The 127,226-nt window shown below is 40.1% G+C and overlaps 5 protein-coding genes and 1 pseudogene across 9 annotated transcripts; 1 reads left to right on the forward strand and 5 right to left on the reverse strand.

The window, feature by feature from the left end:
- Positions 1–3,715: 3,715 nt before the first annotated feature.
- On the reverse strand, positions 3,716–28,619 carry LOC119731658 (annotated as a pseudogene).
- Positions 28,620–31,355: 2,736 nt separating this feature from the next.
- On the reverse strand, positions 31,356–46,181 carry LOC119731660 (lysosomal alpha-mannosidase-like). The gene is made up of 23 exons (XM_038204865.1): positions 46,056–46,181; positions 44,407–44,509; positions 42,477–42,650; positions 41,792–41,985; positions 41,166–41,369; positions 40,437–40,508; positions 40,213–40,329; positions 39,533–39,733; positions 38,894–38,966; positions 38,724–38,763; positions 38,281–38,350; positions 37,928–38,050; positions 37,553–37,666; positions 36,995–37,201; positions 36,390–36,611; positions 35,350–35,468; positions 34,628–34,729; positions 34,424–34,511; positions 33,952–34,032; positions 33,450–33,677; positions 32,905–33,054; positions 32,499–32,622; positions 31,356–32,024 (listed from the first exon to the last, which is right to left on the reverse strand). Exons 1-23 carry the CDS (start codon positions 46,131–46,133, stop codon positions 31,924–31,926), a joined length of 2,985 nt encoding a protein of 994 aa, XP_038060793.1. The 5' UTR covers positions 46,134–46,181; the 3' UTR covers positions 31,356–31,923.
- A 90-nt stretch (positions 46,182–46,271) lies between these two features.
- LOC119731659 (collagen alpha-1(III) chain-like) lies at positions 46,272–53,608 on the forward strand. 2 transcript variants are annotated; one of them, XM_038204864.1, is made up of 5 exons: positions 46,272–46,738; positions 47,274–47,516; positions 47,919–50,224; positions 50,675–50,890; positions 51,494–53,608. In XM_038204864.1, exons 1-5 carry the CDS (start codon positions 46,573–46,575, stop codon positions 51,632–51,634), a joined length of 3,072 nt encoding a protein of 1,023 aa, XP_038060792.1. In that variant the 5' UTR covers positions 46,272–46,572; the 3' UTR covers positions 51,635–53,608. The 2 variants fall into 2 exon arrangements, with proteins under 2 accessions (XP_038060792.1, XP_038060791.1); XM_038204863.1 differs by having other exon boundaries at positions 47,274–47,540; positions 51,494–53,602.
- A 219-nt stretch (positions 53,609–53,827) lies between these two features.
- On the reverse strand, positions 53,828–56,791 carry LOC119731661 (UDP-galactose/UDP-glucose transporter 7-like). Its single transcript, XM_038204866.1, has 3 exons — positions 56,399–56,791; positions 55,650–55,941; positions 53,828–55,177 (listed from the first exon to the last, which is right to left on the reverse strand). Exons 1-3 carry the CDS (start codon positions 56,549–56,551, stop codon positions 54,582–54,584), a joined length of 1,041 nt encoding a protein of 346 aa, XP_038060794.1. The 5' UTR covers positions 56,552–56,791; the 3' UTR covers positions 53,828–54,581.
- A 744-nt stretch (positions 56,792–57,535) lies between these two features.
- LOC119732617 lies at positions 57,536–64,316 on the reverse strand. Its single transcript, XM_038206200.1, has 3 exons — positions 63,774–64,316; positions 59,735–59,843; positions 57,536–58,567 (listed from the first exon to the last, which is right to left on the reverse strand). Exons 1-3 carry the CDS (start codon positions 63,948–63,950, stop codon positions 58,143–58,145), a joined length of 711 nt encoding a protein of 236 aa, XP_038062128.1. The 5' UTR covers positions 63,951–64,316; the 3' UTR covers positions 57,536–58,142.
- Positions 64,317–70,067: 5,751 nt separating this feature from the next.
- Positions 70,068–105,557, reverse strand: LOC119732573 (substance-P receptor-like). Of its 4 annotated transcripts, none has more exons than XM_038206138.1 (4): positions 105,423–105,557; positions 96,650–96,786; positions 74,899–75,991; positions 70,068–71,183 (listed from the first exon to the last, which is right to left on the reverse strand). In XM_038206138.1, the coding sequence occupies exons 3-4, from the start codon at positions 75,619–75,621 to the stop codon at positions 70,848–70,850; spliced, it is 1,059 nt and encodes a 352-aa protein (XP_038062066.1). In that variant the 5' UTR covers positions 75,622–75,991; positions 96,650–96,786; positions 105,423–105,557; the 3' UTR covers positions 70,068–70,847. The 4 variants fall into 4 exon arrangements, with proteins under 4 accessions (XP_038062066.1, XP_038062064.1, XP_038062068.1 ...); XM_038206136.1 differs by lacking the exon at positions 105,423–105,557 and adding an exon at positions 101,110–101,230; XM_038206140.1 differs by lacking the exons at positions 96,650–96,786; positions 105,423–105,557 and adding an exon at positions 87,273–87,435.
- Between the last annotated feature and the right edge of the window lie 21,669 nt (positions 105,558–127,226).

Below are 127,226 nucleotides of genomic sequence, written 5' to 3' on the forward strand. Positions count from 1 at the left end.
CATAAACATGTTAAACAATCTAAATTATTGTTAATTGAAAGTCCCTAATAAATATGAATAAAACAAAATCAAGCATATCATGATGAGGTATACATTTTCCATTAAATGTAAGTCATATAATTATTATGAGGACAAAAATGTTTCTTATTCAGTGATATCGTATTTTGTGTAAACTTTCGAACATCTGAAACATTCAATTTATTTAGGTCTAAATCCTTAATTTCCTCCAAGTACTCATTTCAGAACAGGTTTTAGGTATAAATAATTTAAGAAGTCAGAAGACCCTTTTTCTGCAATCGCTCTTTTTTATTTAGTGTTTACGAAATTTAAGGAATTAAAAATTATTGTATTAAATTTAAATTTATTCTGCTGCCGGAGTTAAAAAATATTAAGGAAATAAATTTCGTATCGCTGAGAAATTAATCGGGTACAGGCAATTCCCATGGCCGGGCCTATATTTATTTTTACCACCCTTCGTTCTGAAAGCCAGATAATCTTCTGACTACTGTACCTAAACCTCTTAGTCAGATGGCCGAGTGGGCTAAGTCGCATAGCGGGATTCGAACCCGTGCCCGGGCGCTCCAAAGGCGTAGCCTTTGGAGCGCCCGGGCACGGGTTCGAATCCCGCCCGTGTTTTCAAGACGGTACTAAGATTGTTTTTTTTAATTTTTTTTCTTTTCAGATTAATCTGACAAACTATATCATTTTATGGCTTCTATACGTCGCCGGCAAACTAATGAAAATTAAAAATTATATAATTATAATAATAAAAAAAATAAAAATTTAGAAAAATAAACTGACACTTATCTGTGGCAATTTTATTTTTATGTGGAGCATCTGAACTGATGAAATGGTTGTATTTTGTTTCGGTTTTAAGTCATTTCATTTTTATTAAGACGCTGCGCTGCTGTTTTCTTTAACAAACTACATGTATTATTTTTTAAACTAAAATAAATTTCCGATAAATTCAGTAGACGAAATTAAAGCGAATGGCCTTGTGCTGTGAAATTAAAACATATTTTGTCATTCATAAATCTTGCGGTATAAGTCAAATATATCGGCGTTATTGTTATTCAGTCGTGATTTTTATTCACATCTCGCCGATGTCTGGGCAACATCCCCGCCCCTACACCTAGTACTCCCCGTATTTTTCCTCGAATGATTAAATATTGGAAGAGTTAAACAGATGAACAGGTGTGAACTATCCTTATGAGGGATTCACTGATATATTTTAAACAGGTTGTATTCGCTTGGCGCCAATTGGAAAAATACAGTTTAGAAAAGTTGCGTTTCAGAAGTGAAAAAAAGGTTGCAGATAGAGGGCGTGTTTTTTGTTTTTTTTGCTATGAAAACCGTCTAGTAAGAAGTTAAGCTGAGCCTGTATTGAACTACACAATCGCTCTAAAATTCGCTAGTTTATCGAAATGTTAAATTGTGAAAACTGCAGCTGCAATAGAATTGCTGAGGCCATTTAAAAATTAAAAAACTCACTGAACCCAAAAAAAAAAAAAAAAAAAAAAATGGCTGTCCCAAGTTATAAATTGAAGCTGGTTTTTGGAATATTCTGGACAATTTGGATGTATTCAGCGAGCTCATGGATCGTCGTCTAGCAAGGGGGCGTGACCAGCCCGCCATTGTTAAGGGTACGTCTTAAAAATTAAACAATAAATAAAAAAGTAAAAATCACAAACAAAGAGAGTACTAAAAAAAATTGTAAGAGTAAAAGCGATATCATTATTGAATAAAATAAAAATGCATTAATATCAGTGATTTGAATAACTTACCTCAATATTTTAAAACTGTTAGTTTGGTTTGGTTAATTTTAAAACTGTTGGTTTTTGGCCCAATCTTAAACTCGCACTCTATGCCAAAGTACATCTTTTCAACCCAATAAAAAAAAAAAAAAAACGGGGGAAAAAACGGAACCAGACTATCATGTGACATTCCAGAAAGTGTAAAAATACATTAAATAAGGAAACATTAAAAAAAAAAATCAATAAATAAATAAATGCATTATTTAGTAGGGAAGGCCCTTTCAACCAGGTTGCAGCAAGACCCTTCCACTAAGGTCTAAATCTGTCTTCGGTGTATGACTGACAACCAGCACCCCATCTGTATTGCATCTTTTAGAGGATGGCATCTGGATGCCTCTTGATTGTGGAGTTACTCCGAGCACCAAGTGCAACTACCAGCTGTGACTGTCTTGAAGTTTCTATTTGGACCCATAGTACAAGTCAAAGCAGAATTCCCCTTATTTATCTGCAAGGTCTAGCCTTCCAAAACCTAAGTCCCAAAAACCCAAGTTGAGCCCCCATCAACTCCAAGCCCCATAGCTCTTGTCCTTAAATTGTTGTCCTGATTCCCTCTGAAATATTAACCCATCAGCCCAAAGTATCCAAGCCTACCCTCCATCTCCAGACCCCTTCAGCTCCCAACTCCTCAGCCTCCCAGCCTCAGACCCTCAGATCTGAAAAAAAATTCAAGGGTTACCCCTTGCATCTGAAATTCTGGCTCCCAACTCCTCAACCTCCCAACCTCCCAGCCTCAGACCCTCAGATCCGAAAAAATTTCAAGGGGTACCCCTTGATTTCTGAAATTCTGGCCAGAGCTGAAAAATTTTCTAAGTCCAAATTTTCTAACAACCTAAGGGTTTTAATTACGATAACCGGAGATTTTTTCAAGAAAGTGCCATGGCAGAGCGGGAAAAAAGATAGCTGGCATGCAGAGGGTACACGGTTCAACCCTGCCCCATGCTACTATTTTATTTATTTTTAAAATTTATCACTGTAGTGAGGAAAAAATTCTCCTCCCGGGTCCCCGGCTGGGATTTGATCCGGGGACCCCAGCCTGGCGGTCAGCGAGCTAGACCACCAGGCCATATGCCTCTTCGAAAATTTGTTCTCGGACGTTATATTTAAAGGTTAGATTGCGCAATCCTAAAAAAAAATCACATGACCATTCACCTCATTTAAATAACAAAAAGCAGAAAACTGAATATTCAAAAGGATTGACAATGGTCCAAAATGGCTGCTTTTACAGGCATTGATTTTTATTGATTCCAGAATTTTCTTCATAATTTTAACATTTACGAACACGTTTCGTTTATTTTGGGTTGGTACAATCAAGTTAACCTTATTTATCCCATTTGTCTGCCAACTATATCAGTTTTAAGTACTGTAATTGTTAACACTAAACATATGAGAAATATTAGCATCTAAGATTTTAGGTTGGAAATATCCCCTCATTTCGATATGCAGCAAACAATTTAGTTGACCAATTTATTTTAAACGTCGAGTTGTTTTGTAGCGAGAGTTTTTTGCAGGGGGAGAAACAATATCAGAAAATACTATTTGTAAATTTACTTGTAATTTTCAAGCAGTGATGTGATGTAAAGACCCAATAAAGTGGATGAAGATAAAAATCCTCCAAAATTGCCCCTTTTGGAAGAATAATACATTCACAGTATTAATATATGCACTAAATGTAGTACCTGAAATAATCACCACATTGGAATTAACACAAATCTGAAGTTACATGAGGATAATTTACATACATGTACATGTACACATGTAGCTACTACAAATTAACCCTTCAAGTGATCATGGTTTGCCAGTAGAGCCTCGTTTTCAATCTAACCATAAAAAGGGCCACAGTTTTTTCTCTGATTGAGTCAAGTTACTAGACTAACTTTAGTACTTCACACAGCTACTAAGATTATTCAAATGCTGTAATGAACCATCAGCTGAATGTGCATTGTAGATAACATTGTATTACATCATACACTTTGATGAGCAAGTTTTCATACACTGTACATGCACATCACAATTAAGTATGGTTCCCAATGAATAACAAATGACCATGTCAATTACTTTCCAGCAGACTGTTACAAGTTTAAAGGTTTTCTCAAAATTTTCTGGCCCTTTCAAAAGATGTCGAAAAAAACCACCATAAGTGTTCAAAAATGAGCAATTCCTAGACCAAATTCATCGTTACAAATGTCTGATCAACTACATGCCGTAATTTACAGATGAATTTTTATTTTGTTTAAAGTACAAAATAAATGAATTTTTCTGGTGTATTGATTTTGCAAGTTTGCAATCTGTTCATTCCCAGGAAAAATACTTCTAGGTGTCGTGTTCAAAGAAACCCATCTCAATGTACCATTATTTCAACAGAACATAATGCATGTACATGATCGAACAAAGGCATCAACATACAATGTAGCATCTTCTTTGTCACATACGTTTACATGTTAACACACAAAATATCATTATCAGCTGATTTTCAAGCACTTAATTTTCTAGAAGTGATCAATGAATTACACATGATGTTAAGAACTTGACAATTACACAGTGACACAGTTCAGTAAGGACGTGAGAGTTTAGGCTGATGATCAAGACCATTGTGACATTAAAGGTGCATGGTATGAGTCAACCCTAAGCCAACAATCAAGTAAACCCAGATACAAAGCCTTAATTCATTTTCCATGGAATCTCACAAACTCTGCAATCTAAAACATGTTTCAGCTATTGGACAAGGGCTCAAGTACAACACAATCACTTTCACATAATTGTACAAATCCAGCTACTCCACGTTATGTACATCGCAGCAATTGTTACTTGACAAATAAATTTACATCATGTTACATTTTTAATTACACTTACATACATAGGCAAAAGTTTGTACATCGTTCCATTCGTTGTTTTGCTATTTACAAAAATAGAGTGGAAATCATAAAAAGTGTATTCGTTTTCTCTGTTATCGTGGTTGTGACACATCTTAAATCGATAATTTTTAAATAACATTTAGATATATGACTGTTACAAGGATGTGTCCAGAATATGGAAGTGTGCACATAGACTTGCCTCATTTTAATTAGCTTAAATGTATTACATTAATTACTGTACAGTGTTTTTTGGCCTTCACATTATTACAAAATGACCAATTTGCTGGACTTAAAAATGTGACATGGGTGGATCAACTCTAAGTGCCTCCTTTTCCATACAATACCCGACATCAAAAATGATGAAAGACAACGTGATGGTTTACATGTGATATGCGTTAGTTATGCAAACATTAGATTTAATTTTAACAAGCATAAATTTCAGTTTCAAAAGATAAGAAATTTGACACAATCTATGGGGTTTGCTTCAAAAGCTCATTTCAAGTTTTAAAGGTCAAGTCTGATAATTATGTCTGCTACTCCTTACTTTTTAGAGGAAAAGAACCATTGGCATTTCATAAGTAAATCTGTAACATTGTGAACTTCCCATGTAAATAATTAATCGGTAAATTTGAAAATTTGATATCGGCCCTTCAACATTTTTTTAGTTGTTGATGTTTACCACACCCTCAATTCACCAAATGTAATTAAAGAATTAATTTACCAAAACCAAATGATAGGAATAATCTCTCGGGAAACATTTCCGGGTGTACATCATTGTACATAATTTTATATTTCTAAATGTTTCAGATAAGAAGTGTTGACACTAAGAAACTTTTACTTTCTTTCTTTCCATAAAACATCATCAATCTATTACACCAATGCTTTCCTAAAATGACCTTTGACCCTGAAAACCTTCGCCTCATTAGGTATTATTGGTGCGCCTTGTTGGGATTCCAGTACCTCGTGGAAGCTTGCTGGCCCCCCTGCCACGGACAGGCAAGGCAATCCTGCTTCCCCTCTGCTGTGGCTGTTGCCCTCTTGTCTTGGGAGACGCCGGTGGTGTACCCTGCTCCTCTTCTGATGATTCTCTCTCGGGTGATCGGGATGGGCAGCCCCGAGCAAGTCCTGGTGGAGACTGCTTCCTGCGAGCAAACTGACTGGTCGGGATGGGACCAGCTTTAGGTCGAGTGTCTGATGTTGCTACTGATTGTTCTGCTCTCCTGACAAGCGTCGGCTGCTGTAAGCCAGATGGTTTTACAGAGATTCCATTCTGCATCGAAACTGGGTTGGAGTTGGCATCTATGAGAGCTGGCTGCCTGTTGACAGCGCCTCTGCGATTGGTAGCTGGTTCCTGTTTAGTAGCTGCAGCAGCCTTGGGCATTGGTAGCAGCGATGGGATCTTCAGTGGAACACTGCCGTTCTCTCTGTGCTCAACCTGTGACTGGGTTTCCTTCTGAGTCTGCGCTAAGGGACCTCTAGGAGGCAACCCAGAAAGCTTCCCTGCTGGCTGTCGACTGGGCATCATCCTGATCTCTTTAGGTTTGGGAATTCCATCTGAGCTGCCGTTGATCTCAAGCATGCCCTTCTGCTGGAGCTCTAGCATCCCCTGTCGGTTCCCAGACTGTGACTTCTGGGCAATCCCTGTACTCCTCGACTGCTGGGGTTGAGGAAGTTGACGCTTGAGGGGACCACCTCTCCGATCCTCAGCAGGTTGGCTTCCATCATCTTGCTGAGACCCATCTGATATAAGACTGTCTTGAGACCCAGTCAGTTTGGACTTGTAGGAGGCTGGCTGCATCAGCTTGGATCTGCTGGTCTGCTTCTTGGGACCACCTGCCTTCTGGGTAGCAGCTCCTGGAGAGGTTCCCTTGTGGCTTGGAGATGCTTGGATGGTCTGGGATGCTTTGCTGCCTGTCGCCTTCTGAGATTCTCTGTTGGAACTCTGGGTCACCCCTGCCAAGCAAGAATTAACAGCCGTACCTTCCTTAGTTGGGCTACTGGGAATCCTTGTCTTGGACATCTTTCCTGGTTGTACCCTTTCCGGGGAGCTCTTGCTGGATGGTGGAGTCAGGCTTCGCTGTTGATGTCTTCTTGTCTCAGGAGGAGATGTCTCCATCGGATCTGGTAGCTGGAATGAGGAGGGCTCTGGTGATGAGGTTGGGGAGCGGCCGACTTTGAGGGGGCTCCCTTCGTGAGAAGCCCCATGGGACACTTTCTCCAGTTCCCCTACCTGTGAAGGAAAAACAAGCTTTTCGTTACACTTCTGTGGCAGAGAACTGACTCATGTAGTGGTTTAGATTCAGCTTGTTGTGTCTACCAAAACTGATTCTGAAGATATGACAGTTGTTTTGCAATGTTATGTATTTATCTTAACTGTTGAAGAAACAAATATGTATGTCCGTACGGTAAATTATTGCATTTCTTTTTTAAGGCAAGAGTACCTAGTGTACTCAACTGTCTGAAGGAATAAAAATTATGAGTATTTGTTGTCGATGAAACGTCAAAAGCTTGCTTTGTACAAAGTACAGTTTTCAACATGTTAAACTGGCATACATGTAATCTTCAAACATGTTAGTGTCCCAATGCACAGCAAACAAGCAAAATAGAACATGTGTTAGTTTGCAGTAAAAAAGACTGAAATGCAAAGAAAACTAATTGCAAAACGGAACAGATCACTTGCTTTTCCACGAGAATTAAGAGTATAAAATTTCACAATACATTAGATCAATACAATAGTTATCTGTTTGCTATCAATGTGTACCAATTACACTACATGTACATGAACACAGCGCCTTTTCTAACACCCGACAAATTATTACTTTTGGCTGTAAAACAAAACTGAAAAATAAATGTCTGTTTTCTCAAACGTTTCAACAAAAGTACAGGTACTATACTTCATTTAATATAACAAAAAAAGTTGTCATAATTCTTAAACACAGAAGAAAATTCTAATACTCTAAGAGTGATGCAAAAAAAATATACAGAAACATGAATCAGACCAAAATTTGGCCGTAGAAATCAAAATAAAGTGCAACTCTATGAAAATGAAGTCTGGATAAACAGGTCGATGACATTTCTTTATTTAACCCTACTCTCCCATCCTTCATGAGCTACCAGGAGGTTTTGAAGGAATTTGAAGGATTGAGAAAGGTAGAACCCAGTCCCTACAGTTTTACTTGAGACTTAATGCTCCGTAAGTGTCGGAGTGGCCTAGTTGTTAGGGTTTGTGAGTTTGTGACTCATGATCAGAGAGTCAGGGGTTCAAATCCAGCTGATTGTCATACATGTATGTTGTGTCCTTGGGCAGGCCACTTCACCCTACTTGCCTCTCTCCACCCAGGAGTATAAATGGGTACCGGCATTAGCTGGGGAGTAACCTGCGATTGACCTGGGTCTCATCCAGGGGAATAGAAATACATGCATTTTCAGTCGTTTCATGCCAAGGAAACCGGAGGTAAATGACTGATGGGCCATATTGGCTCATGACAGACTTTACCAATGATCCATACAAGTACATGTACATGTATTGCATTGGGTTCATCTGGGTCCATTTGGGAATGTTACTGCATCACTAAATGGCTTTTAGAAGCTTGTTTGGGTTAAAAATGCAAATTGAACGCATTTCTCTGAACTCCATATCATGCATGAATTGCATACTGTCAGACGCATCCAAGGAAACACATTCAGAAAAAAACAGGATGCAATTAAGAAGCAGATCCGTGAGACACTGTCTCTTCAATCACACATGATTCTTGCACTTACAACTTGGACATTAACTGGAAGCCATTAAATCCTGATGGTGACTACATAGAACAGTGTCTGCCTGAAACTGTGCAAACATATAAGGGCAACAAACAGTGAAATATGCAGAGTGCAGTCGTCCCTAGGCTTTGGCAACTCTATGCCGGCATCCAAACCAGATTCCTAAACTTAAAATTGAAATCATGACTTCACTACCCGAGGAATTAAATTGCCCGAGAAATACAATGTAGTTGCTTGTGGCTTGAAGTGAGTTGATTTCAGGCAGCCTTTAATCATTCTGAAGATGGCGTTATAATAATGTTTATTCAAAGACTGGGATATGGGAAGAAACCAATTGTACATCTTGGAAAATAGGAAAATAAAGTGTCAATTCCCAAGGGAATAGCAAATCTCAGATGCATCAGGACAACTACCCAAACGGATTTCCAATGAGTATTTGCGCCCTTGAACCTCTTTGAAAATAATGAATTTTGCCCCACCCTAGTGTCTTTAGTCCTGACATGGTACTTGTCACAAGACTTCAGAACACATCAAGGATAAAAATATAAACATGTTTATGTATTACAGTAAAAAGAAATTGTTTCTGTACTTTTTAACACACACACACACAAAAGGAAGCTGGAGTACATGAAGAAACAAATAAAACTCAGGCTTTCCCAACATGATTATTGGTCTGATTAAAACAAACTGAAAGAGCAATGCAATGTGAAGAGCACATGGGTTTTCTGTAAGACTGTTCCTTAGGACCACAAAGATTATCAGCGAACCAGTGCATACAACCGCTTCTACAGTTACTACATGGACCGTACCGACAGTGCTGTTATAATGCTGTTCACTAGTGTACGGAGTTGTCATGGTCGTACATGTGGTGTGCCACCCCTTCAATTGTGTGAGTAAGCCGCATACCGCCCTCTATCGCTCTTGCACAGATCAATTGCAAATGTTTGTGTACCTGTAAGTAGCCCTAGGTCGCAACTAAACAACTTTGTTGAGTCTATCTACCCTGAAAACCAGGTGTACGTGTAATATGCCTGCCGGAACTGTGACCCATTACATTATGACCCAACATAAGTCACTAACACCAACTACATGTACAAAAACACAAAATGCACGATAAAATACATCACGTACATGATTCAAACAGAACACAATGCCATGCCGTGTGACACATGATTCAACCATTGCTATAATGTTAACAGTTGCTACCTTGAGACTATGGAGTCGAATGTATTCCTCATAGGCAGCCTTTATCTTACTACGGGGGAAGAAGTTAGATAAAACGATCGACGTTAGTAAGAAATCATTCAGTGGTAATGGCAATGAAGATTTAGTATAATGCATTATGGGAGTTAGCGTAACAATATAAATTATTGAGGGAAGGGGTATCATGCAGTTTTGCACAGCTTATGTTTGTACAGAAATGCATGCACTGAATACACCATTAGTGGGAGGCAAAAAGAGAGTCAAAAAATCTGATTTTGTCAATGACGACAACAATAACACCCAGTGCATAACTTGAAGCTTGTGAATAATACATACATCTTCAGAAGCAGTTTCTTTTTTTTCTTCTCATGACAAGCTTGAGCAGAAGACAATCGCATCGAATATTTTACTAAATAAATATATGTGCATTTTTTTTTAATAAATAAGGAGACTTAAAGGGAATATACATCATTTGCTTTTGCTGTAATTTTCAGAAATGGATGGAATTGGGGGGTTGGACATATATAGCAAATATAGTTACACTGACTTTTTTGAGGTTTTGGGTTCAAAAATGCTTTACAAACCAAGAAAAACCATCATTTTCCTGTAGTCTGGTTCCCTGACTCCATTTAAGAAGAAACAGAGCAGTTTACATACATTGGGGGAATTGTAAGGTCATGGAACCAGTCTAGCTGGCTTGTACCCGTTCATAGGTGTGTAATCGATTGCAAACAAGTGTGATGGTCAATTGGGGCCAGTATTTGAAAAAAAGCCAGTTTTTTTCCAACGCTGGTCGGCCGATCAGCGTTGGAAATTGATACAAAAATACCACTTTTCTTGAAAATGACAGTGTACCAGGTGCCATGATTTTACAGGATGCTTTACACTGTCATTCACTAACAGTCCAGCAAGGTATTTCAAAATGATTCGGGAGTTTTATTTTTTGATGTTTGCAAATGTTGTATTTTCCCTTTAAGACTTTTTACTAGTATAACCATGCTAAACAAATTTTTGTAGCGTTTCTGTACTCTTTTGGACAAAGATGCATATAATACAAATGAATGATATCTGAATTGTTGGGGGAAAAAGGTTAGGGTAAACATGTACAAGATGATGAAAGATGAACAGATGATGAAACACATGATGTACAGATGATGAAAAAAATGACACTAACATTAAAAGGTTTTAATGAATGATGATGACATTGGCAAGGTCAAACCTATGGACTATTGACATACATGTACATGTACATTTGTAGCAAGACCAATAATTTTATGATGTATACATGTACATAATGAACCATGCAGGAGGGATAACAATTAAGGATCCTTAACAAAATACAATACGTGCAATGCACCATGATTTCCTTGCTCTAGCTTTCGATTTCATTTCATTTTTTTTGGAAGAAATCAAACCAACTTCTTTTAAATATTTTTTTGGCACTGATATTTTTAGTTCAGTCTCAATGTTGAAGGGAACATTTTTTTAACTAGTTGCTGAATCTCATCAAAGTGAAACTTCAGCGAGCACCTTGTGGTTATTGACACTCACAGATACTGAAAGTAAGACAGAATTCAATGCAGCCTAAACCACGATTTATTGGAAGAAACAGTTCCATGTGATGATGGCATGCTTCAACAAGGAAATAACATTTTAGTCTCTAGTTGTGACTTCCTGCTCTATTTCTCTACACTGACATACGGACATAATAATTACGCCTTCTCATGTTTTTCACATAATGAATGCACTCTTACTCAAAAGGTAACAATTTCTCATTAGGATTTCATGTCGAACACTGATTTTAACATGCTCTTCATTAAAAAGATAAGCTATCTGCACAGCGTATCTGGCTCGTAACCGCCTTACTCCTTTTTGTATTTTGCAAAGGCTGGTTGTTTCTTTAACACATTTATAGTTTTATCTGCATGTACCGGTATCATATTAATTGTCAAAATATCCTCGCCATCCAAATCATCTTAGGTTTACTACATTTTACATGTATGACCCTTTGACCTTTAACATCTAAACCAAATGGACAAAGATGCTTCACAAGACAATGAAAACTACCACACAAAACATCTGTACAAATGAAGGCCTTGAAATCTACTGGAACTTGGCTTAGTGCAACTTGGTGAAGTATGATGGTGAGCTTCTACGTTATAGACACTCTAAGACATGAAATTGAGTGATGGGGATGATGCAGTGGGTCGAAAGGATAAGGTTGGGTGGGGTTTCAAGAATTGGAAGGGGTGGGCTGAAGGAGGGGGGGGGGGGGCTAGGATGGGTAGGGAGTGGTGGGCTGAGAGTAGTTGGCTGTGGCTGTTACATGCATGCTTGCAATACCAACATAAAATGCAAATCACATCTGTTTACAGCACAATCACAGATGGTACATGTATGAAATGAAAACAAAAACACAAAAAATTTGGGACAAGGCAGCAACAAAACCTAAGTCAACGATCTTCAAATGAACAAAATAAAAGTCCTGTTTATTATCAGTCATTGTAATCATTTGATCGCAGCCATGACAGCATGCTATTATAATCATATTTATAGCATGCTTATAGCGGCAGCACATGGCAAGTTGGAACCTACTTTTACATGCACCAATAGAGACCTACATTATGTGGACATGTTTTAAGGGTTTAAATCCTAAATAACATAATTTTGTTATGACTGCACTACCCTGCATCAAAATCAATATGAAACACTAAAGACAACTATACATTCATGAGAAATACGAGTCCAACTCGGCTAAAAAAATGTCCCTCCATTTGCAAATAGGTTTGCTAAGAAAGATTCTGCGTAAGTGTGACGGAGCAATGACTCAACATTTTGCAAGTAATGAACCGTACAGAGAAACAAGGGACCCAGAAAGATCAACTGCCGACGCGTATCAGAGATGACAGATTGATCAACTGTTTATCTAATAACTTTCAACACTGCACAATTTTTTCCCCTGAATTTTTCAGTCTCTTTTCAAGGGACTCTCAAATTTCTCCAAGCCTTGGTCTCATAAATTCACCGATGCTGGGGTTGAATTTGATTGAGCTGCTACGCAGGATAAACTGCTGAGTAAATTCTCCTGGTAAGCAAGAATCAGCTGAGCACAAGTACCAACCAGTATACATTGAATGACTTTTTAGCTGGTAACCTTGTTTTGCTCAGCTAATATTTTCTCAGCTTAGCAAATTCTGTGCAGCTGCATAAAAATTGGTCCCAAGCTCAGTTTTTGACCCTCTGACCTTTATTCTGACGTACTTCTCTAAGGGAGATAAATGGGTCCTAGACTCACATCCGGACTTTGCAAGTCGGGTTTCCTTAGTCGGTGTACCGATCCAATACAAAAGAAAATGTAGACAAGAGTCCAGGGATAAATCCAAGTTGGAGACGGGGCTCAATTCCAGTTTGGCCAAATGCTTGTTTACTTTTACCTTCTGGCTGATATTGCCTGTGAAAAAAAATTGCAGCTTAACAGAGTGCTAGTTTTTTCCTGTATCTTGCTCAACACCTGTCGCTTCTGTTAAGTAGGGGCTTTGAATTAAGCCTCAGAAATCCTGGCAGAGCAACCAGATACACATCAAAATAAGTTAAAACTTAAAAGCGACAGCTACTGATGTGAGAGGTTATTTCTTCATCCGGGATTGAAAGAAAAGGGCCTGCCTTCTTCACTAAATACATTTTTTTCCAAAGTGTAACATTCTGCACCTTCATAATTCTATTATAAACCAATTTACATGTGCTTGTTGGAAACCATGTCCTTCAACACATCCAGTTAATATGTTGCCCTGAATTAATTAGTGGTGTGCATTTACGGGTAGCACATGTACAGCCTGTCTCCAAAAAAAATGGTACATGTACAATCAGAAAAAAAATTGGTTAAATATGAAATTTCAAAATAAGTCATTCTTTGGTATAATATTAAAGAACAAAGACTGGGCTTTCCAATAGTGTTTGTTTGATCTTATTTGCTTTTGTCAATTCAGAGATATAATCAATTTAGTGCGATACACCAAAATCGATTTTGTGCCACTTTTATGCATGGGCAGAGTTGTTTCGAGTACTGTGCCATGCTGTCTTGAAGCTCACAAAAGATTGCAACTTGGCAAAAGAAACAAACTCGATTTTTGTGTTCCGCAGTAAACTGGAGTTATCTCTGGATTGACAAAAGCAAATGAGATGAAACAAAAAGTATTGGAAAGCCTGGTCTTTTTTCTTTAATGTGATGCTCAAAACGACTTACTTATGTTGAGATTTAATATTGAAAAAAAAAATCGTTTTCAATTGTACCATTTTTTTTGAGACAGGCTGTACATGTACAGACACCGGATACCCTATTGAAGTACAACACGGGTACCCGTAAAAGAAACCCAACCCCAAAATTCAAATCCTGGAAGTTAGTCAAGTTGGTTACGGGTACCCAATCCCATAATCTTGAACCGGCTCGTGACATCAGCAGTTGGGCGCTCAGTTCCGATATGGGATGCACACCCCTAGAATCCAATTTTCAAAACTGTAAAACTACATGACTAATTTTGTCTCTGACTATTGAGCTACATTTAGTTGCTACAAACTACATGTAACATTTGGATATATTGATGGAGTGCAAGCTTTTTAAATGATTAGGACAGCCAACTAAAAAGTTATGGCATCTAAAAAAATAAACCTTTAAGTGTTAAGAGCATAGATGTATCCATAGAGAAATTAAAAAAAAAACTTTAATAGAAAGTTAACGGGAAGCTAAAAATATTTTTACATGTAGGACTTGCATCAGCATGAGAAAGCAGAATCAATGAAAAAAAAAAGAATCTTGGGGAGGCAATATGGAACGTGTAGATGATGTCACCAATATATCTGCCACTTTTATTTATAATCAAAACATCCTGCATTGTGGGTGTGTGAAACATCGCCAGACAAAACATGGAAAAGTACATTGTTGCCTTTAATAAGCACACAATCTGGAAGAGTGATTTTAGGTCAACTTGTGCAAAAAATGCAAAGATCATGCTTCATTTAAAAAAAAATTGGAAAAATCGCTGCTCAGTTTTTCAAGCAAGAGTAAGTTTCCTTTGAAGGGATGGGAATTCTGAAACTACGAAAAGGCAAACTTTAATGTAAGTCATTCTAATAAGCTTTCTCGAGAAACAATATAAAATTTCATTATCCATCTGTTTTCTAATCTGTTTTAAAACTTAACAAATCCACAGTAAGCTGAACACAACGCACTACAGTAGCATGCACATATACGGAACTTCACCAGGTATCTGTAAGTGTACGCAACTGGATAAACAAAACCACAAGGGGGCGCTTTCCACATATTGGACAGAGTGACACCATCTGAACAAGGGCAGCTGGGGGAAAGCATGCAGAAAGCACAAACACTGCAACAGAAGACCTCATGCTGTTAACTTTTTTGTTGTTGAAAGGAGCGGCATTGGTTGCATTTTGTTTGTTTTCTTTGGGTTATCGTTTACCTGACTTCAGCCCTGCATTTGCGACGAGTTGGACTAGAGGAAGGAGCTTTGGATGGGAAAGACTGGGGAAGGGGGGATACAAAACATAGATACAGAGAGAGAGAGAGAGAGGTTCTGTCAATTGTAACAGACACTTAACAAACCAAGTACAAGGACCAGTTTCCGGCTCAAATTTATAGGCTTTTTAAAATAGTTTTTCACCATGAAAGGGTCCGCTATTGTCAGTAATGCCTGTTCTAGTTATGTTCACAATGTGACTGAGAATAAAGTCTAAGTTAATTTTTGCAACGTGAAAGACTGTGTGGCTGAGAACAAGGCATTTACTAAAGGCAGACCTGTGAAGATAACCATGTTATTGTTTTTACGATACCACATTGAAAATGTTCCCTTTTATTTGGTGAGCTCATGCTATCAGTAATATGGAAAAAAAAACAAAGGAAAGTACCAAAAATTATCCACATACTTGATTTTAGTCTACCTTGCAATTCCCGACTCAAACATTTAGTTTCACAAATGTACCCCGTCACTGTGGATTTTATAAACTAAAATGTACGGTATCTGATAGCATTATGACCAAAAAAAGAAAAGCTTAGGGAAAAATCCAAATGAAGAAAGAGAATTGAAGTTGAAAGTCAAGTCCCTGCCATCCTGTCAATGGCAGCAAATGATGAGGATTACTGTTACGAGGCAAACAAGCATACTGTACATGTACAGGAAGATTTGATATTGCCAAGTAAAATACACCTGACATTTAACTTTGTCATAAAGTGCACCTTAATAAACTTTGTTACTTATCAAGTGACAGCATTGTTCACTATTTATTTGGTGACAACAGATTCCTTTGGTCAACAACTGGCAGGATACAGGTCTAGCGATAGCGACAAGCAACAAACCCAGAGGCCAGAACGAGACGAACCCTCGTCCAGGGACGAGACAAGTTTGTGTGTACGAAAACAACAAAAACCCTATGCTTGCTGTTTGCTGTGACTCATAATGCTTCAGTCGGTTGGGGATTACGCAGCCTAAGATTTTAATCGTCACAAGCGAGCTGGCGTCTGCATTCACGCCATTTGCCGTTGCCGAAAGTGACTTGTGATAAACAGGAACCTGGATGCTGAGAAATGTATTTATAGACAACGAGCTGGGCTCGTCTTGATTCAAGTCCACTTTTTTTTTACGGTGATCTGTCTACAAAAGTTTTGTTATATTTATTTCATCGACTTTGTACCATTTTAGTTGGATTTGGAGCTTGACTAGTTTTAATTCAAGATCATTCTAGTGAAATAATCGGCACATATCTACAGCTGCATGAGTTTAAACCAATCAGCAGGACATACTGGTACTCATGTCATCGGTCAAGAAACTATGAATATAGGTGTTTTATAACATACAATTGATAGATTTCGTACCTGTATGGCACCGAATGCAACTTGCACAACTACAAGTAGAAACATATTCCCGCTTACCAACTTAATAGAATTAAACCGTAAAAAAAAGGTTAACTTTGCACATGTTGGTGTACCGCTGTTTAGTAATAATGGTAGTTGAGCTGGTTGTAAAGTGGATGATGAAACAGACTTGGGACTATGGATCCAAGGTATTACCCATTGTTCCGTCTTCCTCCGTAAAACAATTTTCAACTTGTGGGCAATTCTAGCGTTGTAAAAGGAAGTGTAATATCTGCAACAGAGCCAATATACCATGATATTTATTTAATAATTCAGAGAAATGATCCCAAACTCCTAGTCTGCAATCTCCTGGACAACTAGATGATGGGTGCATAAGACTTGAAAAATACTTTTTCAGGTTTTATTCACTGAGCTCTTCAAACATCTGTCACAGACATTAGATAACGCAAGAATTGTCCTTCAGCTGGAAAATAGATGAAAGGACTGAAAGTTTTTCCATGGGGACTGTTTTGCATTTATGGAATGTGGGGAATTCTTACTCGACTACTTACAGATGTTGGTAAATTAACCTGCAGGGATTGGTCCTTGGTTTCGCTGGTACGCTGCGTTTCACTGGTGATCTGAGTACTGACATTGCACTGATCCGGCTTGGTCTAGGTTGGGGGAAAAAATAATGAAAATGATTGGGAAAATGTGGTAGGATGATTAAATTATTGAGAGAAAATTGTGTGGTTCTTAAACGAATGATACATGTACATGTCAATTTCCAAAAGTAGGCTCTGCTCCGCTTGAATACAAAAGAAACCAAATTAGGCACTCAATTGAAAATGAAAAATGGCGTAGTCAAATATATGTTCTTTGAATTTCATTATTACCTTGATGAAGATCGACAAGGTCTCTTGTCTTAGTGAAATTACTAGCAAATTGATTCAGATGAATTCAGCCAAGAAAAAGAAACTTTTTTAATAAATGACAAAACTGAATCTACTGTCAGGAAACACATCAATTTGTGATTTTTTTCAGGGAAGGGGGTGGGGGTGGGTTGATGAGATAGGGGGTTTGGTTATTGTCATACCATTTGTGACTGTAAACGAAGCTCATTCAACTTCTGTTGTGCGTCTGCAAACAGCTCTTGCAAATTTTTCACTTCCTTCCGAAGAACAGCGTTTTCCTGGATCGGGAAACAAGAAGAAAAGGAAGAGGATGTTGAATCAGTGTCCACTGATTGCTCAGAGAAGGCATGGTATTGTACTACATGTAGTCTGCTCTACATGGGGATACTCCATATTTGATTTTGACGAGAACAAAGAAGTCAGCGGCATGTTAAGGGAACAAAGACATGAAGGCTAAAATTGTCCTCAAATATTTTTATTATCTACTGCCCCCGACGGATTATCTCAAAAATAGCTTGTACAACGTATGCGCCATGGCAGGGGGCCTCATAGATAGGAGTGATTGTGTGCCCAGATAGGTGTACGGTTCCCGCAAGATACATTAATTGAAACTGTCGTTATACAATGTACCTCTGTAAAACATTGTAATTTCCCTCAAGGACTCAACCCCCGTCCTACTTGTGACTCGAAAACCCAGCTAGATCACCAGCTGAATCATGACTATGTCATTCATTTGACCTCCGTTTTCCTGTCTGGGACCCTACCTCTTTCAGGTCTTCAATGATTACTTCCTGTATTGGGTTGGCCTCGCTGCATGGGCTGGTGGGCAGACTACTACAAGGACTCTGGAGATTAAAAGCATAACAGTATTCACATGATTTTTACTGTAACAGGAAACATGTAGTCACATGGATTTCGAATGAAACCAACACTACATACATACTGCACACTGTACTGTCTAAGCTTGTGCAGTATTGAGATTTTGAGTGTCCACGGTCTATCTTCACAAAAATAGCGTGGTCCGTAATCGGTATTGTCAAGTCCATTTCTGGGAGGAGTATTAAGTCATCAAAAGACAGGTGGTGTCAGGGAAACTGCAAACAGGCAGCATGGCAGAACTTCAAGGGCTTTGCTGGAGGACTCGTTAGCACAATGCTCACCTTATTTAGTTATCATGACTACAAGGAATTCACAAAAGTATCAGTAGATCTGGCCATCATCATTTGGTATTGTTCAGTATCAAAAAAATGTTGTCACCATTCAGTATTATTGAAAAATACGTAGTCCATGTCTAGAATTGTCACTAAAGCCACATGTTCTGAAACGTTCTACATTGATAGAAAATGTCAAAATTCACACAGTACTTACAATCTGCCCCATGGAATGTTCAAACGGAGAAGAGGTGTTGTCAACCTGCAATTTACGATGAAAGAAAACCAAACACAATTATTAAGAACGACTGAATGGACCAATCTGGATATGGCCGTAAGCCCGCACCACGTGTACACATCTCACAGTGCTTGTAACTTAGCTACCATGGTCACCTGACCGGTCACCTGACCAAAAGTCCAGATCTAATTGGTCAATGCGCACTGTTTGATTGACGGCCAGCAAGAGTTCATTGACCTAGAGGTACAAATTAAGGTTTGATAAAAATACTGCTTACTGTCTGGAGCGCCCTTTTGAGCTTGAGCAGCATGGTCTTGACTGACGTCATGTCCTGTATCATGTGTCTGTACACCGTAGCGTCTACCATAACTGCTCCATCTTCATCAGGGGTAGAGTGGGCCATCTAGGGGGCCGTAAGGGGTGGGCATTACCCCCACTCTGGGAACGGACTCGGGAGGGGTTGGCATTGCCATTCTTGTTTCTGGAGTTTTGCGGAGGACAAAATATTAAACAGAATGACGTGTTAGGCTAACCATTTCATTAAGGAATCATGTTTCTCCATTTTTATCCACTACAGCATGACGCACAAGTATACATGTAACATAGTTCCAATTAATTACTTGCTTATAATCACTGTGCAAAAGTGCTGTTCTGAAACTACAGAAGGCAAGCTCCTGGAACTTGCTTGCAGAAGAAAATCGTGGTATTTTGACAAGAACACAAATCATGAGAAAAATCACAAATCACAACTACAGGTTAAGTTTTTATCAAAAGTACATGTGCAGTAAATTCAATATTAGGTTTTGCCCTTCACCGACATGTTAACACTGTATACTCAGTGTGTAAGCTCTGGAGTGAAAGTTTGGAAAACTCATTCAGTGGGACTCGATTCGAACCCGCGACCTTCTGCTTTCTAGTAGTGCAGACGTCTTACCACTTGACCACGAATTGCCGAGATCAGTTGGCTAGTTGGAAACTGATGTAGCAGCGCAGCGGCTACCGCAGTGACTTTTACATAAAGTCTCGTAGACTTTACACGTACATGATTAGCTACATGTACATGTATATTAGCAGTACAAAATTCGTCATCACACACCCAGGCTGGCACTGAATACTTCCTGTTTATAGTCAAATCACCCAACTAAATAATTGTAAAACTAAAATACTGGATTGACAATATTTTTTTAGATGACGTACCTTTTAAACATTGTACACATTGCCTGCCACATTGTGTGCACTTACTCTACAGCAGAACAAATTGATCCAATTACATCGCAATAAGAGGTCCATTAGATGTAGATGATAAAAGTTGCCATTGTCATGTATTCCCTACACGTTAGCTGTTTGAGAACATTTCTATCCGATTGGTACTGCACAAACACTGTTTCAAAGTTGTTTCCTTACGGCAGTATGTCGAGTGTGACCACATAATTATGAACTGAACAAATATGAAATTTAGACTGTGCACTACAGCTCAAGTTGCATGACAGGCCTATAATAACGAATACATATGGAAAATAGATGAACAATAGACCCTGGACAAGCTGACTGCACAAGTTGTCTGGAACAAATATCAAAACAGTTTTTGTTTCCTTTGTCGTTTGCCTGGCTCTTTGTGGTTTTTGGTATGACCTATATTTAGCACATGCCAACTGTATTAGTCATGTTATAGTGACGTGTATCGTAAATCATAACAACATATGGGCAATTACTTTGTGCCGGGACAATTTAACGAGCGGTCTGCTATTGCCACAGATGTTGTAAATTACCGTGGAAAAATAAGCTAGGGCTCTTGTTCCTAGCAGTACACACAGGAGAACATACATGTTCAACATATACATGTACAATGTTTTTAAACATGGTTTAAAAAAAGGAAGAAAATTAGTATTAGGATTATTCAATTCAATAAAACAAAAAGGTTTCAACAATTAATTGACCTCTAGCACAAAATTCCCCCGCAGACCTGTGAACAAAGTGGACCACATCAACATGATAAAGGAATGTTAATATTACGAGTGAAAATTTAAGCACTCTAACATGCAGACGTGAAAAAAAAATGAGTAAGAAAATTGAATTCTGATTAGTACACAGTGCTGTGGATAGTGAAACTTGACATTACAGCATGTACAGAGATGAGATACGTGTACATGTTCATGTACAATGTACATGTAGGCTCAGTCATACTTTCTTTTCACTGCGCTAGGTACATGTACAATTGTTATAACATAACAGTACACGTATACATATGTACATTAAATCAATCAATTATGCGTATGCAGTGCACGTACAAACATTTCTAATGGTGCAACACTACTGAAGTAAACTCTGCTAAGGCTGTCCGGAATATACCAAATATTCCAATATTCGATCATCAACGGAATATTTGAATAGCTTTTTACCACTTCGAATACTCAAAAAAAGAAAAAAAAAAAGCACCGACACATCTGTTATTTTAATCCGAAAGTTGCGGTGCTTTATTGTCTGAAGTATTTTTTTTGTCGATTGTGGGAAAGCCCTTGACAGTTATAAAATACTGCACAACACACCAGCGGCCCATAACACCGATCGCTGCATGCACATTTTATCCAACGTGCTTTGCGTACAACTTAGTTGCAACTTGATTGGCGAGTTTTGAATATTCAAATATTTGGTCAAACGCAGTTTCGAATAATTGAATACTAAATTATTCGAAAATGGAAAGCCCTAAACTCTGGCTATAAACTACAAAGCTTTGCTTACTGATTCTGTTTTTCGGTGAAATGGACAAAGTTTTGCATACATGGCCATGAAGAAAATATATGAATCAGTACAATAAAATTGAGCTGATCTGTTTTTTTCCCATCAAATTTAATCACACCCAGACTTGAAGATGAAGACCTCATTTCTGCCAAGATAGCTACTAGAACTACAAGTATGCAGAAAATGTTTGTGATGTCAATTGTAACAACATGCATGGAATTGAAGCAAAAAACAGAACCCGCTACCAAATAGAAGGATGTCTGCGCATGACTAGAAGAAACTATTGACCATTCACCACAAACGTAAGCTGCAAATCTTTACAAATGATCAAAATGTTGTAGTTTTGGTTTCTTACACCAAGTTGCGTTTTGCAGGATTAAGAATATTGCCTTGTTGGAAAAATTTCATCAATCTAAATTTACGATTTGTTCAGTCCTTTTGTGGTGAAAGGTCGTGAGTCTACCGCAACTGGAAGAAGAAAAAAACAATCAGTGACAAAAGACTGAAGCAGCTTCTACGAGGAAGAACCGCAAGATGACAGAACATCAGCATGATCACACCCACTGCAAACACAATTTGACCATAAACAGACAATCCTCAGTACTTATGGCTGATAAATATTTGCCGTATGGCTCAATAAAGTCATATATCTGGCTACTTCACTGTAGGGTTTACTTTTAGAATAGCACAGGGGTACCGTCCTCGCCTCCCACCTCTGTGACCCACGCTCAAATCTCATCCACGTCAACCAGTGAAATTGAGTTCAACTCCCCGACTCTGTGGATTCTATGGTTCTACGCACCCTTAAAATTGAACATTCCTCCTTCTATAGATATATATTTTTGTCAGTTTTCATACCGGTAGCTACAATAGGCCCTACATTTTTATTTTTCAACTCTCTTCCTTGTATAAATATGTGGCCTTTCTACAATTGAGAGGGAAGTTGTACATGTACACTGTACAATGTACATGTACATGTTTGCACACAATGTCTGTCTGCATACGCATACTACACGTACCGGTATGTACACTATTTATACATCTATGTACAATTTGCATGAAGCAGCCATCTTAGTTAAAATAATTTTAGTTCAGAAACAGTGAACGGCTACTACTCATGCATTCATGTACATCTCCTTGGAACCAAAAAAGTACATCTCAAAGACAGCTAAAATGCAAAAGATAGGCCTACATGTAGTATGTGGTACAACCAAAATAAATTTGACAAGTACAGAGTAGCAAATGGCCATAGGTACTGAGGACTGCTTATATATGGCCAACTGTCGATTGTAAACAAGAACCCGACGCAATACCTGTCTGCATCACGATAACTAGAACTGTAAATGAGTGACTGAAGCTCCTCCACTGGCGACTGGCAAAGCTCGTCTGGCACCGGGTGGGCGGGGAAACTCCTTCCCCCACGCCTCCCTGACGGAATGGCCAAGGGGGAAGGGGACAAACCCCTGGTCACACCGACCCTACAGGGTGGGGGAGAGAGCAGATGTATAAACATGAAGGATGGGAACAAGCAGTTAATCTGGAATGGCGGAAAATGAATGTACTGTGAACAATATGAACAGTAGAAATGATTATTGATCCTAAAAGTCTGCAATTTGAATTGCATAGTAAATTATGCTTCTGTTACTTGTTAGTAATCAACTTATAATAATCAATACAATTGATTGTCTATGCCGGAGTCTGACCCATCTGGCATAGTGCAGCTGTCATCATTTCATTGAGCAAAACGTACAGTATAATAAAAATTGTAAACAAATGACACTAATAAAAACACATCAATGTTCGTTTTGGCCTTGTGGTAAGACAAAGATGTACTGTCTGACTGTGTAACATTGTGTAAACTGTAAAGGCCATGTTCAATGTTGGTAAATTCTTTCCTTGATAAAAAAAAGAATAGACATGTCATGTCTCGAAACCAGGCTGATCCGGGAAGTATTAAAATACACTTACATTATACTATTCAACCGAAGCCATGGAAGCCCACAAATTGTAAGAACTCATTCATAATGTCAAAAAGTCGGCTTTTGCTGCTTTATCTTCTCTGTGTGTGTCTTTTTGTTTATCGAAGTTACGTCCAAACTTGAATTTACAACCAAAGAATTTAGCCGGGAAGTGCCTTGTTTTGGCATGGGCTGTTACAAAATGTTTACATACTGACTATACAAACCTTGATACACTTGTAATTGATCCGTGAGCCATTTCCTTTAGACATGTTAGAAAGACACTCAAACCATGGAGCTACCGGGGGTACCTCTAAGGGCACACTGTCTGATTGATTGTAGCATTACATGTATGCATGTACATGTACAGTACATGCTCACCCTACACAAACATAGTAAATTGGCAATTTTATGCATGCATCTGCCCAACCTGCCTACGGCATTTCTCGCCACACATGTACGTCAAACTTAATTATCCATATCCCTACTCCGCATGTAAAGTGGAAATTAATGCAATTTTATTTTATCAATTTCCTTCTCCATCTATCACAACAAGGACCAAGTCCTGTACAGTAATGAACTCATGTACAACATAAATGAACACGAGATGTAAACAAATTTAAATTATTGACAAGCTACATACGTACATGTATCATGCAATACATGCACCGGTGCATGTACAATACACGTATGTACTGTATGTTATGTAAATTATGTGATCTTTGTTCTATGGTTGAACTTTAAGCAAACAGAAACTCAGTGGTGTTGTTCCTTATCTCAAAATACAAACAGAAACCTGTCTCAAATGACACTATTCAAACACTCAAGTGTAGGTAGCTCTGAACAGATTTACATACATGTATGGATACATGTACACCCACAATTTAATTAAAAATTGTGCAGTTTACATGGGTATTGTGCTGTGTAATGTACACTACAGGTACATTTGTATATTTAGTTGGAGAGCTAAAAACAGCATGGTAGTTGGTACTGTACATATTTATGTATGTGTTGTGCCCATTCTTGAAAATCACGCATTCTCGAGAATGGGCATGCACATTCTCGAGAATGGGCGCGCATTCTTAAGAATGAGCGCCCATTCTTAAGAACGAGCACGCGTTCTTAAGAATGAGCGCTCATTCTTAAGATTGGGTGGGAATATCACGTGCACAATTTATGAATTTTGCCCAATCTTAACAAACATTGCACGACATAATTATGTTAAATGAATTGTATAGCGGTTAAAAGGGAAACAATTCATATAAAGAGGAAAGAAAATGTGCTATGCTTCTGTACTCGTATAACTACGATAATTTGAATCAAATTAAACCTGTTATTATTGCTTTTTTCTGCCCACTATGGGAAGTTTTGTAATAACAGAGGACTGGGAACTAGTCTGGGAAGTGCTTTGTTTAGGCTAGACAAGTTACAAGTCCCTGCATGTATCATATGCGTGCCACGAAAAAACCGATGTCCAGAAGCTGCCAAAATTGTTCTTTTGACTAGATAGAATCCAGCTCTGCGACGTTATGGTGGGATGTGAACAATAAATTGGTGGCAATTTAAATGGGAAATAGCATTAGCACTATGGGATGTCGCAGTATTCATTCTCATTCTTCACATTCTTCATTCTTACGTCCCCCCCCCCCCCCCCCCCCCCGCTTTTATTATCCCAAAAATCTGAATTCTTTGCACTAGTATTATTATGTCTCTTATATTTTCCCGGTCCCCCCCCCCCCCCCATATTAATACGCCTTTACTTATCATAATTATCCACTCTACTTTTCAGCGCCTTGCGTTGCAACAGTATAATTATTGAGAATCAGTGAACGAGGATTCAGCTAAACTTGCCAAGCGCAGCCGGTGCTCGGCATCGACAAGACCGTTATCTTGTCGCGCATTCTCGAGAATGTGCGCTCAATCTGGAAGAGTTATTTTCTGCCAAGATTGAGCAAGGATCCAGTTGCACATTCTCAAGAATGTGCATGCCCATTCTCGAGAATGCGTGATTTTCAAGAATGGGCACAACATATGCATTGTGTTTAGGTTTCAAAGAGACACCCCAATCTGTTCAATAATACATGTACCATGGAGGTTCATGTAGAATTAGATGATAATCAAAATTTACAATGTACATGTATACATGTACATGGTTTAATGTATAAAACAATGTACATGTACACATACACATGTAGTCATGTACATGTATACAACATGTACCATGTCATGCATACACACTGTATCTAATATGCTGTCATGACTGTACAATACACATGGTGCAAATGCATGACATTGCTGTATTGTGCACATTTGAATGGACAATGCTGAACCATACGGTACAGTGAGTCAGGAAATTTTGTTCCGACTGTCTGACGTCATGCAAGGGATAGGATATGAGTGAATAGCCATCGCTTGCTAAGGCATGTAAGGCAACTGAAAGTGCCAAGAAAAACTGATGATATGTACAATGTACACTGCATTGTCATGATTGTAGCAATTGACAAGGAAGTCAAAAATGCTGCCAACATAAAGTGTAGGACTAGGAGCATTGATCTTCCATGGAAGCAATTTATCAACTTTGTACATGTACATAAATGTACATGGAAGACTTAAAAAAGAACCCCCAAAAACGTAAAAGTTGCATGTTAACGTCATTTTCAAATGCCTGTTAAAAGACACTTGAAAACCGCCAAAGAAAATTGTCCAGTATGTTATTGGACAATTTGAAAGACACTTGAAAACCGCCAAAGAAAATTGTCCAGTATGTTATTGGACAATTTTCTTTGGCGGTTAACATCTTTATTTCCATGATCTTTCATGGTCATTGTACGCGAACATTTCAACATGAAAGATGTAAGATTACGTAGGTGAACATCAACCTTTTGCTACATTCAATCACTTTGTTTCTTGAAGGCCATGAACTGTACCATTTTTTTTTTGCGCAGGCTTTACTCACTGAGGGCAGTTGAATACTGCACATCATGCAGAACAAAAAAACCTATGCACTATCTGCAGCCAAGTAAATACCATGACAAACCAATTTTCTGGTTCAGCAATTTATGACCAAAGAAAGAATGTATAAAGTTCTGCTAGACAAAAATTGTTTTGATAAATTTGTGGTATGTACATTGTACAAATATGTACATGAACATATACATGTACCGTACTAGTCTTTTCATACAAGGCACGGACTTGTAATCCAAAGAAATTATCAAAGAAACAAAGCAGGCACAGCGTGTTTTCACAAACCACAGATTTTGGGAATACTGACATGACTTTCACTTTATCAGACAAATTACTCATCCAATAGAACTGGCTACAGGTCTAGTCCTGTAATTACAACGCCCGACTCGTTGAGGCTAAAGTAAAAGGGCAGCCACCAAGTTGGCCCAGTTATTAATCTCAAAAGATTGATTAGATTAGAAAGAATTGAAAAGCACTTCCTGTCCAGTCACCCACCTTTTTTCTAGACTGCCAGTGGTTGCTTGCAACTGTGCTTGATCGACGCTTACAGCCCTTGCGCGACCAGTCGTTGGACAGACATGTTGGGTTCGGTACATTGCTGCCGTTTCCTCAACGCTAAGGCTTCGGCTTAGTAAACACGACGACTCGTCCCTTGTATCAAACATGTCGTCCTCCAGGTACCTGCTGTCGCACATCAGGTCTTCGGAGCAAAGCGAGTCCAGCTCGCACGAGTCCAGCGACTCGGAGCAGTGTTTGATCGCACTGATGTGAGGCTTGCGGAGCTGGAAAGCAAGGTCAAGGGGTCGCGCAGGGGTTGAGTAGGCATCCCCAGTAGATTGTATCCCACCCATTGTGCCAGAGTGCTGCCGATGTCTGGGTGATAGGTAGCCACCCGGACGCGAGGTCTTGATGCGGGAGTAGACCGCGGAGTTGATCTCGGTTGGGATATTATGGGCCGGACTAGCACTGGGGCGGGACGCGTCCTGCTCTGGCGGCATGGCCTCACCAAGTGATTGCAACTGGGCTTCTGACTGGCCTGAGATTGACACGTCATGCGAGTCTTTCCCCACTGCCGCGCTGCTGCAGGGCTCAACAGCACCACAGGAAATTGGATTTTCCTTCTGGGCCAACTCCGGGGCTGCCTTGGGTAATTCCTCCTTGACAGTTGTTTCAGAGTTCTGACTTGCGATGCCACAATCCTCGGCCGGCTCTAGCTTGAATGTCCTGTTGACGATGCAGGTCGGAGATTCCTCAATCGGAAATGTCCTGTTTATAACATCTGGGCTAAGATTCCCAGCGCTGTTGTCTTTTGTGAAAGTACTGTTCAACTGTGATCGGTTATCCGAGCTTTCGTGAGGCACACCACTGTTGGTGCTATCGTGTAACGGGGAGGTGGATCTGGACATGCTAATTCCGCTTGAGTTCAAGCCTTCCGATTGGCTGCTGCTGGCTTGCCGTTTGATCCCCCGCGGCTCGTCACTGAAGACACTTCGGTAAGGCATGGGCTGCCCGTAGACTTTGGCACTACTGTTTGAGCTGACGGAACTACGATCGCTCTCTGGAGTCCGAACGCTGCTAGTCGATTCCCGATCTGGCGGTGACCCGTGGGGTAAATTCAAGTCCAAACTGTGACCTCTAAGCCCAGACCCTGTACTCCCATTTTTGATGTTGGCATTCAGTTCGTCGCCATTATTGCTACCTCTGCCCAAGTCTGATTTGCCATTTGTTGTTCCGTTTTCAATCGAGGTGATTTTCTGCCACGTAAACCCAAAGCCAAACCTGGATGACGTCTTCCCTTCCTGAACAGACTTCCCGTTGCCATGGTTACCAAGCGTGGCTGACTTTCCTTTGTTCTTTTTCCCATTAGTTCTATTCTCCTCGTCTTTCAGATCGCTTAACCGCTTCTCGTAGCTCGCAACAATTGACGATGTCTTAGACCGTCGTTTCACCTCGTCCTCTTTACGATTTTTGACCTGACTTGGTGGCCGTATCTTCACACCACCGTTCAGGTCTTCTTTTGCACTCTTTAAATGCATGTCAAGTTCCGACTCCTGTGGCGGCGGCGTTTTCTTCTTACGGAAGGACGGCAAACGGGAGATGAAGGATCTTTTGGTTTTTGATGCACTCCCTTTTGTCAGGGACACGTCTGCCTTGGCAGACATGCTTGCCAGGTACCTTTATACTGCCTCTCTTTTGTCCGTAAAATCTGAAATCGAGTCACCTTGAACAGAAACATCGAAGCATGTCTGCCATCTTTGCAAAGAAAGTAATCATTCTCTCATAAAACCAATCTGTAAGATAAATAACAAGTTTAGTTACTAAGACTGTATGGACTACATGTAACGTAAACACTCGTCATGATTTCCCAGTTTTTAATAACACTTTTTATTGGTTGAGTCTATTCCATTTATCTTCACGAAAAAACTGGGAAGTAGATTTAACTAAATTAAGAGGTTTCATATACATGTATACATATTCTCAATGAAGCCTTGAAGGTCAGTAATTGCAAAAATGTCCAACTTTGTTAGGAAATACCTTGAAAATGCACTCAATAGACTTTGTACACGACCAAAGAGGTGGCGTCAGGATACTACATTCATTCCTGCTTATTTTACTCATCTACAGAACTAGTAGTACAAGTTCCCAGTTTTTTCTTGAAGATGTTGAAACTGCGTAGTCCACGAGTCCATGTGGTGTAATAATTCAAGAACAAAATTCTTATTTTTCAACGTGTTTTGACATTAATTAATAGTCTGTTTCAACTAAGTGTGGCTAAACTCTGCAGCCTGCAGGACCAAAATCTGTCATTTCAAATAAACCTGTCCCACACAAACACCACAAAAATGACAGGCCCTTGTTTTCCAATTTTATTTAAATTTTATCATGCACAAAATTGCAGAGAAACAAACTTTCAAAAGACATGAATTTAGATGGCACAATCCCAATCACAATATAACTACATTTACAGACTTTATCATACACTGTCATGACTGTTAGTTTGCCCCACTATTTTGGAAGACGTCATGAAACACTACTGCAGCGCAACTACATCATCAAACGGTCAAGGAATCTCATCTTGTCATGCCTGTGCTGCGCTTCTTAAGTTCTTGTCAGTCATGTCAGTGTCACGCCACAAAACACGTCATCCCAACCACCATATTTAACACCAAATTACATATTCGGGACAGCAAATTAGCCCCCAATATAACACAGAAAAGCAAATGAAATACCAAAATACATCCCAACTTTATCAAATGTCACCAAAATTACTCACCTACCCTCCAAAAATGACGGAAAAATCACGAAATCCCATGACGCTTTGTAGCGTGATGAAATGCTGTTTATAAAATTCACGGAAATTTTATTCGACATGTAGTTCATGTTTCCATACAAACGGAGCTAGTCTGCAATAAGATAATTAATAAGTGATTATATGAACATTAAGACACCATGTATGCACATATTGTACATCAGAAATTAGTTAATTTGGAAGAAATCTCTCCACTTTGGTAACAATCGCGTTGACAAGACCAACACCAAGTACATGTTGCATATTTTATCATAAATGACTTCCAGTTCCACCTGCGTGACGTGCACACTGCATGCACGACAGTACGTACGTGAACGTCCGTTGGTGGGCGGGGCTACATAAACAGCAGTTTTAATTTCTTTGACTTGAGCACGGTGCAGAAGGTGGACCGCTTTGCACATGTGATGGGGCCTGACTTAATTTGCACATGTGATGAGGTTTTGACAAGAGGGAAAATGTCTGAATACAAGGAGAAAACGCAGATGTTGCAATCCCATGATGCCCTTGTTGGGGAAGGCACTGCTAAAGGGGGGGGGATTCATAATTTTTCAACTATAAGAAATAACTAAGAGTAACTGAGTTTTAATATTTCAACTCCATTTGCAATTCCAGCAAAATTATACAAAAGAATTTCTAAAAACACTCTCCTTAATTGCCTCTTAGAGTTCAAAATCTAACTGCAAAAGTAATGTACCATTTTTAAGCCTACATTATACATAATGCCATAAAATAAACATTGTAGTTATGAGAACAGCGTCTTAATTTCAGGCAGGGAATGAAACAAACTTTTTATTGGAGTTCACATTCATATTTCAGCTCCAACAGGAATATTTAAATGAATTCAATTCAAAACTCTTCTTCTTACTTATAAAGCCAGAAATGGACTTGCCCCTGTATAACTCAACAACCTCATCTGTCCAAAGGTTTGAACATCATCCATCAACCTGCGATCCCACTCCAATCTACACCTTTAATTTTCCGAAAGCCCACTACCAACACTGATTCAGCCAGCAGGCATTTGCAGTGGCTGCTCCTATACTCTGGAACAGCCCCCCCCCCCCCCCCCCCCCCCCCCCCCCCCCCCGTCCAAGACTCACCCTTGATCAACTCATTCAAAACCCAGTTAAACACATACTTCACACAGTAGACAGTGCTTTGAAACACCCGTAGAAAGCACTATATCAAGGTAATTTTATATTATTATTATTAATTAAGTTGTATAAAAAAACTTTCTGAAGTTGCCTTCAGGAAACTAAACAATCTAGATAATTTCACAGCCAAGAGTACAAGAAGCAGCTATGCATTATGAATAAAATATAACAATGGTCAGATTACAAATTCTTATTATCATCAAGATTCTTAAATTTAAATGTTATATCGATGAGTTAATGAATTTGTATTTAAATATACCGGTAGTGCTTTCATCAAGGATCAAATTGCTTTACATAACAATTACCCCTACTCATAGGGCCCATGGAACATTCCTCAATGCATAACCAATTAACCACCTGTGCCCTGACAGGTACCAATTTTACCCCTTGCGGGGGGGAGAACCAACCATGCAAAGGGTGTTGCTCAATTATCAAGGACACACGCAGGCTGGACTTAAACCCACAGATCTGGAAGTTGATGCTCCAGACCATCGAGTCAGCAGCACATTAGTCACACAACAAAAAATTACTTTGTAAGTTGCCTTCAGTAATAAACAGATTATACTTCATCAAGGATAAACAAAGACCGTGTCTGAAACGGGCTTCCAGAGCTACGGCTACGTCTATTGTCAGCACGTCCCCGCACATTTTCAATGGGCGTGGACCTAGACCTAGCTCTAGACAGTTGATTCGGATGCAGCCATACATGCATTGGCATGTGAATTAAAAGAAAAAAAACTTCAGCCATCTTGGTCTGAGACCCCGCGGGTAAGACAATGACAAATCAACATGATCAAGGAGTCCCAAACTGTATTGTCCATGGACCATTCTACTTTCTCTCAGCTTCGCCTCAAGAAAACAGTATATGTGTACAGGCTTTCGGGCAGAACAAACAGAAACACAAGAAGGTCACCTAGTGAAGCTATGTAATGTACCATTTGTTCTCATATTAGTAAATATATAGGTCAAAGTATTACTCCGCAATATCCTCCGATTGGGTTTTTGTTAATTTTTGGCTTGTTTTACAGTGGCGATGAAGGTCCTTATCTCCATAGGATTGAGGGAGACAGTCAGCGTAGAAGGTGGCACGGGTACCGGCTTGACAGCTGAAAAGTAAAAAAAAAAAGGCAACAGACGTAACTCCATGGGCCGATTGCTATTAGCAATCTACAAATTGTCTATTGGTGAGAACTTTTCAACTACAGGAAAGATCACTTTACGGCAAGGGGCTGAACAGCTTTCTGACTAATTGTCATTAGTCACTGACAGGGTTACTGGATATATTGATTGACTGAGATGGTTTTTATTTCACTCCAGTCGAATCTCAACGGTCCGTTAGTCATAGGCAACAAATTTGAGGAAGTGCAATTTTCAACTTGTTTGTCATTCAGTCTGGAAAATAGAACTACTGCAAAGCCTCTGCAGAACTTTTTTAACAGAACCAAAAATCAGGTCATTTTATCATTATTTCTATAAATGTGTCCACAAATGCGTGAGTATTTTTCTTTATCTGAGACACATTTTGGCGATGTCTTGGTCATAATTCACTAAGGTTGTATCTTTCATTTCATACATCATACCTGGAGGTGTAGGGGAGGGGCTATCTGTGACGTTCCACTGCAAGCGTTTCTCATCAGCTAGTGGCTCATTGGCTGATAGTGTCATCTCTTCAAGATTGGTGATAACAAACGGCTCAAATAAACCCTGCAAAAAAAAAGAAAAGGAAAAGACTTTTGTTTTACAACCTGCTCTATGCAGAAGAGAAGAGACCTTATGATGTACAAAATATTAAAGGTTCCCACAGTTGTTTGCATCCACAACAACTTTATTCCAGGGTGAAGCCCAGTAAGAATAGCATTTTAAAAAATTAACATGAAGCTCAAATTCAATAAAAATAACGTATCTGTCCTGTTAAACTTCAGAAAATTTCTCTCCATTGAAGGACAAAAACCCAAAGACTTTCATTTGTAATCAGGAAAAATTTACCTTCAGTTGGAATTTGACTTTTTGGGATAGCACAGGATCTTCGTCAATGGCAAACTGGTTTTCAGCTCGGATCAGTATGTTGCCGTTCGTCCAGCTTTCTAACGTCAGCAGATGAACGTTGGACGGCAGCGAACGTGACACCATAGATTTCTGTTCAACAAGAAGAAAGATTTCAGAAGCAGAAACTGTAAACTTATACAAATGTAGCAATTTGATGCAAGTTTGTCCAATGACTGTTTGGTTTAGCAATGAATATACAAACAGGCATGACACTGATTTTTTTTTTTTCAAAAATGACTCTTTGACATTTTTATCAACATAAAACCCGGAAGTGCTTTGAGGGTCCCTTAGAAATGCACAACAAAATTTTAAAGAGATGGTTAACTGCACATAAAGGTGCACTGTTTTTACTCAGGTTAAAAAAAAATACTTGTATTAACTTAATTAACATTACGGCATCAAACCAAGAAATCAGTTCACCATACACAAAGAGTAAAGCCTTGTTTTGGGTGACTTAAATGGCAAAATAACCAATCGCTACCTACCATTGTATTGAATTTGGTAGCCCAGTCTGGCACCCACTGCGAGAACGACAGCGAGGGCGCCATATACAGTTCCTCTCCGAGCAGCCTGTGTGCTGCAGCAGCTTTGTCAACGGAGGTAAAAAGGACGAAATGTTGGCCGCGGACGATAAGACCATCCCCAAACTGACCGGTCTCATTCAGAGGCTCACCAACTCCGCGATGGTCATCCCCCAGGGTGCGTCGGTGAATCTAAGGTTGGACAATCAAGTAGGAGACATTGTTTAATTGACCATTCCGGATTCACCCACAAGCTCCGCCCACGTTTGGTTTGCGTCGATTTCTCAAAGTGACTGTGAACGAGTTTTTAACAAACTACTTTGGTCACCTTACCTAAAATTCTAATCTGAGTGGTCGATGCTAACAAGAGGGTCACCAAGGAGAAGGCCATTATTTGAAGTTCAGAGTCTCTCACAATTTTGCCTCCCCCCCCCCAAAAAAAACCGACCATTTTTATTGGACCTACCATGATTTCCAGGGAACCATCTTTCATACTACTACCTCCTTGAGACCTGTCGGTCATTACCGTCATCTGCATCTTGTCGTCCTGCAAATTTCAAAGACATTATGAATGACTTGGACTTGAACCTAAAGAAAGAACAATTAAAATGCCAAAACGTCTACCAAACTCAACTTAAAAACTTAAATAACTTATCATCTTGGAAATCTTTATTGTAACCCGTCACTACTGAAAACTGCTACACAAATCAATTATGACTAATATGAGATTCAAACCAGACACCTAGCAATTCACTTCCAAGCTGCATCGTCAAAGTCAGCTAAAAATTCTACGTACATGTAACTTATCATACAAATTTTGTCCAAGCCTGTCTGTATTTTCTGATTTCATTTACATGGCCCATCTTTGATTAAATTTTGGCCAATAGCCTGCCACAGATGGAGTTTTGTCACATCCTTAAAATGTTATGTTTCTGTACCGTGATAAATGCCCGGCTGTTGATGGGGTAGTAGTTCCCAGACACTGGCTCTGTGTTGTTGTACTGCCAATCAAATCGATGATCCCGGCTATCAATGAAATAAAACAATGCTTTGTTTCAATAAGATTCAGTTACATAACCCTTTGTGTTTTATTCTTTCTTGTCTCTTAATTTTTTTTTCAAATCATCAGAAAAACAACTTACATTCTCTGCAGGATTTGCCTGCCATTGGCATCCGTGTAGAAGGTACTGTTGGTCTGTAGATCTGTGTCGAATCGGGTGATAATCTCCTTCCCTACACGATCTCTGCTCAAACAGAAAGGAATACAATGGAATACTTTCCCAATTTTTAGTCCCCTCCTGAATATAACGGAGGGAATGGGAACAATTAGCCTTTTACTCATTCCTACTTAAAGGCCTAGTGACGGCTACCTTTTGCTAGACCCACAGGTCCAAGAAATTGCGGGAACCGAACCGCTGACTGATGGGTCCCTGCTTCTTAAAAGTGTTCTCAACTGAGACTTTAGGTACAGCCCTGGTCTTGTTTAAGGTCTCACTGGATGTAAGTTGGGTAAGGTTACATTCACTGTTAGGCTGCATTTCTAAATTTCTCATGTATGCCACAGTCCTTCGGATTTTCTTTTCTCCTCTTCAAATGAAACAGTCAAATCCAATCAAATCATGATCAATTCGACATTTATTTTCACATTGACATCCTCAGTGAAAATGCATATATGTATAAAATAAAAAAAATATGTGTAAACAAAACATTCTTCACAGACGATATGTAATTGGTGTAAACATTAAACGATGTCAACATAAAGGAAAAAGGTGAAGCACTGCTTTTGTACCTTTCCCGGGGACAGGACAACAACTACACGGACGAAGACAGAACAATAACTTTAAGAGTGAGACCCAGTACTCACTTAATTGGAATAGGGCCAACTGTCCACTCAAACTCAGCAAACTCTCTGTTGTTGTAAAGTCTGATAACCTGACTCAACCATGGCTGGAACTGCTGACGAACTTCCGTGGCAACCGGCCCCTGTCCATGTGGAACAAATCTGTATATTAGCACTTGTATGTTCATCTTAAAAACAAATTGTATTTCACAAAGTAATAACATCACAACAGATCACTGATAACTAATAGCTTGAATAGCTTAAAGGTAGGATGGACCATTTGCCATTTGTGAATTTTTTTTTTCAAGCAACAAAATTGCTCAAAATCTCAAGACAGGTGCTTAACAACTAACCTGATGAAGTTTTAGCTCTGTGAATACTATATATATTTCAAGAAAACACAACATTTTGGATCTCGATTTCATATTTTGAATTGCGCCCCCTTGTGACACAATCCCAAAATTAGCATTCGGGACATGATTCTCATGTAGCCGATTGTAGCTACGTGCTGTCACACACTGTGAACTGACGATTGTCGCTAATAATAGCAACCGTGCTTGCACGAGTGTCATGTTAACACTTGCATGCATCCATTCATGGGTTTGCCCAAGTACAAACCAACTACCAACAGAAATTTCCATAAATGTTTCACTTGACGCCTCTTTGGAAATGACCTTCTTTTATTGTTTTCTTCAAAATGACAGCATGCAAGAAAGAATTATTTCACAGAGAGTTTTGTTTCATTACTATCTTTACACCAAGCAAGCTTTTCAACAATAATTGGTCGGTTACTTTTTAGCTGGCTGCAAATGGTCCACTCTACCCTTAAAAGAAATATGAAACAAGCTTTACATAATCTATACCTGACCCTGCTAGATCTTTGAACAGATTAAGCAGAATCGAGGAAGGTAGAGTTTTACTATTACACGGGAATTAATGACACTTAAACTCCCAGTGAAATGGATATGGCATCAGTACACCATGGGATATGTTGAAAGGTCTAGAAAGATCCTTAGCAAAAATGAATCTCAGGTAAGGATGCAAGAAGTATTAAGAAATCATACCTTTATGACAGTCAAGCCAACGGATGTCCCGTTGAACAGGTCCGTAGGTGTCTGTATCAGCGGCCTGAAAATATAAGCACCAGACTTCTGGGAACTCTTCAAATCACCCATACTGCTGGTGTACCAGTAGAAGGACTGTCGGACAGACGTGGATTTCTGCGATTTCTTGTCTGTCATAGACTTCAGAAGGCCTGTGGAGCCGTCAAACGTCAGACTCAGGAACTAACGTTGGAAAAGAACACAAGAAAAAAAATGCTTCAATCTTCTGTACGAAGATAGTTTAGGTTTTATGGATCACAAGACATCGTAAGTATAAACAAGTCAATCGCAAGCCTGCCAGACCTAAGTCAAGTCACAAGAATAGGCATTTTTTAATCATTGTTCGTAACCAGTGATTTGTGACTACACTTGTGAATTGAGTTGTTATTGACTTGTGACAGGGTCGTGATGAGCTTGTGATCCATCTAAAGTGCTTCATCTGTAACAGTAATTACATGTGATGTATTGTAATTAAACAGGAGAACACAGTGTGGGAACATTTGGTAAATGTAGGTAAATCCCTATAAATGCAATTCTTGGTTAAAATTGCAAAATGAATTTTATACCTGGTTTTCAATGGTTGTGTCTGCGTTAGGTTTGAATGCTTCAGTCTGGCTTTGGGAATGTCGGCGTGCTTTCACGCCTCCCTGGGAGGCCTCAGCAATGTAGGTCTGAAACCCAAGAGGGGGTAATGTGACTTGAAACAGCAGCTCCTTGGGTGCGCTGCCTCGATTACGACGTACTTGCTTCGTACCCTCAGACACGTCTTGCAGCTGAGTATGTTAAAAAATGCAATGTAACAAAAGTTCCATCACTGCTAAAGAAAAGGGCAAAACATTTTTTTTTAGCTTTTTTTTTTAGCAATTTAAGATCAATTTAAGTCAGTCTGTGGCTCAGTCTGTCGGTCAGTCGGGGGGGGGGGGGAGTAGGTCAGTCAGTGACTCAGTCTGTCAGTCTACAGTGACTCAGTCAGTCGGTAAGTTGGAGAACAATTGGCTGACCCTCGTGGTCAAAAAAAAAAAATACAGAAGCTTTGTTTGTTAAATTAAAGGTCTAAAATACTACAAATTAGTAAACACAGTGGCAACAGGGAAAGGGTATAGTGTACGATTAACTAACAATACCTGTGTGGTAACTGGTTTCCCAGAAGGACCAGTAATACTGTAGTTGCTTGTCACTGGTATCCGGACCACAGTTGTGACTTGACGTGCAATTGGATTATAAGCCGTTATGGTGAACTGGAAATAAAATAGAACAAAATAATAATTGTGTTGTAGTCGAGTCCATCATAAGTCCTCAAAGGTCAATCATCCAGTTTCAAGTCAAGTCAAAGGGCATTAGAATTAACTGTGACAATAACACTCCTTTAATTTTTTTAATTTTCATCTGTTACTTGACTTGACTACCATACTGATAGCTCGGAAAAAGTTAGGAGACAAATCAATTTCACTTCACTCAAACCAGACACATCTTTACCTTTAATCTAAGCCACAGCCTACCTGTTTATTGTTCACAGTAAGAGGACACACACTGATGTTCAGATAGTCACAGAACACAAACTGCGGCGATGGCACAGAACTATTCTTCTGCACAAGTTTTCCAAGCACATCACTGACAAGTTCCTACGAAGGGGTGAAACAATTTGCATAAATTCAACAAATTTCAGAGTGACGTATCAACTGTGAACTTTCAAAAGTGGAAAATAATGGGACCTAATTTTGTGTTTAAAATAAACACTTTTTGTCCAGGAAGGAAGTTGGGAATGACGCTTGTTCTCGCTGGACTGTGTTCCAAAGGATGCATTCCGAAGGAAATGGGAATATTCCAAGCTTTAAGCCAGTCCCTGACCCACCTTGCATTCAGCTCTCCCTATGGACAGTCTCTCAGCGTAATCATCAGACACATTCTGTTTCTCCGTTCCCCTACCACAGAAAAAAAATAAGTAACCGTATTTATTCCTCAAAGAGATCCAAATCGCTCAAAAGTAAAAACATAGCCTGAGATACCAGACCAAAAACTGCGATTACTAAAACTGGTCAAGATCTTGTCTTTGAACTGTAGAGTACGAGGGACAGTGTGTACTTCTTTGCACTATGATCCAGCTAAACATTATTGTCCAAGAAGGGCAATAAATAAATCCAAAATTTCAACACAAGAACACACTTTAATCAACGAAAGTGTCCTTTACTTGCCAAAAATCTAACCAGACATTGATGACCAACTTACATCTGCAATTGTAATTTGTAACATTTTGAATATTAAACTGGTAGATCAACAATTCTGGAATGGACTTACGATACAGCGTCATGATGTTGAGCCACACCCATAAACTTTCCTGGAAGAGAGTTTCAAAATGATGAATCATTATAAAATGAAGCATTATTTATAGGAAATTTGAAAATGTGTAAAAGCTTGCTCCTAATCTGTGAACACTTTGCTTAGATCTGAATTTCAATCATACTTACTTAGAATGTTAGAATTTGTTTGAAGCTTCAAGTTGGGTAGAAATGAGCCCCACACCTCCAACTGTTTGCAAACCTACAAATTCAAAGAAATTTGATATTATACTTGGCTTAAATTGAAAAGAAGTTAAGTTTCCAACAGAAATGATATTTCTGGAATCATGACTTTGGGTGTGGATCCATGGCCATTGGGCCCATGGTACAGTTTTGTGACTTTTTACTAGCAATTTCTGAACACAGAATGTGACAAGTTCATATGGTTCTGAAGGGCTGAATACCTCAGTTGGTAGAGCACTGGAGTTGTATTCAAAAGGCTACAGGTGCGAACCCCGTTTCAGACAGTTTTCTTTATTCAAAAATTGAAGTGAAAAATGATTAAAACTGAATATAGTCAGTTTTTCCTTTCAATTTAATGAGCACTATCAATCCGCTTGACGTGTATACAAAACAATTAGGAATAGACCTTTATCATGCTGCCACCATTTCAGTCATGTTCCCTGTGTTATGATGTTTTTTTGTGTGCAAAAAGGAACCAGACTATTTTCCTTCCAGCCTCGCTTTGGTTACGTTGATTTGAATAGGAAAAATCAAGATGGCCGCAACATGATAATGGTCTACAGGAAAAAGAATTGCAGGCATTACCTGAAGAAAGTTGTTCGTCTCTCGGACATATCCCTTGAGCCCAGGTCTGCTGGTGAAATAACCGGTCCAGAAGGCGTGAGGTTCGTCAGCATACGGGAAGAAATCATCGTTTTTGATGGACCATCTCTTGGGCACTTTATTCAAGTTGTACGTGTAGCAGGACGGGGTGGAGTACAGTGCATGAACCTTAGTTTCATTTTGCTTTGAAGAGAAAAACAAGACCAAAACAAAAATGTTTCAAAACCTCCTGTTTATCTTTATATAAAACCACATCTAAGCATGCATGGCCGAGAAGGAATAATATTAATAGTGGGTATTTATTAAGCCCTCGTATCCACCAGGACTGGTGCTCAAGGCGCTACATCATTATTACCCCTGCTCATTGGGCCCGTGAAACATTCGAAATACCATCTCAGCTCCCTGGGGAGTATACAGCTCGATGCAGCCTGTTAGGCGCAAGGAAGCTAATTCAATCACAATAACCATCTCTGCCCTCACAGGTACCCATTTACTCCTGGGTGGAGAGAAGCAATGAGTGACAAAGTGCCTTGCCCAAGAACACACGCACCATGACCCCGGGCTGTACTCAGGCTGGAAGGGGCGGGGAGCAGTGGTGCAGTTGAAGGGGAGTTTGGCAAATATGAGTAGTTAAAAATGAGACATGAGTACTTGATACTGACCTTTGCGTTGACATATTTGATGAGTTTGTCCAGGTTTTTGTACCACATGGGAGCGTTACTGTACTGGAAGTCAGATCCCATGGTGAACATGATGTGGTTGGTGCCGTACACATCATTCTAAGCAAAAAGAAAGGCCAGCAAAATTAAATAACAAACAAATTCAAGGCGTAAAAGATAATCAGGTTTATCTTCAACATCCATTTTTGTTTCAATTTAAAGTATACCTGTCCCTGGGCAAGTCTGACAAATTCAGCGACTCTCTCGTCGACGTTGTAGTCAAATAAATTTGGGTCATCCTGCATGCAAAGATAAAACCAAACGAAGAACAAACCATTATAATTATAACAACGCTGAACATGTTCTGTACATTTGACACATTTATTTACAGAGTGCAAGGTTTTTAAAGATTCTCTTCAGATTTTTCACGATTGATCAATAACATTCTGAAGCAACCAACAATTAGCGCATTAAAAGTTAGCGCATTTAACAGTTCAGCGTAGAATGTTGCCTTGAACATGTTGAATGTACCGATCCCAAATTTGCACTCACATGATTTGTGCATTTAATGTGCTGTGAACACAGAATGGTTATCATAACAAATAATAAAACATAATAATAACTGGTATTTATAAAGCAACTTTGCCAAAGGATTCAAAGCGCTGTAAGCAAAGCAACAGAATTGGGAACAAATGAAATCAAAACAAATATGTTCTGAAGAGTCCCTTAAACTGTTCAAGTTAACATGCATTCTGGATAGTGATGGGCAGAGAGTTCCATGTTCGGGGCCCAGCAACGGAGAAGGCATGGTCCCCTGTATTCCTGGTATGGTGAGGGATGACCAAATTGGCTTCCGAGCAGAGATCGCAGAAGCCTATGATTAGAGCTATCAACTTGGGCTCATATTATACAAGAGAATACGCAATTGATAACGAAGAGTTAAATAGTTTACTCACCATGATCGGGGGGTCAGCACAGTAGACATCATAGCAGAACCCTGGAGGTGGTCCGTAGTGATAGTACAGAGCTCCAAAGAACAAGTCTGCCGTCTTTCCGAGGCTAGGGGAAGCATGCCAGACTCTCTCCATGGTGTGCGTCTTGATTCGTTCGGCCTTGTCGAGGTAGTCTAGACGTGCAAAGTACAAGCTATCAAATCCCATCTAAGAAAATCCAAAATACAATTTTCAGCAAAAACATGCATACACAAGACTAATGTTATATTATTTCCAACGTATCCCTCATTTTAATGTTATGGAATATCCTCTTGCACAGGCAAGAGTCTTTGATATGCGAACAGATTTAACGATTAATTATGCAAAATATGACTGCGTCTCGACCTAGAGGTTGTGACCATTCAGCAAGCGCCTTTCATAACCATTGGGCTTTCCATAACCTGTTGTTTTACAAAAACATGGCTTCCAATCAACAGCTTAGTCCATATTTCTCAGTCTGACTTCGATTGGTTGGCGCGCAGGGTGGCATAACATTTGTATTAGATTTTGGTTACGGAGAGGGCTTCGCTAGACAATGGGTGATACTCAGACAACATTTTGATGGCACCCTCTACAGCATTTACTATTACCTGAGCCACCAGTGAGGCATATTCCCTGGAGTGACCGAAAGGATCAATCTGCCAGGCCGTCAGAGGCTTGCCGCAATCCCCAAAGTTTTCCTTCAGGAAGCGCAAGCCAACTGTCATCTGATCAATGATGGCATTGTAGTGAGTGGACGCTTCGTCATTCATGCACCAACCGCCGTTGACAAACTCCAAACGACCTGGATTATTGACAAATATTGTCGTTAAATAAACGAGACAAACTTGGTCGCAAGTGCACAACATTCTACTCGATTGCTAATGAATGGCTATTCACTTGAAGCGTTTTTAATGTCTCTGGTCTACACAATGGTGTGGATTTAGCAGATTCATTTGTGTTATGGGATAATCCTATACAACATGTACAACAGCACTGCCCGACACACAACTGAAAAACGGTCAGTCAGTCACTGAGTCAGAAAGTTTATGAAATTCTGTTATTATTATTATTATTTACACGACATAAAAACAAACAAACAACATAAATCACAAAGTACAAACAAACAAGAATGAAAACCAGAGGCATGCATGTAGGCCTATGTCTGGAAGTGAAAAAGTTTACCTAAAAACTGTGACCCAGAGGCCTTCAATTCCAATACCTTCGGCTCCACACAGAAACATAAATATATAATAAATGTACATGTAGGTACAAAGAAACTAGGCTGGTATTCACCTTCATTGACGAGTTGTTTGACTAAAGCTTTCGTTTTGTCGGTCTGCTCATTCCACCACCGTGAGAAGAACGCAATTTCCACGTAGATGAAGCGTTTAGCGGGATCTTCAACCAACTCTGCAATGACTGTGTCGAGGATGTACTGTACCCCGGCATTCTGAATTTTGTTCTTGTCTAGCAGAAAACATCATGGATAATTAATAATTGATTCAGGATCTTTCTGAGTTCACGAGCACAAAGGACAAATAGTAAAAGAGCAAAGGCAAGCTCCTGACATGACTTAATGGACTTGAAGATGAAATAAATCTAAGAACATTTCTTGCTTACCAGAAATCAGCTGGGGATTGATAAGAAACTTCATTTTGGTTAGTTATCTTGCTTGTAATATTGCTTGTAATTGAGGGTCGAGTTGACATGGTTGAAGCCTAGGGCTTAGGACTCATCAAATCTTGGTCAGAACTAATCTGATCTTAACTTAAAGAGGGCAAGTTGTTGCAGAATAGAAATAACAGAAAAGAATAGCAGCAGAAATTAATAAATAATTAATAACTTGGAATGAATTTGCAGTTGTAGAATTTCCAAACATTATCAGAGATTGCTTTTAAAAGAACTGGTAGATGGAGCTTGGACCACTTCTTCTGGAAGACTGTTCCAGGTGTCAACAATTCGGTGTGAAAAACTATAATTTGGTACATCCAGCCTACATCGCTGCTTAAAGGGAATGTACATCATTGGCTTTTGCTGTAATTTTCAGAAATGAACTATTTGAGGGGTTAGTATAATAGATCAAATATTGTTACACTGATATGTTTGAAATTTTGTGTTCGAAAATGCTGGAAAAACTAAGAAAAACAAAAACGTTCAAGTAGTCTGGTTCCCTGACTCCACTAAAGATAAAATGGATCAATTTATAGATGCCAGAAAATTGTAAGGTAAGGGAACCAGTCTAGCTGCTCTGCACCCGTTAATGAACATGTAACAAATGGCAAACAAAATTTGGACTGAAAAAAAGGTAAATTTGGAGCAGTAGTTGAAAAATAGTTAGGTTTTTCCAACGGTGGTCGGCCGACCACCGTTGGAAATGTATACAAAAATACAATTTTCTTGAAAATGACTTCACACCTGGTGCCATAATTTTACAGGATGCTTTAGACTGTCATTTACCAACATTCTAGTAAGGTATTTCGTAACAACTTGGTAGTTTTATTTTTTGATGTTTACAAATGTTGTATTTATATTCCCTTTAAATAATTTGTTGCAGTGACCACTAGTTGGTGTTGATGTTGATGTACATTGTACCTGAAGGCTTAACAATTTGTTCCACCTCTACATGATCAAATTCACAGAGAATCTATTAATTTGGCAAGGTTTGAAGTCTTTGACTTGATTTTATTTTTTTCCAGTTGGGTTTCGTGGTATTACATATGTGTGTATTAACTGATTGCCACATTCACAATCTGTTCTTTCTTAAAATAAATTTGGAATAGAGTAGACTCTTGGTTGGTTGGTTCTTGGTTGGTTGGTTCTTCTCCTAAATACTCCACGTGGGAGTTTATACAGGAGGCCAGAAACACCAGGGCAAACCCCTTCTCTTAGCGATGAGTGTTTGCTGGGTTCTTTTACGTGCATTACACAACACGCGGGACCTACAGCTTAACGTCCCATCCGAAGGACGAAGCAATAATGGTTAAGTGCCTTGCTTAAGAGCACAAGTGTCCGCCTGCGGGCTCGAACCCACGTCACTGTTGCCTCTGAAACACCAGAATGTGAGTCCGGTGTTCTTAACCGCTAGGCCATCACACTCCACTACACAGTGCACAGAGGACGGTGCATGTCACACGGTACCACTGCCACCTACTGTGGAGATTACCAATGGGAATTTGCATTGGCCGTAGTTTTCATGAATTGTGAATGGCTCAAATCAACATACCGCCATAATAGTACTGGTCTACAGTCTTGAGCCAGCCAACGTCATCGTGTGTGTGAGGCACAAGATGAACGTTCAGCATGCCAGGAACTGTTGCTGGGCAGCCCTTGTGGAAAAAAGAAAAGAAAAATAAGAAATACATCAGGAGGTCATTCACATTTCACAATCATGAAAATGTGAATGTAAATTAACAATTAATAAGAAGGAACATAAGGAAGGTCCATAATGACCTCCTAGTCAAGATCCCTAGAGGATGTTTCAGGAGGAAACCAACCAAGTACCAAGTACCAATAGTACAAGCCTTTTGCTATTTCAATTGCACATGCGCACATCAAATTCAATGATTTAGTTTCAAGAGATAAAAAGTTTGCCACAAGCATGCAAAATCATAGCGGGGTACCACTACCAAACAAAATCAAAGAAAAGATCTTGTTTTGAAGTAAATGCAAAGTGTTGATTGTTGTTAACGGCACCATGGTTTAACTTTAAGCTGTTTTAATTATACATCATGTACATGATGTATGCTCCAACCATGGAGCTGATTATGGAGCTATAGCTCCATGCTCCAACTAGCATGACTACATGTAGCGAATGTCGGACACTTCGCCCCATTTCCACGTCGCCCCATGTCACTTCGCCCCTAACCACTTCGCCCCATCCCCACATCGCCCCATCCCCACTTCGCCCCATCCCCACTTCGCCCCATTCCCACTTCGCCCGATCCCCACTTCGCCCCATCGCAACTTCGCCCCAGCCGTTACATGTAAAAAAAAAAAATTCATCTACATGTATTTTATTGGCTTAAAAACAATTGCAACAGATTCACTAATTGCTTACCAACGGAAAGAATTAGCCCACCAAATGAACAATTCATAACCAACCTCTCAAGCTATCACTCTCCCCTACCGAGAAAAAAAGCATGAACTAAAAGATCCAGCTTTGTTCCCAACCCGGCTATACCAACCCGTCTCCCACTTATAGAGAATGACAATACCTTTGACATCCTAATTTCACTCTTGGAGGAACCAATCTACATGGGGCGAAGTGGGGATGGGGCGAAGTGGGGATGGGGCAAAGCGGGGATGGGGCGAAGCGGGGATGGGGCGAAGCGGGGATGGGGCGAAGCGGGGATGGGGCGAAGCGGGGATGGGGCGAAGCGGGGATGGGGCGAAGCGGGGATGGGGCGAAGCGGGGATGGGGCGAAGCGGCGATGGGGCGAAGTGGTTAGGGGCGAAGTGACATGGGGCGACGTGGAAATGGGGCGAAGCGTCCGACACCCCATGTAGCATGACTAGCATGACTAGTGCGAACAAAAGTTTCCATCTTCACTTCAGGGATCTTCTTTTTACAGTTAACACATGGTTAAGATGGAATTTTCAAAAAGGGAAATAAAGTTCGAAATATTTGTCTTATTAATTTTATATTTTTTCTCATGTTTTTAGAAAAGTAAAGTCCAAAACGCCATAGCGTGTACACCCATATGCGGATGTCGGTTGGGAGAAAAAAATTCGCCGCCCAGCCTACCGTACCACTACCACTACCAGGCATGCCGGGTGCTCGATGCGGCAGGAAAATTCAAGGAAACACGCGCCGCACTGCAAGTAAGTGTTCTGCCTTGTTTTGAAGGGTTACGGGGGTTCTGTGATGCCTACCTTGTATCCACATGTTGCCAGAACACCTCCTGATGAAAACGCAAGAATGGACAAGAAGGCAAGGAAATGCACAGACATTTTGGACACCGATTCGAAAACAACATGAACGAAGTACGTGAAAGTATATTTATTGGTCATGTGCATTATCGCGATGAGAGTTGAGTCACGTGAGAAGTCACGTGTAAAGTGCAACATAGAGGGCGCTCTGCGCGGCGGAAGTGCTCTACTCTGTAGAAACTAAAAATCGATCGCATTCAGTACAAATCGCAACACAATTTGTTTGCTGGGACGGGCGTGATTTTTCTACAACACAAAACAGCCACGTAAGCAACAAATAAATGCACAGAAACGTGGACATCGAGGTTTAAAGTTAACCATTTTATCGTCTAAAAGAGTTGTGTTTATCGGGACAGAACGCAGCATACAGCCTTTTACAGGCAGGCGAGTTTCTTCAGATTTTTTTTGTCGCCACGTTGGCGTTGCATTATTGGTTACGACGACATTGGCGCTGCCATTGATGATGATGAAAATGGATCGAGTTAAAGCATGTAAAGTGAGACGTAGTTGCTTAGTGTTGGCTGCATTCGTACTGCTTACTGTATCCGAGTTACCCGTCGTTGTGGCTGCACCAGTCTTGCCAAACACGGCTTACATCAATCAGCCACCAGTTCCAGGCATGGCAGGTAAATTTTGGAAAGATTTGGTTTTTTAATTACATAGTCCATGCATACCCCCCCCCCCCCCCACAAACCCCACAACCAACAAATTAGTATTGCTTCTTGGTTCAAAATTTGTTGAAATTGAAAGTTGACATTATTCAAAGGAAATCGTTGGCCACAATAAAAAGAACTGTACATGTGTATGTACAGCTTTTCTGGATTTGAAGAGTAGGCCCCTTTTGTCAGGTTGTCATGATCACTGATGATTGTGTTTAACTGTTTATTATAAATCAGTATTACTAGTTTTGCCCTTCATCCATGTATACATGTACATGTGTAAACACAGTATACTCAGTGTGTAACCTCCCGAGTGAAAGTTGGACAAAATCATTTTTTGTGGGACTTGAACCCACGACCTCCAGTTCGGGAGCCAGAGATAACATGTACGTCGGTGAAGGGCAAAACCTAATATTGCTTTACATCATCCTGTTGCAAATTACATCTTATGAATAGTGTTTATTATTCTAAATTACTAAAAACCTTTTATTTATTTTTGAAGGTAACGCTGACAGTAAACAAACAACACCTCTCGAAGTCCCAGCACATGTTGACAAGACAGACATGACAGATGTTGGCAGCGACAGACATACAAGTACCGAAAACACCGTTGGGGATGGTAAACTGAAAACTTACACCAAAAATGGAGTGGATGGTGGAATAGAGATCAAAGAACAAAGCAATGATGGTGTTGTACCAGCTGATGATAAACACGGGGAAGGAAACGGACAAACTAGTGAGAAGGGTGAGAGAAACCCAGATCTAGATGGTAAGATGGACGTGAAGTTTCACTGAACATGTGTATGTACGTACAGCTTTTCTGGATTTGAAGAGTAGGCCCCTATTGTCATGATCACTGATGATTGTGTTTAACTGTTTACCATGTTTATTATAAATCAGTATTACTAGTTTTGCCCTTCATCCATGTATACACACATTATACTCGTGTGTAACCTCCTGAGTGAAAGTTGGACAAAATCATTTGTGTGGGATTTGAACCCACAACCTCCAGTTCGGGAGCCGGAGGTAACATGTACGTCGGTGAAGGGCAAAACCTAATATTGCTTTACATCATCCTGATGCAAATTACATCTTGTGAATAGTGTTTAGTATTCTAAATTACTAAAAACCTTTTATTTTCTGGAAGGTAACGCTGACAGTAAACAAACAACACCTCTCGAAGTCCCAGCAAATGTTGACAAGACAGACGTTGGCAGCGACAGACATACAAGTACCGAAAACACCGTTGGGGATGGTAAACTGGAACCTGACACCAATAATGGAGTTAATGGAGGAATAGAGAGCAAAGAACAAAGCAGTGTTGGGGTTGTACCAGCTGATGATAAATACGGGGAAGGAAACGGACATACTGGTGAGAATGGTGAGAAAAACCCAGATCAAGATGGTGAGAATGGACGTAAAGTCCCACAGCCAGATGGTGAGAATGGTGCAAAAGGACCCCCAGATACCGGTACAGATGGTGTAAATGATGCCAAAGAAACCACAGGTCAAGATGGTGAGAATGGACATGAAGTCCCACAGCCAGACGGTGAAAGTGGTGCAAAAGAAACCCCAGGTCAAGGTGGTGTATATGATGCCAAAGGGACGGTAGGGACCACAGGTCAAGGTGGTGAGAATGGACAAAAAGTCCTAAAGCCAGATGTTGAAAATGGTGCCAAAGGAACCACAGGTCAAGTTGGTGAGAATGGACAAGAAGTCCAACAGCGAGATGGTGAGACTGTTGCAAAAGAAACCCCAGGTCAAGATGTTGCAAATTATGCCAAAGAAACCACAGGTCAAGGTGTTGAGAATGGACGAGAAGTCCCACAGCGAGATAGTAAGAATGGTGCAAAAGAAACCACAGGTCAAGGTGGTGTAAATGCTGCTACAGGAACCACAGAACATGATGGCGAGAATGGACAAGAAAACTTGAAACAAGATGGTCAAGATGCATACAGTTCAGGTCAACAATATAAAGGAAATGTCGGAGATGACGGTCTGCCAGGAAGCAACAGGGGTAAAGACAACCCCAAAGGAAGCACTGGTTTCACTGGGAGGCAACAAAATCCTGATCAAAACCAGGTTGGGGATCAACCAGGAAACAACCTGAACCCAGGCGATGGCTCTGAACAAGGAAGCCATAGTCAAACTGGGTACAACTCTAATCCATATCCAGATCCCAATGGAAATAGGGGTCAGCCAGGAAACAACCTGAACCCAGGCTATGGCTTTGAACAAGGAAGCCGTAGTCAAACTGGGTACAATTCTAATCCATATCCAGATCCAAATGGAAATAGGGATCAACCAGGAAACAACCTGAACCCAGGCGATGGCTATGAACAAGGAAGCCGTAGTCAAACTGGGTACAATTCTAATCCATATCCAGATCCAAATGGAAATAGGGATCAACCAGGAAACAACCTGAACCCAGGCGATGGCTATGAACAAGGAAGCCATAGTCAAACTGGGTACAATTCTAATCCATATCCAGATCCAAATGGAAATAGGGGTCAGCCAGGAAACAACCTGAGCCCAGTCCATGGCTCTGACCAAGGAAGCCAAAGTCAAACTGGGTACAACTCTAATCCATATCCAGATCCCAATGGAAATAGGGGTCAGCCAGGAAACAACCTGAGCCCAGTCCATGGCTCTGACCAAGGAAGCCGTAGTCAAACTGGGTACAACTCTAATCCATATCCAGATCCCAATGGAAATAGGGGTCAGCCAGGAAACAACCAGGAGCAAGGCTATGGCTATGAACAAGGAAGCCGTAGTCAAACTGGGTACAATTCTAATCCATATCCAGATCCAAATGGAAATAGGGATCAACCAGGAAACAACCTGAACCCAGGCTATGGCTATGAACAAGGAAGCCGTAGTCAAACTGGGTACAACTCTAATCCATATCCAGATCCCAATGGAAATAGGGATCAACCAGGACACAACCTGAACCCAGGCGATGGCTATGAACAAGGAAGCCATAGTCAAACTGGGTACAACTCTAATCCATATCCAGATCCAAATGGAACTAGGGATCAACCAGGAAACAACCTGAACCCAGGCGATGGCTATGATCAAGGAAGCCGTAGTCAAACTGGGTACAACTCTAATCCATATCCAGATCCAAATGGAAATAGGGGTCAGCCAGGAAATAACCTGAACCCAGGCTATAAAGCACAAGAAAATCTTGGTCTGGATTCTAACAATCCAGTGAAAGTTTCTGAGCAAAATGAGCAAGGAATGGACTTGAAAGGTGACAATGATCTGAAAGAACAGCAAGCAGGAGCTGATGATGCCGAACCAAGCTTGGTACCTGACAGAAAGCAACAAGAAGCCTCTGAGGAATCATCTTTCAGCTCAGAGTCTGATGACTCCAGGGATGGAGAGAAAGTCGATGGTGATTTCTTTAACCCAGAGGGTGAAACATTTAAAGACATTCAAGGAGAGTATGAGGTTGGTACAAACAAATTATTTTCAAAGTTGTTAGAGTCCGAGTTGTCAACTCAATCTCCCGAAGAATTTTGTGACCATGCACATTCCAGAATCCTTCTCTAATCTACATGTAGCACTCTACAGAAAGGCAGTGGCACAGTCTTTGAATTTGTAACAGTGGCGTGGCTTGCCTTCCTTGTAAAATGTTCCCAAACCTACATGTACATGTAGTGTATGAAGGATTTGGGCTAATGAATTTTCATTGGTTCCCACACAATGTTAAATTTGGAATATTCGATATCCCTCTGAGCAAAAGTGCCCTGAGAATTAGTTATTGCAAAGTATATGTACATGTACACTAAGTAATGCAGTATTAACATTATTCAAATTTATAAGTTTTTTGAAAATCAATGAAAAAGTCTGAAGGTCTCCTTATTTGAATGTTTTGTCTGACCATCTTTTTTTTTAAAGTATCCTGATGAGGGGGTGAATGATGAGAGGCTGAAGGAAGCAGAACGGCCTCCAAAACCAGTCAGTGCGGATGTTGGAAACAAGGTGATAGCAGGAATACCCAGTAACGACCTGGCATACGAGAAGGAAACATCGAGCAGTCACTTCATGGCGTACTCGTTGACTGCTATCCTGCTGATTATGGCTACGTACATCCTGTACCACAACAAACAAAAAGTAAGTGTGCATACAATATACACTCGTATTTTCCCTACCTAGCTATGAGCCCGAGAAGGAGCAGAAACTGTGGATGGCAGTGAGTGGTCTACTGACAACTTTTTTATTGGTTTGGACTTGTAAATGGTCCGAGTTGTCATCAAGTCACAGAGTTGTAACAGAGTCAGTCACAAGTCACTGCAAGTCATCACAAGTCACCTCGTCCCAAGTCAAGTCACAAGCTATTGAAAGGCATTCCTTTGTCATTGTTCATCCCCTGCAACTCATTAATTGACTTGGATGGAATCATTAAACAACTCTGTCAAGTCAGTCACAAGGCAATCAAGGTCAATCAGCGGTCCGTCCACAAGTAAGATCATGCAAGAGGACATGAACAATGACAAGGAATGAGTTTGTCAGAGTTCATTTGAATTTCTTGTGACATGACATCAGACTTGAGGACATGTGATTGACAAGCACACATTGAAAAAGATTGAAATTTGAAATGGAAAGGCCTGTGTTATAAAAAGTCAACAGTTCTTGAGCCTCTTACAAGTTCACAAGAGCATCCCATTTCTGAAGAAAAAAAGTATTTTGAAATTGATATTTGTTATTTGTTTGTAGATCATTGCTGTCATCATTGAGGGGCGGACTGGGGACGGACGTCGTAGCCGAAGCAATGATGGCTACCACAAGTTGGACCAGAATCTGAGTGAGGCCATGCCGACACTCAACTCCCAGGCAGCGAAGGACTACAAATTCTAGATGGCTGTCACCGAGTGGGTGTGACAATCAGTGACAAGCCACCATTTGTCACTGATTGTCACTGACAGGCCGTATTACTGATGATCAGCATGTGGCATTTAGTGACAGGCTTTATTGTTTTGTGACAGACTTGTCACCGATGTCAAATTTGCTTTAACGTGACAATGCCGTTAATGACATTTCATGACAGATTTTGTCATCAGCTGTCGAATCATGATCTCAAGCTTTGTTATTCGTGACAAAGACTGTCATTTGATGACAAAAGTGTCATTGGTAAGGGGATCTTATTGTCTTATATTATCGCCAAACAGTTGGAATATTTTAATGTCATGAATGTTCGATGTTCCTTCTTGGAGAGTTTGTGCACAGCCAGCAGTTTTTCCTGTTGCTTGTATTCTTCATTATTTTCTTTAGTGTTACATGGGTGTATATATTACTAGCTCTGCTTCTGAATTTTGTTAAAAACTTAGAACAGTCCTAATTTGGAATGAAGAGAAAATGTCTTTCAATACGTGTAGATATGCACCAAATAGTCGGCTGAAGATGAAATACTTTGCCGTACTTTGTTTACACAGGTTTTCTAACGGGAGCCTTTTGACCCTAAGTACATAGCACACATGCGAACAAAGTACAACATTGCATTTCAAGGCAATTGTAAACATAGCTGTACTGTGTTGTGCAATTTGTCTGGCTCGTTAGTTTTTTTCATTGTTTGGGTCCAGATTGTTTAAAGACATTTTCATGTAGTGGTATGTAGATTGCATACATGTATAATGTAACTTTAAAATGGAGCATGTTCAGGCACAGACTATAGTTTACTGTAATTCGACTTACTTCATTCGAACGTTGGATGGTTGGGCTACTCTAGTCAACTATTTCGAACCGGAGCACGGGGCATGGTAGCATCACTGGTTACCAATGGCTGTGCGCATCATAAAGCACAACGAGGAGCCAGACTTTTTACTGTCGTTTGACTAGAGGCGTTCGTAGGCGTAGGTTACATCACGAACCAACCACTAGTCAACTAATGGTCCTGGCCTGAACTTACTCCTTGCTTTAAAGCTACATGTAGTAGTGTTTTGTCTGCGCTCTTGTAATCAGTTACAAAAAGTTTAGAAAGCATATAGGCAAATTGAGGGTTTAAAAGGAAGATATGCCATTTTGTTAACTTCGTAAAACGTAATCTGAAATCATTTCCTAGTTTCCGTTAATATGTGTCTTTTTGCTTTAAAAATATTTAAATTTCTTCCGTTTATGTGTGTTTGTTTGACCAGATGCTCACCGATTTCAGCTTTGGTGGTTTATTCATGGTTCTGGAAGATTTTTGTTTGTTTGCTTTTATATGAAAGTAAACAATAGCAGCTATTTTCTAACAACTATTGTGAAATGTTACAGTGACTAAACATTCCTGCAGAGAAATAGTGCATGGAAATATGAAAATAAGAAATAAAGTCTGTAAATCGTGTTTTTGTATTCATATTAAAAAAAAAAAAAAATTAAAGTTGAATGAAGAAATTGGAGAAAATGGAGTGGGTTATCGTTTCAAATTTTAAAAAAGGTACAACACGTCATAGAGTGATGCACACTTCATGCACGAAATAGGTACATGAACTATGACCCATCATAATAGAGCTGTACATAGCTAGCAGAAAGGGGGTAGAAATACTTAACAACATAATTACTATTTTTTTGTTTGGCAAAATGACTGTAAATTTGCTTTATGAAAGGTTTATTATAGAACATTCTTTTTTCCTATTTTCATATGACTAATTAATTACACAGAAAACGTGATGCACATTTACATGTGACTATGATACTTAATGTTTTGTTGTAGGTCATGGTGCAGCGTGTTTATTTCAAAAAGATACTTAGCCTTTAACTTTGTAACTTTAGTATTTTTGTATTTCAGTCAGTGTGTCTTGAATCATTTCAAGTTTGGTTTTTGCAATAAATTAATTCTAAAGGGTAGATTGATTCTGGTTTGTGTTTATCTTGTTTGGAAAGTGTACATGCGTGTGATGAAATGTCCATGACTTTATAAAGGGGACTTTTTTTAGGTGAAAAGTAAATTATATAATATAAGGCACAAACGTTTCGAGGAAAAATATGAAGACATCCTGCACATACAAATGAACTCGGTCATTTTTGTCTTAGATATTTTTATTTCTTGGAAAAATGTTTTAACTTGGTCATGTAAAAATCAATAACAAAATGGGTGATTCAACTTTGAAGGAACTTTAATATGAGACAAGTAACAAAAATTACATGTAGATGATTCTTTTTATGCAAACTTTTGGTTTATTTCATTACAGTTGCGCTAAGCACAAGTTATTGTGAGAAATTTTCTGCAAGGAGAAAATCGGCTCCTTCGTGAGTCATTTTGGAACATCTTTTAAGACAAAGAATATGAATGATAAAGTTCAATATTACAACCTGATTCATTATAAAACCCTATCTATCTGAAAACTTCGTGGAAACTTCAAATCCAAGCAGCACGGTGGGCCGTTTCAAATGATCAATGGCACATTGAAAAGTAATAGTTATTCACATAAAATCCTGAATATATCTGAATACTGACAAAAAAGTGCTGACAAATGTGGAATAATAAGTCTTAATTACTAACTCAATTAAAAATTTAAATAAATTGCATAGTTGAATAAAATCACAGATATTGCAGTGGCAAAGCACACAGAATAATTCGAATCAAAATTAAAGAAATTACAAGATTTCCAAATTAAAAAAAAAACTCTGGAACACATTAAAATATATTCATCTGTACCTCATGTTAGAAGCTTAAAAATACATGTATAAAACACAGAAAAACCCGTAAAGAAATTGCATAAGAACTGTGAAGGTGAATTCCAAAGTCCTTGTGTATATGCCTTTCCTCATGTCTCATGAGAAGGTCATAGGGCGCCCTCTACATTTATAACATGGCAGGCATTTATTATGTGAGTTTTATGCCTGTCAAAGCCTGGTTGTTTGTCAAATGACCATTGCCCATTGTGAACTCGGAAACCAACTCCTGAGTTGCGGATTCCACTTCCATCTTGACACTACCGATCTTTTCCTGGTACTTTGCATACGTGTACCAGCCACTCCCTAGCGTGTTCAAGGTGACGCCCATTCCGCCTAGCACACTGAGCTGCACGCCACCGAAGGTGAACAGCCCAACAATCACAACCACTACACTCTTCATGACCCCCACAACGCTCAGCGTGAGGGCAGAGGTCAGGGTGGTGCAGAGAAAGACTGAATAGTTCAAAGCGCATCCCATGGAAATCACCACAAGAAATGCCACAAGGAACTTGATGGAATGTAAATCTGGGAAATCCAAGATTTGGGTGAACTCGGACGTAGCTGTTGTGTAGAGAAGCAAGAGTGGTATGCAGTTGAGGCTGTTGAGGTACGCGATGTCGGCCGCTGATAGCGTTTCGTGCTGCGAGCTGAGGCTCTGAACCAGCGTTAGGTACAAGGATTGAGAGAAGACACTCAGCATGCCGAATGTGTAGGCTGTAAGGTCAAAGGTCAAATCGCCAAGACCTGCAAGGAAGAAATGAAGCATGGGGACAGAAAATAAGTACACAGTCAGTTGATTTGCATGCAGTTGTGTACCGCTCTAAAGTTGAATGTCGTTTGTACTCTTGTTCTGAAGAATCTGAACATTTAGCTCAAATAAATATGCTGACTCTGTATTTGCCACAATATGTTACACTTATCACAGCACCTAAAACTATGTGTTACACTTGGCATATAGCAGTTGCTTTAATTTAAAAAAGAACATGCATTTTATTGGCTTTTGCATCTGTTACAATTGTTGACTAGACAAATGCAAGTATGCTCGCCAAAAAAAAAGAGTAAAAAAACGACAGCCCCCTTCCCACCCTAAAAATAGACCTGTTGACTTCCAGGATCCAGAATCAGACATTATGATTCAAATCCAATTTCGACCACAACTCTAATTTGAATTTGGTGACACCAAATCAAAACTTCAAGGTTTTATTTAGGAACAAACCTGTAAACACACATCCTGCAGTCATGACCATGACGGACCCAACCACAGGCAGACTAGGTGCTCCCTTCTGCAGCAGACATGGCGTCAACAACAGATTCATCAGTGGCACGCAACGTTTGAGAATGGTGTACATGGCCACGTTCATCCCGCCCAAGGCATGGAGAGACAGAACGGAGTGGAACAGACCCAGGATGGAAGGCAGCCAGCACAGCTTGAGGTTGGTGAAGGTAGCTGGAGGGAGGCAGAGGTGACCTAAGATGCCAAGGCATTTGAAGACAGATGCTGTGAGAATCTAAAGGGAAATGAAGAAGAATTTAAAAAGTAGCCAACTTGCTAATAAAGTGAATAGAACTTACTTTAAATTAGATTAAAACTTTGACGATATTTCGGATATTACACACACACACAAAATTTAAAAAAAACACAGCTTGATATATTTTCTTTTTATTAACATTATTTTATTATAAGTTATATACCTAGCCTAACACTGAATTTCCTTCTTGAAGTTGAATATTCAAATCGATACATAGTAATTATCAATAGGCAACAGCCCTACTGCAACTTCTATGCAACCATAGAGGAACAGTGTAAATAATCTGTATTGACTTAAGTCTGTTAAAATGTCAGTCCAACCCCAACTTCAAGGCTGGTGCTGTTTAATTAAAAAAATCCCCTTCGTATATTTTGCTCTAGCAAATAAGTTTGTGACTAAAAAAATAATATTATGAGTAAAAGAAATGGACACCTACCATCTGACACAACATGATGAAACACGGGAAATGGAAGCCCAAAGTGCTCAAGACGACCTTGTTGACGAACGACATGGAGCCGGAAAGTACACCGTAAAATACAGCGGCGCTGACACCGGACCAGCGCGCTGACTGGCCCGGTACTGTCGTCATGTCGACACGCTGCTCGGTGGGCTACGAAAATCAGCCGTTGTCGCTGTTTAACAGATGACCAGTACTTTTTTACGATAGAGAATTAAACTACCTCCTACCAGAGGCTGACTGACCTCACCCCACTTGGAAGTGAATTTTCTCTTTAGTTTATGTGAGCTACGCGATACTTTCGAGTGTTTTTCCGTGTAGTTTGACAAACATTCCGCCAACTTGGCCAGGCGGCGTACGTACATACACGACGTGACATCACTTGAGGGCGCTATGCAAAATCCATGGTGCGTCAAATTCTCGACAATTTTCTCAAACTTCGGTTTCGTCTACACTGAGTCCGGTTTATTCCCTGATTTTGGCAATGGAACCCCTTTGTAGGCTACGTTTTTGTGTGACACATATCATCGTGACAGCTTTTTGAAAGCAATCAGTCTTAAAAAATTCTCTGCATTGCAATGAGAACTTATTTTCGTTCCCTCCATCTTTATCATTATTGGTACACTTGAATTTACTTACCCATTACTGCATTATTGGAGCCGGTTCTCGCGTACTCAAGCGTTGCTTGTAAGCAGAATAAGCGTAACTAGGACTGAAATCTCTCAGGGTGCGGTAGGTTTATATTAGAGCTCTCTGGAGGTCAATTCAGTATCTAGAATGATGTATAATCTGGGTGCGAGTAGTTATTGATCAACACATCTAGAACAGTCAAATTGCGGCGTGAGATGCTGCAGCGTGGCACATGAAGTGCCCGAAGCGAATACTTATACACAGAGCTAGCTATACAAGCCGTATTGTTATTCCAATGACGAAACGTCTTTGCAGTTGTTCTGCATACCTCTGCGTCTTAATCCGTATTTAGTTCTCCTAGTGTTGTTAAAATATGCAACAATACCAACCGTACCAACAACATGACGATCAGCTCGTTTTTTTCTTCAAAATCATTTACGCTTATGTATTGATTTATTATAATTTCTTTTTACACGACATGCCTTTAATTCATTATCAAATATGTCTCTTACAATACAGAAGACAGAAGAAATTTGTCTGCTTTATTCACATTATTATTACTTAAAAAGACCGTTTTACAGTCAATATCACGTTCATTCAAGACACTGAGGCACCGAAAACACCAACGAGGGCGTCTCTGCGTATCAACAGAGGGCGCTATGTGCACACAACGCTGTCCGAAATGAAGCTGGACACAAAATGGACGCAGTGTGCAATGATGGTGCTAGTGCACTCGTGCGATTGCTAAGAAAGTCAGTTTGTGTCCTTGTTATGGGAGTCCTGGTCAAAATGTAACCATCTTTGTTCACGGTTGTGAAATGAGAGTGCCATCCACAATGACAACAGGCCACCGATTGGGGGCGTTGTGACGACCGTCATTTGGGGAGGGGTAAATAAACCCCGTGACTCCAAGTTTGACAGAATTACATTTACCATGATTCAAATTTTTTTCACAGTCTTTTATTTATGGACTGAAGTAAAGTACTCAGTAGCATTATTTCTACTGCTTGTATAGCCTATCCAAATAATAGGGTCGTTATAGCGCCCTCTTTTGTTCAGCTCAGAGGCATTGTTCATTTTGAGAGGACTTTGTTCAGACCACCATGTAGCCTTTGTTCATCTTCTGCCATTCCTGGTATTTAGCACTCTCAGTATCCACGTTGGTTCCGGTATTGGCCACGCCCACCCACACCTCCTCCAGTCCTCGCATGTAAGCGTACATCTCCGCTAGTCTCTTCCTCGTGTCTGACGGAGGGTGGTTGCGGTAGGAGCAGTACACTATGGTCAGAACTACCACCAGGAAGAAGGCTAGTGCCCCGCCTATGATACCAGCGACTACGGTAGGATTGGACGGGGGTTGGACGCGCGTGCAATCGTTGCCAAGCCACGGCCTCTGTGGTAGATGCGCTCCCATTGGCTCGTCTGGTGATCTGAGTTTGGGGTTCTCTCGCCTTTTTCTGCCGACGAGGATTGGCATCCGATCACGTGATGTCTGCTTGCCTTTCGATGGTTCACCACCTGTACGGAAGTGCAAAATATGAATTAAAGTGAGGTTTTGATTGGTAGCAAATACTGGGAAAAGTTTGCGGATCCTATGGCCAAACGAAGAGTCTATCTAAAAGAGCAGTGTGACTCTGAGCAGAACCAGGTAGAGATTTGCTCTCTTTAACTTAAGTTGAGTTTTCGATCAATAGACTGTTCTTACCGTCAGAAGATCAAAGAAACACAATTTCTGACATATTGGTCAGTCGAAATATGCCTAACATGGATAACCCACTTCGAGGAACCTCCGTTTTATATTGGTCAATCCCGCCTGAGGGCAAGTTATAGGAACTAGGACACTTTTTTGGAGCTTTAGCTTTGGGTCCGCGCAAAAGAGAACAGTTTTAGTTGTGCATCAGTGTAAAGTAGGCAGAAATTGAAAGAAACAGAGGAGGGTAACGATCAACAACTTTAAACCCGACTTTAGGGGGGAAAAACCCGGCCCCCCAAAAAATCGAAGTCATTGCCCTGGTCAGGTCTCCGGTTTAAAACCATCTGTCATTTTTTTAAAGGGGAATGTTGATGGGGGGAAACCAGTCCCAAATTTCAACCGTGCCAGGCCTACCGGCTTCGCGAATCGCTAGCTACATGTGCTTCCTGGCTGCTGTAGCTGCCTGATGCGTGCGTCGAGTTTGTGACACGACCCACCCCGTGGGGACAGGGGGTCTGTAGAATTTGGTTCAAGATACAGTATCTGACACAGATTGCAAACCCATGGCGGTGATTGATAAAGAATTTTACGTTGTTACGACGCCAATTTCAAGTTCAAAATGACTTTACTGAAACTGCTTTGCTCCAATTCCAAAATGTAAAGATTACAAAAATAATTTTTAAAGTAAGGTAACGATTAAACTATCGTCAATACCTTGGATTCACGTCTGTTTAATATTTGGATCCAAAAGAGTCAATAGCATTGCATGTTTTTTTTTTGGGGGGGGGGGATTGCTTCAATGACGTAGAATGTTCATCATCAGCGATACTTATTGGCTGAGACGGTCTACACCCATTTCTCAGCTTTGATGAAAGAGTATGATAGCTGTACCTAAAAAGGGCATTATTGAAATATCTCCTCTAAAAATAGCCGAGCAATTTAACAAACCATTCCGGTGGATGAGTAAATTCCTTCAATAATCACCAACCTACCAGAAACTCTGTTTCCCTCCGTGTCCCCCGTGACTTTCCGCGGGGAGATCGCACCGAGTCCATGTCCTACAGAGCTAGCCTCGTACCGTAGTGGATCTATCATCACTTCCTGTAGAAAAAGAACCGAGAGAGGATCTCAGATGCCATAAGTTATCACTGTTATCTGTATATGCGGCCTCCTCGGGGAAATTGAAGAACGCCTCGAGGGAGAGACTAGATAATCCGAAGCGGAAGGAGGGGTTAGTGGGTGGGAGGAGCTGACCTCTGGTCAAGGGGCGTATTGCGAAGGAAAAAAAGATGAATTTGTACAGGCGAGCTGCAGTGATCGGTATAGAGGCATTTAGTGCATTTGAATTTGCGCATACAACTAACTGCATTTACATTTTTGCTTGTATTGGGCGCCAGTGACGTACGACACATTTTGCAAAATAATTTCACTTTTTGCGGGGTGAGGGTGTCTTTGTTGGGATTTATTGCCCCCCCCAAAAAAAATCGATCCAATCAAGGTTGTTTCATATTATTTGATCAGTTCTACCCACGTACTTTATTCAAACAGTTCAATGCCTTTTCCCTTCAATTCGCTTTAATGAACATCGGAACGGGGAATGTATCAAACGCCTACACAAACTATTATCCGAGTTCCCACAAAGTGCAAGTTTTTCAATCAGTTCCAACTTCACACCCGGCTAAATAATTCACTTAAACCGCAGGGGCCCCCTGCTTCGCCTTGATTCCATTTCCCCTTCTCGTTTCCTTGGCATAACGAACTCCTTCCGAGGAGAAATTTGACTGACACGCATCTGCATTAGTTCCCCCTTTTCTTCCCCCAAAATGCTTGACTTGCTCGTGTGTGGTACGGTAAGATAGAGAGATTCGTGACCCGTAGGGTACGCCGTGGGTGCACATTTTTGCAAAACACACACAGCCATGAGTTGCGCAAAACATTCGCTACACCCAATTTAACATGGCCCTGAAATTGAAAATTGAAACACCAATAATTCTTTTGGGTCAATTTACGTTGTTTTCTCTTCTGGATGGAAGAAGTAAACATGAAATGTGAACTCTTTAAGACGCACAAAAGGCAAGGTTTTTGGAGCTAGAAAGGTCGTGAGGCAAATTACATTCATAAATACCTGAGACAGTTAATACCTATTCTATATATAGAGCCCGTCACGTGGGCGGTTTTAAACGGTTGATAAAACACCGGCTGGCTGGTTTTAAACACTTTTGCGGTGTCACATAAAATTTGGACTACCATGAAATCTGGTCCCTTTTACCCTTTTATTGGTTGAACGTTCACAATCTTCACTCAGGCATGCGCAATACTACCAATGAGTCCGTATTTCATAGAGTCCTAAAATTCACACTAAATTCAATCCTAAGAACACGCCACGGCGCGCACCAATCTCCATATCAGGAGATATTCAGTACTACGTGAGATGCACATACCATAACATATCTAGAGGGTGTTTTAAAAAAAAACATGAAATGAAATTGTTAAACAAAATAGTTTGAAATTTATAGTTTTTGACTTATTTTGACTTTTTGACCCAATAGTATTTATCAGCGTCCAGGCCCAAAGCCGGTTTAAATGAACTTGTTTTAAACCGGCCAAGCACATATTATCTATTCCCTTATTAAAACATGTATATAGCCCACGCATATAAAAAAAATGGTGCAGTGTTTGATATTGGACCTTCCACCATCTAGGATAATTTTATTATTTAATATCGCACAATTACTACATGAAACCCAAAGGTTCATAGAGTTTTTTTTCCATGGGGAATGGGGGGGGGGAGGGAGTTCAGCAACAGGTTGTAAAATTGTAATCTTTTCGGACCACAGACAGGTAGGTCTCAGGATGTGGTCTGAGTCGTATCCGTATAAAGTACTATCGACTGCCACAGGCAAACCAGCGAGTCAACACCAATAAATGACAGGTACTTGAAATGTATTTCCCTGCGACTTGGCTTCGGTGAGATGTATCGGCTGTTTTGCAGACAGCAGGTTGGCGATCTATCAAGAAAAAGTTGGTTGGTACATCAGTAGAGGCCGTCGGTATAGGTAATCAATCAAAGAGGAGGAGAGACGCAAACGATACTGATCATTGAGTTTGTTCTGAGGGAAGTATTTGTCCGGTTCACGACAAATCTTGAGGGAAATTACTCGAAATTTATCACCAAATCTTCCTGGACCTAATTTTACTCTATTTTTCCATCGAATTATAATCGTAATTTGAAAAAAAAAGACTGCTGCAAAAGTGTGCAAGTTTCTATTTTTTTCAGATTCAGAATATGCCTAAACGTTTAGTTTATCATCAGACTTAAAATGTAACGGAGTTATTCTCATCAACTATACCTACAACTTGCTTTCTTAGACACGAACAGTCACGTTTACCCAAGCGGTCACATGGAGTTTTTTGGCCGAGCAGTAGGATTAAGGTGTGTTATTAATGTCTTAAATTGGAGGAACCATCTTGTGCTAGAAATTCCGTTCAATTATGACATTGCAAGATTTATTCTGACAGCCCCGGTTGTAGGTTTGGACGTTACCTGCAGCGTATGCAATGTCATCGGTCCATAGAGATATGAGACTCAAAGGTAGTACGGTGGCTGTGAAGTGACATATACCGTCGACTTTATATTCACGATGTTGTCCTGAAATATATTTTCCGTAAATGCATTCCAATGAATGTCACCTTCAAGGCCACCGTATACTGACGAAGTGCGTATCACGCAGCGACTTAAACGCGCATGGCGCTCTTGTAACACCAAACACAAAAAGAAAGACATTCCAACCAACAAACCAACCAGCCAGCCATTTTATGAACAAAGTCGTAGGGAAAGGCACGTACCTTATATCCTTATATAAGACAATGACAACCCACTTGATTGATCGACTTAAGGAAGGAGGTTGTTCCTCCCTAATAGATAACTAATTACTGGCAGGATATTGTATTAAACTCTTCTTGGAACAAAATAAACTGCGACGAATGAACTTTGGAATTTAGGCGAAATAGAAACAAAGATAACAATCAAAGCTGTGAATCATTTTTCTTTTTATGAATTCTTTCGGCAACCTTTTTTTTTGCATTTACGATTTCTCTTTGAATTCAAAACGGAAAAGTGTGCTAGTATCTCGCTCAAATTTGCCGAAAAATATGCCTATTAGTAAATAGTATATCCACTCAAATTAACCTGTGTTTCGTTCAACGTCATTTTGTGTTTGTTTAACATCCGTTCCTGGCGTCAGAATAAAACGATAAAATGCCAAGGTCCTATCCCTAAAAAACTGTCAACATGAATTATTCACTTCTATCTCTTAGTCACCCATCCCCTCTCCTAAATCAAGCAACAACAAAAAATCAGCTTGCGCCTTCTTCAGAACGATATAACTGTAATTCTTTCGGGGGTAATTAGTCAAATTTGCCTCATCACGAAATGACCATTACTTTCGTGGTCATCGATGAATTCACTGAGGCCTACTGAGATGTCGTCATAATAGTCACACGCAAGGTTGGCACGCAATTTCTTAACAATCGCAGTATCTAAATGGCTTTCAAAAATATTTGACATTTGGGTCCAAAACGTGAAACTATCCATGATTGATGTACCTAATCCAGTGGATCGTGAAGTTCTCCACCAGTTAAGTTCAATCTAATAGTTGTCGTTCGAGACAATCACAAACAAATCACAAGTCAGATCATAAGCCAAAACACAAGTCAGTCACAAGTCAATCATACATCAAATCACAAGTCAAGTGACACGTGCCTTAGGGAAAGGGAAGCAAGTTGTGACACAGAAAAGGGATGCCCTTGTCACTTTTCATTAGAAAAGCTTGTCATTTGACCATAGACCGGATGACTTGTGATTGACGTGTGATTGACGTGTAACATGCAATGATTTCTGGTGATTCGATTATTGACAATTCTGATCAATAAAGTACGTGCAATGGCAGCCTCAATTTCGTATCTGTCCCGGACAATGCTTATTTACATTGAACATTCCAAAAGATTTGCTTTATAATTAAGAATACTCACGTTGATTTCTGGATCTCTTGTCCCGTCAGGTCGAACTTTGTCACGGTTCCCCGGGTGAGTCTGGCCCGAAACTGCGCAAGGCACAGAAGGAAAATTGGCCAGCAGCAACGCAGTCGCGAAGACAAACCACAGCAGATCCCCTCTCCTTCCGATGACCCGAACGCCACAGCATGCCATCACGTTTGCCAAAAGACGACGAGTTTCTGCAGTGAATTACGGCCTAATGATAATCCCCACCTCTCACTTAAAGAGATTCTCGTCCTGGTGAAGGCCCTAACACAAGGCTTCCCTCTCGGGTGTATTCTGATTACAAATGCTTCCTTACCTCATGACAGTCTCAGAGAGACCCCCGTTTTGGAGGAGTGAGGGGTAGACTGGCGCGACAGTACCCAACTCTACGGCAAACCTTAGAGAGGTTTCGCTGCCTTAGTTAGTCATTACTTCGTGCCCACCCTTACCAAAAATGATGAAAGGACGTGTGCAAATCGCGCTACCGATGACCGGTTCAAAAGTAAGCGCTCCATTTATAAGTAGCTCACGAGTGACTCCCCGCACAACTTTCTATTTTCTTGTGAGTGTATGAGTTTAGTGTCATAACCGCTCAACTCCCTAGCGGCACTTCGAGGGACTCTTAAACGTTCCGCGGGAAGAGGAAGCCTACATGAGGAGGGTATAAATTTGACATCGTGTATTCCCCCGGCAACCGGCGTTTTTATTTGGAGCAGTTTTATTATTTTTTTGTATTTTGAGTAGGACCTGTGTAGGGCCTGGGATGTTTTGGCAGAAATTGAGGGGCCATGTAACCGTACTGCCGGACCTGTGTGTTCCTGTGTGGCTGTGGTACCGGTAATGTTTGGGTCAAAAGGCCTCGACGTGGACCATTTATGTTTACTGCCTGGTAAATAATTTGCCAAGCATGTTAACGATAATAACCTCACTTGAGTGTCTTCCGAGTCCCATTTCTTCAAAATAGCATGTAAAAGCGCAAATGCAGCCCTGTTATAATCGCTTTGGACCTATTATATATTTTGATATAGGCCCTATAATTAAGTTATATATTTTTATGTGCCCTATAATTAAGTTATATATTATGGGCCCCATATTAACACTTAATACATGGACCATAAAAACTCTCATACAAAATGCTATATGAATGGCGTAGGCCTATGAGTAATTTTTGGGTTATTTATGACGTTACCTACAACGATATCTATAAATCTTTACATTCCTGACAACATGAATTATAAGATGGCCTTGGGTAACTGTTATTGCAATTAAATTGTGCTCGCTTACGAACCACCCGTACTTAGTTCTCGCAAACAGTTTGCTCACGGTTTACCTAATTTGCGGTAGCTCATTTGAGTTCATGACTTGACAGGTTTTTGATATCCAGTTTCCTTCCAGGAAGAAATCGATAAGCATGGAGTTCCAGGGGGTAGACTGTGGGCTTTGAAGTAGTCCTACGTGTACCCCCGCTTAAAGAGTTGGAAACGCGCCAGAGGAGCAAAAGTTACCCTTTAAAACACCCTTATGGCCACCTTTGGTTGTGTGTAAGCACGTAGCTATCTCCATGTGGACCCGTCACGTGTACGCCACGCGCATGCTGCACGCGTTCTTAAAGACGCGGCACGCGCGCTTTTTTGATATTCCTATTGGTCGAAAAAGAGCCCGAAGTGCGTGCGCCCTACCCGAGCGCGACTCGTTTATAAGCCTTGCACCACCGCAGAAAATCGCTGCTGCCAGATTTGACTATAAGGCTGCATCCGAATCAACTGCCTAGAGCTAGGTCTAGGTCTGTGCCCTTTGAAAATACGCGGAGACGCGCTGACAATAGACGTAGCCGTAGCTCTGGAAGCCCGTTTCGGACACGGCCTAACATATTATACAACACCTGAATAAATCCCCGTCATCTGATTGGTGAATTGTAGATCACGTGACATATTATTATTCGGTATAATGCACGGTGCGACCATGCGTTATACCCATGCGTTATACCGTTTCACTTTGCGCTTGTTCCATGACGCGGTATTTGCGTGCAAAATGCATGCTGGTGTGTTCCATCCGCGCAGCGCGTATTGTTCCAAAGAGCCAGCGCTACAGCTTTGGGTTCAAACATTTTCGTGAAGGGGTAGTTCAACATCTTTAAAATCAAAATAAATTGTAGTTTATAATTTACCAATCAAATGACGAGAATTTATTCAGGTGTTGTATAAAACAAATAACGAATGTTTTACGTTCGTGCGATGGAAAGAATAATTTCATTCGGTGACAGATTGAATGTTCTATTCCACTCGGCTTCGCCTCGTGGAATAGAACATTCAATCTGTCACCTCATGAAATTATTCTTACCATCGCACTCACAAACATTCGTTATTTGTATAACAACACACTGTCGACGCCATATGGAAAATGTGCTACCGCCCTATATGCGGACCCAATAACAACATTTACTATGAGAAAATCAGATAGTGATTTTTGCCTTTTTGTAAAATTGTTATCTCTATGTTTAATTGGAATGACAACATTCCTTATTGACGCCAATCACGGTCATGTATGGTGGGCAAAAGGGGAACAGGTCACAAGAATCACAGACGACATCTTGGGATGTAAAATGTTGTTTACATCAATTTATGAACAATTTAAAAATAGGAGTCAATCTGTCAGCCCGATAATCAGAATCAGTGCTGGGTATATCACTCATTGCGTGCCACACTCCCGACCTTATTTTCCCAATCCAGCAATAGGCATAGGAGTAATTTTTGTTTTTGTATTTCAGTCAGTGGATGCAAGGGGGAATTGCCCGCGGGGGCTCGGGGAATCGGCTCCCGGAACTGTGTTAAGTAAGAAATCACGGAAGCTTTACTTTTGGAAGCAGAGAGCTGACCTCCTCAAGATTTTACCCCCCTCCTCAAGCTCCCGACCAGTGACCCCGGCTGCTTCCGAGGCAATAAATCAGTCCAACTTTCTTACCGACCCTCTTGACATGTTCCATTACTTTGGAAAGATCTTCAAGTTGCTTGGGTGTAAATAGCCGGAATGACCCTTAGACGCACCCCTAACTATACCCCGGAACGAAAGCTAACACGCACAGTCAATTAGCTCAGGTGCTTTTGAAAAGCCTAACAACACAAACACGAACAACCCTGATCCAATAACAGCTAACCAAAATTGAACTCGTATAGCCTAACCAAACGACCCGAACCAAACCGACATATATCGAGCTATACCGATAGGGAATAACCGTGGCACGAACGGACCCAAGTCATATTACCGACCCGGCCTGACACAACACCGAACAGAACGAAACCAAACCGAACCCACGAAAACCATCAAACTGAACTTACCTACACTTAAAGGCAACCAAACCTGCATAATAGGATAGTCGAACCCCATCCTCACCCGACCCGATAGACAAACCTTAATAGACAAAACCGACCCGGCGAGACCCAAACGCAACAAGTACCCAACGAGTAAACGGATCTGAAATTAACCAACATGGTTAATTTCAAGAATCACTTAGGCCCTTTATATAGCCTACTGTAACATTCCTCTCCTGTTCATTTGATCATTTACTTCCGATCTCGTCTTTTAAAACCTGTATGACCCTTGTCTTGTCATTCTATCAATTTGCCCTCTTTTCTAATGACCCAAAACTTTGTGCCTATTTCAACTCTTCAGCACCGGCCTGCAAATTATGTTGTGCGGCTCCCTGCACTTGTCAAACCGGTAACAGTATCATCAATACAGTCTGTTAGCTACACACACTAACAGCCCCTAGGCTTCCGTTATCAATTCCTCATCCGAACTGGGAACTAGTCGAGTCTGAATCATGACATCATCCATTGGGCATTGCCATGCCAGATCATAGGCCTTATGCGTTAAGGCGAATACAGAGGGCAATGGTTTTTTTTGTATCGCTGGGATACGCATGAGTAAACCTTCTGTGAATTCATTGTTACAAAATTAAAACTATTAATATATAAAAATAAAACCAAAGAACACCCTTTGATACCCGCAACGCATGTCTATTGACAGCGGACTCACAACGCGACTTCAGGCGAAGCGAATCTCACGACGTCAACAACCATATATCTTCATTGCGGCATTCGGAGTTTTACCAAAAACTAAATAATCTCTTCGCATATTTTAAAGAAGTATGAGTTACCTTCAAGTCAGAATGGATGATTATTGATTTTGGACATCAATTATGGAACGTGCTAATGATTTTTTTTTTAGGATCCCACTCGGAACTGGATATGAAGCCGAGGTTTCGTAAATGTTCCATTCATGCCAGGAGGTCAATAGCTCCCTCTACCGGTAAACTGAAGCAAAGGTATAAGTTGATTTTCAATCGAAATCGCGCATGTATTCCTTAGTTTGGTTCCGAGACCTTATACAATGCCAATGATGTTTGAGTCGGGTATCCGCCATTGTCACGTGACAGAATGATTATGTTCTGGCTGTTCCGAAGGGTTTTTTTGTTCGAAATTTGTCGAACATCGTGTACAAAGAGTCTACATGGAATCTTAAAGTAAGGAATCACAGCAAATTTGCATCGGCAATAAATATTTATTGTTTTCTTTTAAAACAAAACTACAATATAGTACAATTAATTATGTACAGTCCGCAAAGATGGTAGTTTGGCCAGAGTAGACGCTTAAGTTGAGATTTGTGTCATTATCTTACACATTTGATTAGTTACTACCAAGTTAATGAAAGAAACCGACTGGAGGTGGATTCGAACCAACGGTCTCCAGAACCCTTCACTTATATGTTCCACAAATTAAAACTTTACTTTGACTCTTTTCCAAATATACATTATATAATCATTAACAGTGCTGGATTTTAGCCAAATGTTAAATTTAAATTGATATTCATGGGTCACATCAAGTACTTAAATTTGCTGGATCTAACACTAATGACAAGGTTGAAAAGAGCACACTGCGTAGGCACAATTATGACGACTTTTAAAAAATACTAATACTTTGCCAGTTCATGCACAATAGATTTGCCGTGTGTCCTTTTTAGAGTCTGTTATTTTATTTAAGGTATTTCGAATTATCTTTGGTGTAATAAGCGAGGTAGGCCTATAACTTGATTTAAATTGTATTTAACACTTTGGTTGATGCCACAATCAAGGTTTATGCTCGAAAATTTTCTTTTTAAGCTTTTTGAGACTATTTTTGATTTCGTAATTGTATTTTCAATCATGAACATGTATTATTTTTATACAATTAAGGCGGGGTAATCTTACACTACATTGCACAGTATAAAACCTACGAATGTCACAGTGCTTCCCTGACTGTATCTCACTCGATGTCAGAGGATATTACAGATAACAGCTCAAAGGCGCATTGCATCCGGATTATTACCGAGTAACAGGACAACAAGAGAACCAGCTCTACCTTAATCGACAACTTCAAGTCAACTTTGACCGTCTTTAAGAACACGGCAACTCCACAAAAAAAGTCATTACTATTTATAATGTAGATTACATTTTTAGCAAAATTTCTATCTCAGGTTTTTTTTTAATGAAACCTTTTAATTTGGAAGCTTAACGTTAGCATAGAGATACATTATAGTTTTTTTTCGAGTGAAAGTAGATCATATTTTTTTCGTATTTCAGGAGACGATAAAGGCTTGTGTGTTGGCATAAGGGCATATGGTCGTATAGAAAACACATGGGACACCGCTTTCGTAGAAGTCTGTGGAATATCCCCTTGCACAACAAAGGTCTATGATATGCGATCAGATTCAGCGATTGATTATGCAAACAAGACTGCGCCTTGACCTCGAGATTCTGACCATTCAGCGGACGCCTTCTATATCGGGTCTTCGGTAACCCGTTGTTGTATTACAAAAACATGACAGCCAAATAACAAATCAACAGCTATGTCCACAGTTCTGATCGAAATGACGTCACAGTTTATAAAGTCGACTCTGATTTGCTGGCGCCTGGGGTCGCATACAATTTGCATTGCTCAGACGTTGGTTACGGAGAGGGCGGGCTCTGTTGGACAACGGGTGATGCTCAGACTACTATCATGGCCGCGAGATTGTGGAAACTGCCATATTACTACAGCATAAATTTAGGCGCCCAAAATGGGCATGATTTGAAGCGTTTGCTAGACTAAGGGGTCACGTATGGGGGCAGGACAAAACGGTTCTTGAGCTCTTGCAGGTCCGCAAGTCTAAAGAACCCGATTGGGCAATTCGCTGTCACGTGACTTTAAGAGCTGCACCATGACGCGCGTTTAGTAATCGTTACACAATTATTTCTCATCCATATCCATACCAAGTTTTCTGTTCAGTCTATTTATATATCCATTAGCACGCCGTAAACTGCACACACTGTTTCCCTTCCAAAATAAGTGCTTTTAATTCTTTACTGTATAAAACTTTTAAATTAATAAAGGAATTATGCTAGTGGCTTAAACTATATATTTCAGAAAAAATAACATCCATAATGTGGATGCTTTATCTAACCACATAATTTAATAGTGAAATTGGAAACTTAGGTGAAGCAAACCACGTGTTCACTAAATGCTACAGTTCAATGTACAGTACGTGCGATGTCATCATTATAGAAAGTTAACGACCACAAAAAAATATTTCCCTTCGAGGCAATATTTAAACTTGCAATTATTTTCATGGAGCCAGATACTAATTGAATACATGAGAACAAGAAGGTAGAAAGTGATTTTTTTAGGCTCGGAGAAGGAACTATCCTCCATGCATATGGCGCTGATGCGCAAAAATGCGTGAGATTCGGCCCTTCTGGTACACACAAGCACAGTTTACAACATTCCTCACAAATCCAAACAGCTCAACCCCAACTCATCCTTTCTCGACTCAACTCAACTCACAAGCCATTCTAGCAAACTGTGACAACATCACTCCTTCGTCAGTGCTCATTCCCCGTTACTTCGCACATTACTTGACTCGACTGCAACCCACTCTGCACACAAGGGCGCCCTCTGTGTGAACAAATACCGTGCAGGGTATGATTTAAAATTGGCAAACATGGCGGTGTTGACCTCTTCTTGTTCTCATGTATTCAATGCCGGCCTATAGTCAGGACTGCATGTGCGTGTTAAGCGTGCTGGTCCTCTTCAATCCCCGGAAGGATCCAGACTGAGACGCCTGCTGTCGCTGGTGGCGCCGTAACCCAGGCAAGCAGCGCAAGACATTCTTAAACCCGTCTCGGAATTTACTATTCATCCAGCAGTAGATGAAAGGGTTGTAGACGCAGTTGCTCATGGCAACGGCAATGACGGTGACGTAGATGACCCGGATGTAGGGGTAGCAGAGCACGGTGTATTGGTGAACGTCTTGTACGATGTTGAAGGTGTGAATAGGGAGGTAGCAGATGGCGAAGAGGAACACTATCACGGCGAACATCTTGACTAACTGTGACAGATAGGGGGAAAAGATCGATGTTTATATTAAAGCCTTCAGGTTATGACAGCAAGGGTAGAAAATCTATCGATCCAGAGGACGGAAGGAAGTTTGAGAGTCAAGTAAATTGGAGTACTGCTCCCTGTCTAGCAGGTTCATATAGCATTGACCCCGCCTCTGTACCTTGCAAGGCTAACAGTACGCGATGACATCACCAGCGTGTCTGCCAATCACGGCGTTGTGTCAATAGACCTAACTCGTCCTGTACAAGTTTTCTCATGGGGGCGCTATACCATTGGCCTGCACCAAACCCCTCCGTTTCGAATGGGAGATTTATGAGACGCTTGGTGACAGGGAACACACCGATCCTTTTCAATTGCTTACGTCATGTTTAAGGAGGGAGGGTTCTTATGTAACAAAATAAACACCACAGAACAACCGTAGGATGCCACGTACTAGAATAACTGAACGTTATTTTTTTTTTTCAACGGTGCATGCATATCCCAAATAAGTAACCAGTTTTCAAGTATCAATTTATAGCCTGATGTCACTTCAATGAAAACCTCGGAAGTTGCCGCCGAAAGTACGGCCATTTGTTTCATACGATCGTCTCGCGGACTTTGGAGCGAGGTTCACGGGGACGAGGGGCCCGGCCGACCGGCCGGCACGACTACCGCTGTACTCACTCAATATTTGCGCGCTCGGCAACCAATTTGCAGCGACACCCTAAATTGATGCGTTTCTAAAAACATCCGAAGGCAATCGGTCACATCATATCGTGGAGAGGTATCGGCCACGGCACGCCACCTTCATCTCCGGAGTGTTTTTTTTTTCTGTCATGATATCGGTGAACAAAACTCTATCCGTAGGTTAACATGAAATCGGAATTGTTTAAAGAATGTGATGGTTTTGACATAGATTTGTTTGAACTGTTAAAACGGTTGGTAAAGTGTTTTCCGTCATTGTTTTGGACAAATTATCATCTAATTGACTTTACATAGCGGCAAATGTTGTCAAAGATCAACAACGCAGATGCATTATCATTAATTATCTTGGTGTCAAGCATTTTATGTGGGTAAAGTCGTGTGAAAATATGAAGAGAAAGCAGGATGCTACCGAGATTGTTTTCTTTTTAAAAGTTCGCAATGCCAAAATGCCATCAGAAACCAGGACAAGCCATGCACGAGGCACACACTTTGAAAGTCAAAGGCCTTGTTGGGAACCAGACTTGTGTCAAATTAATGGACGGAAACACAAAGGCGAAGCTTTAGTCAATCGTTCCGACACCAACAGGTGCCATCGTGGTTTTTCACTTTCAATCAATAACATCGAGTAAAAAATAATTAATAAAAATTTGCCCAAAAAAATATTATCTGTGACGCAATATAAACTTCGACTGTAAAATGTTATATCTGAATGTATATAGGAGTGTGATCATGTGATTCATTGATAATGTCCATTTTCACAACTTGCGAATTATTATCTTCAACGAAAAAAAATGACATTGTTTGAACAATCAAAATTCAAGGCAGATGTTCGATTTATTTGTGTTTCCGGCGAGTGACTGCCATTTATATAATCTTCTAATCTCTCGAGTTGTTCTAATCTGCAATAAATATAACATAACTTTTCGGTTACTGTACAGCCGATGTAGCTCACTTCCGAGTCAACATACAACGTGGGAGTGTGTGTGTTATTGCAAAGTGTCAGGTCAAGACTCAATTTGCAAGATGCAAACGGTACACCGGACCCACTAGAGATTTCAGACAAACATACTTGAGCGTCTAGAAACTGGCGCCCCCATACACTGAGCTGCTTCATCATATGTGTTTGAGAAACTAAGCACCGACAGAGTATCGTGTTGAATCGAACATCGACACATCTCTACCCTAGACCCTTCTCTTAAAGCGTAGCTACAATGCATATCAAATCAAATCGAGATCTTGGGAAAGATGTCTTCCGCTCCTTAACACTCTGGCTAAAATTGCTAGTAAATTTATGTATAAGCAATGGGCATAATAATGAGAAGATTGCGGCATGATCACAATTGACGTTTATTTTCAGTAATCTGTCTCATTTTGCACTCAGCGTGAATACAAAGCGTGCGAGTCGTTTGGATGTAGGCCTAATGCAGCTTTACTTACTTGTCGCAAAATGGCTGCATGAGAAAGTCCAACTGTCAGGAAATTTACGCAAAACCAACAGACAGAAAGGAGCTCATCCCTGGATATAATACGGCGGTGGTCATGAATATTTGAAACATGAGAACGACGGATCTACTTAAAATGTATTAAAAGACCTTTTCTCCACACCCAACGAGTGGGAATCTTGACAGCCACAAGCGTTTGCATTAGCATACTGATGGATTCTGTTGAAAATGTTTTAAAACTAGAACGCTTTGATAATTTCCAATACAAATGACTTCCATTTAAAAAGATGTTTCCTTTTTGATTGTTGATATGAAATGTTATACTTCTTTTCTTTGTTAACAGTAAAGCTATAGCCTGGCAAAAGCCATTACGTTGGCCCATGCAGGTAAAATGAGCACTTCATGATTTACAAAGAAAGCCGTTGAGTGCCATACCATCAAATTATTTCCGAATGAAATTCTGAACGACATTCGACGCCAGATTCTGAAAGCATTTTGTGATTAATGTGACCTAATGTTCAATTTGTTGCCACGCTCTAAGTACTAATACTGAAGTTCGCAATGCAAGGCTCTGATGAATGAGATACATTATAACAAATGAAGGCAACTTTTCCGCGGGAAGTATGGAAACCTCTTTGATTAATTATCGTGACCATATCCCTTAATCTTTCATTACCGTAAAACCATGTCATATTCCACCAGGTTAATCGATGAACTTTGTATTTAGGTTGTTTTCCAGTTCTTTTTAGTTTCATGGAATGAGCTATAAAACGTGCTTTAATATCGTCTAGTATTCTATATCCCTCACAGCACCAGCGAGTGTGTATTCCCTTCCAATGTAAAAATTGTAGTCATTACTGAGACTCGTCAAGATGCTGATGAAACTTTTATATTTACCCCCAAAAGAACGTGCCTGCATGACCGATCAATAGTTGAAGTATCAATTTGCAGCTTTTGCAGGATGTCCTTAATTGCAAAGCTTTTATCATTTTTTTCCTCCTAAAAGCTCTCCATCATGCCTCTGCGACATAGCACGTCGACAATTAAAGTAAGCTTGCGTCAGGTCAGGCAAGCATTGTGACACTTGCGTTTATGCTTCTACACGTAATTACTATAAAGTTCGCAATTTTGGAAAGTCTGCCAAGAATTTTGGACCAATCAACAAGTAGTATACTGAACTGGGATAAACAGTAGTCTTGGAGTGCTGGAACATGCGCTATGGAAGGACGCAGTAGCGTGCGCGAATTGACCCAGAAAAGTGGTAGAACCGAGGACAAATGCTGTATAGTCGTGCAAGGTCTTGTGTAGATCCCAAAATATTTTTGTGCAATATTACCAGTCATTTGTGTATAAGTCTGTTTGGGAGCTTCCAAGTCTACCCATTAATGATCGCATCAGCCATTATTTCAGTAGGGTCAGTTTTTTTTTTATCCTACTCAGATAGGAACCCCGTTTCTTTCCTGTTGAATAGACTGTCAGGATATTCCTTTTACGACTGCAAAAGCAGTCATACCTTTTTTTGGATTATTCCCACTTTTTTGATATTAACAAAAGCAAATAGAAAGTAGGTTGTCTTACCCTTATCTTGGACTCAGTCATCCGTCTATCTCGATTTGCCTCCACTTCTCCCGGTGTCTTCCGAGCCCAGATCCTTATTCCAATCCGAGTATACGCCATTCCTAACACTCCCAGAGGTAAGAAGTACTGGAGGACCATGGTGGCAAAGCTGTAGTTTCCACGTTGGCCCCACTCCTCGGAACAATAGGTCATCCCGTCCTCCAGGTAGACGGTAGAGTAGATGGCGGTGGGAAGTCCCAAGGCACCGGAGCTGATCCAAATGAACAAGATCACCAGTAAGGTCCCAGTGGAGCCTAGACGCGGTCTCAGCGGATGGATGATCGCCATGTACCGCTCCATGCTGATGGCGACTAGGGTAAAGATGCTGACGGAGACAGAGACGCTTTGAAAGAAGGATACGGCTTTGCACATGACCAAACCAAACGGCCAGGTCATGTAGAGCGTCGTGTAGAAGGTGAAGTTGACGCACATGACGGCCATGAGTTGGTCACTCACGGCCAAATTGACCACGAAGTAATTGGTCACTGTGCGCATCCTGCGGTGACCAAGAACAATGTAGCAAACTATAGCATTCCCGCCAATTCCGAGGACGGTTACCAGGCCGAAGAAAACACCAAAGAGAACCTGCAGCCATATTGGTTCATTGTACATGGGTTCGTTATAGTAATCCATACAGACGTGGTAGTAGGGGCCATCGCTTCCAGTATCATTCGATTCATTCATGTTGCAGGAGATTTTTTAACAACCTATTCTGAAACTTTGGGTATCGTCCCAAAACTTGCGGATGATTCACAGTTGTCCAAACACAGCCCTCAAAACTCTATTGAGTCAGAGAGTGGCCAACGAAGCAAGATATATTGTTTCTGTAATGACCTCTGACAAAGGTCAACTTAAGTTAAATATTTACAAGAGCAAACACAAGCTCTACAAACTTGGCCAATCAAGGTACCGAGAAGTTAGAATAGCATCCCATGAAAACTCAGATGATATCATGCCGTTGGTTGTCCTCATTATTCCATCAGTGAGGACTGGTCTCAAGTCTAATCACGACACATTTTGATGGTGAAATCTCAGCGCCGGTTTAACGACATATCTGTTGAAAAGGAAAGAAATAAACAAATTGATTTGGTATAAGATTTAGTTCTTTACGGCACTTATAAGTGCAGATGCCATTTTGTGCCCCCGAAAAAATGCTTCAAAACGTTAGGGTAATAAAGCAGTAATAGTATTGATAAAAACATAGTATTCGTTTTACCAAACTAGTCACAGCATTTCACCTATAAGGCAAGTCTACCGCCGCACAAGCCAAAAACACGGAATCATATTAGGGGTGGGAATACCGCTGAATTTGTCTTGTGGTCGGAAATTGCTTGTCATCCAGGCATAAAAAAATGCTGTATTAAAGGAGTAAGGGTTGAAATTAAAAAATAACAAAAAAAAGTGTGTACTGAATTTCCTTTATACCTCGAAAATCTTTTCAAATTGTCATGAAATTCGCTTTTGCATAAACCAATTATAAGCAAAGAAGGATCAAGTTATTCGTATGGCCGATATAATGCAAAAAATTAAACGGCTGGAGGAGCAGGTCAATCGGCAACGGTCAATGCTAGTCCCTCCTATCACCCGCAGGATATGCACCTTAACTCGATATCATAGTCTCCTTACCACTCGTTGGAAGTCGTTACAAAACTAATTGTTCTATTTGATTAAGTTACTCGACGAATTTCAGTGGTTTCATCAGAGGCTACCATTAATCCTGCTTAATGAGGGCGTTTAGATGACGGTCGCCATTAGCGATTCATCAAAAGCCGACCCAAGCACTGCAATAAATGGAAAACAAGGAATCCCAATATGCTACACTTTGTTTATTTCAGGAAACCGTTATCAAACAGGAGCGATATTAGATCATTAATTCAACTTAAACCGCCCACAACATATGAATACCCTGTAGACATAACGTGGTTATGAGAATCAACCAATTCCTGTTTCCGTACTCGGGTGAATGCTGTACATGTCGGCAGACTGTAGCTCACATATAGAACAGTGATATTGATCGAAATTTGGTAGAATTGAGAGTAAACATATATAAGATTGTGTCGCATCCTAGCCTGATTTTGATTCTGATGCAATACCGAGCACACTGCAGTGTAAACAAATGCGAAAAACTAAAATTACACAACTGAATGGAACAAGCTTGAGATAACCTAAACATATTTATAGCCATACCTTAAATACATTTTTTCTACAAATTAGATGTCTTCCAAAGGACTAAAATTGTGGCAAGTAATAATACTCACTGGCTTTGCAGAACCGGATGTTTTAAAGACATAATTTACCACTTACTAAGGTTGACAGCATGTGCCCTAAATTAGTTTACGTTCCTTCCTGAAAGGGTAGAATGATTTCCTGTTCTGAAAAGCGATTTCTCCGTCTCTAAATTGTGCGAGTGCTTTAATAAAACACCTTTAACAGATTGCAGTATACATAAATACACCAAACCGAGACATTATCCCCAACATTCCGATCGTAGATAAGCATTGCTATTGATTCAAATGAATGCAAAAAGGTGTCGTTGCTTTCATGTGTAGTGCGCTATTGAATTTCTCAATATATCAAATAATTACGTTGCCGTTCAGTTAACGACGTTTAATTTCATGGGATATAGGGAAATAGCAGTGTTTCGCAGCAATCGTGCTATGTTAATAAAGAATGGCATGCTGGTGCAGTAGCTTAATATTCAAGTACACCACTGACAGCTACCATGATCTATCTGATATTAAAAGTACTGGGCTTTGCGAGGGAAAAAATGTGTCAATGAAATACTAAATAATAGAACCAAAAAAAAAAAGAAATTAATGCTTCAAAATTGGGGGAAATGGTATAACATTTATCAAAAAATAACCAAAAATCTTACATCCGTGACAAAAAAAATGAAAATGTTTAGAGGAAAGAACCAAAATAATGACTCTCGCCCATCGATTATTGATATTAAGATTTACCATTAAATGGACCGTTGAAATGAAAAGTATGACAACAAAGAAGGGGAGAATGAAAAACAAAACAAGACCAAGAACTGGAAAAAAAATGTGAACAAAAGCAAAAATGACAGAAACAAGAAAAAAGTTTACATTTAGCTAACGTAGTGATTTACTGGTACCAATGTCTTCACGCAGGAAAACAACGATTATAATTGTTGTGTGTTCTCTGTAATCCTAACACACGAATGGAAAATACAGTTCAACCAGAGCATGAAGGGGGATACAACTGAATAGGATGCACAGCAAATATTCGGTTGTTGCTACTTCTATTAAATTGCAATCCGAGTTGTGCAAATACCGATTATGGTCGTCACGCGGCATGTGTCCGTTCTCCGTTTTGGTAAAGCTTCCCTCCCCTAACGAGGCGATGCCTCGGCCACGAATTGCAAGCAGAATTGCCGGTGTGTTTACTTTAGAGAACGTCCACACACCTCGCAAAACGATTACAATATCACGTTCAGTGCCATAACGAGTTTGACTAGATCCCTGTTGTCGACAAATCAGCGAGTCGTCTAGACTCGCTGTACCCAGCAGGCGCTTAAATTCAAATAAGGAACAAAAACTCAGCCGGGAATAAAAGTCACAAGAATGAGTCTGTGACTAGCAGTAACACGTGAACATTCCATCCTATCCTGTGGCAACAGACGTCAGAAGTTCCTTTGTGAAGAAACGGACCACTATTCAAGTGAACATTACGAAACATCTTGGTGTTCTAGAAACGAGGGCAACCCATTTCATGCCATCGGGGTTTTGTTTACTAATTTGGCCCAAAGTATAGACACGACAATTAATTTTTAACTGATTACGTAGGTCAGATAGCTCTATAACAAATTGTTGTGGGCAAAGTAAACAATCTATTCAGTGTAACACAGGCTTCATTTAAAGCAATAATGTACTAACAATCTAAGGTTAATAATGATATTAAGGGGAAAGATTTGATAAAACTAGGTAAATTTATGTCATGTGTCATTGTTCAAAATGCAATGTAACTTGTACATCACTATATGCGGACTTTGTATTGAGCACGTCGTATGCATCAAGCATTTTGAAAATGTGGCTGTGGGTTACATAAACCGATCAGTTTCAAGCTCGTCACAGAGGGAGCCTTGTATCAAAAGCATTATTTCTTTATTCTTAATTATTTAAGAGTTCTTCAAAAGAGATCCCGACGCTTGGTGGCCTGAAGAAACTACCAGAGAAACCAAACCATATATTAAGCTTAGTGGGATTCGAACAAGGGCACAAAGAGAGGTGGAAGGCGAGGAAAGTATCACCTGCTGCGTAACTGTAGGGTTAAGCCCGGTTCATACTTCACGCGAAAGCTTGTGCGAAGCGAAATTCATGTCGTCAACAATGGTGGACGCGCTTCAAATGTATTGTTGACGTCACAAATTTCGCTTCGCCTATGCTTTCGCATGAAGTATGAACCGGGCTTAAAACTTCTAGGGGCATGGGGGGCACACCATTTTTACCAGGGGTGCACTGAAGGCAGATAATACCACTGTTGTTTGTGTGCAATTCAAGATTTTAAATAGGGGGACAGACCTCTGCTGGGCTTGAGGTGGGGGTGGGTGGACGGCAATAACCCCCCCCCCCCCCCCCCCCCCCCCCCCCAGTTGGACACTGAGTAACACTCCGCAAACCCAGAGCAGATTTGAGCGAGAACTGTACGGGCAACCACAGCTTGACCTGTTTCGCTCCAACCCACGCTATTTGACTATTCGATACCTGCATAACACGGTAAATTGGTCGTATTACTGATTAGCACCATCAATCATGCGCAGAAAAAATCAAGAAAATTCGCGATGACAAGAGTTTTGACCATCGTCTGCACGTTGCTTTTAGCACGTAGACAGTACGTTCCGTCAAGCACTAATCGATCAACGGTCCAGGATTAAATTTGCTACTGACTTTCATTCTCACTTTGCACCAATTCTGATTGATATTAGACTTGGTACAGCAGGTGTCTCTTCGGACTCAATGTTGAGAAGATTCATTGTGTAAAGTGCAAAGGAAAATCAACAGTTTCCACGTCGCAAAGTGCAAGAAAAACACCTTCTCCCCCCGCAGTTTCACTCAGGGGTTTCCTCGGCGTGGTACTGCAATCGTAATTATTAGAAAGACCCGAGAAGATTTTCTGAAATGGCCTTGAAGGATATCTCACTGCGGATGAACGGTTTTTCGGCGATGGGGTTGGTTGTTCGATGGTGTCATGGCGTTGTCTTGGCAAACCATCATGATAACGGCATGCTAATGGGCTTTTCACTTCGGTCGTTGACGTAAGCACAGAGAGCTCATTTACTGTGGGCATATCTAAGGCAAAATCTTAGCCTTGGGCGTGATTTTAGTTTAAATATAGTACACGTTTCCTGAGTAATTTTAGAGAGTAAAATCACTCAGATCATTGAGAAGTGATGGTATTGTATTCGGCAGTGTAGGTTTATTTGCAAGATTCTTTCCCCAATATGACAGTTTTGATTCGACTTATTTGCATGTTTTCCACTGAGAAGTTTAGCAATCAAAAGGTCTTAATAATGGTTTCACTTTATCATCCAATGTAAAAAATAGTTTCGTACATACAGCTTGTTAGTGTGCGGGCAGGCGCGCTCATAAAGTTTCTGACTCACCCGTGCGACCAACAGTATTTCAGGTGGGATTCAGTTTGTTTGTTTAGAGTGCAAAATAGTAAGGGCGCAAGGGTCTTTAAAATGCTGCATAAACCATCACTTCCGTTACTTTCTGCCTTCATGAAATATCTTGCAGCCAAAAACACCTTACTTGTTGTAACAAAACTCCCTGAAAATTCGAAAGATTATTATGCGTCTCAGAGTCTCCTTTTTCAGAATAATTTTTAAATCTCAATAAGTCTTTTTTTTTTAAATCCAACGGCGGTGGTTGGGACTCGCGATCGAATTACATGCCGTGTATGGTCTCTTCTCGAATTTCTGACTTTTTTTGAGAACAACATTTCAAACTCTACCTCCTGGAGAATATTATTGTCCCGTCTTGTGCCCCGACGGCGGATTGTCTTGAATATTTTGAGCGAGTGTGGTTTTTGACTGACTTTTCCGATATTTGAGAACATTTTACTGTCTCCGATAACCCTTGTCTTGGTTGAAAGCATCCAATAAAATGACGGCTTCAATTCACATGGTATACATCCACTCATTCTAGATCTACCCCGCACTTTCAGAAAAAGTGATCCAAAGAACAAAGTCTACCCATGAGAAGAAGTAATAGCAAGGAAAAACAGAATCAACGTATCGACCAACATTCTCAGCACATTCATTTAAAAAATAACATCCAAGCACGAACGATATCCTGAACTCGAAGTTTGAGAAACAATGTGACGACACATATTTCGGGTCAAGAGTAAAGGGAAGAGTTCTTGAGTCAACTAATTGACGTCTTACAACTTCGCAAATTATTGGTAATCAAAACTGGTAGGAAAAAAAAGAAGCAATAATGTTACCACATTTGGGCACGGCATGGGATATTAATGTTTCTGTTTCAGAATAAAAGGTTAAGCAAGTTGGGATTGATGTAACAAATGTCCATCTAGGGCGTGGATTCAACCCGCCATGCAAGATGTCGGGAGCACATATCAATCAATTAGAGTGCAAATGTACCTGTTGCGAGACGATAAGTGTATTTGTCCGTTTGTTTGTTTGTTCCGAGAGACAAACTTTGTCACTTACAGCTTACAGTGAGAAGATTATGTTGTTTTTCATTAAAATTCTTCCCACTCACAGTCCAACTGGGACAGCTTTTGTACAGATCACATTACATGAACTCAATCCATGTATGTATATATGAGATGTCGAGATGTAGTCAAAACAACCAACACCGCGGGACCATTTCGCACTTCTTCGCAACAAAGTGTCGTATTTGTGGAATGCTCACGACAGCCTTGGGGAAAAACATACAGAAATGTTTAAAAGACGGACCCAGAGGGTCTTCCTTCTTGAATGATAGGCCCACGGTTAAAGGCACGGTCCAAAATACAAATTTTCAACATCCTGGGCGGGTCTTATGTGTGTAGGCATTTTGAAATCTTTGAGTGACGAAACAGTAAAAAAACCCTGCTTTTTACTCGATATATATGTACTGTTTTGTGTAGGTTATCTAACGCATCTTTAAATCTAAACGCAGGAAGTTGGCACACGTCAATCCATTTTCATAACACAAATACACATGGGTTTGAAACTGTCAATTTAGTCAGAGATGGCTAACGCAGATAATTTTCCACGTTTAGTTATGTCTACTTTAGTTTTTAGATTTTTTGGGAAGGAAATATAGAAAAAAAATGACCGACTTTGAACTTCGCCAAAAATTTCAAGCAGAAAGAACCATAAATCATATGCAGCTGTTTTTCTCTTGAGAGAAAAAACGAAAATCCCTTTTTTCCCCCAACTATACACAATTAATCTATTCGGTTTTGTTTGTGAGGTAAATAGGCCAGCACTTTTCAATTCAGTTTTGGTAAACCATTGTTTTCTCAAGACAAGAGAAACTTCTTGGTTCGACCAACACTAGTGAATCTTGTCTTTTAACATCACACCGCTGTCGTTAAGAAAACAATCTCCCTTCCAAATATACACAGTATAGAATATATTCTTATTCATATGCAGTCGTTAAGAAAACGATCTCCCTTCCAAATATTCACAGTATAGAATATGTTCTTATTCATATGCAGAAGGAAAAATTATAGAGATAAGAATATCTTTTGCACATATATTTGATCTTTTTCACTACATTCTTATAATATTACATCTACGGACCGAGGAGTTATACACATGAAACATAATGTCTCGAAGTACTAAGAACAAAAGAGAAAAACGTGAGTGATATTTGTGTCACGGATTCGTAAATATTTTCCAGCTATCGGCAGGATTTGTGTACGCCATAATGTACACAAGCCCTTCTAGGTGGCTAAACACGGAGGGTGGGAATTGTAGTCCCTCTTAAAAAAAAATACGGGATGAGTGACGCGTACGTGCGTACATACTTTTAGAGTTACTTCCATGTTGACTTCACCAGTCGCATTCACATCACAACCCCTCAAGCTAGAGGAGCTGATCTCAAGCTAGGGGCTGAAGACTGCGACTGACGCTACACGAGCGCTTTTGTGCAGTTGCAGTAACTTCCGTAGACATTCTTCTTCAGACAAATTCTTAAGATTTGTTTCTTCATTTTGCCTTTCACAAGTATCCTGAGAGGATCGTTACGTCAGGCACTACAACTTTTTTCTTCTTTACATTTTAATTGAATGTGGCATGTGGAACATACTCCCAGGGCGGGCAAGTGCATGGTCGATTGAATCATCTCTCACTTCTATATATTTCATGATTGTTTAATTCATTTTTTTTGCACCTGACTACATGAATAACACATTAACGCAGCAGGAATATAAAACATGTAAAATAAAACATTGATTTCGACGAGACTTCAATGGATTTATTGAACAAACATTGGAGAGCACAACGAACAGAACGGACAAAAGTAGACTGCGTTCGATGTAAAATCAACAGAGAATATAAAAGGAACCGAAATCGTTTGCCGTATTTCTTGTAGCGTCTTAAATTTGAATGCAAAGGGTTATTGCACATTTTCAGGAGATGCTTAGTCCGATTGAATGTATATAGACGCCTTGGCCCTTTGGGTATCTGTCCTTAATTTTATACACTCAAAGGATGTCTTTCCATGCATAATTTCCACATTTTTCCCATGGGTAGGATCGACGGTTTTCCTGTAGGTTCGTTAGTGCACGTGCTGCATGATGGGGACGATAGGTATCGGCATAGCTACGGAACTAACTGAACGGGTTAGTTATAATTTCACGTTTGTATGTCACGATCCGTCCGTTTAACCGCTCGTTATTCAATGCGGTATGGGCTGACTTAAAGATATTCAGGATTGAATTTGACTTCACTCATTCAGACGTAGACTTGCATTTTAAAGGAATATACGTTTGTAGTTACTGCCAATGTAAATAACAAAGACTAGTCACTAATTCACAGAAAATACATTTTTGTACAGATAGGACATGGTGTCAAATTAACGACGTAGCATTATTAAATATTGTTGATATTGTATCGTCCTATTTGCTTCATGCTCATTTCGAGCTTATATGCGGGCGTCGTTTACTCACAAAAGCAGATTAAAAGCACTCACACTGTTATTTCGGTTGTGTAAAAATCAGACGGTTGTGTACTATATGAACCTAGCAACCCGTTGTGTAAACTGTTGTTTACACAACTTGTGTAAAATATGACACAACTTGTTCATTTTTTTTTACACAACTGGTTGCTAGGTTCATATAGTACACAACCGAAATAACAGTGTAAAATGGCCTTCATTTGAAAAAAAAATATGTTGTTTTTGTGTATCCTAATAATAAAATGGCAAACATATTATCTCATATTGAATTTTAAATTGTTTTAGTGGCTATTATTCATTCGGTCAAGCCTGATTACAAATAGTTAAAAGTGCCCCAATACATCCGCCTACTGAGCAGGCGTATTCTGGTCAAGCCATACGCGTGACCACGCATACTCGGCTCTCCAAATTAGGCCTTTGCTATATCCCCATCACGACCCGCTTTTATTAAATTTCAGGACGTTTTCCACCTTTTGATTCGGGTCACCGGAGTGTCCATTACCCCCACAATCTATATTCCAGCCAGAACTGCCAACTTCTGATGAGAAACTTGATATTTACGACTTCCGTTATCGTCGGATTTTTGGCAAGAGGCATCTCCTTTACAATCACCTCCGACGTCCGTGATCAAATTCTACTTTATAATTTCCATTTAAATGCAAACAGTTCCCTGCCCACATAAAATCCAAGAAATGCCAAAGAAGCGATTGGGTTTTTGTTTTTGTCGAAATAATAAAAGTCGATGCGACTTTTATGACTACAATCACTCAAAACATCGCAAGTTGCTTTCGCGATCAGCTTTGAATCTGACTCATGCACATTCCGAGGACAATTCTAGTATATTCGTCTGTGACCGATTTCGATTCGCGTACAGGCAAACCTGGATTGCATTTTCTGTCCCGTTCTGAAGTCCTTTCACATATTTTCTAAGATATATAATTTCAGGGTTTCCTTTATTCTTTAAAACTGAACATTTCACCACATATTCCCCCTTTCAAGGTTCCGCCAGGCTTCCAAACTGCCTTTGAACTTCGCCAAAAACAGTGAGGGGATCCAAAGGCTCATTTCCAGACAGAAATAAAACCAATCAATCAATTATAACTTCGTTGAAGGAATAACAGCTAGCGTTGCGACAGCGCATTGATTACCATATTGGGTGCAGACCCACTTCATTCTGTTCAACACTCTAGCATCTAAATGTCACGCCGCCCTTGTCAGAATTCACGCTGACTAGCTTGACTTAATTTCGGAGTGTGTGACCGCACGATAGCTGCATGGTTAGAGATCACTAAGTTCATGAACGATCTTTAAATCAAGCATTCTCAGATAGAACTAAGTGTTCTTTGAATGTTCCTCAAATGTTTTATCCCTTTCACAAACCTTTTTTTCTCTATGCGATAATATTTCACTATGATTGAATGACTAGCTTGGATGCAGTGACTGGAATAACTCGCACCTTTGCCACTTTCCCGGCTCTGGTTTTTCCGAAAGGTAAAACCAACAGGGAGAAAAATCATTAAACAGCCTGGAAACTTAATTTTGATTTGCAGTGGGAGTGTTTTTGTACTTGCTGTCTTTTGCTGTTTTCATCTTTACGGTCCGTTAATTCTTGATGTCCTGCGGGAAAAATGTCCGACTGTATAACTTGATTATAAAGACCACTGGACATTTTAAAGGTACGCCGTAACGCGAAAACGGCAGTGCTCAATTATTGTGGTATCTAAATCGAAACATTTGTTCCGTTTACAAGCTCTCAAAACGTGGCATGTTGGTAAAATGTGTTTATATACTAAAATGGAACGATGAATTTCTTCACAATCTCATCAATTTACAAATTCAATCAATAAAAGCCCAATATCAAATGCGAAATTAGATGAAAACTGACTTGTTTCACTTCAAACCAGGTTTGTGTGAGTAAAGAAGACGTCACGGGTGTATTCCCACGCTCGTCAATTTCCTTACTCAACCCATGATGTAAATTGTGATTGCACAGTATGAAAAAGGTCGATCACAAAAATGCAACAGAAATAGCCGTTTATAAACATGCCTTTTAATAACTACGAGCATCAAATCGTATAATGTACACAATGGTCTTCTAAACCCGTGCAGGTGTTTAGGGTGAATGTGGAGAAACGGAAATTCCGGGGGCTGCTTGATCACAAAGCTTCGAAATTTCATTCTTCAGCAGCTACTATTAGCCACCGTTTGTACTATCAGGTGAACAACAACTGTCAGGTGTCTCGACTGCAATAATATTGTTATCTGCCGAATGAAAACACATTGCTAAGTACAGATCTATATTTGCTTTGCGTTTCGGCATCGATTTGTTACAAAAACCAGTCGGGTTTGCCATACCAAAAACTGCACAAGAAACCTATTTCCGAAAAGACAACAAAAAAATTCAAATTTGCAACTGCAAAGAGGATTCCATGAATGCGTGCAAAGATTCAACATTGTCGAAATTGTTGATACATTTTTTTTCTAAGCACAGAGCCCCGAAGATGCGAACACAATTATCGTCAATAGAACCAGCTTTTATAATGAATGAATAGTATGCGAAAGGACCCATCGATCAGCCTTGAGAGTACTGTTTGAAAATAATACAGCCACTTATCATTTTAATGAACTTAATCTGATAGTGCCGAATAGTTACTCATTCTACCTTTGCCAGGCAAGGGTTGGAGATTCATTAACCTCGTTCTAATTGTTACCATTCATTTCGAATCGCCTTGAAAGTTATGTAAATCATTATAATGCCAACGGTGCTTTTTCTCAGTAAGTCATAACGTGAAAAGAGATTAAAAACATCGATTATATACAGTTAATCATTTTGATACTTGTTTAATAAGTTCCTTTAGGTGGTCATTACTGTACTGTTCGAGGCAGACAGGACATTTTACCCTCGTTTTTGAAGTATACTCTGGCATAAAATAGGATCAATACAATCAACAAACAAAACCAAATGCAATTATCTAACTCGATAATACGACACTGACAAATTCAATTCATCGTTCGGGCATTTAAAACGATTCCTAAGGCTGCATTTTGAAATATAATTACGGAATATTGAATAGAAACGAATAGCTTTTAAGAGAGCTTACCTCGATTCAACATGTGATGGAATAGAAGGTGTCGCCCATAGAAACCACGAATGTCTGAATTGTCAACTTAAATTACCTTTCTCGAAAAACGTGGCTTGATTAACACTGGAACTGGAATGAAGGATTTAATTGGATGATGACAGTGGCGCGAGATTTCCTGTAAATCCACGGGCGCTAAAAAAAATTGGCCCCGCTCCAACCGTAGCGAACAATCAGGGTAGTCTATCGGGAGCCGCACTCCTGGGCATCTGGCAATGATTTGGAAGCACGCGTCAGTTTTAACACCGCAGCGCTCAGTAGCTTGTTGAGCGGACCTAAGTACACGTTGCAATCTATTTGTATTAGAGTGGAATAACGTATAGTTGGTGGTTGTTGCCGATGGCGGCTGAATGCGTAAAATGTGACATTGAATCAAACGATTCTTCTTCTTTTTTCAAGAAAAAATACACTTAAGTGTTCTTAATAGCGTTCCCGTTCCCCCGAAAAAATACTTCAATGTAAATTCATTTGTTACTTTTTTATGGAATGCATTACCACAACTTAAAGTCAAGTAAGACGAAACTTGTAAGATAAATTGAAATAAAAAATAAATAAAATTGATTTATTTCAGAACTGCAGTTATCATCTGTGCTGGTAAAGAAAGCTTATATAAATAACGTTTTAGGCGAATAAATGACCGCTGTCTTGTTTGCACTGCATTAATACGAGTTGAATGTTTCAGAGGCCAGCGACGCGTAAAATAGATTGCAGTGACATGTGACAATCAGTCTTAATAAATCTTCACTTACTATTAAAGTCTGAAGACACAGGTTGGTATAGAATGTCAGAGATTAAATTCTGTCAGAGAATTCTCGACATATGCAAACAGTGATGTCGTGAACAATTCCTTTATAATTGCCAATTTTTCACCACGTACTGGATAGTGTCGCTTTACGTAGCCTACGTACATACTGCATGTCTGTTACAAGCGAGCACATTATACGCGCAGAATGTACTTAAAACCAGCTGGGTTAGGAGACTGGCGTTGCGTCGCGCCAAACCAAATATAATTAGGAAATACCATCGAGAAAAGTCTTGAGTCGAGGCAAATGCTATTAACAGCACAGCTTAATTTATTGGAGTAATGTACACATACAAGCGAACGAGCCCTTTCTCTACTTCAGGCTCACATTCACGCGTATTAAGAGATTGAGAACGGCCAGTACAGTTTTTGTCCTTATGGTACTGCGTTTCTTGTGTACGCGTTCTGTACTTGAGACGGATTTCTTACGGCTCATAGCCACATGCAATATGTCAAGTCCCCATACTGAGCTTTGGTCTCCAGTGTAATTCACGACTCTTTCTTTTTCCCGGTGTAATTTTAGAACAGTCAGCCAGCAAATTACCTAATATCTGTTACTGTATTGAAGCAGTCGCGATATCAGTGTGTCTAAATACACCAAGGTCAATTAGTGAAACCGAAGTCGAATCTGTGGCTCAAAGGAAAGTGAAAGAAGACAACGAATCGTCAGCCTCTCTTTTCTTGGTCGCGCTTTTCCTGCTATCGGCAGTCACCCGACTCGGTCATCGCAACACTCCAGTACTCGTTATCGTGTCACTGAGCCGGTACTTTTGGCAAGGTGGAATTCGGTACGAGTGTGTGCTCCGGTGTGTGGATATCTAACCGGACATTTGCGCATAATATCAACGCTCGCTGCATACAAACAGCTCCAGGCTGCGGAAATCCAATGTATTTATTTTTTATCGATTAAGTTTGCTTCGGCGAAACGCCATTCTGAACCGTACCATTCCAAAAAGTACAGAACCTTGCAGTTAATTAACACTGCCGCCTTGGCAGTGCAATGAAATGCTCAAATAAACTAATGATTTTATTCAAGAATACAATTTATTGCTACAGTGTGTAACACATCACTTCGGGGCCATTGTTAAAAATAAATTTAACGACATTTACATTTTAGACACCAGCGCACGTACGTGCTTATGGGGCAAGTGATAAAGTACGATGTCCCCCAAGGGACACCGCAGTCATACATTTCGTGAAGTTTTGTTGCGATGGAAGATATTCACTATGCCATAAAAGAAAGTTCGTTAAGAAATTACAAGGGTCGCATAAAAACAAGTGTTTTGTCCCTTAATGACCACCGTCGGAAAAGGACCTTTTTTAATTTCATAGCTGTTGTGAACAAACGTGCACGCGTACTCTCCTTGCTTGTTAATAATGATGTCAAAGTAAAAGTAGGGCACCCAATATTGCTGATTAGTCTTCCAAGCTGGCTGGTTATAACGAAGCCTGCCTGAAGCATTTAACTCGTGAATTCCTTCTCATTAGTCTGAAAAGAAAGAATCCAAAAAAGACTATTCGTCACGTGCCAAGCTGTCAGCAAAAAAAATATATTCAGCCGGTGATTAGGGTTTTCTACCGAGGCAGAGATGTCAGGACTCCTGTGCAACTAAATCCGGGCAATCACAGCAGGTCCCGATGCTCCATCTCGAACGAGGCCGGGACGGGTCAGGTGACGGAGAATATTACAGTGGATGGTGATTTGCCATGCACGCCGAACCGAAACCACTTGCCTACTTCGAAATCAGAGCAGGCAGTGCACGGCCCACTCAGGGGCATGAATATTGGCGCGAAAGAAGTCGGACGTACGGAAAATTTGCACGAGGATTTCAGTCTTTCGGAAGATCCATTATATGGGCCTGTGCGTCAGACAAAACGAGAATTATACAGAATATGCAGCATTTCTTTTTATCGTTTTTGCAATGCGTCTACTTAATTCGTCAAAAAGGTGGAGACAAATCGAACTGTTTTACATTGGTAATGCAATTTCACTTACAAACAGTATAAAAGATGGGTTTTATTCATGGAGGCAGAATCGAGTCTTCCAAGACGGTATGTTCTGTTTGACATAAGAACAACACATTGCAAACGCTCTGGAATTTGTATTCCAGAGCATTTGTATGTTTTTGTATTCTGCTGCAGTTTCTCTTTTGTTGTTGCCACGCAAAACAGGCGAAATCCTTAGTTTTCACGCTCTATTTTCTGTTGCCTTGTCGGAAAACAAATATCAACATTGGGTATTTTTTTAAAAATTCTTGTCAACAGAATGTTCAGTTCACCCATTATATTCTCAAGAATTCTGCGCCAATTTATTTGCTTGATTACAGTATTTTGACTGTATTCACTAACACCTTTGCACTTCCGATTAAGAAATAAGTTAAAACGAATTTGAGACAATTCTAAGGATTTGAGCACATTGTTGTTGAAAAACTTTCCAAAGAGTCGATCCTAATAATCAAGTCCTTAATTGAGTATAGAACTATCTTTATATCTAGCCTTTTTCTTTCACGCTTCGGTTGTAGGGACAACTTTAATAGTTCTCATGTTTTTGTTCAATCACGGCGATCGTGCTCAGGATGACTTTGTTGCTAGCCGAAGTAATCTCTTCATTATATAAATTTTTAATTTGCATCTTTTGACATTCAAAATTATGATAAAATGAACAGGGGATGTCAAGGATTGGCAATTGACTTTTTGAAAGACACCCCATACCAATTGTTTAGGCAAATACCCATCATTGTGGCATGTATGTTCGGCAATGGACACCATGAACATTCAGGGATTCGAGTTACATTTAGGGATTCGAAACGAGGCCAAAACAGGTTGCCTGTGGGTTATTTGGGGATTGTTGGTCCCATGATTGCCTTGAGGGATAGCACCGTACCGTCTAATCGATGACAGCCGCTTGGGAACCAGACCAGTCCACTCGCGCGTCGCGCCACAATTAGAGCAACGCGTGGGGCCGTCATGCGTGGCACGTTCGCCCCCGCTGCCTCACAGTCACATCACTCGCGTGGCTTCCGCAACGTCTTTCCCCCTCGCGCTAAATCGGTGGACGGGCAAAAAACCCTCATCGAGAGGCTCACGGGGAGAGGTCTCAATGACCAAACGTTATTGGCCGAGAAAAGAGGCATGATGGAACTACATCATGTCTTAGAGATAGCACGCCATCAGCCTGCAGGGCGGCCCGTTTTCCGTCTCGAGCAAATATCCGGAGACAATGTAACAACGCTGACCAGAAGTACGTTTACCAAATATAACTGACACGGTGCTTCGTCTTCATTTGGAGTAATTGTTTCAAGATAATTGTAAACGGTGGAAAAGTAGAACACAGATTTTAAAACCCATCAATTAAACAGCGGAGAAATATTTAGGATGTAAATGTTCACGTGGCGTAAGACAAGAATAAAAGCATTATAACCACAAGCCCTTTGAAAGTACTTTTTAGGAAATCTGAAAAGATTTAACTATTGTTGAGTATTATTTCGAAGCGTAATCAATTCAATCGCTCGCCTATGCAGACCGGCGCCTTTCCCTAATAAAAACATTTGAAACCTGACCATTTATGTCATTGAAAGACGTTAGCAAATAAAATTCGACCTCGTATTCCAGACAAAAAGCCTTGCAATGCAAACAGACTTGTGACATTTAATACTGGCCTAAGCCAGTAAAGCTTCTTATCCGATCCATCAATATTCTTTCAGTTCCAGTCTTTGTTTTTATCTGGAACGCCAAATATTTGAAAACGAGTATTCAAGGTACTCAGGGGACTTACTAAGTTTTCCTCTCAGAGGCATCCTGAAAAGCATTTCGGTGACCATTAAAGAGATTAAATTATAAGATTAAAGTAAGATCGGTTAAGCGTTCGTTTAAGAAAAAAGGCAGACCGGTAGATCCATAGATTGGGAAGACTTCGAGTAAACGCGTGTGAAGGGGACACAAGTTTCAAGGATGGTGAAATGGCATAAAACATACGGCACCGAACTGAACCACTCGCAGAAGATCTGGTGTTCGGTGCATTCCATAGCAATTATATATTTCAATTCAAAAACACCACAGCAGGCAAACTGCCCTTTGTAACGTCAGTTCACATATAACAGAAATTATCACCGTACGAGCAAACACCGTCCAAAACTCCACACCCTGCTTCCAATAGGGTATTCAAGGCTAGCCAATGATTCCATTGGAATTTCTCAAGAGTGGGTTTAAGTAAAACTCAATTGTTTCATTCTGTCTTAAGATGGAGACTGACCCTTTCTTGCACACAAGCCGAGTAGATTACCTAAGTGCTGGCTTTTCTTTTTCGCAATGGCTGTATTTTACGTTATGCCCGGAACACAAGTACAAAAATCTCAACAATATCTTTGATGGTTTGTTTAGACTGGAATGCACAATAAAGTATGTGGCATAAATAGACCGTTTTCACGAAAGGCCTTCGCTGTGGGAAATTTTGGTTAATTTCAACCGCAAGAAAGCACAAACTATCTACCCGTGCCTTTCACAGAGGACGACTGTCCTCATAAGTGAGGTCACATGCAAGGGGTCTATTGATGGCAACATGGAGAATACTTGAAAACAAATTAATATTCACGCGAGTTGACGCTATTCTGTCTGGAGATACTGAATATATTTTAACTTAAAAAGGAAAAATACCCTAAAGCGAACAGACAGAAAAGATTAGAATAGATCGTAATCTGTTGGACTAGTAGGCCCATGGAAAGCTTTTAAAAGTAAGATCCACGTCAGGACATGCAGAGTGTTGCCCGGTCTACTCAGAAAAACTAAATTATCTTTGATAATTTTTCGTCACACCTTGTTTACGTATAGGGCACATTTGTTTCCCCCAAATGTTAAAAAAGCCAAATCGATATTATGTAGAAAAGGTGTGAGTGGTAAGACGTTTGCACTCAGACTAGGCATCAGGTCGCAGACACTGGTCATAAGAAGGTGCGATTTTTCTTCCTTGCAAAATTATGAAAAAAAGCTCACATACATTTTTAATAATATTATGACGTGGAAGGATAAAATCAGAATTGAAATAGTCCGGTTACGGCTACAAAGTACATATAATTATAATGGGACAGTTCACTTCTAATCAAGTTATAATTAGGCCTATTTGTCTCTCTGTGAAATTTGAATTAAGAGACGATAAACAATTGCTTGGGGTAAACACCAAAATTGCGGATGATTTGCCCCACTTCGTTTACTGCCTCAGCACCCTATCCGAATAAGGTAACGCTTTCTACAGTTGAACACACGGCAATATCTTTTTGGACGGGGCGATAGGAAATGGCAAGGCGACTCGTGGTCTCTCGGTCACCGCCGAGCTGCATTTATAGATTTGCGCAACTATTGTCGAAGCCAAACTGACATTTATGGTATGTCCACAAGCCAAATTCCGTTACCAGAACAACGGCACGTGTGGAGGTTGGTCGTGTGCAAGACTTTAACGTTCTCATTGCCTAATGCGTTTGAAAACATGGCGAGTGAGTCAGTTGTGTGCAGGGTTGGTTAGTCCGGGGAACGTTTAAATCACTCGCTTTGATTGATGAATCCCGGAAATGCCGATACTTTCGTCAGGCAAAATATTGAAGCACTTGGGCATGAAGCGTTACCGAGCATGGTGGACGATCTAGTATTTTCATACTCGCATATCGCTCCTATTGATCTGAAGTTGGCGTCACAGAGTTGCCACATACGCTGTATTAGTACGCAAAAGACACCAGTGAGAACATTTTTCCTAAAAAAACGAAGCAATAATTGCTCGCATTTTTGTATGAAGTCAGATTAAATAAATGATGTCCTTATTTGTGGCGAACAACTTCATTGATCAAAAAATCGGAAGGTTCCCGCCTTTATATAAAGAAAACGATATGTGGAGGATGCTTTGTCCTCTACCCTCGTGCAAAATGTCTTCAAACGGAAGTCGACTTTTTCACATGATGCATTATGGGGGAATCAGGATTTGCGCCTTTGAAGGAAGCTTTTGTGTGTGACTATCACATGCCTTTTACAACTCATTTCTCTTAATGGTGCCCGTCACTGCGCAAACTCACAGTTATTACCCCGGATGAGAATATCATGTTCACTGGTGTGCAGGGATGCACAACATGCCCTCCTTCAGGTGCCACAGGAAAAACTATACCCGAAATCCGAGACTTCTCTGCTTTAATGGAGCAGTCAACGCATTAGTTCATTGCGTTGTCGACAGCGTGCACTTAGACAAGGGGCGAGAGTTAAGCTTATGTTACCTACAGCGGACGCCAGACTAAATACTTGAGAACACAGAGGGATGGTCAAAACAAATTGAGTCTATGTACTGCGAAAATTGATATCTATTTCATGAACTTCACATTTGAATTTGTTTTAATGTCTATGGGTATGTCCAATTCATGAATGTGATGAAAACGGCATGACATTCTACTGCACGTACGAGCCTCATTAACATGGAACATGGAAATAAAAACTTGGGCTTTGTAATAATGGTTGCCTATGGCAAAATACGAATAAAAATCATCTACACATACATGCTACAATTATCTGTGAAAACAGTCGTTACGACATAAAAAGTAATAACACTGCTGTTGAATAATTGAATATAGTTAGGGCAACCACCATCTTGTCAAATGTAATCATTTTTTTCTGACTCTATGTAATGAAGCCCCTCTCCGATAAAAAAGTCAATTACTCTCTTCAATTTGGAGCTGAATAAATCCCGCTTTGAAGCGACTAGTTTCACCTGCTAACATTTTTTCTTTTCTGCAATTCAGGAGTTAAATGGGTTTTTGCATCGGAAAAGTACCACCACATACTCATCAGGCACGTCTCCACTTATCCCTCGGTCAGTCAGGATGTATCTCTTTCTTTCTTTTGTGTGCTTTAATGGACGGCACGTGTACGCATTTCGTAGAGTTGAATTAGGAGCAAAACGGGGGAAAGTAGCGATTGGGAAGTTTGGGGGCCTGGGAGGGGAACCGTTCGCAGAGAACTCGCCATTTCTTATAAACCAAACTTGGATCGAGTACGCCAAGCACAAGAATGACAGATAATGTTGTGTTCGTTAACATGCGCACTGTAGGTTTTTGTAAGTCACAGAGGACGGTCTCCTCTCATATCTATCTTACTGACTGAATGAATGTCACTTATGATTATAAGACTGGTTACTTATCTCACTCACTCACTGTAACATGTGATTTACACTGGTGGCTGCTTAATCTGTTTATTTTTCTGGGTTGAGGCATATATTGTTTTTGCTTTCCTTAGTTCAAAATCTTAAGAATATGCACTGTGGGTCCTGCTTTTTCAATAATATGGATTTCGTTTCGTATTGAAGGCTTCTATAAAGAGTTAGAGAACGTTAACTGAAACGACATGGCAGTTGGAAGTGACTGCAGCTGCCGCGTGATGGTGCGCGTATAGTGGCTGCCATAATGATGCTTCGTTGAGCACGGGCGGAGTGATAGTGACGGTATGTTACCGATCTAAGACTGGGATATAGGGGAAGGGGTTTTATCCGCCATCTTGAAATCTAAGGAGGTCTTGAGGAAGCTGAGGTGTCTTTCATGTCGTTGACAGCCTCACCCAAACTTCATAAGCGATCAACAATCCCAAAACCGAGCCGGTTTGGTTGGGTTTGAATTTTGCACCATTATCCTGCCGTTTTAGTATTTCAAACTAGGCAAGATCCACTGAAACTTGGTGGATATAGACAATCAACTTCGAGAGTCAGCATTCTTTGTTTGCTCTCATTGCACCTGTCAGAGTATATAATAATGTTCTAGAGCTTTAATTCATATTTTTATGTTATGTCGTCTTACAACCTGGGTAGCCCGATCAGCTATCAAAGAACTATCCTCCCTGCCCCTGGAGAACATTGTTTTGTTAATCGCGACTTCAGCCAGTTCGCGATGACGGGTTACACATAATTTGTCACGGGATGAAATCTTAAGACTATGACGCCGTTTTTCCGTAAAGGTTCGTATCAGAGGATGGAAACAAAAAATGTCTTTTGGTGACAACATCCTGAAAGTAGGATGTCACCTCTCCGCAGTAATTCGTCAAGGCTTTGACAACATCCCGAAAAGATGTAGTTTTCAGTGGCAATTTGCCACGGAATAGCATCGCTAAAATAGAATGTCGCACGTCTCTTCAAAGTGTTTTTTTTTTAATTTATCGATTTTAGTTCTAACATTTTGTCCTAGCTGCGCGAAAATGTCGCCAGCCCTTACACCTTTTCGGTCGCTCCTATTCCTCGTCTCGAAGTAAATATTTTCCGAATCTAACTTTCCTTATTGCTCCCGGTTTCATTATCTCGTGATAACATTATCTCAGGATGTCGACACCTCATATCACAACATAACCAACGTTCTGAATGTATGTGTCATGAAACCTAAGATTAAAGAAAGTCAGAATAACATCAACTTAGAAGTTTCCTTCAGAGCTTGAAGGAGCTCAAATCAAAATGTAGAAGTCGGCCTGAAGTCTTGCTAAATTACTGCACAAACAATATACCAATTCAGATCAAATCCACAACAAAACAAATGTTCACTGAGCTTTTCGCTAAAGCTACGACTATTTGTATTTAAGTTTTCAGATTCGCATCAAAGACTTACCATGAAGTCACAAGCAAGGAACGACTGCAAACGACGTCCACTCAATTAGTCAGCTTCAGGCGATGATGTCTCAGGTTTGCTCCTGCGTGTGTGGCGTCGCTAGCACTACGTGATGTATCACTGCACACACTCACGTTCTGTCGATGAGAAACGAATCAGTACTTTTTAACCAACCTGCAAAGGCTGCATATCAATGGCGCGAATCCTGGTTACTGTCAAAAGCATGGCAGTGGCAATTTGCATAAATCAGTAACGTATAGCATCAGCAGATGCATAAGTAGAGTAAAATGGGCACACAATCAATGCCGCTTTAATGAAAAGATCATTTACCTATTCCTTTGTATTAGTTTGTAAATAGTGGCCAAGAATCCATGCATCACTGTCAGTTACTTTTACTTTTAGCTTATTTTCTTTGGTATGTTAATAAGCCAGTTCGTGAGCAATGGAGTGACGACACGTTCTCCAGCAATTAGTAAGCAATAGAGATAATTTGATTGGGTGTTACCATTAAACGACATTGGGTCGTGTATAACAACGTTGCCGGCATAACTTGGGATGCCTCAAGACGCGAGTAGGTTCTTTTTATTATTCCAAACTGCCATCTCATCTTATCCTCAGTTTATTCGAATATTTTACCCACCTTGTTACAATATTCAGATTTTTCAGGGGAAGGCGATGTTAAGGGAAATGGTCTCTGTACAAAAGTAGCCCCACTGCAGTAAAAAAAATCAAGGTAAAACACCGATAGAGTGAAAGAAACTAGTATGCTATAACAGGGATGTAGGAACCACCGAGATATGTGTTCTTACTTTTGGACAGGTTCTTGCCCTTCCTTCGAAATTAGCGAAATCACGAACCAATCCACCTCGTTCTCGTTGTAATAGAAGTATTCTGACTTAAAGCCTGTTATATGTATTAGTTTCTTCACACCGCAACTGTATGGAATGTTGTAAACGAAATTGGTGAACATGTTCGTGCTTGGGTACAAGATCTTGTCAAACACATGAAACTTTGTCGAAACCATGTACCTCTCATTTCCAAGATGTTATTACATTCTACGCGCAACTTAGGTTGCTTCCTGACCTTAGTCTGAAATTGCGATGGAATTAAATGCGTCCATGTAAAAGACGGTGAAACATCAGACTGTATTTTCATCAGAGCTCAACCACTCAGGGAATCATCGTATTGTTTTTGACAAGTCCCTCAATACTCGCCACTAACAAACAAGACGAGCACTACTCGCGTCCCTGTCGCTTCTGGCGACAGGACGATACCAAAAACAAAAGAAGAAGAATGTCTTCACTCGACACTTAAAGGTCTCGCAGATCTATTTACACGTTTAATCAAGTTGAAAAAGGGATATTCGTTCGGTGCTCGATAGGACAGTGGTCGAACGCTCGCTTGTTGCCCCAGGCTACAAAAAAATAGCCACAATTATTGCCAGTCAACGGCCATCATATTGTTATGCTCTTGTGACACTGGGTATAAGAAGCGGCTATACATTTGCATATCTTCATTGGCCACGGTTGAAGGAATGTAAAAAAGACCTTAATGACTACTTTTGACGACTTTTTCATTTCCTTCTGCTATTTTCGAACTTTATGCGGGGAAGAAGTCTTCGTCTTCCTTAAAAGCCACCTCCAATCCGTGTCTGACCTACCATGCACAACTGTTTCGTCTGACTGGCTGCAATTAGATACGATATGCTTAACAGCACAATGATCAAACGGAGAGATTCTTGGCGCTGTGAATAAATGGTATTGTCAGGACTAAGGGTACGTGCTCAAAACGAATATAAGCCATCGCAATCTAACGTGTAGATTAACTGGAGGTAGATGTGAAAACATAATGTGCATTGCATGCTGCACGCTGTCTGCACGCTGTCTGTGTGCCTACCTCATCCCAAACGGCATTCAGCATCGAACTACTATACTTCCTCAAGGTTCATACCCCACCATCCGACTCTAGGGGGCGATGTTCAAGTCCGCGTTTCATAGTTCTCGGCAGTAATTGCTACTATACCCTCCATTGCGTGTTTTTTTATTTTTTTTTTTAATGTCACTACTTTGATTATAATGTTGATTTGAGGACCGGTTTGATCATGCATCTTCTTATCTGTTCAATACAAAATCTGAGAGATAAAGCCACTACCCATGTCAACGACATCGAAAGATCCTCTCTCCAACTGCCGATATCATTACCGCCATGTTCGTTTTGCAATCCACGTATTTTGTGAGTGAGCGCAATCAGACTGAAATATGGAGATCGAGGCAATTTGACTGAGATTGTCCCTGGAGTGGATGGTCCCGTTCTCAGTGTTTACTCAGATTTGGCACGAGGTTGATTTTGGCGGTTGCTGGACCCTCCAGAGGGCCGTCTGTGAGATTAAGCTGTCAACTCGGCCTCGTCGCATGAGCAGGGGACTCCGTGGAAAAAAAGATTGACAATTCTGCAAGATTGCTCGTCGGAAAGGGAATAATTATCTCGTCAAAGCCGCGAGCAAATAGCACGTTGGCGTTTGAGGGAAATTTGGTTTGATTCTTTAAACACCCAGGAGTAAAGGAGAACTCTTCTTCGGTGGTTATAGAGCCAAAGGGTGTCTTGATTTCAGGATAAATCCCTCATGCACAAACTAATGCACGAGGGATTTTCATTTTTATTTACTCAATTATCACAACTATGTACATTCGTGCACAACATATTTTTGCCATATTTTTAACTTAATATTGCAATTTATTATGCGCATGAATTTCGTTTTGAAATGCATGTCAAGCAATGTACTTTTATCCCAACAGAGAGGATAAAAGAAGGGACTTTAAATGGAAAGTTAAGTCTGTGAGACCAAGAAATCCTGCTCAGCGAGGTAATATCAGTTGACGACGTGAACAACAGCTTCGAATTATCCAAAATTTGTGCAAGAGGAACAGTTAGATTTGTTTTAAATTGTTTGAAATTCATGCCGATTGGGCAAAGTGGACTACAAAATAAACCACTTAGCTCACTAAGTTTAGGAAAATGATGCACAGAGTTTGTGGCAAAACCGTCAAAGATGAGATATTCTTTGCAAACATCTTTAAAATCTAATTTCGTTGATGCAAAATATACAACCAGATATCAGGATAAAGTTGGGCACAAATTTCACAGAACTGATCTTAAAAACGTCCAGTGATTGCACGGCCTGCTCTTGGAGTGGCTTCTCTGGTAAAAAGAGCTTTACGCAGATCAACACTGATAATTGGAGTCTAACGAAGCACGACATTAATACTCGATGGGACGTAATGTGACTGGCAACGAAGTTGGCAAAATGAAATTGACCGTGAGGACGGCACAGAAGAAGACTGCCCTCAGGTCAGCTTGAATGGAGAATTTGAGACAATTTTCGCACATTGCTGACCAGAACTTCACCATAGGTGATGGTGATCTCACCGATCCTGTGTTTTCATAATAAACTGACAAGGCTATCGGTTTCTGCTTGGCTAAATACTCGCTGTGTTGGATTTCTAACATCCGATAACGAAAGTGCAGTTACACGTCGTTGAAGGACGTGGAAGCAATCTGAAGCTTTGTATACGATATTATAAAGATATTAACGGCATATTATATTTGCAGTAACTGCAAAGAAACACGATACTCGGGCCTCAATCGACGTGTTGAGTCTCATATCACAACGAAGAAATTTAACTCGTCTTGTTTACATTGGGCAAATCAGCAACTACCACAATTTCTTAACAATATTTTTTTCCGAACTTCTTTACATTTAAGCAGCCGAAAATGATTTACGGTAAGTTGTTTACTCAACTATACAATGCTCTCTTAACAACATACGTTCAAATATTCAAAAAAAAAATTAGCATTGAAGGATGTTCTGGGGTTTTAAGTAAAAAAGACAATCAGTAGTTAATTATTTTCGAGAACTCGAGCTTTGGGGTATACTTCTAAAATAGCAGTGTTGAGCTACAGTTGAGTAAGGCCAGCTTATAATGCAAAAATAACATCACACTCGAATAATCTCCACATGGTAAATGTAGAGCCGAAAATCCAATGAGTGAAATCTTGTTTGATATTCATACATGATAAAGTCAACTTGGGCGTATGTGCTAAGAAAACATTAATTGGACACAGTGGCTTAATGAGATTGGTATTTACTGTGTAAAAATTAACAAATGAAGTCCGGAAAATTTTGTTTTATTTCAGCAGCACGGTAGGCACAACATTTTCAAAATTATCTGCAATTATACATGTACATGTAGTATGAATTGTGTGTCCTGTGGTTTCACTAATCATATCCACCGAAGCAAAAGGCTTACTCTTAGCGACTTTGAAGCGCAAGAACCAAACGTACGAACAGACGCATGACGCGAGAAAGATTATAAACTGGCAATCAATCAACAACAACAAAAGGAATTTCACTTATTTATCATCAAGTTCCCATCTTTTTGAAGGAACAACAATTCACTTACTTCCTGCCTATGCTTGTCACAGCGTCCTATAGTACAGTCCACAACCCTCGAAAGCTTCAACAAGCTTTCCCGATATCGCGACAGACTCACAGTCCTGCCAAACCCCTCGCTCTGCTGCCGAACTGTGATCTAACTTAAATTCGGTCTGTGCACGCCTCGCGTCACAATGTATACAATTGTATACAATGTATAACAATGTATACGGTTTCCGCGTGGACGCGCGCTATGCATTGTTAAGCGCACGGTCGCAATGCAAAGAATTTGTTTATGGATCCTATTGGAAACACTTCGTGTTATCGCTAATTTCGTTAATCAAAAATTAAAATTAAAATGCAATACAATAATAAAAGAAAGAAAAATGGGGAAAAGGATTGTATAAAACAAACGCTCTAGCATGAATAACTAGGATGGTTCTCAATTCAACTGCTCATCTACTGATGCAAGTCGACTCCAAGAAGTAATAGATATTTCTGCCAACCGTGTACCTAATTTCGGAACTTAATCCCAACAGAGGGCGCAATACCCAATCTACAACTCTGGACAAGGAGAGTTATGACCGTGAACTAGCTTCCCATGGACACACAATGGCGTCAATGAACAACGCACCAAAACACATCCATACGATCGATAGACATAGGTTGCATGCATGCGTCATCACACGTAGGTCCAGCTACCATCCATTTCGAGTCCAGAAATTCAATGAGGCGAGGAGCTGTTTTAGCTTTGTCTCATAATAGTCGAGAGCTGTCGAGAGATTAAAATGCAACAATTGGCAAAAATGGTCGGCGTTCAGTGTTTTCCCCATAATTTAAATTCAATATAAATCAAGTCGGCATGAGATACGATATTATGTATTTCAATAAATGTGGTGATTTTTTGTTTGATTTCTTTTTTAAATCGTGTTTAAAGCAACGTTTCTTTACGTATTATAGCTTGAACATTTTCATTTAAAAAAAACCGCAAAGGGGGTATTGTATTTTCATGTGCTTTTCTTCGTATTCCTCGCAATAGCATTAACTTTACATACATTTTTAAACAACACGCGGTACATTTGAAAGGCAGGGTTTTTCTTTTTTTTTTTCTTTTTTTTTACAGTTCATCCTTTTTTACAGCTGGATGTTGCTGATAAATAAACCAAATCAATTAACTCCCTTGCGTGGAGTATTTTCGGTAAATGAACTCCTTGATAGCCTTACTTGAATTTGCAGTGAGATACGTCCGGTTGTTTGCAATCGTGTCTGCAATTTAAATGTACTTGCATTTCAGCTTGCATTTGAATGACCGTGAGAGTGTGGGGTAAGGGGCTTTCGAGTAACCAATGAAAAGAAAATTACAACTAAATCCCTGGCCAGAGTAGACGAGTGCCTTCTCTAGCCTGGAGGATGAGGCAGTTAATCCTACGCTCAGATAAGATGGCGTTGCTTGGAATTCTAGTCAGCATAGCTATGGTTGTGGGACGAAAATATATATTAAGAAATTGTATCTTGTGCAATGTACTTTGGATATTGAAACCAATATTACAAAACCGTGTAAAACACAAGTAAGGTTTCGAGATAACGTATAAGGACATCTTGCATAAGCAGTGTTAGTGTTAAAAGTAGGCCATCTCTTTAAAGAGTGAAGATATCTGGGCATGTGTATAGTACAATATTATTACTGCTGCAGCACAAGACCATTAGAGGGTCGTAGTGATCTCAAACCTCCCCGATCAGAAGCAATATGCCTACATAAAGGAAATAAATCACAAGTTACAATGGATTTAATGTTAAGACAAACAGCGGTTCGAAACTCGTCAAGGTTTTTTTTCCAGTTCTGAAAAATAAAATAAACTTTATAGCTCCACACTTGTACGTCTTTTCACGACCTGGTTTTGCGCTATATATACCTGGTGCAGCAAATCCTCAAGGGATTAAGGCATTCAAGAGACTGCATACCAACAATTCCGATGTACATGCCCTATGTTATGCACCTCCAATTTCGAAAGCAGTGAGGGGTCATTTTTAGCGAACATGAGTGATGGTGATGCCACTAGCCTTCACACCAAGACGCTCGAGCCAGCAATTTCGACCAACTGCGCTCAGTGTGCGCTGCGTAGCAGGTGAGGGCAATGACACTAGCTGCACCAATCAGCCTTAATATCCTGTAATTTGATACGTAGTCTAATACATTACCGCTTCCAGGCGGCTTTCGTGCGCGTGCCTTTACACCGCCGCGCCGCGCAGTCAATTTTATGGCCGCCATATTGTGTAAGCAAGATTTTAAATCTAATATCGCGCCATGACTAAACAAGCTTTTTGCTACCACGGAAAAGGTCGTTTTCATAAAAGGTAAAGGCTTCACAATTCAGAGGATGTACGGTTCGAGCTGTAAAAAAAAAAATTATCTAAGATAATTATGAAACAAAACTATATCCTGAGTAGGTTCTTATTAATGTAAAATTTAATTTTTACCTTTGGTTGGTGTTTAATTTATTTGCGATTTCTAAAGACACGCTTTGACAAAGCGTTTCTCATTAAAATTGGTAACAGGAAGGAGGCTGATAAACTAGAACATAAGATATACAGGTAGCAAAGATTTAAGACTGGATGTCGTATGCTCAGATGATGAAAGGACTCACGTTCAGGTATACGGAGGATCTTGATGTACGGTTGGTACATCACCGGCATCCCTTTGGTCTATTTCTGGTGTTTAGATTTCAAATTGAATTTGTGCGCTTTATCCCACACCGGCGCACACTAATCTGGTTCATTTCCTGTGATGACGTCAGACCTTTGCACAAATAAGCTTAAAGAGAGGCTCCACGCGCAGGCGCTTGCTACTTGAATAAGGGAATAAATGTGTGCTTCGGAGGTTTTAAACACTATGTTTAAGACCGGTTGGAGTCTGGATGCTGATAATTACCCGAGCAGAAAAACTGTTAGGACCAAAATTCAAAACAAGTCAAACATTATATACTTTCAACGATTTCGATCAACAAAACACCCCTCTGGCAACAATGGTAAGGCCCTCTGGTAAACAACTCCTTATATGGAGATTGACGCGCGCGTCGCGCGTACTGTGTGATGTAGCGCACAACGCAGATGTACCGGTGTAGTTAGTCTGGTTCCCAGACCTGACAATTATTCCCGACGCTCAGGTCTAAATTGTAGGTCAGGCAGCCTCCGTGGCTAAAAATAAACATGACGACATTGATGGCCCTTTTTAAAATCTCGGCTTCGTTTCCGATTTAGCTTTATCACTTTTTGCTTTCAATGTTCTGATCAAATTTTGAAATAAATCACTTGCTTCGTAATACAGTCTGATGTTTCTGTAAGATAACATTGACTAATGTTGATCTGGAATCTTCAAAATTAGGCACCCAAATAGGACTGTTAGTAGGCGGAGCCGAATGAAGACCGAGTTTTGGAAAATCTCAGTAAATTGTAATACAATGTATTACCGGAGGCTACCTGACCTTATTCATCAGGAATAGTCAGAATCTTTTGGTCTGAGAACCAGACTACGGTGTAGTGTGAATTTAGGGCTATGAAATACTGACTCACTGGTAGTATTGCGCATGCCTACGTACGCACCCGTATAGGATTGTGAACGTTCAATCAATAAAACGGTGATGGCACTGGATTTCATACGAGTCCAAATTTCATGTGACGCTGGAAAAGTGTTTAAGACCAGCCAGCAATGTCTTTATTAACCGTTTAAAACCGGCCACGTGAGGGGCTCTCGACGAATAATAATGGGTAAACTGTCTTAGGTATTTATGAATGGTTCTTTAAATTTATTCCCTTACGTAAGAGCAGAGCAGCACACAAAGTAAGGACGGGTATTATTTTTTGTTATGCAAAACAAACAAATAAAATGTGCATTTGTTTAAAAATAGCGAAACAGAACTAAGAGCGCATTACATTTTTCCACTGTTCCGTTTTAGAAAGACGACATGCTTGCAAGCTTGGCTACACTTCAATGGGCATAATACGCAATAGCCAATCACTGTACGGCCATAAGGACGCCATTTTCATATGTAAAATAAATTCTCGTGTTTGTTCCGATGTAGCAGTTTCGTGCAAAGAACAAGTATAAGTAGGAGTAACTGCATGATCCATCCACATGTATCTACATTCCATCACGCAAGGTAAGCGTTCTCAGTTCATAATTAATCACTAAACTCACACCAATGTATTTCATGACAATTAAGCCATCACACCTCGGTATCAAATTAAGGATAAGACTGGGGTGTTTTTTTCCCTGAAATTAGTTTGGCAACTTTTTGTTTTCATATATCACGCCTCGATCATGGTGATAGTTCGGATACTCACCAGACATGTTTACCTGGCCCGGTTGACGCCCTCAGGGTCCGAAATCGTGCTTCAAATCACAACGCGGGTATTTCCTCCCGCGGTACATTAAGCAAAGCTTCCCAGTCGAAAATAAAAAATATGGTATTGGGTCATGAGACCAATTAGCCACGCCAGTCTGCCCGCGTGCATGCATGATGGGAACCCCCCGATGATTGTCTGGAAATTTAAGCCAACGCAGACATCCTCATGTAGTTTAATTGTCGCTGTGTTCTGCCCCGTTTAAGCCGTGAAGGTATGCACTTTTATCAAGACGATCTGTGAATTGAAATGCTTCCCTAAAAGGGCCGGGTTATTTTGACCATTTCCGCCGCCTCCCCCTCCCCCCCCCCCCCCCCCCCCCCAAGATCTTAGCCATGGAGTGACAAAAAATTGTGAAACTCGGCTTATGCATAAAAAACTCTTCATAAACATACCCAAGAAATTTCATGACTAAAAGAGTTTTGGAATTATGGTTAATTAATTATTCATATGCACGAATGGTAATTCTGCCTCTGTGTACACTACGTATATGGGCAAATTCAGTTTTCTCGGCGCGTAGCGCCGTAAAATTTTTGTAAGTGATTTTATGTTTTTGGTGTCAAAAGATGCGCAAGGCTCGAGGCTAAAAAGTCATAACAGCTGGTGTCGCGAAAAAAAAAAATTCGAGGCTATCGCGGAAAAAATTGAGGGCGGGGGCGGATTCGCCCCCCCCCCCCTTTAGGGTAAATTGTACAATCTGACAAATATGATTGGTCGGACTTTACACAAAAACATTAATATGAACGTCTTCAAGGAGATCCTTTATATTTTCAGTCAAATGTTAATGTATAATATTCATCGATCGGAGGAGATAGGGTCAAATTTTTCAGGAGCCTGTCATCAAGAATAAACGTCTAAAGCCAATTTCACTGACATTCCTTTATTTCCTTTCACAACATCCCGTCATCACAATTGTTTCGGCAAACCTATGTAAGAAACCATATACATACACGCTGTTGTTCCAATACAGGTGCCTGGAAGTCCCGTGTGCTTGCAAATGATATTATGTTTTCATATCAACTTACACGATTTCCATTTGCTCTAATCTGACTGAAATTGCCGATTTAATAAATTTGTTATTGCACAGTATCTGAGAGCATATTTCGGCATGTTTGTCGGTGCTTGAGTAGTCTGACCAGATCAGACCGAGAATCCGTAACCAATCAATCCAACTTTATCCCAGCGGGTCCATTATTTAGATGGGACGTTAAATCGGAAATTAAAATGTAATCCAAAACTCGTAGGTTTCATATCCTTTTGTTGCCAAATACACGTGGGATCGAACATGAGGCACACAAGGGATTATCCACTGGCACTGAATGTCTCTTCAACAATTCCATAAATATTGAATATCATTGCTCAACATTGAGCAAAGCAATTATAGACAGTGGCATTTCATTTCTCTCTTCAAGGCATTTTTATTGTGAAACAGCGAGCTGGTCAGTGAACTGCTCTTCTTTTAAGTCTGGTGCCTGTGAGCCTTTGGTGAGTTTTATCCGGCTTTGCTGCAGGTGTGAATTTCAAGAAGAACATTTATATTCATCCGACACTCATCCATAATTTAAATGTTCCAGAGAATCATCATGAGCGGCAACTGTCGGCTTCTGGTTCGATTCATGCCTAAAGTCAAAATCAATGTGAATATGGACTTGTAAAACTTCCCAAAGACGAGAATAATGTTTTTTCCACTACTTTTTAGAGATGTTCGAATCCAATCTTTAATTGGAACGAAATGTGCTTTATTTGAAATCGATTAAAGTAATTTCCCAAATCGCATGAAGGATAAGTCAAAAACATGTAGGCCTGCAAAGCATCCCGTGTTTTAGTGATGTTAAAACATGAAAAAAAGACGCTTGTACTTTCGAATTTTAATAGTTTGATTTGATCTTAAACGGCCGCCCTCTCTCTTGACACATTCTGTACAAACTGTCTAAGGCCAAAACAAAAAGTCTCCGGTTTCTGGTATGGAGCTTGCCCAAAAGTGGTGCGGCGACGCGGCTTTTTTTTTTTTTTTACCTGGTTTTTTTTTTTTTTTTGGCTTCAAATGTCGGCTGATGACTGCAAATGGTGCCCGACTAAACTTAGTGCAAATATATCCAGAGAGGCCACATAAAGCTTATTCTCGATCATAACCCCATCTAAAAACACGTTAAAATTGTGCAGCAGCAGGATTCCAGTCAAACCAGTGAGTTTGGCGGTTTTGAGACATCATCTTTCATTGAAAAAAAACTTTTTCATTTTGCCGACGCGCATGGCTACGGCGACGCGCGCGCATACCAGAAACCGGAGACTTTTTTTTTTGGCCTAATCGTGTACATTTGGTAAATAGCTATTCAAGTTGCATAAAAATCCACTATTCTGGAAATTACAGTTTTTGTTTTTGCGAGCTCTGTCGTATATCTTTACGCGAAATAACGATATTTTTGTTAAAAGTTTGCTTTCCTGCACTGCAAACATTGAAAAGTAAAGAACGTACCATTTGTTTTATCTCAAATGGACCATTTGTTTTAACTCAAATGGACCATTCATTTGAATTATGAGGAGGCACATGAAATATTTAGAGCGCTGCAATTTACTACAAAGCCCAGATTGTTTGTAATTGTTGTAAACACTTGCAAACATTTGAGATTGGTGCAGCCGAACTGTAAACATGCTAGACATTTCCCATAAAGGACACGGAGTTATTAACAAAAGAAAGAGGCGAGGTTGCAAAACGTGAAAGAGGACAGAAGAAAATTCACGATGACAAGTAAACAGACAGGAACAGCGACACGGATATTTTCATTGATCATTAATAACCTATTCAAAGCCTGTCTTGACTGACTGACTTCTTAATACATTTTAAAGCCAAATAGCCTACAACACGTACCAATTGCATTCCAATGTGTTAGAGGATAGTTTATCCACAAAACGTTGTATATATACAATACAGCTGTGGTCATTGCAATACGTCATCCATTGAAATGGTCAATGTCATTTCACATAAACAGAAATGCGCCAAGCTACCATCACATTGTCTCTCGGACTCTAAACAATATGCCGAATACATTGCAATTACAGAAAAGCAATGTACACATTTTTTTTAAGTAGAATGTAGGGCCAGAAGCGAAAGGGGGAATTTTAATTAGAATATCTTTTCATTATTATTTTGTACACATGAGGTGGCTTTTGAGTTGTAATGTTGATTTATGACAATGACCTGTTTCATCACCTTTCCTAAGGGCCAAAAAGAGAGTTGCTGATCATCACATATCGATTGATATTTTCTCCACAATTTTTCACAAGGGACTGCCATTCTTTTAGATTTTCACTCGTGATTTCAAAATTGCAAATTATAAATCAGCCACGGCATAGGGAACTGTCATGGTTCGTCCTCATATCAAAAAGAAAAATTATTAAGACGAGTTGCCTTCTAGTTCTTACACACTGAGTAGTCAAGGAACAAGATGATAATCTAGTATGATCTCGCTTGAGCAGTGTTTAACAAACAATTCTGATTTTTGAAAATATGACCAAAACTCGACTCAGTCAGGTAGCCTGCATGGCGTACACGTAGGTTGCTTTTACAACATAATGGCGAAACATTCGGCTATTGGCAAAATCTTTTTTTATTCATTTATTCAGGTGAGGTTACAGCAAAATCGACTAATGACTCACATTATACGAAGCTATTCATCCTCAACGTGTGTCAGCCTTTGAGGAAAGAGAAAGAAAGCCCTGGGGTGCTGCCAGGTGAGTTGCTTTTGTTCTTCACAATAAAAAAAATAGAGAGGCAGACATAACTTCTAAATAATCAATGTCAAGGAAATGCACCCAAAGATGGCAATACAAAAGACATAAAATGTTCTTGCACCTGTTGAGGTTACAATACATTGTCGGTCTTTAGCATTAAAACAACCGCCGGGAACTTATCCACCTGCATGATGAAAACAATCGTATCCGGACATGATAACTGGCAGCATGTTGTTGTAACTTGCTGCTCTCACACTTTCAAACCACTCAAAAATAGTCTAACACATGACAGTTCTCACATCAGGGAGGTTGGGACAAGTGTAATTCTCCCACTGTGAGTTTGTGGCGCCATACATAATCTACTGCAACATTTTTTTGATCGATCACAGTGGGGAAAAAGAATGGATTAGGCCCCCCAAAAAAGTCTCCGGTTTCTGGTATGGAGCTTGCCCCAAAAGTGGTGCGGCGACGCGGCTTTTTTTTTTTACCTGTTTTTTTTTTTTTGGGGGGGGGGGCTTCAAATTTCGGCTGATGACTGCAAATGGTGCCCGACTAAACATAGTGCAAATATATGGGAGTCCAGAGAGGCCACATAAAGCTTATTCTCGATCATAACCCCATCTAAAAACACGTTAAAATTGTGCAGCAGCAGGATTCCAGTCAAACCAGTGAGTTTGGCGGTTTTGAGACATCATCTTGTATTAAAAAAAAAAATTCATTTTGCCGACGCGCATGGCTACGGCGACGCGCGCGCATACCAGAAACCGGAGACTTTTTTTTTGGCCTTAACGCGAATCGTTTGGGGAGAATCCAACGTGTCGAATTGAGATTTTTTTGGTACGGCATCACAAATTGACGAGAGCAGACATGAAGCGCATGAAGACACACATACATCATGAATGTCTGCTAAGAATAGCACACAGCGAGTTTTACGTGTCACTTCTCGTTCTCCGAAATGCTTCGCGGCCTTAAAATGTCATGGTTTTTTTTCCTGGGGGGGGGTTCCACGTAAATTATTTCTTTCACGATCCGATTATGCATACGACTGTCGTTAACTTTAAATGAGTTTAAGAGACTCTATTTTAGCACATTGAGCTAAACAGGAGTTCAACTTCGACAGCATGGTCACATTTCATTTGTATTCAAATGCTTTTTGTTAATACAATGGGAAAAGGTATAGCGGGCCTGACATTCGACCCTGATCGAAAGTACGTTTCCTGTTTTTTTATGGCAATGGAAAACCTCTCGCTTTGAAAGCCTTTTTAAGATTCAGCGAATCGGCAATAGGCCAATCTAATATTAGCTTCACTTAGATTTCAAAACGATGTGCCACGCGTCTACCCTTGGGGATCATAATTCCTGTCTTCCGATAGGTCAATATGTCATACCTAATAGTTTCTAAGCATCGCAAATGTTTTCAATTATACTGCGAAGCTTTTACGGATGATTAGTCGGCTAAATCGCAGGCACTGACCCATTTTTGTAATTGTTATACAGTTGGCCTACAAAACGTTGCCAAGATGTGTGAAATGATTACTCAGTAGGCGTACTCACTATTGTGTTTCGTCGTGGGATGTCGTTAAGTGGTAGTTAGGGTACAGCACCCGATTGATGCGATCACAAATGACGCCCCACGAAGTTCGCGTTGACGAATAATTAGGCCACGAATAATAAAGTTGACACTTCAAGTCTTCAGTGGTATGCTATTCATGCTGCGCTGTCGAAGGGTTCGGTCATATATGTTTTATTCTGCGTATGTTTTTTGTTAAGGCTTAATGAATAGAGTACGTGAGTTGTGGAATGCTCTCTGCTTACAGAAAAGTTCGTTAGTTTAGTTCAGTAATTACATTCTCCGCTAACTTCATTGAATACAAGGAGAAACTTAATTATGTAGACAAAACATGAATTAATGAGTATAAATGTTAAAAAATAATCTTATATTATACCATTCGCGACGTATAGGATGTCAAGAAAAGCAATAGAACAAAATTGATAAAGTGATTAAAAGTTTCGTCTCTCCGCGGTCACTGACTTCATCAAAAGGTCTTCGTACACATAAAGGTCTTCGGCAAGCTTATTATTAAAATGAACAATGTAAATATATAAGCAGCATATTACAAATCTCTCACTGGGGAACATAAACCGCAACGCAAGTAAGACATTTTTAAATCCCACATAAAATATGGCTTGATCTTAAGCTGTGTAGATTTTTCTTTACAAATCCTAATAAATATTTGATGAAATAATAGTTGCTGCTAAACATTCTATTTTTTTTTAGTTTTAATAAGTTATTAATGCTACCCATATTATTCAATTTATATCTGCCAGACTAACTTCACTGCCCACGACTGTTCATGAATTTAAAGATGAATGAATATCTAACATGACGAACTTTTTGGAAAAATTACTTGAATTCCAAAATCAAAAACCAATCGGTACAGTCTGAAACCAGATGTCGATGTTTTGTACGAGCATATTAAAAAGGGAATGTCATTAGCTCATGAGATGAGAGACACGACTGTAAAAAGTCAGGTTTGCACAATCTGGTCAGACAGAATTCTTAAAAGACTGAATTCTTAAAGGAATATACTAATACATTGTATTGATGTATGACATGCAGAAATGGTATTCCTTCCTTGCATGACATTACATCGCCACAAACAACAATGCGCTGACAAAAACAAAGACTCTTTCGCATATATTATGCAGGATTACTAACTACCCATTGGAGTGTATAGTGTCTCGTTCAACATGCAAATGTTACAGTCTCAAATTATAGCATTTTTGTTGGTTAAAAACAGAGACAAGACTTAGTGTAGCGTTTATCCAAGGTTTTCCACGATTAAAATTTCAGAGGTTAACAAACCGCATGATTTGTAATAATGAAGAAATAATAGCCTTTACCGAGGGAGGATTTGTGGGGGTAATCAACCGTATAATTTATAATAATAACTGTAAATAAATCTCGACTGGGGTTTTTGAAAACCAAGCAACGATGGGGTTTGTTTTTGTATTGAAAATACTGTGTTAAACCTCTTTATGTAACTGGGTTTGTTCTGTAACGGATCCGACTGCCTCTGAAGACCGAATGCCGCGCCAGCGAGAATCGAGAAGCCAATTTTTCACGGAATGAGCACAGCCTAATTGGCCGGCTTGCTGCGCCTATCACGAAGCGCATTATGACGCTTTATTAGATTCGCTTTGAACGAGAAATTAGATTTCCAAAGGATTTGCGGCCGGGAAAAAACAGACTGGGTGCTGCCAGAGCCTTAGAAAACAGGGCACCCCCGCCACGATTTGGCCGGGCCGATTCGTGCGGTAATGATATAGAAAACCTACACGAATGCCCCGCGGGACAGCTCGCCCCAATAATCCGCACGTATTTGGGTTCCAAGAAGGGATATTATTCGCCTATCTTTTGCACACATAATCGTCTCGCAGTTGAATGCACGCCAGATAAAAATCAATGAACTCTCCCATTCCGGAAACTAACTTTTAATCATTCTTAACTGTATATATACCAAAAGTAATTTTTGCTAGTACATTTAGAGTGTCTAATTTCACCAACCCTTTTCAAAGCTAAGGTCTCGCCAACTATGAAATTGGCACGAAGTCACGTTGTTTTGAATATTATTTACACAAACCTAACAACTTTACTTTGTTTCAGACATTTAATATTCTAACTTCGGTCAGAAATCTAGGCTTACCTAACATAAATTGCTACTACGGGCGCCTACATTTTGGACACAAAATGGCTTTGCAGCGCACTTGTTCACGTTTAGTTAGGCCTGAGACGCTGAATGGGTCATTACATGCAGAAGTCTTTCTTGCATCCCACTTTCATGACCCCATTATCACAAAACCACCTACAGCTCTGCCAAACATGGAACCCTATATATCAGATTTTTCTCAGATAACAAAAGAAAAAATCCAACGATATCCAAGCACTCAGTACAGCCTTCAGTCATTGGACAATGCCTTTTCGACTGCATATCTGGCGATATTCAAGCCTTGTTGGCTTTGACATGTGCTGGTCAACGCAGAGAAATACTCCTTTTCACTTCTAGCTTTTTGTGATGAAGTTCTGCTTGAGTTAGCAGCCGCATTTGCAGTACCAGAGGGTTCTCGGCAGCTGATAAAGAGTTCACTGCTCTCCCTGCGTCCGACTGGCACTTAGCTGCACACAGATATGCTCCAAGCTTGGGGCCAAGATTTGCATCGCATTTTTCTTTTATCCAAATCCCTGAGACCCGTGCAGTTTCGTGCGAAAATAAAAGTTAATCATACCGACGGCAGTAGCGAAGTGTGAGGAATAAGACAAATATTGAATTTTTTTACTCGAAAACAGGGAAACCATATCCCGCAGCGTGTTTGTGGCTGAACTGTTTATAAGCAGAAGTTACAATCTAGGGGGGGGGGGGGAGGCGGACTGGGCCTTACATCTCCCCGAAAGCGAAAAAAGGGCGACACTTCATGGAGCAATCGGGGACATTTTTGAATGAATCGGGAATCTCATAATCCTCGAGAATTTTGAGAAAGTAATTCTACCGGCCTTTCTGTATTCGGTCACCATGAAATTTAGTTTTATTTTTGTCTTGGAAAAGTTCTCTCGCGAGTTTGTACAACTAAGAAAGGTGGTAGGCCATAACCACGTCGAGTGTGTTACATCAAAGTATAGCCAGTCTGTTTTATAATTCATAATTTTTGGTAGATTTATGGGAAAATAATTTTTAATAGCGAACACAGCCCCTGAAAACACCGACTAAATCTCGTCAAATACAAGTAGAAACATACCTTCCAAAAAAACGAATAAACCACATCGAGGAAATGACTCGATACATTAAATCAATTTCCGGTCAGGTGTTATGCCTAAAGCGGGTTTCGTCTTAAAATGCTTTCAAGGAAATCTCGTGCACTTGATGGAAGGCCACTTATTATTATCAATTTACGATCCCATTATGTCAAGCATATTGAAGAACGTTGAGCCAATGTCTTTACTAACTTATAAATCAAAAAGCTCTCATACCTATTAAATGCCTATTAGCCTGTAATATGAAACTCGAGTCTACAGAATTTCCGGTCCTAATCCGTGTAACCAGCGGTGGATGATTACAATAAATAATGAGCTGGAGCCATTTTCTTACAGCTGCAATAAAACAACAACAAATATGATAACAGAAGAAACTTTTTGCTTATGAATGAAAGGTTTGCCGAAGCACCATGTGGGAATAATTTCTCAAACAAAGAGAATGGTTCTGAAGAAAAAAAAACCCAGAGGTATAAAGACGGTCAGAAGACGGTCCGAGCATACTGACCGGAACGTCGAGTTTAAACTTCTTGTTCTTTGTAGAAACATTCTCTTTGTTTGAGAAATTATTCCCACATGGCGTTTCCGCAAACCTTCATTCATCAGTATCTCCACCATGCTAAGCCTCAAATCTTACTTAAATTTTTGCTCAGCAGCAAATGGACACAGAAAATACGTCATCTGACGTATATCGCTCGTGACTGGTTTAGCATCTGCTTCTTTAATTTGCAAGAAATATTGGTAAACAAATTTCTTATCAAACAGCTCCCCGACGTTGAACATAGGAAGGTTTCCTTAGTTATTCTAAACAAAATGCTAATCCATGTACGGTCCTCTGTGTTGATGTTCGAAAACGAACAATATTTTCACTGTATTTTGGGGTGGGGATCCTTCATGCGGTACTCCAATGCGTTTCCTTTAGCCTTGTTCGCATAAAAGGTCAGTATTCCTTCGCAATGCGCTCAAGATTGCATCGGAATCCGCCTCCATCCCACCAACCCTTCCCCAACAGAAAACAATTACCAGATAATGCCTCCACAATATGTCTCTTTATTTTTTTAACCAATGCTTTTCATCCTTCAAATGGAATAAGCGAATGAAAGGAAGGTCACCCCAGGAAAATGCATGATCCATTAGATCTATCAGATCCTTAGGGAGCACGTCACCAATATTTGACCTTTCAGATGTTAGGGTCACTGAACTGCCCTCTCCATTATCGACAGAGGAAATCGCCCACCAAAGATTTTAATTATTTGGGCTAACAGATGACCCACTATGATATAAATTCCGTAAAAATAGGATATTATAGATAAGTGCCATAACGACATTACATCGGTGAGTTATAACAATGGTTAAAGGTGCAACAAATTACATTTGAGGTCCCATATTTCCGTACGTCTCAATAATCAAGGGGGGGGGGAAAGGCCTGGAATTGTTTTCGAAAGTGAAGTGTTTCAAGAAATTGACAATTTTCGTGAAATTGAACGTATACGAATAATGTCTTACTGTGGTCAGTTAACGAATAAAAAACAAGCTATTGGTCGGTGTGGTTATATCCTTTTAGGTTGATAGCACCGATAATTTAAACCACAGGCAAAATTGATTTGGATAGACGTCTTGAAATTAATATTAAATTACAAGATGAATTGGGTGTCGATGACGAAGATGAGTAAACAGGTGCTTAGGATGGCAGTAACGGTCGATCAAGATGTGATGGATGTAGTGATGAATGTTACGATCGGTATTTCTATTTACATTTTTTAAAAGTGCAGTCGGCGATTGTGAAGTGAGGTCAGCGGAGTGCATGATATTGTCTTCGCCGTCCACTTCTGTGACTCGGCTTCGAGTCCAACCCGTGTTGCTTGGGTAATGAGTTCCAAGTTGTTTTTAGAGCTGTTTGTAAGGAAATCAGTCGCATTTTCCATTTCTAAAATAGGTATATCTTGATGTTTTCATCATTGTGGATTTTAAAGGAATTGTTGGTTTTACAACCAGATGTAATTGAATATGCACTTATTACAAATTACCATTATGATAGATTAATCATAAATAAAACGAGAGAATGAGAACATCTGAAGACGAGTCAACATTCTGTGGACCGGCAATTCCATGGTCCAAAACACTTAAAAAGGGGTCAAGTTGGATGCAGTTTCCCTGATCGCCGACTGAGATTTGGACCAAATTGAAGATGGTCCTTTCCTCTTATGTCGTCTGTGTGGCTCCGTTTTTTTCACAGACTCGAGCAGAGATTCGAGATGACAAGCCTGATTAACTGCACTCTATAAATTGACATGCTTTGATAGTATCTCGTGGTCAGAATGGTTACCGTAAAGGATGCTTAAGATGTGATTAATAACGGGGGATGGTCACGGGTAAAGCCTCCACTCCAGTAAGTCTATAGGCTCGGTGACTGTCCGCAAATTGGACTTTCAAACCAACCAACGCATATTCAAAATATCGGTTTACAGGAAATGGGGCGATTACAATTACAGACCTTCAAGTCGACTTGTCAGTTTCCCGTGTTGAGGAATATTGTTTTACTTGTCTCCTTCGCACTTCCCCCGGGCAATAACTCAATCTTATTGCGACGGATTATGTGATTAATAGCGGGTATTTAGTACTTCGATCCGTGGCTTTCGTGGAGGAGAATGATTAATTCATTCCCACTCTGTTTTCCTGGCTAATGGAGGCTTTCAAGCAAGCAGGTGGGACGGGAAACTGCCAATCACTCATGAACACCCATGGTGCGTTTCAGACGAAGTTACGCCATTGCTGATGAATGTTTAGAGGTAAAATGACAATTCAAGTATTAAGACATTAGGCCAATGTCTGCAACACCTAGACTTTTTTATTTGAGCACTTAGCGTTTGAGCACTTAGTGCGTGTGCATTTAATTAAAATGACAACACTGAAATCGTCAAATCCATAGAAACCTTCTAAAAAGCGAAGTTCGATCTTGACAATTGAAAGTACCTTTCCAGACATTGCGACTAAGTTTGTTTGCCCTGCATAGTGTGCTGAAAGTGTATAGCGGCGCTTTAAAACTTGGCTCGGGTATTGCAGATACTGTTAACAGCGGAGCCGGTGCTCAAAATAGAATTGTTTGAAAATCAAATTTCATGTTTCTAAAGCCATTGTCAAATCATCTGATAATTGCACACCTATTGTATGGTTTTCAAGTCTGGCACAGATCTAACTTCTTTTCACAGCTGAGTGTCATCAAAGAGAACAATAAGAAAAGCGGTCAATTGACAACTTACTTAATTTGAATGCAGGTTCGACAAGCGGAACGTCGAATCACAAAGGGCAACCGTTTTCATTGTTCACTTGTTTTCCAACACGACTCTCGCTGGACTACTCCAAACATGAATGTGTCGAAACTGTGGCAATTTTTGTATTTTCTAGGTCACTTTAAATCGAAGCATGGAGGTTTTCGGGAATTTCATGCGTCAAGACAGGGCCTCCTTAAGATTTTGAATAAAGTCAAGCCAGCTATTCATGAAAGCGACAGCACTTCCATTTACATCCAGGTGAACCATTTTTTATTCATCAGTTTCAAGATGAATTCGCCATGACAGTTGTCAACGGGCAGCCCGGGGCTGTCCACTATTCCGGCAGGCCCCTTATTTATTCCGACAGGCAATGGTAACTTGTCCAAATATTTGAACCGTGTTGCACGATTACTTCAGCAGTTGTCACAATTTGTTTCACAGGGAAAAAATAATTTGGTCATCATTTGGTCAGCCGACCTTTTACATATTGCATATGTTCGTGGAAAAAAACGTTACGTGAAATATACTTGGAAAAAATATCTGATCACCATTTTATTGTGGACCAGTGGTTTATTGTACCTTTAATAATTTAATACTTACAGAGATATTTTTGTCTAGTAAAATATTTCTCTGTTATTTCCGTTAAATGGAGATCCCCATTCTTCTGTTGGTGATATTTCGTTTTCTCGTATAGGTACCGTTGTTGGGTTATACCATGGTCTAAATTACGCGTATAGTACTAAGATATATTTTATTTCAGTGAAGGAAGCTCTTTCTCTGATCACATTTTTGTTCTGAAGACCTGATGCTGATATCTGTTTTGACTTTTTAACCAGAGTGTTTTCCTTTTCATCCCTTGATCATATGGCATACCAACCGTGTCTTTATAATCGGGGTAAATTTAGTCAAAATGTGCCTACCAGATATTTTGCGAATCCATTAATAACTCGCAATAGGTATGGCTCATTTGCGAACAGTTTACAAAAAGTTGAACTGTCAAAAGACTAGCCGCCAGGTAAACAAGTACTCATCTGCACTTCATCAAGATGAGGCTCCTACGGACATAGTCTTGGCGTTCATGTGAACAAGGTTCTTGGAACAAAAACATGGAAGATTACAAGACAAACAAGATTGATGGACTAACAGCTAGGGGCAGAGAAAGACAGAGAGGGAAGGGAGTAGTTTCGGGAGACAAGAGATGATGCAGATCTTATCCCGAGGAAGTCATTGCTCATAGCTGTTTCACTTTGTGTTTTAATTTCACTACAAAGTGTACAATAAATCAATACACTGGGAAGGACACACTCCAGATGATGTCAACGAACTGGATCGGTATTAAGCCTGTCCCCTCGGATACCGCTGTGTGTATTTTGGCAGGTCATCTGGATGCGCTTAGGCAGAGCTATCGATTGTTTAGCTGACAACCAGATGTTCCAGTGAAAAAAGAAGAGGCTGTGGTTCAAGGGGAACTCGTGACTATTACTGTTCATGATTGATACACCTGCCAACGGTACAACCATGGACACGTAAGCCTTGTTGCTCATTTTGTGTTACTTTAAGACTGACTAACGCATTGAGAAGTACTTGACCAAGATCGCAACAGGAGGAAGCTGTGAAAACTACAACCACACAATTTATGCGGAAAGGTACAAGGGGTCGCGCGTACTGATACGGGGGCTAAGACTTAGTGATGCACTGAGTGGTAACGTGATATGCGACGGTTCAGCTTTGTCCCCCCCCCCCACACACACCATACCCCCCCCCTCCCGCCCCATTTTGAGACCTTTATTTGGTCGCTGTTTTATTGCCTTCCAGATTTACAGTCTTGTTTATTGATATCAGAGTTTAGCGCTTAATTGGGGATATATCATTCACCGGAAACCTTTTTTTTTATTCATTAAAACATTTTCATCGCAGATTGACGAGTCAGCTTGCAAGACATACGGTAGGCCTGCATCGTCATGAGTCGTGTCTTAATATCTCTCGTTTGTTTACATTTTTCCAAGCTATATTAACGAACACACAGGGAACTGACGTTAAAATTATACGAAGGTAGCTAAATGAAATGTTTGCGTTTCGTGCATCAATTTGAAACCTTCCTCATGCTTACAAAATAATTTTGATGCCGGGGAAAACAACAAAAACCGGGTTTTTTAAATCATTTACATCGGCATATTTTTTGGACAGATTAACAATGCCACCCTTCATGATCACAATGATAGACAAGAACAAGCACAATCCCTTTACTTACTTACACCTATATTTTTTTGATAAAGATGATTATTGCCTAACTTATTTTGTCTTACCAAACAGGGAAGCCCCTTAAGGCAATCCTCCACTCTAAAAGGGGTCATACCAAGGAAACACCGCTCTTATATCTTGTTACCACAAAGTATAGGTAAGCCATTTTACAATTACCACTTCGTAAAAATCGATTAGGTGTGCAATCAATTTGGCTGGCGTATTAATTTGATTTCAATAACAGGTATTTTTCGCTCGTCATTCTGTCCACTACTTCGTTATTTTCTTTCGCTTACACTTTGGTCAGGTCACCTTGAAAAGTACAATGCGTTTAACGCCTCGTGCATTTCAGATATGTAATGTATACCAACGAGATTGTTTTCCTATGCAGCATGCTGACGGTTGGATTTGGTGATTGATGCCGCGTCTGAATCAATATTCCCGGACTAGTTGCAAACACACGTACGCCGCCTCTGTTCTGATTAACGCTCCACTTCGGTGGATTATTGCGGGCAAGAGGAGTGGCAATCATGACGTCACTGGGTTTATATATATAGACACTGGACATGCCAATCTCCTGTCTGGTAATTGTGGGGTATTTGGGTTAATGGGCGAGGCTGACAGACTCCTGATAAGTGAAACCATAAAAAAGAAGAACCTACCAAATTTGTTACAAACAGATCGGTCAAGTGCCGTAGTGTTGAGTAAAATTCTAAGCACAGTTTAAAGACACACAACAGATTAAAAATGAAGTGGAAAACTGCCTTTCGTTTGCATTGATCCATTTCGTAAATTCACATCTAGCGGAAGTCTACATACATGTAAATCAATTTCAAAACTTTTTGACTGTCGTATTTTAGAAGGCAGTGTCAAGCCTTATCGCATGACCAGGATAGCCTTTTACAAGCCGGCACTTCAGGTTACAGCCTATGTCATGATATGTCATTAAACAAACACAGGGACAAAAACACACACATTATTGCACCAAAGTGTGCTAACGTACCGTAGACGTTATCAAAAAAAGAAGCGTGTCGGGCGGCTGTTTATTCTTCAAAAATTGAAAAACCAATTCCAATGATGAACTTGAATCTTAGTTTGGTGCATCTTGGTACGGGGGAATTTAGTAGTAACTTACATCGTATGTTGCGGAGTTCCTTGCTCGCCAGCTGCGGAAATAAGTTCCTCTGAGTGATTGGTAGACTGTTAGTACCGATGTCCGTATTTAGCTGAAGTGTGTCCTAGTGACTTGACCATCCAGATCTAGCTTCTTCAACAGACTAACTACCGGTCTTCTGTCTAACTCTCTCCCCCTCACATACATTCTTCCGCCTCACTTCAACCGGATGAAAAGCCCAAGCACCGCCTCTGTCCCCATGGCAACCCTCTTCCTAGTGACGTCACCGTCAGATGAAAATGACTAATTACGGGCCACTCTGGCCGCCCGTTGGAGCGGGAAAGCGGCGCATAGCTTGCTGTAGGAGAATCGACAAACGCAGACGAAACCGCTGGACTCTAGGCTTTTTCCCGCGTTTTTTATAACTCAGCGTGGAGCACAACGACAAGGGAGAAAATTAAATTTTTGAGGGATTGATTGCTGGGTAATTGCGATAAGGTAGCGTGACTGATGCCCGGGCTTGATTACACTGGCTCGTTCGGTGTGTGTGTTTTTTTTGCAAAACACAGTTTCGTCTCAAAGCTGTAGTTTCGATTTTGTAACATGCGCGAATAAACAGTTTCTCACTGAAAACTGCGCATTGTCACGTGATCATGATTTTCACAGGGATGTGTTCTGTTAAAGTGTATAGTACATGTATTTGAACTAAAGATGGTTTAAGTTTGGTATTATGGTGGTCAGCATAGCGGCCAAAACGGCACTTTTGTAGCTGTTTTGTCTACGCCAAGTATTTGCATTTTCATTTATGTCACGTGCCATTTATGTTTATTTTTTGACAGAACAACAACCTTTCATTCAACCAGATATGACAAAATCAATAGAATATTCCATACTAAAAACACTGCTGTGTTATGTGATTCGGGTTAAGCCTTATCTCTTTGTGCCATCCAACTCATCCATCTTGAACAACGTATACTCATATTGACAAAATATGGACAAATTCGTGTCGCCATCATAATCGAATTTTTACGAAGAGAAATGAAGTCTTCTTAATGTTGCGATTGCATCTTTCTCACTCTCCAATTTGGCGTTATGTGTGTTTCACCACCCCCGAGAGGTTTCCGGTTTTAGTTCATCTGCTTGGAGACTTCCCTGAATGCCCGCAGCCTGTCGCCCCGTGTGTCATCAATCTGAAATAGATGTGCCAGAAATGCGAGCCGGGAGACTACAAGGGATAGAAGAACTAGAAGAAGAAGAAAGAAAAAACTAGAAGTTATCGTTATGTACAGCATCGCATAGCCGTCTCATCCTCCACTCGTCATCACCACCAACCCACCAAAATTGATTCCTGTTGTTGACATGCATCTCTCCGTAAATGTCTTCGCTTGCCTCTCGGGGTGTTTTCTCTGTCTGATCTCTTTGGACCACTTGCCTTCGGGTACCACTTCCCTGGCCAAGTAATAACAGTTGACTGAGTGGATAGCTAGCATGACACCTCTCCGTTATATTGATACACACTGCAATGACTGCCATGCTCGATTAACACCGTGTGAATATTTATATCGCACCACTCGTTTACTTGTAGTAACGATGTAAAGTTAACACTGTAGTATTTTAAGAGCAGAATTGTCAAGATATCTATTTTTATGTAAAACAAAATCCGGTGGTTTTTTTTTATTTCATTTGCGGAAGTTGGTTACTAGTGAAGGTTTTATAGTTTATTGTTTAGTGGTTGGTGTATACTTGTTGACCAGTCATTGAATTTTATGTATGCCTGGTTCTCTACGAAATGGTAAGTTTGATATTAAATGTTATTTCAATATAGGGACATAATATTCAATTCGAAAAACTCAAACATCATTACTCATATACATTGCTGTACAGTACAGACTATAGCTACAATTGCGATGCGGAAACCATTAACTCAAAACGTACAATAAAACACTTTTTAAATATGTGTTTAAGTTGTTTTGAGTAGAAATGAAGGGGAAAACGTGGCAACAAACCACAAAGATATTCTGCATCCGAGCTATAGGAATTTCAAAATGGCACTGAAGCCGAGGGCTCTGCCTTTTGTTGAGAGGATTACAAAGAAAAGGGTCCTCAATTCATGCAATTGCAATGGCATAGCACAAAGAGCCTCGCTTTCAATTCTAATTTGGGATACGTCAATTAAATGTGACCTAAACCGGCCCAGTTTCAAAAAGAATTTGTATGAAATAAAGTTCTTTCCAGCATTTACTTCCATCTGCGTCCTAGAAAGTCAGTTTGTGATCTACTGGAGAGTGACGAAACTCTCCACTGATAACTGATTTATAATTGATATGTGATTGGAAAGACCGACATTGTCTCTTTCTGCCAACTTTGCATTTTCTACACGCCACGGAGGGGAGTCGCTACCGACGCCCGAGGTGAGCCCCCTAATCTCGCTGCCACGCATCGAGCTTAGCCGTCAAGACTAGAAAGCTTGGCATGACTAGGGTATGCGCCATAAGACAAGCCAGTAAATCGGGGTGAAACAACAAATTTTAAAATGATCAACCTTCTGGCGACCTAATGTTCGGAGTAAGGATTGTAGAAATTGATTTTTTTTGTTTTCTGAATTAAAGATGCTGGGAAACCTTGTCTATTTCTAATGGGTCATATTGTGGAGTTTTAAGCTTTAAATTATTACGCAATGGCTGGGTAAAGGGTTTTTTCATGCTATGTCCTTCTTGACAAGGGCGGATCCAGAACACAATTTTTGGGGGGGGCCAAAAAAAATTTGGTCCCCAAAAAAGTGGGTCTAAAAAATTACGGCGTGGGGTTCGGGGCCCGCTTAAGGGCCCCGAAAAAATTTTGGATTCTAGATGCTCTGTGGTGCGATCTGAGGCAATTTCTGACCACTTTAACCAATTTATTTTGAGGAAAAGATGGTGGTGTACTCATTGCCTGCCTTTATTGCGATGTCACATTAAAAAAAAAAAAAAATTGGTTTCGTTTTTGGGGGGGGGGGCCATGGCCCCCTTTGGCCCCCCCTGGATCCGCCCTTGCTTCTTGATATCCTCAATTTGACTTCTTGTTGTGCTGCTTACATCAATGTAAAGAATTTTATGAAAAACATTCTTGTAGACTTACATTCCTGTTATTTCTCTGTCCAAATTAGATAGATACTCCACCTTTGTGATTATTGTGTTACTGTACCACACTGTTTTGCAGTGTATCACTAACTACATGCAGTTTATGTTATCTGCTCTTGCCATCTTCAATACATCGCCGGCACTAAATGCTACAATAATCCAAGTAAATTTGTTCAGAGGAAATTAACAAGTCTCTCTCGGCATGTTTTGTACACCGAGTCGATGACCCACTGTATCAAGTGTTATATTTCAAGCGCATCTCTCACACCGATCTGACAGTCGCTGCCTTAATCACACGGATCGCTTTAATTATCATCATTGAGATGCACCTGGGGCATAGAGCCAAACCTACTGTTCATAATCACGTACAAAATGGCACTTCATAAACACTCCGTCCTTTTTTCTGCGAGCTCCTATTGCGATCTGCTGATAATGCTATCTTTTGCATCGGAATCAGTTTGGAATTTCATTTAATAGACTTATGATTAAAGGTAATCTTAAAGGAAGTTTCTTTACCTTTTCGAATAGGTTTGAGTAGAAGTTTTAATTTTCACTGTTATCTATCTAAAACGACAACGTGTTTTGTCGTTTTAGATGGCTGCTGGGCAAAAGAAATTAAACCTTCTGAAGAACGATAAAAGGAAATTACATATTTGAGCAGTGCTCACTACGGTCTCTATTTTCTTGTTTGCTAAACAAAAGTAGTTCTTGGTAGAAACCATGTCTTGCGCAGGCTACTACTGATGATAATACTCACAATTTCAATTTAACTAGTTGTGCGAAAAGAGAAAAGCAAGCAGATCAGATCGCTGCTTTGTTAAGCGATTTGTAGGTTTTGTAGTAAGGAATTGCTTTCACGAATTTCCTTTTTGGAATGGAGTATACAGTATCGCGTGATGAATTTACGTCATTGCGCATAGCGAAGATCGCATTCCTCTGTATAAATTTGGACACACTGCTCACCGGAATAGCCTGTGGTCACGAGGGGGAAATGAAAGTTGGCATGTTGGGTTTTCAGGGATATGGTGACAGATTCTGTGAAACAAGTAACATTTTTCATCGGAGTCGCATTGTGTTCCCGCTTTTGTGCGAATCCGGCACGTGATCACGTAACACCCGCGGGACACCACAATCATAGGCGAGGCATTGTGGCCACTATTATTCAAAATAACGTTTTGGTCACCTTTGAATCACATTCGAAGTAGGCCCTACAGACTCGCAAGTGTAATCAAATTCTTGCATCCATTGGGTAAGCATCAACTTGTTTAGTCTGACGTTGATACATCATAAACTACGGCTGCTGGATAATTCCAGGCATCATTTTATATCCATAAAAATGCATTACCATATTATTTTTTGTGTAAAACAATATTGCATATTTGAATTCAGGCGTTTGTCATTAACTAAGTTATACCCGACGTTAAGTCACTTGAATGTCTCCGCACAGACGTCTTTGCATGTTGCAAGTTGGGTTTCATAAGAAAAGTGTAAACTTGCAAATCTTTACAGCTTTTCCTTGTCATATCCTTGCGAGTTCTTAGCAGTGTCACTTGGCAACTTGGTAAGAGGCATCTTGATGATGTATTGGCGTGGATGGAGCCACGTGTACAGTGAACCGTTCCGTATAGCCGGGAGGGTAGTTTACATCTGGAGTAGACTTGGGAATATGTTATCGATTATTGTCTCCGTGCAGTACTTGGTAGCTGGCGTTAATCGATACCTATTACGCTTGACTGCTCATTGGCCTGGCAAAGACAACAACAACTATATGATGATATCATACTCGTTATGTTTTCATTTCACGAGGTTCTTTTATTACGTTATGCTGATTAAACGATATGCGCGGACAGGCTTAGATATGTGTTTATGTACGGTATTGATTAGGTCAGTCCCTAAACACGGGATATGCAGGTCAGTTTTGTTGCAATGGACCTTATTCATGAGTTGGCCATTTTCGTCGAGTTCCCTGAATGGATTTCATTAATTGTTAACTGTTGAATGGGATGGCGCCAGACTATTTATGCAGGCACATTGCAGATTTTGTTTTACTGCCATTTTTTTTATGGCTTTAAGCATTAGGGAATGTTTAATTACAAATTTTAACTTATTCATTGAAGCAGACTCGAATTTATTATAAATAAACTTGTTTTCATTTCTCTTCGCAAGTTTCAAAATTTAAAATGTTACCTAACTTTCAATTCGATATGGCCGACTCGTGAATAAGGCCCATGGTGACGGTTTTGGAAGCCTAATAACTCAAAAGCCATGGTGTCGTTTGCAAGTGCGAAAGTCAGAATATAATCAGTCGTGCGTACTTCGCGCTGTACGAGCGCGAACAAGTACGCGCAACTTGTCCCGTCTTTGGGGCTCTCAAGTGTGGTAATAAAAAGCGCCCTCTCTTGTTCGTGCTCGGAACCCATCACATGAGGGAGTGTTTGCAGTAGAAGAGTCCCCCGAGCCACCGAAAGCAAACTGGGAATGGAATTGGCTTATCTTGGTCTTCGTTATACCCAAACGAGTATACACAGTATCAGGCGAACTTTTCACCCCCTTATCAAATTTGATCAGTCACCACAGTCGGGCGAAGCCCTTGATAGGACAAATAGTCACGGCACCCTCCCACGACGCGCTACGACAATTAGGTCAATCTCTTTACACCCTTTGGCTGGTTGAAAGAAGAAAAAAAGCTATAACGATATTTCTACAAATGCGAATTTAAACGAATTGTGCTACGTAATTGAATTCTGGGCCTCCGTTTTTTTTCTCTCAATGTGTATAACGACCGACATATACTGAGTCTGAAATTAATTACTGTTTTTAATCTTATCAAGAAAGACATTTTCGATATCGGTAATCCAATTTATCTTTATACATGTATAACTCTGAGACTGCTGTGTTGGCTTTCTGTATTTGAATGACGAAGGACGTTTTTCAAAAATTTTTAAATCTGTTGTCGTGAAGCATATTAAAAAAAAATTGGCTAAAAATAAAATTTATTGGTCACATTACTTTTGGATTTTTTTTCTGTGGTCATATTGTAAACCAATTAACTGGTTAACTATAATTGGCTATTTTAACCGTGTTGGTGGTTAAATGTAATTGATGATACTGGTCAGCAACAACCAGAGTTAGTTGTGTAAAGCGTTTTCATTAAGTTAACCAAAGCTTTGGTTGAATATTCACCATCAAATTGTGTCTGGCCACATTATGGCTAATTTGAGTAAGATAAAGTGGTTGAACCATGCGTTCACGTTTAGCTTCCACATGATCAGGGCAAGACTATCACATGCACAACCAATGTGTAGAACTAGAGCAAGCCTTTACCCTCATTCATCCAGTTTGACCACTACTGGGATTATGGGTATAGCTTACAGTTGGTACAGTGCACGATGATTATTGGAGAGTGGAGACATGATTCGGGAAAGATTTCACATTTGTGAGGAATTACCACAAAAGACA

The sequence above is a fragment of the Patiria miniata genome, unplaced genomic scaffold (genome assembly GCF_015706575.1).
Source record: "Patiria miniata isolate m_02_andy unplaced genomic scaffold, ASM1570657v1 HiC_scaffold_24, whole genome shotgun sequence".
Lineage (NCBI taxonomy): Eukaryota > Metazoa > Echinodermata > Asteroidea > Valvatida > Asterinidae > Patiria > Patiria miniata.

Excerpts from the sequence above, each read along its gene's own strand:
- LOC119731660 (XM_038204865.1), bottom strand. The coding sequence starts at position 46,133 with ATGTCTGTGCATTTCCTTGCCTTCTTGTCCATTCTTGCGTTTTCATCA. Across the intron at positions 34,730-35,349 it reads GTTGGCCCTATTCCAATTAA|AGATCGTGTAGGGAAGGAGA; the intron begins GTGAGTACTGGG and ends CTGTTTGAGCAG. Across the intron at positions 34,033-34,423 it reads ACAGCCGGGCATTTATCACG|GACGACAAGATGCAGATGAC; the intron begins GTACAGAAACAT and ends TGAAATTTGCAG.
- LOC119731659 (XM_038204863.1), top strand. The coding sequence starts at position 46,573 with ATGATGATGAAAATGGATCGAGTTAAAGCATGTAAAGTGAGACGTAGT. Across the intron at positions 46,739-47,273 it reads ACCAGTTCCAGGCATGGCAG|GTAACGCTGACAGTAAACAA; the intron begins GTAAATTTTGGA and ends TTATTTTTGAAG. Across the intron at positions 47,541-47,918 it reads GAGAAACCCAGATCTAGATG|GTAACGCTGACAGTAAACAA; the intron begins GTAAGATGGACG and ends ATTTTCTGGAAG.
- LOC119731661 (XM_038204866.1), bottom strand. The coding sequence starts at position 56,551 with ATGACGACAGTACCGGGCCAGTCAGCGCGCTGGTCCGGTGTCAGCGCC. Across the intron at positions 55,942-56,398 it reads TCATCATGTTGTGTCAGATG|ATTCTCACAGCATCTGTCTT; the intron begins GTAGGTGTCCAT and ends ATTTCCCTTTAG. Across the intron at positions 55,178-55,649 it reads TGCAGGATGTGTGTTTACAG|GTCTTGGCGATTTGACCTTT; the intron begins GTTTGTTCCTAA and ends TCTTCCTTGCAG.
- LOC119732617 (XM_038206200.1), bottom strand. The coding sequence starts at position 63,950 with ATGGCATGCTGTGGCGTTCGGGTCATCGGAAGGAGAGGGGATCTGCTG. Across the intron at positions 59,844-63,773 it reads CAAGAGATCCAGAAATCAAC|GAAGTGATGATAGATCCACT; the intron begins GTGAGTATTCTT and ends CTTTTTCTACAG. Across the intron at positions 58,568-59,734 it reads GGAGGGAAACAGAGTTTCTG|GTGGTGAACCATCGAAAGGC; the intron begins GTAGGTTGGTGA and ends ACTTCCGTACAG.
- LOC119732573 (XM_038206138.1), bottom strand. The coding sequence starts at position 75,621 with ATGAATGAATCGAATGATACTGGAAGCGATGGCCCCTACTACCACGTC. Across the intron at positions 71,184-74,898 it reads TGACTGAGTCCAAGATAAGG|TTAGTCAAGATGTTCGCCGT; the intron begins GTAAGACAACCT and ends TATCTGTCACAG.